This window comes from Balaenoptera physalus (assembly GCF_965194825.1).
Source record: "Balaenoptera physalus genome assembly, chromosome: 6".
Taxonomy (NCBI): Eukaryota; Metazoa; Chordata; class Mammalia; order Artiodactyla; family Balaenopteridae; genus Balaenoptera; species Balaenoptera physalus.
Genome location: NC_138885.1, coordinates 51782601 through 51918969, shown reverse-complemented (window position 1 = coordinate 51918969; position 136369 = coordinate 51782601). Strand labels below are relative to the sequence as shown.

Below are 136369 nucleotides of genomic sequence, written 5' to 3'. Positions count from 1 at the left end.
GCAAATGAAAGGAAGAGTGAATTTTATTATGAAAGGTTCTGGCTATCCTTTAGTTGAACTCAGAAGTCTGGATTGCAGATAGAGGTTTGCATGTTATTAGTGTTTAGAACATAGTCTGTAGATGGTGATTGGAACCATGGGTGTGGATGAGATTGTTTATAGAGCATTTGTAAAACGAGAAGAAGGTTAAAATTCAGAACTCTCAGAAACAATAATATTTAAAAGGAGGAGGAAGGACAAGGGGGATAGGCCCAAAAAGATGATGAAAGACATGCGTGGAGAGATGGATGAAGACTCAGGAAGGAAGAGTCATGAGAACCAAGAGGTGGAGAGCATCCAATAGCAGGAGTATCAGGAAACGCTGCAGTTGAATAGTAGTTAATTGCATGTGACAATGAGTAAGTCATTGGTGACCTTTAGAGACGCAGATGGGTTTGTCTGAGAGAGAGTTTGCCCTTACTTTAACAACTAGCTTTTTATTCACTGCCCTAGGGGTCTTTATAAGCATCAGGTGTCATAATAAATATTTGATGTTTGAGTGGAAAACAATTTCCTATTATACTATAAATTAAAGGCATCTTTAAAGTGATTGTAAATCAATCTACCATGTAGATTATCCAGTTAAAATATTTTCATCTTTGGCTAATTTTCCTAATTATTTATCAGATGCTAATTCCCTCAGATAATTTTAATATGTTTTAAATTATTGACTTCCAGAGTCACTGGCACTTGGTAACAAATGTCTAATTCTTACTAAAGGCCAGCCTCACATCCGTTCCTAGTTCCTCTCTTCATTTACCCTATGGAGGCTCCCTATATCCTCAACCCAATGACTCAGTGCAAGAACTGACCTCGGGGTAGGACTGACCACTGAACTATATATATTTTTCCCCTTAATCTTTAACTGAGTGAAGACTTTCTTCCCTACTCTTTTTTATTTTTTTCTTTTTCTTCTCAACTGAATTCACATCATTCAGCCTTCCTCTTTCTTTTCTAACATTTTTCCTGTTCACCCTAAATTTCTGGCTCTTTCTATCTTTATTTCTCTCCCTATCTTCCTTCCTTTTCTTGCTTCTTCTTACCTCTCTTTGTTCCCTTTGTTATATCCCTGCTCCTGTCAATTACCTCAATAGTAATTGCTAAGCCTAAAAGTTACCAAAGAAGGAAAGATCTAGGTTTTGAAATTTGTCAATCACAAAAGCAAGTCATAACCATTTCTAAAGCCTCGTGGGACTCAAGAAATTCTCTTTAGGATCTCCACTAGCACCATTTTCTAGGTAGACTTGCTGGTCATTAAATGCCAGCATTAAAGATAAATTAAGCTCATTTATTTTTATTATTTTACCATTGTAATTACTTATATAATATTTCCAACTGTTTTTATAGCACACGTATAATATTTGAGCTACATTTGGGGCTAAAGAGTTGGGCTAAGACTGCTTCAGAGATGAACTATTCCATTTATAACACCATTTCTAAGGAAAATTTGTGCCGAGTTCCTAACAACTGATTAGCAAATTAAATTTTGGAATACACCTGTTTGTTAGCAAGGAACTGCCTATAATTAGGGAGGTAAATCTGTTGGGAAAAAAATCAAATAGGTGAGCCAAAATGCAGAAGCTTGTGTTGTGATAAGAGAACTAGTGGATATTTGTGTATTGCATGACTGTTTCAAAGGGCGTTGATACAGATGCGCTGTCCTGAGTGTCACAACAACCTTGAACACTAAGTAAGGCAGCGTTTTCTATTATTTAAAAATTTGCAGATGAGAGAAGTGACTCAAAGGGTCAAGTAACTTTCCCAAGTTCAGGAAACACCTGGCTAGATGGGACCAGTCTTCTAATTCAAAGTCTTCCCCAGAATGGCTGCCTTTTTTTTATTGGGACCTGTTTAAGATTTTAATTGAAAACCAAAAGGTTCTGCTCATGCTGCTGCTAAAGAAAATGTCTGAAAGCTACTGCACTGGATGAAGACGGCCAGCATGATTTTCCAGAATGGCGGTTAGAAGTCAGGTAGAGGTATTACTCTCTAGCATTCATAATGTAGAAGAAAAACCTCTTTCCCTAATGCAATCATAATTCTGTAATGGAAAAAGTAAACATTGAACTCCTATGAGCTGAGCACTTTGCTAGACTTCATTTCATTTCCTCCTTCTGAAAACCTCATAAAGTACTCTTATTATCCCCATTTTACTGTGAGGAAACAAAGGCTCAGAAAGGTGATGTAACTTGCCCATGGCTCCCTATCTTGTGAAGAGCAATGCAGTGATTTGGCTAACTTCATAGCTTGTGTTCTTATTTACAACTCACACTGGCTAGACTGCTTTCCTCCTCTTTGGGGATGCATTAGTAGACTCTGAAAAAAATAATATGCACAGGTTACTTTCCAACCCACCTGGATAGACAGAGGCTGCTGTACTGTACAAACTTCAGGGTGGTAGATTGAAGGGTCAGCCACATGAAGTCTGTGAATTGTGTCCCCTGGAGTTGGGCAGAGGGTGTCCGGCACAGTGGGTCACAGAGGCCTCAGGAAGATCTGCCAAACCATGAAATTATTATAAATATTGAATGATTTTGAATCGAGGTTCTACATAAACTTTAACATTTTTAGTTGACTAGATTAGTGTGTCTCAATTTTGATTCGATGCACAGAAATAAGAAGCATCTCTAGTTACAAAATACAAAAAAAGAGCCCACTCTTAGAAGACAAAAAGATATTAATTTTAGAATATTTAGCTTTTTCCCTGTATTATCATTTGGAGATACGGTAATCATAGCAATATTTCTTTCTAGATGCTATTTTTCCCATGCAACCCAGGGAGAATTCTAACATGGTTCCTCATTCTTTTCTGTTTGGCCTTACGGTTTCTTAATCTAAACTTTATAGGAATAGCCTTAGTTCCATTATAAGCAGTCAATCCCGAAACATTTATGGCTCATTTTATGCTTTGGGGTAGTATCCTGGGTAAACTGTGTCAGGGAGGGGATGAAAACATCCTCTTTTCCAGTCTGATCTAAATTCTCAGTTTTTCATACCCCATAATACACAATAATCTCCAAATGAATATCATTGTATCTGTTCAGAGTCGGGAGTGATCTACCATCAGCAAAGGCAAGAGAAGCTTTGTGAGGATAAGATTCAAATTGGTTCATGAAGAATGAATAGGATTCGAATAAATGGAAAGCAAGAGATATTTGGGGCAGAACATAAAAAAATGACAGGTTCAAAGGAAGAGATTTGCAAGATATGTTCCTAAAACCGTGAGAAGATGGCTCTTTGTTGTGAACAGGTGTTTCATGTGCGATAAAAGTAGAAAGTTAAATTTCTGTCAGATTTCAGACTGCCTTACATGTTGAGTTACCGTAGGTAATAGCAACAGCTCAAATCTATTGAATGCTTACTATGCACTAGAAACTGTTCTAAATACATGTTTCAAAGATTTGAACTTAATGATAAATGTATGAGTTAAATATAATAATTATCCCTATTTTACAGATTGGGCAATCAAATCTCAACTAAAATAATAAACTGGTGAGTAAGTAACAAAGCTAGGACTTAAGTAATGTGGGACCATGGAAAGATTTGGAAGGAGAGTGTGACATAGTTAAAATGGGGCTATTGGAGTATTCATCTGTTGGAGATTATCAGAATGAAGCAGATGAAGGAAAAACAGAGAGGCTACAAGGCAGGTGATCTCAGGAGTGCAGGCAGGAAGAATAAAAAGCCTGAATGAGGGGCAAAGCTTTGTTTGAAAGTGGGGATGATGAAGAAAGAGGAATCAGACATGAATCCCAGGTTTCAGCTGAGAGGATTGTGGAAGAATTAATTTTAAAAAAAGCGTTGGTGGGGAGAAACTTCGAAGGCAAGAGCACTAGTAATAGTGGTAATCAAGTTGGCATTAAATCTGAAAATAAATGGCAGAAATCATACAAGGATTTCCAAATAATAGTAAATGCTATAGTACTTGGACACGGCTTTTGATGCATTGTTTTAAGACGGCTAGAGCTATTTAAGTGACAAAATTGGACCACTACTATGGTGAATAGTTGTGAATAATTGGCTGAAGGGGTCACTAGCATTTTTTTTCATATAATCTGTGTGTGTTTGTGTGCACATTTTTCACACCTCTGATTTAAAATCTTTTTTTGCCTACAGAATGCTCTTTGCAAGAATTATGACTCTGACTCCAATGCTCACATCATACTCCGTGCATGCTACTATGACAGCATTCATCAGGTTTTGTTGTAATAGTTTTTAACATGCCTGTGTGTTCACTAAACTCTGCCCTCCTCAAGAACAGAGGTCATGTGTCATTTATCTTTATTCTCTAGCACAGAGCTGAACAATGGTAACTGCACAATAAATACTTGTTTAATGATGATTCTACAGTATATAAGGACATACTTGTTATAACGTAGGTAAAATGGAATCCATTGAAGTCTATCGTGTAACTGGACTCAAGTTCCTGTCTAGACAGTGTCTCCAAATGAATGGCCAATAAAGAGATGAGTAAGGAAATGTTATGACAGAGCCAGAAGTGAGGTGCTCCTCAAGCAGATCTTACAGGGATAACTAAAGTCCTCTAAGGATCGACCTGTGTTTTGTTTAGTCAAACTGACTTTCTTTTGCAACTTTTAGATAGTTAAAGGACTAATTTTTGTGTCTCCTGAGGTACAATTAAGTATTAAATTCTGAGGTACAGCCTATATTTGATACAGAACATAATGGACTATATGCATGTGTGTATGTGTGTAATATACGGTGATATATGTAAAATACTTTGTAAAATACTTAGAACAGAGCTTAGCACAGACTAAGCTATATGATAAAGTGGTGTAGATCAAATTAGAATCCTGAAGGCTTTGTGCATTTGTATTACTTAGGATAATGTTTTCTGCTGTAACAAACAAATCTGAAAAAATATCAGTGACTTAATGAAAATTTCTTTCTTGCACATAAACAGTCCCATGTGAACATTCCTAGTTGGTAGCTGGCCTTCCAAATGAGCTTTCTGGAAGAGAGGACTCCTTCATCTTGCAACTTTGCCCTTCTCCAGGGCTTCTTGCTCATTTGCATTTAGCTTATTGATGGGGGAAATGAGGGCGAATAAGACACACTGACTTCTTTTCCCCTTATCCCAAAAGTGACAAGTGTTATTCCACTCAAATTCCATTGGTGAGAACCAGCCACATGGCCATGTCAACAGAAAGGCCATGGGGATTCTAGACTAGCTATGTGCATAGGAAGAAGAGTAAATGCATTTGGTGAAGAGCTGACCAGCCCCTCCAATTCCAGTCTCACTCTTAGAATACATTTATCTCTTCCCCAGGGACACAACCCAAAATTCGATCCAATAAACAAACCCAGTTTAAAATCTAGAACCTCTAGGGGAGATGCAGTGCTTGCTCTCTCTCAGGTCCAAATGTTCTACTGGCTTCTGATCTGAAGACAAGATATCTCTGCTGCCTCCTGCCTCTGCCTCTGCCATCTAGCACACAACTGTGGGGCAGAGAGACGGTAACTGCAATGCAAGCTCCCATTTAGAAAGGCAACAATGAGAAACTCAGCATTTGGGGGGTCTCATTATTTCAATCATAAAGTCCAACGGAGCTGGGAAGTTCCTTTGCCCCGACAGTAGGGAAATTCTTCCATAGTCCCTGATTATGCCTCCTGGAAACTTCTGTCCCTTAGTTTCTTGTTCCCTTTGGTCTCAGATGCCCTCAGTCTTTGGGAGCTTTGACCACGTGTGGAGAGCATGTTAGACAGTACACTCTCGTTGGGTGTTAGATAGTATGCCCATTTCATAATTCTTCAAGTTTGAGCTTGTTTAAAGTTCAAACAGTTGATTTTTATTGTTCCTGTTATTGTTGTTTGTGTTTTTTTTTAGGGGGGCAATACTAGTCCCATACACATTTATTCAATTTTTTACCTGTACTGTTTCATTCAGTTCTACATTCCAGTAATTAGAACCAAAGTTTCTTTCTTTATTTATTACTTTATTTCTCTGTTTCCTGATCCTTATGCCTCTCTACCTTAACTTCATGACTTGGATATGGAGATTTTATGGTTAATCTTTGCTGCAAGACTGAAACGCTTTATTCAACTAAGAAGTCTAACTGGACCTTTGATGCTTAAAGCTTGTTCAAACTTACCTGTCTTACTATTTGAGGATCCTGAAATAAACATCATTTTCAACTAAATAAAGCTCTTGACTCTCTATTTTCTTTAATTTGTACCTCAAAATGAGCTGATTCTTGCCTGAAGACATCTCTTTCTTACAATACCTTGCTAACAGCTGCACATAGTAGCCCATAACATTCTGACATTTTCCAACAACTTCCCTTAAAAGCTCAGGGGGCACATATTCTGCCTTCCAAATGGTCACAGTTTTTTCAAACATTTTACATGGTATAATGTGAGTTTCCAGGTGCCCAGCCTGTTGTAACAATTTTGACTTCTAAGCCAGTGCCATACAATTTCATAATTGTTGTTACAGCAGAACACTGTTCCTGATAGGAATTTCTGTTTAATTTCTGTTTTAAATGTCAGTTGTTATAACAAAATATCTCCAAATAATAAAAAAAAATCTCCTAAGTCTCAGTAACTCAAAGGTTTATTTCTTGCTGATCAGATGTTCTACATTTTCCTCTCAGGAATGATCCACTCCAGCAGAATGGATCTATTTTTGTCCATGTGTCTTTGGATTCCTTAGAAACACTTCCCTGGCTTGAAATTACTTGCACCCTCCTTCCAGCTAAATTATATTCTATAGAATGGAGGTTCTTGTCACCCAATAGTCCATAGAAGACTTAGACATATGGACCCAGATTTGACAGAGATTGGGTGAATTGGCAACTGTCAATCTCTGGTATGTCTCAACGTTTTTAGATCCAAGCTCTTTAAAGCTGAACATAAAAATGTTATATTCTCCCACCTCCTTTCTCTAGTAGTACCAACATTTTGAAGTGAGAGGTGGATCAGTTATGCCTTCCATTATTTTTCTGTGCATAGAATGAAATCTTGACAGAAGAAAGCATAAAAACTGAAGTGAAGAAGAAGAATAGATAAGAGCATGGCTTACTTGCCTGACTCCTTAACCAGACTCTAAGCTGCTTCCTGACAAGGGCTTTATCTGTAAAACTCCTGTGCTAGACATGGTGATTTGCCCAGAGTATGCATTAATTCATTGTCCTCGATGTGTGGTGAGGAGCATGGGCTCTGAAGTCAGATTGTCATTGTTTAAATTCCTCCTCTGCCAGCTGCCATGAATCATGGGCAAGCTACTTAATTTTTCTATGCCTCAATCCCATCATCTGGAAAACTGGAGAAATAGAGATGCTTACATGATAGGCCTATTGTGGGACTTAACTGAGATAATAAATGTACAGGGCTCAGAATAATGCCTGGGCCCAGGGTAAGCTTTGAATAAATATGAATAATTGCAATTTTGAAATACAGCATGGCATGGTGGTTGAAAGTAGGGCTCTGAAGCCAGGCTAACCGAATTCTAATCTCTGCTTTACTCCTTCCTCCTAATTTTTCTGGGGTGAATTTAAGTTCTTTATGCCTGTTTTTACATGACAAACATTCAACAAACACTAATATTATACTGAGCCACTAAAGGAATGATTTATTTATTTATTTATTTTTGGCTGTGTTGGGTCTTCGTTTCTGTGCGAGGGCTTTCTCTAGTTGTGGCAAGCGGGGGCCACTCTTCATCGCGGTGCGCGGGCCTCTCACTATCGCGGCCTCTCTTGTTGCGGAGCACAGGCTCCAGACGCGCAGGCTCAGTAGTTGTGGCTCACGGGCGTAGTTGCTCCGCGGTATGTGGGATCTTCCCAGACCAGGGCTCGAACCCGTGTCCCCTGCATTGACAGGCAGATTCTCAACCACTGCGCCACCAGGGAAGCCCCAAAACGAATGATTTAAAAGGTAAAATTAGTCCAAGGTAAGCAGTTAACACAGCGCTAATTCCAACATCTGATTTTGGTTTGTGACCTTGTTTTTCACATTGATATTGACATGAAATTCTCCCTTAGATGTGCCTAGTTTGTAAGCCAGAAGACAAGCCTATGTCTTGTCTTTCTTTTCCATTGCCCATTCCCCATACCTTGCATTTCAAATTGTGAGAAATCACAATATCAGAAGGAACCCATTCAATGCACCTCATAATAGAAACACAAGCATTTCCCTTATTAGCTAAATCTTACAAACAGAAGTATTTGGGAAATGGGATGGATTGACATCATTTTATAGGGAAGGAAGAATTAGATTTAAGAACTTTGCTGTGTATCCAGCAGAGATAAAAAAAAGTAAAATAATATCCTAGGAAACTACATGGCATTTTCTAATATAAAAGACTTTTAGTCATTTATTGCTGTTTGCAGTAGTGTTTCATAGTTTCTGACAGAAAAAAAAAAAAAAAAGATACCACCACCCACATTTTGTCTGGAGTTAATGCGTATTTTTCCACTTGTCAGAGTGTGGGAGGCTCTCTGTTTATATAATTACAGCTTTCAAAAATTGCTTAAATAGACATGGGTAAAGAAGTAAAACTGCATGTGGAATATTCGGATGACACTGAATCTGTTGGGTCTATGGGATTTTCTTAGAAAAACTGAGATGTGTTTTCAGCTCTCACTTGGATGGAACTTGGATGGAACCTTTGCTGGAGGTTCAGAAACAGCTTTTCTGTGTTGCTGGCAATCCTGACAATGGTCCTGATGAGTTATCTGTATAAACATGCTCCCCAAACCAACTCAACCCACTTCTGTCTGGGACATTTGGAGAAAAGAGCAATGAGCTCTGTCTTCCCCTGCAACCTGGGGCATCCAAGGAGATCAGAAGGAAGAAGACAAACCCTGACCAAACTTGCTACCCTTTTTTTACTTTTCCTCATGGCTATTTTGGTGTCATCTTAAGAAGTGAAGAATTTGACATGAGTGGGAGTGAGGAATGAAAAAGAGGTCCAGATGAAATTGGGCTTGTGTTTGTGCGGGGCAAGTGGTCACCTTCACTCACCTTTACGCACTTTTTTGAACAGGTAAAAATAATTATGAATGTCTTTCTCAAAATTCTGCCTTTCTTTCTCATGCTTCATTTTTTTAAATTTATTTTTTTTATTTCTAAAGAGCTTTACTGAGGTAAATTGATGTACAATGAACTTCACATTTTAAAAGTATACAATTTGATAAGTTCTGAAGTATGTATACACCCATGAAGCCATCACTCAAATCAAGAAATAAACATCTTCATCATGTCCAAACATTTTTTGTGCCCTCTTTAAATCCTTCTCTCCTGCCCCTCCTTGTCTTTCTGCCTCACCTCTCCCCATTACCACCTCCCCATCCTCTAGTAAGCCACTGCTCTGCTTTCTGTCTCAATAGATTGGTTGGCATTTTCTAGAATTTTATAGAAATGGAATCACACAGAATGTATTCTTTTTTGTAACAATTCTTTCACTCAGCATAATTATTTTGAAATTCATCCATCTTCTTGTGTGATTTAATTCTCTCCTTTTGTTGAGTAGTATTCCAAATTGTGTAGGATATATCACAATTTGTTTATCTGTTGATGGACATTTGGATTGTTTCTAAATTTTAGCTATTACAAATAAAGTTGCTATGATGTTTGTGTATAAGCCTTTGTATGAATATGTGCTTTCAATTCCTTTTGGATAAATAACTAAGAGTGGAATGGATGAAACACATGGTAGGTATATTTTTAAATTTGAGAGAAACTGCTAAACGATTTTCCAAAGTGGTTATACCATTTTAGATTCACACTAGCAGCACTGAGAATTCTGGTTTCTGCATATCACCAAACACTTTGTATGGTCAGATGTTTTAACTTTACCCATTCTAACAAGTGAGTAGAACTACAATTTTAATTGACATTTCCCCAATGACAAGTGATGTTGAGCATCTTTTCACGTGCTTATTTGCCACCCATATATCTGTTCAAGTTTTTTACTCATTTTTAATTAACTTGTTTGTTTTCTTAATATCAAAGTATATTTTCTATTTTTAAATATATTATTCTATTAAGAAAGTTAACATGCACTAAAAATGACTTTTTGGTGCACAGTTCTATGAATGTTACCACATGTATAATTTCATATAACCACGTCAACAATTAGGATACAAAACAGTTCCACCACCCCAGAAAAACTTCCTCTACCTGCCCCTTTGTGGTCTTATTCTACCCCATCCCAACCTTTGCTCTGCTATCCATTACTATAGTTTTGTCTTTTCAAATCTGTCATATAAATTGTGTTATATATTAGATAACATTTTGAAACTGGCTTCTCTCATCCAGTGTAATGCCTTTGAGATTTGTCCAAGTTGTTGTATCAATAGTTTGTTCCTTTTGATTGCTGGGTAGTATTGCATTGTACGGATATACCACAGTTTGTTTATCCATTATTTGTTGAAGGACATTTGAGTTGTTTCCAGTTTCTGGTGATTATGAATACATTTATGTACAGGGTTTTGTGAGAACATAGCTTTTTATTTTTCTAGGCAAAATACCTAGGAATAGGATTTCTTGATCTTAACGGTAAATGCATGTTTAAAATACACTTAAAGAACCTGCAAACTCTTTTTCCAGACTGGCTGTACAATTTTGCGTTCAACAATGTATGTGAGATCCAGTTGCTTATTGGCACTTAGGATTATCAGTATTTATATTTCAGCCATTCTAATAGGTGTGTAGTAATACCTCACTTCTATTTTAATTTTCATTTCCTCTATAGCAAGTGATATTGAATACCTTTTATTGTGATAATATCTCATCCATAAATCCTCTCTGGGGAAGTGCTTATTCAGATCTTTTGTCCATTTACTTAATTGCATTGCTTGTTTTCTTACCGTTGAATTTTGAGAATTACTTCTTTTCTTGTAATATGTTTGTCTGGTTTTGGTGTAAATGTAGAGCTTGTCTCATAGATTGAATCAAGAAGGAGACCCTTCACTCCAATTTTCTGGAAAATTTTGTGTAGTACCATTTTCCCTTAATTGTTTGTTAGAATACATTAGGGAAGGCATCTGTACCTAGAATTTTCTTTGTGGGAAGTCATAAACTACAATGCATTTTCTTTAACTGATATATGGCTAGTCCAGATATCTATTTTTTTTCATTTTTTTCCTTCCAGCTTTATTGAGATGTAATTGAAATAAAGATTGTGTAAGTTAAAGTTGTACAACATGATGATTTGATATATATATTAATATATATACACACACATATATATTCAAAAATGATTGCCACAATTAGTTAACGCATACATCACCTCACATAGTTACCATTTTCTGTGTGTGTGGTGAGAACTCTTAACTACTCTTAGCAATTTTCAAGTATACAATAGAGTATTGTTAACTACAGTCACCATACTGTACATTGGATGCCCAAAAGTTATTCATCTTAAAACTGAAAGTTTGTATCCTTTGACTACCTTCATCCTTTTCCCCTACCTCCTGCCCTTGAAAACCAACAATCTGCTCTGTTTCTATCAGTTCAGGGTATTTTATTTTTCTTTGTTTGTTTGTTTTTAGATTCCACTTATCAGTGATATAGTACAGTATTTGCCTTTCTGTCTGACTTATTTCACTTAGCATAATGTCCTCAAAGTTCATCTATGTTGGCACAAATGGCAGGATTTCCCTCTTTTTTATGACTGAATAATATTCCATTGTGTATATATATATATATATATATATATATATATACCATATTTTCTTTACCCATTTATCCATTGATGGACACATATGTTGCTTCCATATGTCAGCTATTGGGAATAATGTTGCAATGAAAATGGGAGTGCAGGTATCACTTCAAGATAGTGATTCCATTTCCTTTGAACATATACCCAGAAGTGGAATTACTGGATCATACAGTAGTTCTATTTTTAAATTTTTGAGGAAACTCCATACTGTTTTTGGTCATGGCTGCATACTAATTTACAGTACATAGTGTTGCCTCTTCTCCACATCCTCCCCAGCACCTATCTCTTGATTCTTGATAATAGCCACTCTAACCAGTATGAGGTGATATCTCATTGTGGTTTTAATTTGCATTTCCCTGATGATTAGTGATGTTGAGCATCTTTTTGTGTACCTGTTGGCAATCTGTATATCTTCTTTGATGAAATGTCTATTAGACGTTTTGCCCATTTTTGATAGCATTATTTGCTTTTTGCTATTAAGTTGTACAATTTCCTTATATATTTTTAGTATGAACTCCTCAGGTATATGAGGGGTTTGCAAATATATTTTCTCAATATGTAGGTTGCCTTTTTATTTTGTTTATATTTATTCAGCTGTGCAGAAGCTTTTTGGTTTGATGTAGTTCCACTTGCTTATTTTTTATTTTGTTGCTTGTTCTTACTGTGTCATAGCCAAAAATCTTTTCCAAGATTAATGTCAAGGAACTTTCCCCCTATGTTTTCTTCTAGGAGTTTTATGGCTTCTGGTCTTTTAAGTCTTTATCCATTTTGAATTAATTGTTGTGAGTGGTGTGAGATAAGGGTCTGGTTTCATTCTTTTTCATGTGGATATTTTGTTTTCCAAACACCATTTATTGAAAAGACTTTTCCCATTCAGTATTCCTGGTTCTGATGTCAAATATTAGTTTATTTCTGGGATCTCAATTTTTTTCCATTAGCCTATGTGTCTGTCTTTATGCCAATGCCATACTATTTTGATTACTATAATTTTGTGGCATAGTTTTAAATTAGGAATTGTTATGCTTCCAAATTTGTTCTTTCTCAGAATTGGTTTGGCTAGTTGGGGTCTTTAGTGGTTACATATGAATGTTAAGATTTATTTTTCTACTTCTGTAAAAGAAATGCCCTTGGAATTTTGACAGAGATTGCATTGAATCTATAGAGGACTTTAGGTAGTGTGGATATTTTAACAATATTAATTTTCTGATCCATGAACACAGGATAGCTTTCCATTTATTTGTGTCTTCTTTAGTTTCTTTCATCAATGTCTTACAGTTTCCAGTGACCAGATCTTTCACCTCCTTGATTTGACCCAGATTGGGTGGGGCCACAAGCTGGGCTTCAGGATGAGTATGCAGCTGACTGTGGTCCACTTGCAGGCAATGTTGCTAGCCAGGGCCTCTGGTTAGGTGCAGCCTATGGTTCTACCCCATAGTTGGACAGAGCTGGAGACTGTTCTCCATGGTTGGGTGGGGTCACTGTCTTGGCTCCTTGGTTAGGTGGGGCTGCAGGCTGTGTTCAGCAATTGGGTAGGGCCATATGCTCGGCTCTCCTGCTCAGTGGGGTTGAGGGCTGGGCACCATGGCTGGGCAGTACAATAGGCTGGGCTCTGAGGCTTCTCAGTGTCACTCTTTGGGCTCCCTTGTTATGCCACGAAAGGTTATGCTGAACATTTGGGAAGGGCTGCTGGCTTAGCTCCCTGCCAAAGTGGGATGTAGGATGCAGCTTCTGGGTATCTGTGGCCAGGCTTCCCAGAGGGGTGGGACTTAAGGTTACACTGAGCAGTTAGGCAGGACTGGGAATTTGCTTTCCTTCTGGATGGGGCTGCAGAATGGGCTCTATGTCCAGTATGGCCAATTGGCTGGGGATCCAAACCAACCCAGTTCCCTGGCCAGATGGGGCCACTGGCTCTGCAGATGAGCAGAACTGCTGGCTGGGATCTCTGCTCAGGTGCTGCTGTGAGCAGGCACATTACCCACCAAGATCTGAGTGCTGGTTGCTGAAAGCCCTCACTCCTTTTCTCCATCTCTATCTGATACCAAGTAGTCAAGCTCCATATATCCCTCCAACGATCTCCATGAGATGAGATTGGAGTGAGCCTCCCAGGAAGCATCCCACAACTCTGGCCAAGCTGGAGGTCCACCTTGGGATCTTTTTTATCTCCTGGAGAAACTGTAGGCCTAGGAGGACCCTCTCAGTGCGGTGCCATGTGGGCCTGCAGGAAGGGTGATGCAGTCAAAGTAAAAGTGCTCCTCTTCCGTTTACAATGTGGTCCTTCTTCTCAGTCCTTGTTGTCTAGGAGGGGGGTTCCAGCATCATCCCAGGTTCTGCGATTTTCATTTGCTTGCTTTGGGTTTAGCGTGCTCTTCTTGTTCTAATACCTTAAAGTTGATTCTGAGGTTACTATTTGAGACCTCACTTTTTTTTTATAATATAGGGGATTGGTTCTAAAAATTTTCCTCTACTGTAGGTTACTGCTAAGCAGCATCGTACAAATTTTGATATGTTTATGTTCATTAGTTCACAGTACTTTCTAATTTCTCTTTTAATTTTTCTTTAACCCATGCAATATTTAAAAGAGTATTATTTATTTTCCAAATACTTAGGACTTTCCCAGAAATCTTTCTGTTGTTAATTTCTAACTTAATTTTGCTGTGGTCAGAAAACTTACTTTGTGGGACCTGAATATTTTCAAATTTATTGAGATTTGTATTATGGTCTATGAATATGGCCCATCTTGGTTAATGTTTAATGTGCACTCGAAAAAAATGGGCAATTTGGCTGTGATTGTTCGTTGTGAAGAATTCTACAGTTTGTAGGAAGATAGCTTAATATCATTATTATTGCATCAAATCCTCAAGATTAACCTCCAGACACCACAGTGTCTACTACATGGCAGCAAAGACATTAGCCCAAGTACTGGGCTTGTTCCTATAGAGGCATAAATGGTCATGTTGTTTTACTTGAGAGGCAAAATAGTGTAGAAGAAATGGCTTCTGAAGCAAACCTTTCTGGATTCAAATCTTGGGTTTCCCACTAACGAGCTGTATGACTCAAGATGAGTTATTATGGGCTTTGTAGACGCCGCCACCCGGGAACCTCCCGCGCTGCCCAACCATGGTCAACCCTACCGTGTTCTTTGACATCGCCATCGATGGCGAGCCCTTGGGCCGCGTCTTCTTCGAGCTGTTTGCAGACAAAGTTCCAAAGACAGCAGAAAACTTTCGTGCTCTGAGCACTGGGGAGAAAGGCTTTGGTTATAAAGGTTCCTGCTTTCACAGAATAATTCCGGGATTTATGTGCCAGGGTGGTGATTTCACACGCCATAATGGCACTGGTGGCAAGTCCATCTATGGGAAGAAATTTGATGATGAGAATTTCCTCCTGAAGCACACGGATCCTGGCATCTTGTCCATGGCAAATGCTGGCCCCAACACAAACGGTTCCCAGTTTTTCATCTGCACTGCCAAGACTGAGTGGTTGGATGGCAAGCATGTGGTCTTTGGCAAGGTGAAAGAGGGCATGAATATTGTGGAAGCCATGGAGCGCTTTGGGTCCAGGGATGGCAAGACCAGCAAGAAGATCACCATTGCTGACTGTGGACAAATCTAATAATACATTTGACTTGTGTTTTATCTTAACCACCAGACCATTCCTTCTGTAGCTCAGGAGAGCACCCCTTCACCCCCATCTGCTCAAAATATCCTATAATCTTTGTGCTCTCATTGCACTTCTTTGGGTTCCATATTTTCCTTATTCCCCTCCAAGTTGCGCTGAATTGCAAAGTTAAGTTTATGGTTATGAAATAAAAACTAAACAACCAAAAAAAAAAGAAAAAGATGAGTTATTATGCCATAGAAGGTTAACGTGAAGATGGAAAGAATTAATACATTTAAACATGTAAAACACTGCCTCAATAAGCATTAGTTCTTATTATCGTTGGAAAATTTTTAAAATATGATGAATCCAAGGTGAGTAACTCTAGTATTGGCTTAGAAACAAAATAATTCTAGTATTTATCTGTACAGTTTTTTTCCTTAATTTTAAAGGAAACAGTATATCGCTTCAACAAAAATAAGAGAGGCTTTCTGCGTCTGTGGGGATCCAGTTCTGCACTCTGAGCTGTCATGCGAAGGCAGTGTGGCTTAGACATTCATATGACGTGTACCCATATTCTTTTGCATCCCTGCCAAATCCATTTAGAGATAACAAATCAGGGATGAACAGCAGCTTTCTATACACAATTAGATGTCAACCTATTACTAATTAAACTCTGTACAGTTATGGTTCAAATTAAAATAGTTTATTGCTCAAATTTAGGTTTTTGTGAGTAATGAATATCCAGCACTTCTTTATAGTAGAATGAGTTCTAAGTATGCTCACAATATTGACCTTACGAATACTGGGGTTTTCTTGGTTGTTGTTTTTAAGGATTCCCATCCATATAACTATAAACCAGAATCAAATGGTCACATTAAGTATATAGGAAGAAGAAGATTGAATGAATTGAGGAATCAAGTTTTTTTCACATCCAATAGTACAGGATGAAAATGAACTCCAGCTAATTTGGACTTTCTTTCAATTGTATTGATTCTTCTATGAGGAGAAAATGAGAATTATGTTTGACTTTCTGAAGTGTGTATTTTTTTCAACATTATGGAAACCCTCAGTACTATTTGTCAATATTAATTTTAAAGTGCCCTATTCCCATTGTATTGTGTATAGTGCCATTTCTAAAATTAAACTACATGTGACATCAATTGCTTCTGTCCTAATTAGCAGGAATCATGAAGTTTTATATTATCCATTACTTTATGGGAATTAATTCCAAAAATACTTCTTGACTGGTAATTGATTTAATAGAGTTAACATGAAGTTTATTTTTCTGTGAATTCACTAGGAAGTAGAAGAAACAATGATTTGGGGATTTTGACAGACGGTAAGCAGGCCAATGACACGGCTTTTTTTTTTTTTTTTTTTTTTGACACTGCTTTTTATCTTGAAGATCTCTCTCCAGCAATTATATTTTGTCTACAAGAAGAATATGGTTCTCTAACACTTGAAGTTATTTCTCATTTCCGAACTTCTTAGTTCAGATATTCCCTTTTCTGGGCTTTACTATTCAATAATGCCTTTTCTTAGAGTTTTATATCTTTCCAGTTTTGACTCTATTATCTGTTGCCTACTGCTTATCATATTTATATCTGGAGTTTTAAGATTTATAATCAGTAAACATCATTGAAATCTGGTGTTGTATGCTGATGCATTTTATATTTATTTTCTCCTTCAACAGACCATGACCTTTATTGCTTTCATAAGAGAAGTGGAACTTTAGACAATAGTAGAATGACACCTGCTAAAAAGTACTTTTTTATACAAACAAGGCAGAAAAGTCACTAGCTTGTTGTGTTGACAAGGCATGTTAACTTCTCAGTGTGTCTTTTCTGCTTAGGAATTCAAGACAGTCTTGTCAGTAATAATTTCCAGAGTAATTTTTAAAATCCTGTGATTCCCTCTTTTATTAGTTTTAATAAAGAGTCACTGCTCTCTAAGCTTGCTTGGAAAACTATTACCTATCAGCAAGATAGAAGACAAACATACATGATATTGACAGCTCTAGAAAGTAGGTCCCTAATGATAGCAATTAAGAGGTAAAAGTTTCAGATGGACAGTACAGTGTTATTAGCCATAGTCACCTTGCTGTATATTACATTTCATGACCTACTTATTTTATAACTGGAAGTTTATACCTTTTGACCCTTTTAGACATTTTGCCCACCTCCACACCCATGACTCTGGCAATCATGTTAAATGCAAAGAGTTGTAGGTCTCTTGCCCCAAGTCACCTCTTCTCCATTGTTTTCATAATAGTATTACTCTAATTGTGTAGAAGCTTTTCACTCCCAGGTATCCCTTACTTTGCACATCTCTGTGCCTCACTTACACATGCATTTGTCACTATAGATCTCTATATCTTTGCATCCATCTTTCCTGAAAGTTGCTAAGAGAATAGATCTTAAAAGTTCTCATCTGAATAAAAAAAGAAATTTTGCAAGTATGTATGGTGACAAACGTTATCTAGATTTATTGTGGTGACCATTTTGCAATATATATTGCAAAATATAAATATATAATCATGTTGTATAACTGAAGCTAATATAATATTAATCAATTATACCTCAATAAAAAAAAAATTAAAGAGTCAAAAAAAGAGAGGTAGAAGTTACTTTTTAAAAAATACAATCAACCCTAAATTAAGTTCCTTTTGAAGATATAACTTGAGCTCTAGAGAGCTGACAACTGAAACTAGCAGTGGGAAATTGATTTTATAGTCTAACCTAGAAGCAGAAGGTTTGCTCTGATAAGTGGTCAAATGGTGAAATAGGGGGGAAAAGACTATAATACTTGAATCTACCCAATACATGTATCCATTCACTGACAGAACTTGTGTAAACAATGATCTATTATCATAAAATATAAATATATCATTATTGAGAAACAATATAAGAACAGTAGAATTCTCCCTGTATACTGAAATGGGAGTGAAATCGTCTTATTTCAAACAAATGCTTATGTTCCTCTGGTTAACTATAATGATTTATATTTTTAGTTAGACAATTTAGATCTGTTCTGGGATTTGTCAGATTCATGTTGTTATGACTATAGAACCTAACACGTTGTGTTGGTATTGGGGCAAGTTCAACATCCATATAATCAACTTATTGTACTGTACTTCACTGTGTATACAGGAAATAAATTCGACTTGCAGTGCAATAAATATGTGATACAATAGGCCATTTTACAGTGGTATCTAAGTAGAAGTGTAAGGCAGAACTAAGAGACTAGAATGAATGAATAAATGGCCTGCAAACCTGCTGGATGAATAAATGAATGAGTGAATGAATGAATGAGTGGAATCCATTGCCTTTATTGGGTCAGTCTTGCTTTTTAAAACTTTGTGGAAATATAAGCTCCCCTGAAGTACATCTCTGATATGAACATTGGCTGCTCTATAGAAAGGCTGTGCTCCTAGTGGATTAATTTGTTATGTAAGGTGCATACAACTTGAGTGGGGTAATAAGTCAGGTGCCACCCAACACTAACAGAACTTGTAAGGAGGAAAGTTGAATAATAAATGATTCTGTGTCAAATGTGGCTAACAATGTATGAAGAAGTTGAGATGGCCCCCAGTGTAAGGAGACCAGGAGAAGGAGAGGAGGCTGGTGGGTTTGCTGTTGCTAAAGCCATGTTTTACAGCTTGACTCTTTCCTACTACCAAGGAGCTTAGCAGGAGAGACAACAATTATCGTCACCATGTTATTCAATTATTTTTTTTTAACAATCAGCTCAGAGAGAAATCATCTCAATGTCAACGTCACTTTTTGGGAGAGATGGATGGGGAAAAATAATTCAGGTTTGAAAGCAACTGTCTAAATTTACAGCTGTATATGGTCAAACAACTATTGACGCTTGAGAGTTTCCAATTGCTGGTAATAGACTGGAAAAAAAAGATAATGTGTTTGATCGATCAGCATGAACAAATTTCATTTAGGGGATCAATAACAGTTTATACTTGACAGAGCTGAGGGACTACATTTATTTTTTCCCTTTGATTGAATAAATGTTTTCAATGGGACTGCAAATGTAAAGCAATCCTAACCATTTCTTAACTTGAGGCACAGCTTCGGCTATGGTGTTATTGCAAGCTATGTGTATTTAAAACTAATGTACAGAAAACTGGATAGCCAGGGGCTGGAGCAGTTGAACGAAGCTAATGTACAGTTTATTAAAACACAACACATGGCAAGAGAAAGGTTTCATTTTCTTGGTGTCGGGCAATGGAAAAAATAGGAGAGGGATGTCACATTTCATGATGTTAAGTTTTTTTGTGTTTTGGTTTATTTTCTTTGCCCCCCCCCCTTTTTATTAAGATTAAATCCTTCATTGAATGAAATAAATTATGAGGAATATTAAATAGCAAAAAAGAATCAAATACCTGTGACCAATAACTCCAGTGTAAATCTTCTCAGCACTTGCAACACTGCCTGCTCTAGCAATCTGTATACACATCTGGCTGACTCTTTTTCCCTAGAGCCATCTTCCTATCAAATACAGCACTTAGCTCAGCAAAGGTTTGTTGAATGAATAAATGGTTGACTCAATGCCTACTGATGGTGATTTCCTGCCAAATGACCTTATAGCTGATTCATGACATTTCATTTGGCTCAGTAGGTAGGCCTGAGTTTTGGGATGTCTGCATGCTGTGCAGAATGGAAGCTCTCCTCACTTTCTGATTGCACAGGCCATGTGCAACTCAGCAAAAGACATCTGCTAAAGGAGTGAGGTTTCCCACTGGTTACCTAAAAAATGATAGGTAGGTATTTGGGTAGTTCTGGTTACAAAAAGATGAAACTGTCATTTTAAACAGAGGAATCCCCTGATCATTTTCGTTTTTCTTTCACATTAAAGAGACGTAGTTCTTCTTTAAAACAACAATTTCCTTTTTATGGCTTAGTAATATAGAGATTGTCACACAAAGTGAAGTAAGTCAGAAAAAGAAAGACTAATATCATATAATATCACCTGTATGTGGAATCTAGAAAAATGGTTCAGATGAACTTATTTGCAAAGCAGAAATAGAGTCACAGACTAGAAAACAAATTTATGGTTACCAAGGGGGGGAGGGGGGGTGGGATGAATTGGGAGATTGGGATTGACATATACACACTACTATATATAAAACAGATAACTAATAAGGACCTACTGTATAGCACAGGGAACTCTACTCAATGCTCTGTGGTGACCTAAATGGGAAGGAAATCTAAAAAAGAGTGGATATATGTATACGTATAACTGATTCACTTTGCTGTACAGCAGAAACTAATACAACATTGTGAAGCAGCTACACTCCAATAAAAAAAAAAAATTTCCAACTGACAAGCTGGGAGTCATTTTTATTAGCCTTCAGGATTCTTTCCTGCAAAGGACTGTCGTTTCTACCACCCTCCGTTTTCCTCTCTGGCATTAGAAAACAGATTCTAGACGCGCCGCTTTTCCTCTGCCTTAGTTACAATAGCACGAGCTCTCTCCAGAGGCCTTGGGTGAATCTCAATGATAGTCGAGATCACTCTATTGATAATCTGTTTCTTTTCATAAAGATATAGTGGCACAACTTACAGGAACAGGGCAATCAAGATATTTTATGCAAATGCCTTCAATTCAGGTGTCACTTAGAAAAAGAGGGGGTAAAGTTTCCCCAGCAAAGAGTTTTCTTTCTCTGAACAATGCGTAAAAATTCCTCCCCCAAGAGGCTGGAGTTACATCGCCCTGTAATTGAGTTTGCTATGATACAGATGCCAAGCGTGCCTTGAAAAGTGGGGGAAATGCCAATAGTACGTGCAGCGCCGCGTTCCAGCTGCCTCCGCCAGCTCCATGCTCCCCGACTTGTGCCTCCGAGGGAGAGCTGAGCTGGTGAGAAGCAGCTCCTGAGGAGGAGAGCCGTGCCAGGTCTATTTCAGGCACTGGGGCTTTGAATTGTTTAAAATGCATATTGTTTGTGTACATCTCACAAAGGAAAATGCCAGCTGTGAATGCCGCGGGCAGCTTGTATGTCAAATGATTAAGTCTTCAAGTCCTACAGCCGAGGGGTCATTATCAATGGTACTTCCAGGTCACGGTAGATGCAGCAGAGTTTGAGGCAATGGTTGACCTTTGGATGGCACTTGAGGGTAACGTGGCTTCTTAGGGCATAAATAATCATTTTTAATTTGTCTGTCTGAGTTCTATTTGTTTAAGAATGCAAATGTATTGGAACATATGTGACTTACAGATACTCTTTTGGGAAGGGAAAAGCAGTTTCCATAGCTTTTCTCTCTTTCTAACCAAAACGCTTAATGAAGGAAAGGATATGACAGAATAAATAGTAGAGATTAGTCAATTATACTGTGCTACTTCTCGCAGCACAATTGTGATGATCATTTTAAAATGGTCAATTTTACAAAACTCTCAATATCACAAAAACAGTCTTTGTTTTCCTCATATATTAGCTATAATTCAAAATGGCTTGATGACACTTTAAAAACCTTCCAACTATTTATATACTTTTGCCTTTAAATCAAATTTGTTTCGCTTTTGTTTTGGAGGGAATAAGTGTTCATAGGCTTATTTTGGACTGAACTAACTTCTGATGTCTTTGTGCTCTTTTCACTTCCATGGAAGTATAAAAGTTGAATATGAAGTAAAATAATAAATCTCAGAATAATAAACAACACTCATGATTTCCATCAGCTTCCTTCTACTGCTATCAACTAGTATCTACTATTCTTAACACACTAAAAGTTTAAAAAATAAGACCTGAGACTTATAACTGAATGAGGAAAATAAGGCAGCGGGGATCCTGGAAATACAGTGGTGAGCAATAATTAATTACATTTTTCTAAATTAATTATTAAAAGTGATATGTTTAATGGTGCATGAGTGACATGTTTCTGTTGTAGTGAAAATTCACATTGGCCTTACAGATGGTAGAAGGTTTGTGAACAATGTGTGATAAAACACGGCTTTCCATCGCGATGACTGTTGTAATAGGTAAGTGACATTAGCTACTTTAACAATAACGGTGACAAATGTGTAATGGCACAAATACAACAGAGATTTATATTTTTGTCTCATAAAATCCAAAACAGGTGCTCTGAATTGGTGGTGCCTCTCCTCTAAGTGGTGATTCAAGGAGCCAGACTCTTCGTCTTGTGGTCTTGCCTTCTTCGAGCATGGCACCCAGACACAGCCAAGGCTCCCCTCCCCCGGGGCTGGCAGAAAGAGAAAGAGCGTGAAAGACTTTGTGTGGGAGGCTTTTGTGGGTCAGTCACTTCCACTCAAAAGTTATTCACTGGAGCTGAGTTTAGTGGCCACACCCAACTACAAGGAAGGGAAGAAAATACAGTTTCGCTGTGTTCTGAGGAAGAAGAAGAAATAATAGGTTTGATGAAGAGCTAGCGAGCATCTGGCACAGGTATGATATGTTAAAATGACATCACATCACTATTAGTTCCAGTGATAATAAACTCCATGGTGGATGTGACGCTTTATACAACAATCCCTAAAAGAAAGGCATTTATTTCTTTCAGAGTAAGAGATTTTGAATAACTGCATTTTGCACTGTCCGAAGTGATACATACACTTTTGGAAGAAGATATGGCAAAGGTCCCAGCCCTCTCGGAGGATCGCTGCGACCGTGGAGAGAGGTGATGGAAGCAGAAGTCAGCTCCACCGTAAACCTTATGCTGGGTCTCTGGCTTCCAGACAGCCTTGGTTTCTATCCAGACCCACGGAATGGTCATGCTTGTAAGCAAGCAATCCCATCTAATATATTCCCGTTGGCTTGGCTACTGAGACACCAGCTAGTTAGGCAGTAGGTGGTAAACATGTTCTAAAAAATTCTATTTTTTAGTAGCTGACTTCATTTTCTTTTGATCTTTCAACAAAACTTAATATAATCAGTTTTATATATCGATAAATGACAGTGATGTGGGGACATTTAAAATAACACATTTAGCTGAATCATTAATATTTAGATCTTTTCATTTTATTTAATCGTTTAAGGAATTTTATACTTATTTAAAATATGTGCTGATTTCCAGGAGTCATTATTACTATTCTTAAGCCTGTGACATATGTGACTTCACATCTCTGTACTGCTTCAGCTGTTTTCTTGTCCTTTATTTTCCCTTTTCTTTCTCTTTCTCATGTTCCTTAACCTCTGCCCATAGACTAATAAATTAATTTCCTAGTTTGTGGAGGTGCTGTCTGTTCCTGAGTTGTAATGAATGCCTCCTCATTAATCAGAGAGCAGAGATCCTGACAGAGATGTCCCCTTTTCTCCAGTGAACCTGATGTCACAATGCTATGTCAGGGGCTTGTACTAGGTCCTTGGTCTCTATTTTTTGTGTATAGCATCCAGGTGAAATCCACTAAAAGGATGCAAGGATTATATAAACAATGCCCATAATAGTATCACTGAGAGTACAGAGCCTATTCTGGTTTTATAAATTAAAAAAGATTAAACTATTCTCTTTAGAGCAATGGCATAATTTAATAATTATCCCTTAATAATTACTATTTATATATATGTACTTCACCTATTACAGAAGGTTATGAAATTTCTGAGCGGCTGAGAAATACAATTTGTATTTGTTATAATAAGATCGATTTAGTGAATAACCTGCTAAATTCATCTTATCTTTCCAGACCTCAGGACAAATAAGTATCATGATACAAGTTGATTCCTTGATTCCAAAATAAATAGTACAAAATGAATGAAATTTTAAAAAGTAATTGCTTCTCGGGCTTCCCTGGTGGTGCAGCGGTTGGGAGTCCGCCTGCCTGCAGGGGACACGGGTTTGAGCCCTGGTCCGGGAAGATCCCACGTGCCGCAGAGCAGCTAAGCCCGTGCGCCACAATTACTGAGCCTGTGCTCTAGAGCCTGTGAGCCACAACTACTGAAGCCCGTGTGCCGCGGCTGCTGAGGCCCGCGCACCTGGAGCCCGTGTTCCGCGGCAGGAGAGGGCGCCGCAGTGAGAGGCCTGTGCGCCGCGGCGGGGAGTAGCCCCCACTCTCAGCAACTAGAGAGAGAGCCCGCGTGCAGCAGCGAAGATCCAGTGCAGCCAAAGATTGAATAAATGAATAAATAAATAAATTTATTAAAAAAAAAAGTAATTGCTTCTCTAGTCATTTGACTAAGGTACTATTGAAATAAAATTATTTTTTAATTGAAATTAAGAACTTTTTTATGTGAGTATAAATTATAGACTTTTGACCACATGGATGTTCTGTGGACATTAACTCACTTTCCACATTCTCAAAATCCTGGAATGGCTGCTCTAGTGGCTGGTGTCTACTGTAACTTCAGATTGCAAGGGAATGATTGGGTCTAGTGTTTCCACGCAGGAATTTCTTCTTGGTATTTCTTGGGAGAATTAATGTTTTTATGAATCCTAAATCCTGAGAAAAAAATCAGTTCAGAAATCAAGAAAATGCGAAAAAATATTATTTCCATAGGAATTAAAGCTAAACAATCCACCTAGAAACATTACTGGGACAACTTCAAGGCAAAGGCAAGAGTAAGAAATGCTGATATGTGGAGTCTGGGAATAAAGCTGATGCTTCTTAGAACCAGGGAAGGATAAGGGGAAAGACACGTGGTCAAGATCCTAACGAGTCAGCTTGTTTAGTTATAGAATAGTTGCCAGGTTATAAATGTGTGTTTGTCGTCCTGTCTTTAGCTAGTGGTTCATCATTCTTGTAAATAAAATAAATATTAACATGTTTATACACGTAGTATACTTTATATAAATCCTGTGAGTGATGCTTCAAGAATAAACAAGTTTTGAAAGCAAAATAAGTCCTTAAATTGGTAATTTCGACATTTGAGTCTGTGTAGTGCCTTTAACCTTGCTGGGAGATCAGAATGTTACTTTGTTCAAATACCACCCAATAATATTCACTGGCATTTTCCAGTGTTTGAATATACTCTATAGGTTACAGTTCTTTGTAAATAATACTAAACTTAATAATTTTTATTTATTAAATAATTTATATTTATAATATCAACTAAAGAATATTGAAAAACGTTAAAAGTATCTTAAGAAACAGAGGAAATCAGTTAGCTCATTGTCAGACATGTCTTAAATCAAAATGACACGTTCATTTAATACTGTATCTCTTTTTAACAGAAAAGTTCTGAAACTTTAACCCTGTCACAGCGAATGAGTTATGTTTATTACTATGGTCACTCATTACTATTACATAAAGAAAGTGTTATTACATAAAGAAAGTGTTTTTGAGAATTACTGAGAATTTTTTAAAATTCCAGTTTTTCATTCCCAAATCCCAAAGATTAGTGTCTATTGGGAATTTGGAAATCCTATTCAATTCTTACAGTAAGTTGAAGTGAAGGAGTACCTTTAAACTCAGCAGATAGAATGAACAATTGAGTAAATCCAGTGTTAACAACTCCACTCAATACAAGTAATGCTTTTAACCTAGTGATACCAATATGGGGGAATTGAAGTACTATTATAAACTGTGAGGATAAAATAAAAATTTAGCTGATGGGTCTAAGGTTAAATTGCCAAGAAATTTGTTGGGAACGTTAGACATAGTGGGACAGATTGTAACCCCATGCAGTAACTTAATACTATTCAAAGTAGGTTGTTTTCTAAGGCTGATGTGATTTGCCAAGAAGTACACTCCTTGGCCCCAAAGAGGTCCAAGTTACACCATATGCTTCTCTCATGAGAACAGGGACTCTTCATGGTATTGATGTCCTTAGCAAAAATTCCTTTGCAGGCCCTGTTCTTCTGGATGGGGCTGGACTGGTGTGACATTATTTGACTGGCTAGTTACAGGGCAGCTTTATAAGCCTGCATTTAGTAGCTGAAGAGTTATTTTAAGACTGAAAGCCCTGGGATATAAGAAGCAGCTTTCAGCTTCATGGACACCCTTTAATTCTCCACCTAAGTTGTGTTTTACTTGATTACGTGATCAACAAGTCATCAGGCTTGAGTGGGAGTCTATGAACAGACCAAGAGAAAGATCATCTTTCTAGATAATCTTTCCACATAATACAGTTCTACCATTATGTGCAATAGGATAAAGATGAAATTGAGGCCTTTCCATGTACAGGTGGGCTGGAATGGAAATGAGGGGATCCAAGATCAAGCCTTGTTTCTATGTGCCACTGGGTAAGTCACTTGTTCTCACTGACTTTGAAGGTCTTGTTCATAAAAGAAGAGACTGAGCTGGATGATCTTTTTGACCGACTATAGCAATAAAGGAGTTTCATTTTCACTGCCACTGCCTTGGTCCAGGTCCTTATTCACTTCAGCTTATTTCAATTATCTCCTGGTTTCCAGTCTCACATTTCTCTACCTCATCTTCCACATTCTTGTTAGATGTCTCTCTAAAACACAAATATGATTATTTCACTATTCTGTTTACAACTCCTCAATGGTTTCTAACTTTCTATAAAATAAATTTATTTGTGTGACATTTAAAACTCTTTATGATTTGGTTCCATTTCTGTCTCCAGCCTCATTGCTCTTTAACCCTCATAATATATCCATTATTATACCTTACCCATCTACATAAAAAATGAAAGTATGTGAAACTGACTGATTTTGCTCTGGACCTACACTTAATTTTGACTTGTATATATTTATACGAGCTATTACACCTGAAAGAAATCCCCTTTCTCACCATTTGTACCTAGTATTCCTCCTTTCATTCAAATGAGATGTTTTCTTTGAGTTTCCCCTCCTCAGGAAGTGTTGATAATCTCTGACTTTATGCCACCATTGCATCTAGCACATACTTCTATGTGATTGTACCTATCATACTGTATTAAAATTCTTAACGCACACTATTTTTATTACAGATAATCATTAAACCTTATTTTTGTATACTTAAATTTTTGTCTATCTAGGGGTTGCTGCCTAGTAAGTCCTAGATACATTTTGGCTTAATGGAATTAGCATTAATAGATGTCAGCTCCTTATGAAGGATTAATCTCCAAAATACACAAACAGCTCACGCAGCTCAATATCAAAAAAACAAACAACCCAATCAAAAAATGGGTGGAAGATCTAAATAGACATTTCTCCAAAGAAGACATACAGATGGCCAATAAACACGTGAAAAGAGGTTGAACGTCACTAATTATTAGAGAAATGCAAATCAAAAGTACAATAAGGTATCACCTCACACCGACCAGAATGGCCATCATTAAAAAATCTACAAACAATAAATGCTGGAGAGGGTGTGGAGAAAAGGGAACCCTCTTGCACTGTTGGTGGGAATGTAAATTGATACAGCCACTATGGAGAACAATATGAAGGTTCCTTAAAGAACTAAAAATAGAATTACAATATGACCCAGCAATTTCACTACTGGGCATATACCCTGAGAAAACCATAATTCAAAAAGACACATGCACCCCAGTGTTCATTGCAGTACTATTTACAATAGCCAGGTCATGGAAGCAACCTAAATGCCCATTGACAGACGAATGGATAAAGAAGATGTGGTATATATATATATATATTTATATATATATATATACAATGGAATATTACTCAGCCATAAAAAGGAACAAAATTGGGTCATTTGTAGAGACATGGATGCATCTAGAGACTGTCATACAGAGTGAAGTAAGTCAGAAGGAGAAAAACAAATATCACATATTAATGCATATATGCGAAATCTAGAAAAATAGTATAGATGATCTTATTTGCAAAGCAGAAATAGAGACACAGACGTAGAGGACAAATGTATGGATACCAAGGGGGAAGAGGGGGGGGTGGGATGAACTGGGAGATTGGGACTGACATATATACACTACTGATACTATGTATAAAATAGATAATTAATGAGAACCTACTGGATAGCTCAGGGAACTCTACTCAGTGCTCTGTGGTGACCTAAATGGGGAGGAAATCTAAAAAAGAGGGGATACATATATATGTATAGCTGATTCACTTTGCTGTACAGTAGAAGCTAACACAATATTGTAAAGCAACTATACTCCAATAAAAATTAATTATAAAAACAAATAAATAAATAAATATGCTCAAGGTTTTTAACACCAAAAAAAAAGAAAAAAATAGATGTCAGCTCCTTAAAAGCAGGGATCATGATTATTTTCTTCACTATTGTATACTCAGTACTAAACACAACATCTGAAATAATATAGGTGCTCATTACACATCTGTTACATGAATGATAAGTAAATTAATAAATGTATCAATAGTTTTGTATGTGACGATATCAACCCAGGTTCATCTCAGCTGTAGTTATTGTCACTATTGTCTTATGAAAGTTTTAATTAGTAGATTCCATTATATGATGGGAATACTATCTTTTGAAAGGTAGTATTAGTTTAACTTGAAAGAGGAGAAAGTTAAATACTTAAATTATCCTCTTAAGTCATTCATACTTCAAAAATCGGCTTCAAAACTGGTCCTTTTATGCCTCTCATTATGTGCTACATTCAAGATCAGATGTTTAACCTTTGTTCCACCATGTATATGCCTTATTACCTGTTCCTTGTGCTGCCACTTATAACTTGTATAATCTTGATCAGTCTCCTCATTTCAAAACTGGAGACGCTAATTCTTTTAGACTTTATAGGGATGATGTAAAGCCAATCTGTAGGAAAGTGGTTTGTAATCCATAAAGTGCCATGCAAAGGAAAGAAATTGTTCTTCCATCCATATATGTCCCTAATTCTAAAGTTATTCTTCATATCTAAACCAAGTCCTCTTTCCTAAACTTTAATACTATTCCAAGAAGTTCCTGTCCTGTGGATGTGAAGATTAACCATTTACCTTCATCTGGGGAAGGAGTGTATATTCTATTTAACATAAAGAGAGCAATTCAATACTTTCAATTTCCTCTTCTCCAAATGTATTTGTCAGCTTGGGCTGCCATGACAAAATACCACAGACTGGGTGGCCTAAACAACAAAAATTTATTTCTCACAGTTCTAAAGGCTGAGAAGTCTAAGATTAAGGTGCTCGATAATCCCGTTTTTGGTATGATCTCTTGCTGGCTTGCAGCCAGCCAGTCACCGTGTTCTCATGTGGCAGAGAGAGTGGGCTGTTTGATGTCTCTTCTTATAAGAATATTAATCCTACAAGATCAGGACACTACCCTGATGATCTCATTTAACTTTCATACCTCTGTAAAGATGCTATCTCCAAATACTGTCCATCGGGGGGTTAGGACTTCAACATACAAATTGTTGGGGGACACAGTTCGGTCCATGGCAATGGACCGAATAATGACCATGGAATTTTATTCATACTGTGTCACCAAATTTTCAAGGACACCTATGCCTTATCCTGGTTATATGTGTTTTAGTTAACTGGCAGTATATACTTATTATATATAATTTATTGTGTTTTTTTGTATTTATCTCTTGGACTTGTAAACCCCAATATTCCCAACCCAAAACCTCTACTGGCTATGATTAAAGTTTAATCAGGATTTTTGTTGGCAAGGAAGAAAAAATTCTCCTCCATATTTTTGTTAATGTTATGAATTAGCAGGAGATATTCAGAAATAGAGTTGCCTACATGTTGTTTGAAAATTGTTTACAGCAAATAATGAACAAAGCAAATCAGATTGCCAAAGGCCTAGCTGTTGAGAAAGTGTAGCACATTATTAATTAAAATACAAGTCAGCTTTTCCAGCACTTGTAGCCCGTGGGTATCGAATGTACTCCACTTGATTGAATCAGGTAGTGGCAGCACAGGCATTTTTTATTTTGTGCTGGAAGGGATAACAAAAATGTAAAGCTGTTTTCTGCTACTTCATTTGAAAAAATATTATTTTGGAATGAAGGCCTACCAGCTGAAACAGACAGGCAGAAATAATATAAAATCTACATTACACCCTTGCACTGTGATTTTAAGCAAGGGATCTACAACCTCAGACACTCTCCTGGCATTGTATTATAGGCAGACCTTTGTCTATGGCCAAGGAAACAGTTTCCATGGAGATGTAAGAAGGCACTTGACAATGGTCACTGTTTTGGTGAAGAAAATTAATCCAAGCAGGAGACCAGTTTATAGTTATAAGATTTTTTTTTTTTTCTGTGCAGGAGGAGGGGAAGAAAGAGTTGAGAAGTAGCACAGAAGAAAAACATACCTGCCTTTTGGGTATTCTTTTTAACATGCTGAAGTCAGTGAAATTTTGAGAAACCACAAACTATGTTTCTAGTTTCAACGCTGACGGGAATTCTCAGGTAAAAGAAAAAATAGTAAAGAGAACGTGATCTTTTATAATACACCTAAACATTTAGTTCACCCTTAGGATAAGTCAGGGAAATAATGCTGAGAGGTTTTTTTTTTCTTTTAATTCAAACTCTATTAACCATTAAAGTAGGAGCTAGTACTTTTTCATTCTGCCTTGTTCCAAGCTCTTCATGGACAGATACACTTTTTATTCATCCTCACATTTCCTTCATCCCAACATCTGGGAAAACAATTGAAACAGTCATTCCATAAATGTTTGTTGAATGCCATGAACACATCAAACCATGATGCTGCATAGAACAATAAATACAATAATTCGAAAGGATTTTGTATGCTACCTGTAGAATCAGCTCTACTCAAGTCAGAAGCCCCTCTAGGTTCAATTTAGACAATTTTGAAATACTCATTAATATTTTCAGGCCACCAATGTTTAAGAGAACATTTAAAATTTTAGAACAGTTTACAAAATGCCTAGTGAAGAAATAGGCTTTGTAACAATGGGCAGAACCACTGTTGACAAAAAGTAGAACAGAGTGAGTCAAATGTTGTATTGACCTGTGGGATCTTGGTCTCATTCCCATTGTCAGGGTATTTCTGGGTAGAATTAGTCACCCCTGGCCAGTGGATTAAACTTCTTCCCTTATTTCACTCAGGTTTAAAATCTTTACACCAGTGGATCAGATTAGTCTGTCTCTTGCAAGCAGACTTCCTGGATTTGAAGTTGGTGTATTCCGGCAGCTCTCACTTTAAGGCATTCAGCGAAGCAAATTGAATAGCAGTCAGACTCACTCAATTCTGTTCCTTGTTTTAGTCCAGGTCTGCCATATTCTAATTCATGATCATTATTTGAGAGGGAGGTTTTACCCTGAGAGTTCAGTTGAACTTTGTTCATTATCTAGAAGGCTTTATCTGAGTAAGGCAGCTCTTCACTAACTTAGGTTCATGGTGGCCTGACTTGTTCCTTTGGCCTCAGAGAGGTGTCAGCTATGTGTCTGCAGCCGTAGTGGGAAGGAGCTGGCCCCTGAGTCAGTTCCAGAAGCAACTTCCTGTCTAGTCTACTAGAAGGGATGCTCTACAATTGCAAATTACATGTCTCCTCCCTCCCTCCCTCGCTCCCTCCACCCCTCCTTCTCTTCCTCTCTCTCTCTCCCTTTTCCCCCTTCTTACAAAATAGATGCCTGTTTCTCCCCTCTGTTTTGTCCTCTTCTCTCATTCTTTCTCTCTAGTGCTCAGTATGAGGTCATTATATTTTTTTCAGTCATTTTTAAGCCCCTGCCTTGTCAACACTCCCTCTACAACTCCCTCCTCCCCTGATTTCTTTTCTCTGCTTTAGGGACTAAATGGTTTTTCTTTCTACCAAATGTCTATTCTGCCAAAAGAATATGCCTTAGGAATTAAGGGCACATATATACAAGGTTGTAAATTGGTCACTGATATGGTGGTCACATCTTTTTTCTCTTTTCTCCCAGGGTTTTTAAGCAGTTTGCATGGCCGTGAGACGACAGACAGTTTTCAAAGCCATCTTGGCTCTTCTCATTTTTTACTTCCTCTCTCTTGTGGGAATGTAAATCTTCACTGCTGTAGAGCAACCAGTTGTGACCTTATGTGTTAGCAGTTCTGTTTCCTGAAAACTAAAAATAGGCTTTAATCTTCTCAACATGTGAAGATCCAAAAGGGGCTCTTTGATTAATAGCTGCCTATACGTGCTGGCATCCGTGTCCTCTTTCCAGTGCGCTGGGGGTGGGGAAGGGGTGCTGGCAAAGGAGAGTCAGAGGACAGCGGTACCGTTTGTTATGATTTGTCTCGTGCCCATTGTCCAGCTCTTCCCTGACTTCTGTGCTCCACTGAGGAGGCCACTTCTGTAGGCAGACACTAAAAAATACACCACCAAACATAAGCCGCGTGTTTTTCTGTGATTTTGAAACTTAATTCATTTTTTTCATTTTCTGTGTCAGTTTTCAAAAATTATGTACAGCCATATTTCGCTGCATGACAGAATTCTAGAGAACCTGGTACTCAGTGGTGCTTCAGTAATTAAATAAACAAGCCCTCCCCCGCAAAAAAGACCTCAGCATCAAAGTTCAAATTATAATCTTTTTTTTTTAAATCACTGGTTGCCTTTGCAGGGGTGAATGAGATTCCTATTGCTGGTAGTTCTGATAGGCTCAACACCTGCCTGTATTTGAAATCCACATTCAAGTACATATTGGGTCAAACCCTAACCAGATGTAGGTACACAGCCAAGTTATTGGATTTCTTGATGATGCATAGAAAGCAGACAATACACCTGTCTGGTTGCAGAAACGATTTGCATAAAAATGAGGAACAGTACACATGCTTATGTAAAGTGTTGATTAACAAGATCACCTATACATATGCAAAAAAACCCCCACACGGTACAGTTTTTCTAAATGAAACCATGTGAGACATTGTAAAAATACGTACACATTTGCCAACAATTAGGAAATGTGTTGATAGCTGGGGCCATGTTAGAATGATTTGATTTCCTGGGACATTTATCCTCTGAAGAAGTGAAACACTGTACTATGCCAGTCAATTAGATATTAGATTAGTGAGGGAACTAATTACAAAATGCTCTCTGTCATTTGATCTTCTGTGCTTAAGGTGGAAAGAAGGGGTGAAGATTAGGAAACAAACTACCCACAGAGATGTGAGATATCCAAAGAGCAACACTTTTTAATGCACATCAAGTCTCCAACGTGGGTAATATGGCTGGTATTAACTCTGCTGTGAAGAATTCAGATTCTCAAGTCAACTGACTTGAAGAGGAGCTTCCTACTGAGAATAAGTATTTATGGTATAAAGATATCTGAAAAAAAATGTTCTCTAGTTTTGTTCTATTTTGTTTTAAAATCTGAACATACCTTCGGTTTGTTTCTGAAGTCACTCTTGCATAGCCTCATCTGTCTGGAACAGCCCCTTCCTTGTCCTGTAGGCCACCAAGCTGTTTAACTCTTTCCCAAGAACTCCCCTTTGTTCTACCTCATCAGTTTTCTAGAACATCTTTGTAGTGATACTCTGATTCTGGTTGAAAATGCATTGAAACAGTAGACTTTATGCTTTGAACCTCGTTTTTAACATGAAAATATATCTAATAATTCAACTGTGAGAGATATGACTATCATGATACTCAAGCATCATTGCCATTGCCATAAGCAAATATCCAGGCTATGTTTTTTGTTTGTTTGTTTTCTGGGTTTTTTTTTTAAGGAGAGACAGTTAATGTAAGATACATGATTTACAGTTTAGAGTGTAAATGGCAGCTTCACCATAGTGATCCCAAATACTACTTAAGAGCCCAGCAACCCAGACCGCCTGAATTCCATTATTTCTTTTCTCTGGTATGGACCACCCTTCACCTGATACAGTAGGAAAACTCTCAGAGCACTTTGTCATTAAGGACCAGTCAAATCTGTTCACATTTTAAAGATACAGATATACTCCTTGCACTGGAAACATTCTGCCCCATCCTTCAGGCCTAAGGGTGGTAATGGTTTAGCACTATTGCTAGTTTCTGGGTGCTGCACCATGCCTTGCTGGTTCCCCTAACCCTGCCCACATTTCTGTACAGTCCCTTTCTTAAACTCTTTTTAATTACCTCCTTTGAATATGACATTTGTTTCCTGCCAGGATCCTAACTGATAAATGCCCAAACACTTATTACTGAGAATGTCTTACACTGTAGCAAAAACTGCAATATAAAGGCCAGTCCGCCAATATCTTTATGTTTTCATGTGGGTTTATCTCAGGACTTTATTGATTTCTCCTGAACTCTGTGGATTTCCTGGGCCACTCTGACCGGTTTTAATAAATTTGAATCTAATTCAAGTGGTCTGGGGGGAAGAATTTGCCTTTATCCTTTATGTCTCAATTGACCTCAGTGGTCCTTATACAGATCACCCTTTCTAACAACTTTTAGGCTATATAAGTTATTTAGCAGATTAAAAATAAATAGTTATTAGCCATCAAGGAAATACAAATCAAAATCATGGTGAGATACCACTTCACTGGGATAACTATAATCAATAAGACAGATAATAACAACTATTGGCAAGGAAGTGGAGAACTGGAAACTTATCCACTACTAGTGAGAATATAAAGTGGTACAAACACTTTGGAAAATAGTCGGCAGTCCCTCAAAAGGTTAAACATAGATTTACCATATGACCCACCGAGTGATTCCACCTCTATGTCTACATCCAAGAGAAATGAAAACCTATGTCCACATAAAAAATTATACACAAATATTCATATCAGCCTTATTCATAATAGCCCCAAAGTGGAAACATCACAAATTTCCATCAACTGATGAGTGGATACATAAAATATGGTACATCCATACAATGGAATATTATTTGACATAAAAAGAAACAAATTACTGATACACGCTACAGCATGAATGAACCTTGAAAACATTATGCTAAGTGAAAGAGGCCAGTCACAAAAGGCCACATTTGTTTAATTCCATTTACATGAAATGTTAAGAATAAACAAATCTATAGAGACAAAAAGTAGATTAGCAGTTGTCTATGGCAGGTATAGGAGAGATTGAAGCAAAATGAAGAATCACTGCTATGGATATCATGGTTGTTTTTGGGGAATTGAAAATATTTAAAAACTGATGGTGGTAATGGTTGCACAACACTGTGAACTTACTAAAAACCATCGAATTACATACCTTAAAAGGGTGAATTTTATGGTATGTGAATTATATCTCAATTATAAAAATTATAAAAATAGATAAATGGATGAGCAGAAAAAATTAAGCCTCTTCTAACTACCTTCCTATATATATAATTGGTAAAGAGGAGAATTTATGAAACTAAAAAGAATTTATAAAAATAAAAAGGATATAGATTTCTAAAAGAGTTATGAAAAGCTAATCTAATAAAATACTTGACATCATATAATTATAATCTATCCAAACCTTTCACTTCTAACATTGAAAAGTTATAGATTCTTTGGATTATTTCACATTTTCTACCAAATGAAAGGGTGAAAAGGAGGAACAATTTGAACCAAGAATGCTAAACAACTTCTGCAGTAATTCCATTCTTACTCAAAATAAAATCAGTGTTTACAACACAAGAGTTTTCCAGATGGCCATGCAAAAGAAGGCTCAGGAATACGCCACATACCATATTATTGATGTTTAGTATTTATTGAGCACTCACAGCATGCAAGGCGCTGAAAAAATAAACTATATCCCCAGTTATGCAAATTATAACCTAAAAAGCATATAAAGTCATATTACCTACTGTCTTCAGTAGATTAATAATGCATGCAATATTCCAAAGGTCAGGGCTCAATCATATCAATATTGGTGCCGGGAATATATCTTGTTCAAATTAACCTGTTTCCTTTATCCCCTGTCTTTTTCAGGGTTTTTTTCTGATATATTTCTAATATTTTAATAACATAGTATAATCCCTGATATTAAAACTGCACCAGTAAATGTTTTTGCAATACACAGCATTATGTATGAATAAGATTTTCTTTGAATTTCATTTTTACCCTTTGTAATGATGCTTCTAAATCTACATCATTGACCTGGACCCTCCCTTGCAGAAAGGTTAGTTAACTAAGTTAATAGTAAAAAATCTTAATTGTAGTGTCACTAATTGAGACAGCAGCAATTTAAAAATTTTAATATCAAAGTCTCTTAACTACATGTAGGGGCTGAAAATTATTTACTAAATTGACATACATCCCGTTTTCATTTCTTAGCCCCAGGCTGACTTGAAAACTGACAGGAAACTTGTAAATGGTGTGTTAGGAAGTATGAATCTTCATAGGTTTCTACAACATTATTCATTATAACAAGGGAAGACAATGACATGCTTTTATACCCATAACGTACCTAAGCTGCCATGTACTGGAATTGTCTACATGGGTGCATATCTCTTGGAATTTGAAGCTTCCTCATGGGATACTGTGATAAATGCTTACGTAGGTGAAGTAAATTTTAGTCCAGGTTGATTATACAATAGGGATAAACAGAGAAAAGAAAAATTAATCTAAAGATTAGCAAAGAAGATAAACCCAGATGCTGTGGTTTACCTCTGTGTATGAGATTATGCCTCCCTTACATGCTTACACCATACTTTGAAACATGACATCTATAAAGTGCATTGCAAAGGATAAATCCACTTATCTTCTTAAAGTTTTTAGATTAACATTAAGTGATTTCTAATAGTAACGATGCTTTTAACCTAGGCCATCTTTTCAGTATTTCCTTTTGCAATTTTTCTTGTAGCAGGAGGCGGGGACTCCATATTATTGTGATTTTTTTCATCATAATTTTATAATGATTGTTACTGTTAAAAATATGCATTCTTCTAATTCCACAATCCTCTAATTTACTCATTAGAGAGAATGATGGTCTAAGATACTACTGTTGTGGTGACATGCTGACAAGTGGTGACAGTAATAGACAATTTACAGCAAAATTTGCATAGGATTGGCTTCTGGGCATATATTTATTCTATATTCTACATACGCTTGTCATATATCTTAGTATAGGAACACTATGTTTGTGGTAAGGGATTTAGATTTAATTTTTTTTCAAATCTGAAACAAGATCAACAAAATATCAAGAGCTGGAATATCAGTGAATCGAACTGGCAACTCCCTTATGTGAAGAGCAAGATAAAAGGCTTCTCAACTTTTAGACTGTTCCTCCCTAGGATCTCTAGTCCTCCAATGGCATTTAATTACTTAGGACAGCAAATTGTATCTAGAAAGTGGCTCACTTTTTTTTTTTTTTTAACTTTTTATTTTATATTGGAATATAGCCGATTAACAATGTTGTGATAGTTTCAGGTGCACAACAAAATGATTCAGCCATACATATACCTGTATCCATTCTCCCCCAGACTCCCCTCCCCTCCAGGCTGCCACATAACATTGAGCAGAGTTCCCTGTGCTATACAGTAGGTCCTTGTTGGTTAATCCATTTTAAATATAGCAGGGTGTACATGTCAATCCCAAACTCCCTAACTATCCCTTGCCCCCACACTTCCCCCGGTAACCATAAGTTCATTCTCTAAGTCTGTGAGTCTGTTTCTGTCTTGTAAATAAGTTCATCTGTATTGTTTCTTTTTAGATTCGCTTTTCTTAATTTAACATATTGATGATGAAAGACTACCCTAGTTACATAAAAGGCACAAGGAGAAATTTGAGGTATAAATTGGAAATAATTTGTATAATGTTTGTACTCTGGATATTTCAATTGCCACTTTTGTATCACTCCAGTGAAATATTTTTTTGAGAGCAAGAGAATGCTTACAGAAATGCTGAGCACCCAGAGTCCAGCTTCTGAAACTCTCCTTGTTTATGACATCCTGTTGCCTCTCCTTCCTCATCACCCACTTGTTCCTTGATCACCTCTGTGGGGAGAGGACCATACAAATGGGATTGAATCTGTCCTCTGATATCAAGTGGGTTCATGGTGTTCAGAACACGAAAAAAAAAAAAAAAGAGAAAAGAAAAAAAATATACGAAAAAGAAGTTAGGAGGAGAGGCTGCCACTGCCACCTGGTCTCTCTCTGCAGCTCTGTGGATCAGAAGAAATCTTAGAACTTAATAATTCTTGTTAAAATATGATATTATTGAATAGAGGACAAAGATCCTCCATTGCGTATACGCTACACACGCAGCTAGAGCTTACTTTCCACTTTTCCTTTCAATATTCTTTCATCCGTGCCAACGTCTCCATTCTACCACTATTGACTCTTTTCAGTTCCTTTCCAACTGAGTTATCTCACGCCTTGTAATGTCATCTGTCTTACTTGGGGTCTTATCTGATTTCACTTGCTAATCAAGGCACAGCTGAAGTGAATCTTTCCTTGTTGACTCCTGTCTTCACTGATCCCTCTCTTTTCTGAAGTCCTACGGCATTAAAGTATAAAATGCTTATAGATTGTCTACAAAGATGTAGGAAATAATTTCATATGGTTTCAGTCTCACTTCAACCTCTTGATTTTCTAAACTACACACAGTTTTCTGAGATCTGGGGTCCCAACCATTAACTGAGTATATAGTAGACAATAAATAAATGTTGATTAATTGCTTCATCAATGAGCTTGTTCTTGGCTTCCTTCACTATGGATGTGTTTGTCAACAAAGAAATCAACATATGGGATTTTATGAATCTTTGCACACCATCACTTATCCTGTTAATGTAAGAAAATAAAACAGTTTAGAAGATGATGTTATTGTCCTCAGTTCATTTTATACATGGTGAGACAAGGAATGCAAGAACAATGCAAAACAGTATAACCCAGGGTCAAAGTGTGGGTTCTGAAGGAGATCAGCCTGTTCCTCATCCACTGAATAAATATTTTGTGCAAAACTCTGAAGGGGTATATTTTTTCCTATCCTTCAATGAATAAAACAATGAATAAGGGCTTTCACTAGCAACTACGTATAATCCTTTTTTTTTTTTTTTAAGTCCAACATAGATTAAGATGAATCAGTATCTTCTCTAATACTGAGTCAATCACCTATGTAGGTGCTATCATCATATTTATATAAAGGAGCTACATATGTCCCTTCTCTTCCAAATGTAAATATTCATGAGGAAACAATGAACATAAATATTTTATTCTTTCTATACAAAAGCTGGAGGCAGAGGTCAAAGGTGGGAAAAGAGTAAAAGTCCCTATAAATAATAACCTCATCATCCCCAAACTTTGCTACTGTATGAAGAAAGTGATTTTGAGGGAGCATCATTAACAAAGAAAATGAGAGGTTATTTCCAGAGAGCCCAGTAAAACAGGCGGAAAGATTCTGATAACAGTGTAATCCACCTACTAGCACAGCACAAGTAGAAACTTTCTGTTGCAGCTCAAGAATATAAACAGAAGTAAATGGTGGCATTACTATGTGAATAAATGAGTTAGTCAATCAATCACTGACAAAGCATACTCTGTAATCAAAAGATTTTTCATGTTAAGATTAATTTCATGTAATACAAGTCTAAATATTACATAAACCCCTCTGACATTGAGTTATACTTCATAAGACAAAAAGGGTACTTTGAGCAGCTGAAGCATGGCAGACAGTCAGGCACAATTATTTTGGATTTCAGGATATCTGGGTGGCCCCTAATCAAAATCTGGGGATGCTTTGAAATTCAAAGTATAGACTTACTCTGTCTAATGTGATAACCACTAGCCACGTGTGGTTACATAACAGCGCTGGCAGAGACAGAATTGAACAGGAGCAAACTCCCTGGAACTAAAACTGTTAGCATGCTCCAAGCATGAACTATAATCCAGGTGATCTAGTTCAGTGGTGGAAGCATTGACTATTGAACAGATATTTCTCCTCTTGGACATAAAAATAGTAATAGCATGTATTGAATATGTATGTATCGTTGCAAGGCTTTCACATTCCACTGGAAAGCCATTCATCCTAAGCACCACCTTGACACAAAAACCCACCAGAGAACAGCACACATTTCAAGGCAGTTTATCACACTCAGCTCTTGGCAGGTACGCTCAAACCAGCCTCTCTAACCAAACAGCAAAATGTTCTTCTTTTTCTAGCAAAGTGAGGATGATAAGCTATACAAGGGCCACTTTAAACTCAAAATGGTGTTACATGATAAATTAAGCCAGATTGGAGGAATCCAGAAAAATAGCTCTTTAATTTTACCTTGATGTTAAGAGGCGATTTCCTATAAAAGAATTGATGGGCCCATTACTATTACACATCCAGTTTAATGCTGAAAGACAGCTGCAGTCCTTTTCAGATGGGAACACTCTCACAGGGCACTTGTGAGAATTCTTCAACACAAACATTATTCTGATGGTTTCTCAATCCATCTGTTAACTTCTGTTTGCATAGATTTTTCCAGAACTGAAAATATAGGAAAAGGATCAACTCCCCAGAGATTCAAAGTTTTTCAATAGAGGAACTTAGTCTAACACTTCAATGAGAGTGAATTTACTCCCTGGGGGAAACTGGGTAAATACCCACAATCATATTTTATTACCAGATAAGCAGTTTTAATTTCTTTTATGAAGGCAAGGCCATAAACTTCCTCAAAGACAATGTCCCTTTACATGGACTAATGGTTTTCAAAAGTTTAAGAAATCCTAGATATGGAAAATATGAGAGAGTGAGTCTTTATTTGCTCTTTATTTCCCACCTACGTGCAGAATAGTGAACAAATAAGTATTATTAATAATTCTTCAGCTGGTCATGTGAAACTATAAAATCTGCACTTTATCGTGAACAAGAGAAGGCATTTTATAGAGAAAAGGGCACAATACACCATTCTTAGAGGCATTTACAAATAAATTGTTTTCAAGATGGAGAGTCCAATAACAGCCACGGCCTTTCCTTTCCACCTGGGGACCCTGAGATGGTGCCCAAACTAAAGTTCTTCATGACTTTTTTCTGTTTAATTTCCAATTCAGATTTATCCAAACCATCACTAGAATGGCAATTTACCTTTTCTTTCATTTTATAAGCCTTTCATAAAATCAGAGAATATTAGGGCTAATAGGATTTTAGCATCCATCGAATCTTAACCCCTCATTTTATGGGCAAGCAAACTTTAAGGAAGTTTGAAGACCTGATATCTGTCAGCTGGAGCCTAGAATCTGAGCCTGTAAATTCTCAGTCGTGATCTTTGATTTCTCCAAACCACATTTCTTGAGTCCACAATATCTGGAGATCCACCATAAGGCTCTTATTACAAAGCGCCAAGGAATCCCCACTTTATTACATTTACAGGGCATTATACATCCCAACATATGGAGCACGATTCAGCCATAATCAATTTTTTTTCAACAACTAAGAATTTATTTTAATGTGGGCTTTTATGATTCTAAAAAAATTATTGCCGAGAGTGGTTTTCAATACTCGTATATTGAAGGGAAATGGCAGAAGCCTGTTCAAAGCAGCTAAACAGATATTGCGGCTACAAGCCTTACAGTCTAAGGAATCCCCAAAGCTTGGGCTGGCTTGCTTTTCTTTGTATTCGTCTATGAATTGGATGCCTTCCTTTGGGGTGCAAGTAACTCTGTAATGCCCAGATGGAAGGTTTGAATTGTGTCTATTAGCAAATGCAAAGATCACAAAGGTTCTTTCCCATTATGGTAGGATGAGAAGATAACGCTTAGAGGCTTGTGTGTTCTTGGTGTGAACAAGGTTAGGAAGGGAAACAGTTTTCCTATTCTTTTCAATGATAATGACCAATATGGTTTGTTTTCTTTCTGACTTAAAACGTAGTCTGTTCAAAAGAGTACAAAGTTATAAACCTCTTATTAAAGGCTTTTAAATTATATTACATACATCTCCATTTAGCAGATTTAAAAAAGAAATGGAGCGTCAATTAGTATCGCTTGATAAACTAATAGCTTGTAAATTTAAAAAGATTTCTTTACATTAATTAACCTAAAGTAATGGACCAATAAACCTACAAAAGATGCCAAAAAATGGAGGCTCAGAACATTAGATAATTGCTTGCCATTGAAAATAAAATTATTTCTAAAGGGAAAAAATAGATGTCTCTCTTACATTCTGATGCTTTTATCTTTGCAGTTCTATAATAATAGGATCATTATTGAATCATCTATCTCACAATGCACATGCCTAAATAGTCACGACATCATATGGATTTGATGTCAGTGTCTTTGTAAATGTGGCATCTTTTCCTCTCCACCCTTATTGTGTTCGGAGCCCCATCACCACTGGTCTGACTGATGACAGAAATCTCCTCACTTGTCTACCTTTCCCTTCCAGTCCGTCCTGGTGACAGTGTTAACTTCTGAAAAGCAGACAAACAAGCAGACAAACAAAGCTAAACAAACTGGATCTGTCATTCGCTTCCTCAATGGCCTGCCTGTTTTGGATGCATTTTTCCATCTTTATCACATGTCGTTCCCCTGCCCTTGCCCCATAAACCTTGAGCTTCTCCCACAGATGCATTCTCACCACTCTGTAAGCACAGTGTTCCTTTTCAGAACTCCTCCCACTGTTGGTTTCTTCTTCCAGGAATTTCCTTTTGAGGTCTCCCTCTTGGCCTTCAGTTTTATCATACTGGACCCAGTTCAAACATCAAGACACCTTCAACAGTCATTTCCAACTCTCCAGGCGGAGGTAGCCACTCTCTTGCTTTAGATTTCAGGGTTCCTTTCCACGCCTGTAAAAAGACCACTTGCCCTGTTTTGTTTTAATTATCTACTTAATTGTCTGCCTCTTCTGGTAAACCCTTTGGCAATGGCTTTCAAACTATTTTAAGGCAACTGCCATTAGAAATACATTTCTGCACTGTGATCCAGAACATACACACACACGCACATACTCACACAGACAGGCTGAAACACAGCTTCCATGAAAGAATGTACTTCCTTTCTGTGGGTGATGCCCTTTGATATTTTCTACTATGATTCTATTTGCTTTAAAATATATTGATTTCACAACCCAATAATGGGCCACAACTCTCAATTTGAAAAACTCTCCCCTAGATGACAAACAACTGCCTCTTACCTATGTTTGCATCCTTAATGCCTAGACCGTGGAAGGGACTCAATTAATATTTGTTAAATGGATGACTAAGCAAAGATAATATTTCTGAAAAATGTTTTTAAACTTTTTTTCTCAGCCATAGTACGTTTTATGGTATTTCTTCTCTGTCTTGAGCCTAACTTTGAGCTTTGTCCCTGTTTTTCTGGTGCTTGGGGAGAGAGAATAGAATAGAGGAGAGATGGCTCATATTTGCTGCTTGGAGGCTCTGTTAAAGGGGCATGAAGCTGATAAGCAGAGGAGGTAAATAGTGGTCTAAATGAGTTTTGAACTTATTTAGCGCATTTCATTGGTGGCTGTTCATTTCAATGGCCAGCAAAATCGGAAAGTGTGAGTATAAGCATTTCCTGTTCAAATTATCATAATAAGTTGATTTTGAACCTCAAGATGATCCCATTCAACCCAAAATATCTTTAAAAATAAAAGAATAATATTTGTCAAGAAGGTTGCTAAGGCTTGTTCTCCAGTTCACCTATATTTTTACATTTAGTTTGCTTCCTGTTTTTAGTTTTTGACTTTCAGTGTTTGACAGACTATACATTTTATATTATAAATTTTATGGTCACAATCCAGACCCTGGGTTCTTAACAGATATTAATAATCACACCAGAAACATTTTTCTTGGTTCAATGGCAACCTTGTCAGTTTGTAACCAGGAGTAAATAGAACATTCAATTCAGCCCATGTGCTCATTCTGAAGCTTAGAGAGAATAAATCAGCCTTTTTCTTGATGCTGAGTGGAAGTGGAAAACTTGCAAAAAGTTGGTTATAGCTAACTTATGGATTCAGCTGTCACTTTATTGATTTTTTATGATTATTTCTATAAAATTATCTTTAGATAATAATGAAAAGTATTTCTTTCTGCATTTTAGGTAATAGGCTTAAAACGTAATCAACAGGTTCTTACTATCACTTGTGAATAACACTTTAATTTAGAGATTTCTACAATTTGAGACACTCCCAATATCACACCTTCTGTTAGAGAAGGGGGAATACAGCTAGAGACAAAGCTGGTTGAAAAAGAAGTGATCAAGATAACTCTACAGCCTCAGTGAAATGCCCGATATTATTTCTAGAGTTGTGGTATTGAAGTATTCTTCTTCTTTCTTGTTTTTTTTTTTTTCCAGGATCCTTTCTCCCCTAAAAAATGTACACTCCATGGAATCCCAACCTTTTTTAAAAAAAAGTAACATAAACAGAGCTTTAGTAAGAAGCCTGAAGGGAGGTTCCTGCCTATTTGGCCACAGAAAAGGCTTTGAAGCACCTCCTCAATTTCTGGGGCTCCACCCAGCATAGCCTTCAAACCATAATTCTAGAACAGAGCAAGATTAAGGGACATCACAGGAAACTTCAGCTGCTTTTTCCTAAAACACATGCTCAGCTCTCTCTCTTCCGGAAATTCCATTTTCTTTTTTTTTTTTTTTTTGTGGCTAGTGAAGCACGCAGGGACATGGATTTGAAATAGCTCCCCAGAAGACCACCCTCTCCCCGGACTCCCTAGAACTACTGGTCCTATTATGTTTCTCTAAGTGCAGTACTTGGACCAGCTGCATTAGAATCACCTGAAAATTCAAAATTTTCTGGGTCCTTTTGTAGACACAGTGAATCAGAATCTCTGGGGGAAATTCTGATGCACACTGGAGTTTGAGATCCAATAATTAGGAAGAATATGGGCAGACACTCTTTCAGAGTCTTAGGCTAAGCAATGAGTCCTTTACAAAGGGAGCCAGGTCAAAGCCATTGAGAGCCAAAAACATGACATCAAAACTCCCAGGTATATTCAGGGCTCTTGCCACTGGTCTTTTATGATTCAAAAAGCTCAAATACCACCAGATATAAGCCAAATACTTTCCAAAAAGGTATGGGTCTCTCTACAGTTCCAGCCTTTACCTATGAGAACCACTGGGAAATGATTCTGATGGAGAAACCACAGCACTGTGATGGCACTGACAGGGCATGTGCCGAATCAAAAAGCTGGGTGCAAAGGATACAAGAGGGGTCAGTAGCCCTTGTTTAATTTCCTTTCATCATTTGATCCCCAGATTCTACTTAAATCTATCTGAAGTTTAGGGGGATGATCATTCAGGAATTTATGGCCAAGAGAAGAATGAATGTAAAGAAATAAATGTTAATGACAATTTTAGAAACGAATCATTATTTCGCAATACATTTCATTTCTTTTACTGGTATTTCAATCATGCCACTGTGTTTACATGCACAGATTGGGTTGTCTTTATTATCTTGTGATATAGGTTTATTCGACAAATTTGAAACAGAACGTTATAGGATGATCTTGTCCAATAATGATGCTGTTGACAGCAGTGGCACCATTGCAGAACCACCTTGCAGCTAAAAGTATAGACACTGCAGCTGGATTGCCTGGGATTGAATACTAGCTCCAGAAATTGTTAGCTGTCTGAGTCTGGGAAATTACTTAACCTGTGTCTCAGATTTACCTCTTAAGGTAACGGTAATGATAATAGTACATTAGCTACCTTGTAGAGTTGCTAGGAAGAGTAAATTGGCTGATAGTTACTTTGAACAATGACTAGGCCGTAAAGGTGCTGAGTACGTTTGTTAAATAATTAAAACTGTATGAAAACCAGCCTTTGTTTCTATGTGCTAGACATCATCTAATGCTTTGCAAGCATCTCATCCGTTAACTGTCCTCACCAATTTATGTAAATTAAAGCACAGAGAGTTTATGAAACTTACCCCGGATAAACTCAAGAAAGTCAGTGACAAATTCCGAATGACACGGCGTAGACATCTTTAACTTCTTTAATGATTAATATGGTCCAAGTTCCCAGTGTTGCTGGCAGAGTTTTGACCTGACTCTTCTAGATGATGAGATATCATTAAGAGAGAGCAGGAGCAAGAGAGGGAGAAGAAACAGAATACTGAGGAGATAATGAGGCAGGTCTAGCTTCTCCAATCTTTTTTTTCCTATTTCCTACTAGATATATAATCATTTCAGTATTAAATTTTCCTATGCGTTTTAGTTTCTTTAGAAATTATGATTTTATACATCTTCTTGTATCCATGCTCAAGTGTATTCAAGTGCATGGGGCTAGAATTATAATCCTATTTGTCTTTGTGTTTGTTTGTTATCTTTGAGTGTAACAGTTGCAAGGACTCTGTGTGATGTCCTTGCAATCATTCCTTTCCCTTCAGGGGAACAGTGTTGGATGGATCCCCTGACTCCCCTGACTAGAGCCGAGCAAGACCAACCTTCCCAGTGCCCAGCCCAACTGAGTGCCATAGTTCATGGAGGTTTTAGCCCCATTCCAATGTCCCTCCTGTCTAGCTGAGAGGTGGCCTCTTCAACAACCTTCCGGGAGAGGCAAGCCCGGGCTTCATTCAGAATTGCATGACAATATTTCCTCTCACCCCATATTAGTCATAGGCTCATCCCCTTTTTTATAGTGGATGAACAACTCTGTTTGCATCTTCTTGGACTTCAAAAAGATCTTTGTGTACAGAGCTGTTACAGAGAGGCCAATGATCATGGGATCATTTATTTATATTATTACGGCACAAAAGAAGTCACTTTGGTCCTTGAATGTGTTCCAGTGAGTCATGGTATTTTTTCCCATGTTTTTTGACCTCTCTGCTCCTTTCCATATTCTCCCATCTCCGATAAATTTGCTTCAAGACCACAGAAAAACCACAGCTGTGTTTGTTGATCAGGGACTCAAAGAATGAAAGTAACTGTTTCCATGAGGATTTTCAAAGGAGGTAAAATTAGTTCCCTGTTGTCTACATATAACCAGATATTAAGAGATTTCAGAAATGAACGTTGTCATCTCTTGTTTGGAAAATATTTTCACATGATAAAAAATAGAAAAGTTATGGAGACATCACCAAGATCAGCAGAATTGTATGTTTTGTTATTACATTGTAGCATTACAAATGAGATGACACACAAATCACGATGAATGCATGATAGAGAGTAATAATAGATTAAATGTATTTAATCATTTTAAGAGGCAAATATGATTATCAGAATATAAAATATGAAATGTCAAAGTCAACAAAAATATGTAGGATTAACAAAAGAAGACAGTGATTTATGGAAGTTATGCAAAGTGTTCTAGACCTCCAGAGGGTGCTATTGCATTTACACAGGAATATATTTAATTATGTACACATTTTTCTGAGATAAAAAAGAATTAGAATTTTGAGCACCTCTAATTTGTTTCCACATAAAACAAGGAAAGAATCAATAACCATAACAATAATTCGTCTTCTAAAAGATTAACCGAGGCTTATCTCATTTAACAAACTTGCTTTTTTTAACCTAAAGATCAGTTACCTAATAAAAGCATGAAAAAAAATCAAGTCATTTCACATAATATTTACACTAACTTTCATTTGAACAAAGTGAACTTTGTATTAGTCATAGACATTAAATTGACTGTATGTTCCAAAATACATTTAGAGATTTAAAAATCCTTTAAAGTTTTTGGAGCATCAAGAGATAAATCACAACAAAAAAACTTTTTTTTTAAAGAAAAAACTGCAGATTTAAAAAATACACATAAAATCTTTACCTAAATAAAATTATTTTGCACTGTTATAATCTGGCACTTCATACATATTCTTACAGTATGAATGTTTTTACCTACCGAGGAAAATGAATCTGAGAGGCAATGGAAAATAAACAGTAAATTGGTTCTTTGCATTATTCCAAAGCTACATGAAAACGGTGGATGGATATATCTTACAAGATTTTGAATTCATATGACATGGTTGCAAATCTGTACACTCAGCTGTAATTTATAGATATCTGTTTCAAATAATATTACTTCTTTTAAAGAATGATTAAAATTGATTTAAGTAACCCTTTTTTAAATTCACTGACATATTTGTTTTCTTTTGAATTTTGACAGCTATTCTGAATTCTTATCATATTTACAGAATTGTTTGAATCAATGTTATTTTTAGACTCATTAATTACTATCAGAATTTCATACAGAAACGCCCCTGGAATGTGAAAAAGAAAAAAAATTGAATTGCTTCAGATTCAGAAACTTCTTTAAGTTTCTTATTTGCATTTTCTCTGTTATAAAATCATCCTGGCATTGTTTTACTGTAAAGTGAATTGTTTTCCTCCGAAGTAAAAAAAAGACTAACACAAATGGTCATCTCTTGGTAACATTAGTTAATAGTCAATGACATCATTTAATGCAGGCAATAGAACAGAAAGTCATTGAATCTAAAAAGCGTCCCTGAATTGATAACATTTTTTGTCCTTGAGAGAAAAATCCATTTGGGAAACATGCAGAATAATTAATGAGTCATACTTAAATTGAAATGATTAATAGTAAATCTAACTCATGAAGTTAAGCAACATATTCATTGAAATATGAGGATGTTAGAGAATCTGTGGAACACACGTAAATAACAGCACAGTGAGATATGCCATGTCTATAACAGCCTTCTCTTGGGAACACAAGCTACCATAGAATCCATTCTCTTCACATTTCTTGGAGGGAGGAGGGTATTAATATCCTTTGTGGCTATACGAGAACAAATAACCAGGATGAGAACAAAGTGAAAGCATAGGGAGGCAGATGGGTAGCAATTTCCCATGTTTGTGGGTGACTATGGACACGGATGGACCTGTCAAGTGTTTTAACTTGAACTGATCTGGATGACATCAGTAAGGGAGGTTTCAATCAAAGAGGCTCACAAGTAGAAAAGGAAGACAAAATACAACTTTCAAGACCCAGACTCTCAGAATATTCTTATTGAGGCCTATAAGTCATTTGATAGAGAGATCTTGAGATTATGGTATGTGGGGAAAATAGTTAAATATTTAATACCCTAGAGGATACCTAGGAAAAAGATCCACTAGCACATGATAATGGCCTGGTGACAAAGCACTCACATGAGCTCATGACCCTCTTACCTTTTTTTAATATGTCCTTTCCATTGGGCCATAACAGTCCCTAATTGTAGACACCATATTCTACATGCAGGCTAAAAACTGTCAGCATGACAGAGTACTTGGAGCTTTAACACTGAAAATAACAGTTAAGAACAAAAATAACACAGAGAACATTTGTTAGATTCATGACCTTGAAAAATATCCATTTAAGTCTTACTTTTCATAATTCCCAAACACTTAATCTAAATGTATTTTAAAGTACTTTGGAACCATAAAGGGCTCTACTATATTAGCCTAATATAGTACACGGTTTCATCTCAGGGGAGATCCCAGGCATCTTCCACAGCAACAGATTCTTATTCCTTTCTTAGAAAAAGACAAATAAGAACTTGAAGAAATAGAATGGTTTATTTGAAAATTTACCCTGGATTAAAGTCAAGGATGATGTGAGTCTTATCTAAGAGCCCTTCATTTAGGCTGAGTGTGAATGATGAGCTACAGTTTTTCCCCCCTCATTCTAGCTCTTCAACAACACCTGGCACAGCCTTCCAAAAAGATGCCTGGAGTGGACAACACAACTTCTCAAATGACCCACTGGATACATATTCTGCCAGAAGTTTTGTGTGCACGTGACAGTGTTATTGGTAATATTTCAGACTAGAAACCTTATACAAACCTCAAAGATCAGTGTATATAAAGTCATGTGATGTTGTCTCTTTTATGGATCCAAAAGAAATGGGACCAGGACAGAGATAATACAAAGAATCTGTTCCTATCTTTAAAATATTTATTTTTTGAAACCAATCAGCCATCTCCATCTGGGAAGAAAATCATCTCAAAAAAAAAGGCCTAGATTAACATCGTGACATTGGACCCTTATGTATTTAGCTTATTTGCTGTGTCTGAAGGAATATAGGAAATCATCCTGACTGTCTTTAGGTACAGGAGAAGGGAATGCATATTGGCATAATATACCAAGTCAAAATGTGAGACATTTACAGAGGATATTTGTGAAATGATGAAGGAGAGTAATATGGGAGAAAGTGGGTTGACTCTGAGTCTGAAGGTCAAAGTACTCACCAGATTTTTCACACTGTGGGCTGAGGCCAAGGACTCACTTGTGAGCCCAGTTTCATGTCTGCTAACTCGAGGCTGGAGTTAGACTAAACATGCTCAAAATTCCTTTACTCTTAAATGCTCTGATTCTATGATCCAGCGTGGGGTGTGTGTGTGTGTGTGTGTGTGTGTGTGTGTGTGTGTGTGTGTGTGTGTGTGTGTGTGTGTGTGTATGCGTGTGTGTAATCTAAGGTTTTATTACTCTTGGAGTTTAAATGAAAGCTAGTTTATAGTATACAGAAAATAAAGTTCAGTTATATGGAGTAATCAAATAGGTAGGCAAAGGATTTTATCTAAAGTGTAAGTATTTGAAATTCTGTTTTAAATGTGAATATATGTACATTCACCACTGCAATACCTTTGCATTGTGTATTTAAATAAAAAGAATACTTAAAATTTTAATAATTCTCATGTGTATATATTATAAACAGGTTATTTTTTAAAAGTAAGTTTCTAAACTTCTCTATTCACTCATACATAGATGTTGTCTTTCCAACTTCATATGTGGTGGCTTTGGCCAGAGTTTACATATATCTCCCTCCGCACAAATTTAAATATCTAAGGCATTCTGCTCTTGAGCTGGTAACATAATAGCTTGACTTTATATTTTATTGCAACAAATTCCTCCATTTCAGCATGCTATTTTATTGAGACAAATACATAATAAACAGTGATTTAAAATGTACATAAAAGTTGCTAGATAAAAATGTTCGTGTATTTTTCTGTTACATGCAGTGTCTACAAATCTGAACCTACATTCATACATAGATTTATGCAATTGGATGAAAATCTCACAACCATATGTTAAATCCTATTCATTTGTGTGGATTAGCCTGTTCGACTGATGCAGTAGGTAGGGTTGTAGTAACTTAGCTAGTCCTTTATTCAAGACTGTCTCCACAGGGAAATCTCACAGCACTTCCTCAGCTTGTAAACATTAGCAGTCAGCCCACATCATCCAGGCTTATCCTCCAGGCAGGTGAAACTTCCCTATGACTATGGAAATCCCTCTATTTCAGGTAAAGAAAGTCAAGGATCCTTTTTAACGATTTTTCTTTTTTGGTTAATTTTTTAAAGCAATTCATAGACCTGATATAATGAATATAAAAGACGTGTCTCTCTGTCCAAAACAAGAGCAACTGGCTTTGCCAAATCCTCCAGTCATCCTAGTTCAGCAACTTCTGATGCCTCAGGAAAAGCAGAATACGTGAGAGACAACAATCAGATAGGAAAAGGGAAGGTTGCGGGAAGCTGCTCACTATTTTGCTGCTCCAAGCGTTGTCTATAATGCTTTCTCCTGTAAGATTTCTCAATGTGGTGGCTTCTCTGCCTTGTTTCTCTTTCTCCCCTTCTCTTTTTAATCCATAAAAATCTAGTTATGACACTTCCTAGTTTAATTGCGATCTCCTATTCACCAAACTAGATGGTCTCTACTCAGTTCTCAATATCTGTTTTTCTTAAGCTTTGGACACTGTTGACTACCTGCTGCTTGAATTTCTCTTGTAAGAAGCTGGTCTTCCTGGCTTTTCTTCTACATCTTTGGTCTCTCGCTTTGCGTTTTCTTCTCAATTGTTCTTTCCACACTCCTAACACGTAGACATCTCACCATCTTTTCAACCATATTTTCTTTCCTAATCCTATATTTTCTCCCTTGTTGATTTCACTCACTCTCATGATTTTAGTTATCACCTCTGTGTATGATCAAAATTTCTACTTTTAGCCCTAACTTCTCTTTCTCTAGCTTCTGATTTTCCAGTTACATGCTGAACATTTTGACTCAATGTTTACTGATACCTGAAACTTTCAACACACCCAAATATGAACTAATCTACCCTCCTAGACCTTTTCCTCAGGATGTCTTAAATTCTGTCAATGGTGCCAAGACCATCTTCCAAGGGACACTCGTTCCATGAAGCCCAGGCACGGGATTCTTAAGGTGTGTGACTCTCCTGAAATAAGTGCAAAATACTATGTTTGTATAACTTTTATATTACTTTTTCTGAAGAAAGTTTTTAGAAATTTTATCAGTGTTTCAAAGAGGTCAGATATCAAAAAAAAACTTAAGAACCACTGCTGCACTGCTGGATTTAACAGCTATTTTTCTATTTGTATATGTACACATTAATGTTATAAGAAGCTCACAAATCCACACTTTTAGATTGCTTTTGCAATCATTTTGGTCACATATCTTCACTATTATATACCAGAATAAGTTATCAGTTGTTGACTTGGTTTTGCTCAATAATAGAGAAGAAGCAGAACCTTCTCTGTCCAGAAAAGGAAGTGTTAATCTTAGGTGATGATTCAGTGTACAAAATTATGAAGTTTTCTTTACATTTAAAAAATATATCAATCATTTTATTTCTATTGCCATATATGTAATTTGGCCTTCAAAAATTGCACTGTTTATGTGTGTGGACAGCCTAGTTTTGTGGCTATCTCAAATCAGGAACTCATGTGTAAAACTAAAAGGTCAGTTTGAAATATCTAGCTGTTTGGCATCAGATGGATGAGAAGGGATTACACTCTCAAGTAAATCAACTGTTACAATATCAGGGTAACTAGTCTAAGAAAATATATTTGAGCCTTTGTTTGAAGGAATTAGATTGCTCTTTGTACAAAATGACATCAAAAGCTAAATTTATCCTCTACACACAGATTACGCTAATATTTGATTTTTTTTTCCTTTTTTTCTTTTTGTTTTCTTCCTGAGGTTTAATGACTTGTAGATATAATCTCATGATAAGAAAATTAACCACACTGTTGAGTTGCTTACTTTTCTTTTTACATGGAGTAATTCTGTTTTGCATTGACTCTCATCTCACTTATCACTATGAAATAAAGCTTATAAATTAGACTTCATTACTTATAAATTAATGTATTTATATTCTCTGTGCCAGGGACTGTTAGGTGTCGAACACAAAGGAGAACAAGACCCAGTTCTTGCTCTTAAGGAGCACAGAGTCTAACAAATATGTATCTACCTTACAAAATGTTTCTGTATTTATACTAGTATTATTACTACTATTCTTCATTTTTAATCATTATTATATTATACCTAGTCCCAGCAAAGGGCATGTATAACACTTTTTATGATAATACAGATTACTCAAAAGGAGAAATAATGTTCTCTAATATAAGCAAGATTTTCTTTATAAAGGTGCAGAAATGTTGTCAATTTTCTCCTTGAACTTCTACCCCCTTGTAATCAGGAACTAATTAATTAATTAGCTAATATTTCTAAAGTGCATTGAAGATGAGCAGCGTCATACAAATGCTAAGTATTTTAAAGCCATGTGTTGCCTCATACACTAGATAGGATTTCTTAAAGTTTGGAAAGGACAATTTGAACAAATTACATTTCATCTAAATGAAAAAGCTAGGCGTATACTGAAGGCAGGTGGTAGGCGGAAGTAGGATAAGTTGGATGGAAAAGTGCAAGTGTAATCAAAAGAAGGAGAATGATCCTTTACATTTCTCTCCATTTATCATTATCACAAGACAAAAGAGATGCATGCATTCTTATAAAACTGCTGAAAAAAGGGAATACAAATTTATTAAAATGGTATAGTATTACAATTTTTCTCATACTTACGAAATTGTTAATAGAATGAAGTCAGGACTTCCCCATAAAGGTGATTATTTTATAATGTTCTTGGAACTTAATTCCAAGGCCCAAACACCCAATTTGGAATCCACAGGATCTAGATTGGACTGCCTACATTTGTGAGATAATTATCAACACTTCCTTCATCATGGATTGCATAGCCCAAGACTATACCAATACCTGGGAAAGTAAAGGAAAGAGGAATCAAGGCCAATGTCCCACCGCTGATCAATGTAGGAAACCAGGCTCTGACGTGAGCTTTCGGACCTGATTTCTCAACCTGAGTAAATTACTCAGATAATTTATTAGACCCATACTTAGTCTTGCGGTTTTTAAGCATGAGTCATATGGGAAATTCAGCTCTCCTAGGAATTATATTTGCTTCAGTTAAAGATGGTTATTTTGGAATTTTCCATACTTCTCCTCCTTTTAAAGCCAGTGACACAGAACGTGGAAACAGAGGTCAATCAGAAAGCATTACTATTGTGCTGTTTCACTCTCCAGGAATTATTTTCCGGGTTTTCAGATTACTGCTGGTGTGGGCTTTTTTCTTGTGAATGTCTGAGGAATAGGTCTGACCCACAGAGTTCCCTTGGCTAAAGGTGTTTGGCCTCAACTCGGCGTCACTGTAGGCTTCACCAAGTGACTGCTCACAAATAGGGGATTTTATTTCCCCTTTTCCCTCCTCTGGGGCATAAATAATGGTGTCTGAAAGTATACAATTATACCTCTCTCTACTTCACTGGAGGTGGATTAAATGGTGTCATCCAATCTTTGTTACCTCATTGTAGACACTGAGGGTTGGATTTCTTTATAATCTTTCACGGAAACAAGAAACAGCAATTAAGCATACTTTCTGGACAAATAGAGACCTTTCTACAGGATTTTTGTAAAGGTAACTTCTCTGCTGGGAAGCACTCCCAGATTTTGATGCAACTTGCTTAATAGTCACAACATGTTTATTCAATCTTCTTCCTGTAAGGAAGCAAACAGCCATCAATACTGAATGCGTGGCAGGGGATCCCATAAAATTTGACAAAGGATCTTTCAGGACAGTTGTTTAAGGGACAAATAAAAATAACGAGAACGGCATTGGAGGTGGAGGTGGAGGTGGCAGGGGGAGCACTATTGTTTTTTCCTCTTGGAACTGTCATCATAGCCATAATCAACCATGCCATTAAGACTTCCAAGCAGCGAAATGCACATCTGACGTCAGGGTCTCGGAACTTTCAATAGCCCAGGCTATTCCCTTCCAAGTTATTAGGTATCAATTACAGCATGATTAGGATCATGGAGAGTGGAAGCACTCTGGGTGGTCATCCCAGACCACCAAGGATCAAAAGTGAGAAAACTGAAGTTCAAATGTCTAGTCTAAGTGGTAGGAACAGAGTGGAAAGAGAATAAGCAAGCTGAGGGAAAGCTTGGTCTGAAACTAAGCAAGAAGGTTTCTGTGAATAAGTCAAATTTTTTGGTCATCCTATTTCTAGTGTTTGGATATGTCAGGCTGGCTTAAAGGTCCAAGCCTGAGACAAACAGTGTTCCCTTTTAGGGATCCTTTATCCTCGTGGTACGAAGTGGCGGCCCATTTATTCAGGACCTGCCATAGTTTCACTCCTGATCAGGCATGGCTTTTTCAGGGCGCACAAGGACCTTTTGAAACTTTTACATTTATCAAAGACTTTAAACAGGTTCCTTTGTTTGAAATTTAACTCTCTGCATAACGGCAGCTAGCTCACCAGATCGACTCATTTGTCCTAGTGTGTTCAGAAATGCTTATATGACAGTGTACTGCTTTTCTAAGGGAAAAGGGATTTTTTAAAGGCATTGCCTTAACCCAAAGAATGGTTATGGCCAAAGTTTTATACAGATGAAGACCTGTGAAGCTCTTAGGATCAAATGTAAGAGATGAAACCCACTCTTTTGCTAAGATATGCCATGGAGGAAACTATGTCTATACGGTAGTTATGAAGAAAATCAAATCTTAAAGTCAGTTTGCCATGGCTCAAACCCTTGCTCTGCCTCTTAACTAGCAATGTGACTTTGAGATAGTCATACACTCTATGTCTCAGTTTCTTCATCCATAAAATTGGTATAATAATAATAGATTGTTGTGAGGATAAATGAGTCCAATGATTTAATTATCTGGAACAGTACCAGTTCTATATAAGAGTTAGTAATTATTATTATTCTGGATAGAGAGTGCAGTATGTTGGTTAAGAACTCTGGCTCTGGCATTAGATATAACTGTGTTCAAATCCCAGTTTTTCTATGTCCAGGAGCTTGGAGAAACTACCCAATTTCTCTGTTCCTGTTTCCTCATCTACAAAACGGATTATGAGAATCAAATCATATTAAACACATGGTATAATTGGTATAATTTCACACATGATAAATGTTAGCAATTCTTTTTCCCATTTCCCATTTTACTTGATTGTTTTTCCACAGGATCATATTATGTCATGGTCTAGTGATATCTGGATGGAAGATGTTTTTATATCTGTGTTATAAATATCCAGATTGAGGAGAACATTTTGAGTAATAAAGTAACACCAAGTGTTACAATTTGTAGAATAGTTTCTCAACTCTCCTTAAGAGTTTGATGCAATTTAAAAATTAATGAAGGCAAAATGTCTATTTAGACCTTCTGCCCATTTCTGGATTGGGTTGTGGAGATCATCTCGGTGCTTTGTTACCACCTAGAGGGGTGGGATAGGGAGGGTGGGAGGGAGAGGCAAGAAGGAGGGAATATCGGGATATATGTATACGTATAGCTGATTCACTTTGTTATACAGCTGAAACTAACACAACACTGTAAAACAATTATACTCCAATAAAGATGTTAAAAAAATTAATAAAGGAAGCTATTGCTTTCTGGATGCAAATTAGTGTTGGTTGTAAAGTAAGGTTTCTCAGGTAAAGATTTATTCCCATATTTCCGGGTCACATATTTCTAGAAAGTTTAGGCATCGGAGGCTTGTTGCTTGCTTTTCAGCAGCTCCCAGTAAATGCGATTACACTCAATCTTTGTACTGAAGTTCTCGATGCAAATGCAGGAGGCTCTTGCCTTGAGAAAAATCTTTAAAAGTTGCACAGCTCCTCAGAAGCAGAGGTTGGGAGGGAGGCATGCTTTGTGTCATACACATTAATTCAGTTGGCACATTACAATGTTAAACTAAATGACATTATTACAAAGCTGTGCTAAGAAGTGTTGACAGGTCCATATGGTAATTTTACAATGTATAATGAACACACAGACTCCTTTCTTGCAGAAATTTATAGTTCAAATCTATACCCAGGATATCCAGTTTTATTTCCAGAAACTTAAATTGACTTATTACGGTGTAGTGAATGTATAAATTAGTTCCAGTAGTTAAACTGAAACATTTCCCTACAGACTCAATTAGATTCATTAATCTGCTGTGTAGACCTGTAAACGGCCCATTGTTCTTTTCCCCCCAAAATGTCAAAAACTATTCCTCTAACTATAAAATATTCACTACAAAAACTGTTTTAAATGGTCAGAATTATTGTGTATTAGAAACCCAGAACTACAAATTATCTTATTGTGCTGGTACTTTCTTTCTCCCAAAGAAAAATAGGGTCCAGCCCTTGCCAAGTAATTTAGTGGGGTTAGTAAATGGACTCGGTGCTCTATCACACTGAAAACGCACTTATATTAGGAAAAGATCATCTTTTCCCCTGTCCAGCTGGATAAATCTGCTGGCGTGGGGCATATTGTATATGTTCCTAACCCCACAGATGTTTCATTTGGAAACTTTTGTTGACGTGCCTCCGTCTGCCTGAAGTGTGGCAGCTTATCAGTCCATTGTGATGTTCCACGGAGGCTGAGTAAAATAATACAACCTGTTAATGAATTCCATTTCAAATGATGCACACCTGTGTCTTACCTTTTTCAAAATGCCACCCTCCATGTGGGAACTAGGGAGGCCACTGCACAGCAGAGCTTTAAATACAAATTTTTTTTTTTTAAGCTATTGTTGTGGAATTTAACAAAATGAACACGCACACACACACACACACACACACACACACACACAAAACTTGTTTTATTGATTGATGAAGGTGACTGCTTTTACTTACTGCATGATATTTTTTGCTTCTGTGATTTATTAAACATTATTTCTTGTTTCAAAAACCTTTGCAACTCTTACCTCTGACTTTTATTTTTTTAATGGCTCAGCTCAAGTCTTTACAGGTTTGCATATAATGTTAACTTTGATTATGTTTTTAGTCTTGGGTAAACATGCAACAGTTCTGTTTTAAAGATGAGAGGAGGTTGCTTGGGTCCTTCTTAGACTGATACTAATGTGATTTGAAATGGAAATATTTAAGAGTCTTTTAACTGAATTTAACAGAAGACAATTTCAGCTCTTTTTAAGGGGGAAAAGGGAGCTATCTTTAAGGATATGGGAATGTCTCACAAGTCAAGAAATGAAAAACAAATGGTCCTCAGGAAAAATTTGGAACCAAGGATTCAAATAGTTCCCTTTCTCCATCTTTCTCCTGTCTTTATAGCTGTTTTATTCTTACTCATTATTACGTCAACCCTACTTTAGGTTTCTCTACTTCTCTGGTCCAAAGGGTGGACAATGTGGCTGAAAGAAACCCTGCAACTTTTACACTGTAGACTGAATCTTCTCTCATCTCAATCCCAATATTTTATTGAGGTATAGTTGATTTACAATGTTATGTTAGTTTCAAGTGTACAGCAAAGTGATTCAGAATATATATGTGTGTGTATGTATATATATATAATATATATATTCAGATTCTTTTTCAGATTCTTTTCCACTATAGGTTATTACAAGATATTGGGTATAGTTTCCTGTGCTATACAATAGGTCCTTGTTTATCTATTTTATATATAGTAATGTGTATCTGTTAATCCCAAACTCCTGATTTATCTCTCCCCCTCTCTGCCCTCCTCTATCCCCTTTGGTAACCATAAGTTTTTCTTCTATGTCTGTGAGTCTATTCCTGTTTTGTAAATAAGTTCATCTGTGTCATATTTTAGATTCCACATATAAGTGATATCATATGGTATCTGTCTCTCTCTGACTTGTTTCACTTAATATGATAATCTCTGGGTCCATCCATGTTGCTGCAAATGGCATTATTTCATTCTTTTTTAATCCCAGTTTTAGAAAGAGATTCTGATTAGTCCACATTAATCTTCAGTTCCTACCTCTGAGACAATCAAACATGACTAGGAAGAGGAGGAGGTGGCAGTAGGGGAGGGGGAGTGTTTTGCATTGGACAGAGATTATGTAAAAATGAGTTACTCTCACTAGCTGCTTGGAGAGAAAGAAAAAGATAGGTAATTCCCAGGAAATGGTGATGGTGGTAAGTGAAGGTCAGTGTTGAACTGAATACATGAACGTAATAAATATCTATCCACCTTATTTTTAAATGTCCTTCCTCTAAGGTAATTACATGTCTTCTTGTTATCTCCAAGCCCAAGATTATGTAGAAAGTTAGAGCAGTAGGTGCTCCAAAAGTAGAGATGTTGGACTTTTCCTCCAGGATGATATTTCCAGTGAGAAATATAATGTGTTGAAATAATCAGCTTCCTGTTCGCAGTCCCATGTTCATCTGCTCGCAGGACACACACAATTTTCCTGCCAACGTATAGCATAACATTTCCTTCCCCCACCCTTTCCATTTCATTAATATGGAGGCGGGGAAGGGGTGTGCCAGATTCGTCTTACAACATATTTCCCCCTAATTTTTCAACTTATCACCTCCCTTCTTGGAATCCTAGCTTTTCATGACAAATTGAAGAGTTTTTGCTTGTGCAAATCTGCTTGATGTTAATATCTGCACCTGCACTTCTGGGCTGTGGCAAAGCAGCCACACGTGCACAATAAAGGTGACTCTCCCACATCCAGGAAGGACGGGAGGCCTGAAATCAGCAAATCCAGCTCAAGCATTTTCCTGCCCTTTTGATTTGGTGATTGCTTCTGTTCAAGCAGCCTGACCCATGGCTCAGCACATTGCATTCCAATTCAAATATTTATCGAATAACTTCTATGTGCCAGGCACTATGTTACTTACTTCTAGAGATGCAAAATAAGTAACATATTGCTTTTGCCCTTATAGAGACTGCCGCCTTGATGAGGTGATAAGATAGTCTCACCAAGAACTATGGTATAAGGGACAATGTGTATGTGGTAAATAAATCTGGGGAGAGTAATAAGAAAAAAAAGTTCTTGGAAATAAGTTTAAAGGGACTAGGAATTTAATACAAGGAGATATAGGGTATATTACGTCCACTGGCATCCTTCTGTTTAGAGTCTGTTCAAAAGTGAATAGTCTTCAATAGAATATAAGTATAGAAGCCTGGCAGGTGATGGAACTGAGGGAAATTTGACTGAGGTCCCCTCTACTCTCATCACAAGGAGAAGTAAGAGAATATATGAGAGAGGAGAAAATAGGGCAAAATAAGTGGGAACAGAGCCTAATGTTGAACAGGAACCCCAATGCAGAATTGCTTCTTTACATATAAATTCAAGTCATGTTTCTAGAGGGTCTACCATTTGCCAGGAACTATCACACAGTATCTGTCCTGTCCATTTTATAGATGGATAAATTGTCTCAAAGGAGTAGAAGATTTGCTTAAGATACCAAATTAGTAGGTACTACAGCTGGAGATTGAACCCAGCATGCCGGATATACAAGATGGGAACATTCATCAGGAGAATTAAAGGAGGAGGTGGGCAAGAGCTCATGAACTTGCTTTCCTGTTAGCTGCCTGGATTTTCCCTCTCTCTTCTGTATAGTCCTTATTCCTCTAGGCAGCTCTAGTTACCAGGTTATAATCAAAGACACCTCAGCAGCAGAAATATGTTGATGTCTTCTATAGGTTCACAATTGTGTTTGACTTACTCTTTATTTCTGCTTCTCTCTCTAGTCACCTTTTAGGTTCTGCCTCTCTATCAAGATATTCCTGCTTAGGCCACTAAGAGACTATGTGATTAACCCACCAAGTCATCATCACCATCCCTATGGAATAAAGCTTTGGGCTAGACTTCTTCTAGATAATAAACCAGCCTTTATGTAGGATACTATGGGTCAGATACTCAACATGATCCAAAAAAGCTGTGGCTGAGACGGTTGGGTCATGTGACTTGACCTTCTACATATAGAAGGAATCTCTTAGAAGGGGCTCGCTATAGACAAACAAGAAGAGAAAGCTAAGAGATATTATAGTTTCAGGCACTGAAATCAGTTCAACATTCATCACAGTCTGCTCCAAGAAAAGCTGAACTCTGAGAAGTGTTCTCCTTTCCAAAATGAGACTCACTCCTTAAGCTAAATATTGTTACATACATTAGTTTTCGTCTTCCACTGCAGTAACTGGTCCACAGTAGTACTTGATTATAGCAAAGGGATTAAGAACAACACAGACTATGGATCAGGTAGCCAGCCATAGGCTCACTTCTTGGCTGCTTGTTATCCATAGGACTTTAGTAAGTTATTCAGATTTTTTATGCCTATTTTTCCTCATCTGTAAAATTGCTGTTAATATTCAATGGAGTTTACTCAAGGGTCAAGTGAAATAATATCTGTAAATTGTACATAGTAGGCACCTAACAAATGATAGACCAGTTTAAAAAATAAATTTATATTACCTTAAGATTAACAGACGCTCAGGTACAAAAGTTACTTGGAGAAAATTAAGAAAGAAACAGAAGAAATTATTTGCAAAATAACTGGTTTCAAAGACCTCAGATTTTCTGTATTTCCTGCTTTATTAAAAACGTTTTATACAGTGCCAGAACCATGGGGCCAAGAGAAAGACGTGCTTCTGTTTAGTCCCCTATTTAGTTTGCAAAAAGTATATTCTAAATCTATATTCCCTGAGTAAATATACCTTTCCCATAAAAATTTCGAAAAGAAATTCTATGATTCTTAAAAACTCAATGTGCTAATGACCACACGTAAAGATGAAACTGAATGTTAATGCCATAGTTGGTTGAGCCAAGATTTTATGCATCAATAAATGACAGTGGTACATTAAAAAAAATGTATGCAAACATAAAAGTACAAAGTCCATAAAACAAATTAATCACAGTTTATTTTTTTGGTGTGTTTAAAAAAGTATCATCGATGACCTTTCAGAAGTGAAGACAAGAAAAAGAAGTAACACTTGAGTTTTGGGGGAAAAATATTAAAAATAATCCCTTTTGATACATAAGAGCATTTGCATACCTAAAGCCAGCTTCTCAACAGTGCTGAATTTTTTTTGTGAATGATCAACTCTCTAATTAGCCAATTATCATTGCAAATAGAGAAAGGGACAAAAATCACAAACTGTTAGTAACTTAAAATAGAAATCTACAACACTGCATATGAAAGGGGAGTTTAAGCAGAATAAGAGGCTGGGGATCAGAATGAAATTGTTTTTAAACCTTTGCCAAGATAAATATAATGTTTTACAATATGGTGTCACTTTTCTCTGAGTAATGAGAGCAATTTTTGACATCTGCATGACTGTTAAAAAGCAGTGTGTATTCCATTTGTAAAATAATAAAAAGTAGTTTTGAAATGTTTCATAACCTGTATTAAAAATAATTCCAAAATATTCAGAAGCTATTTAAATGGTTTTAAGTACAATATGAATATTCACTGTCTGTATTAACTGTACTCAATGTATCTGTATCTCCAAATAGTGAATGAGACACAGGCCTAGCATTTAGAGACCAGTTGGAAATATCAACGTCTGAAATTGTAGTTAAGAAGAATCAACAGAAATTAATACAATAAGCCATCTGTAGAGTTAACCCACAATAGGAGATATTTTGTAAATGAGTCTGGGGTGTCTCCAAAAACTTACCAGGCAGATGCCAATCAAAAATAAAACTGAGAAACAATAGATGAAAACTCCAGAAATTATTCCATGCCTATGGTAATCACAAACACAAGTGTAGTGTTATGTGTAAGAGAAGAAAGTACATTCTGAATAAGAATTTGTCATTAGTCCAATACACTGCTATAAAGCAAGGACTTGGGGGGATACCTCTGTCTATTCGGAGGGTATGTTGTCCACAAAAAGATCTGCTGCCTCAGCAAGTGTATAACTGGGTCTAAAGGCTGGATAACCCTGCCCTGGACTGACTCTTGGGCACTAGCTCTTCCTATCAAAAACTATGCACTGTTTATACAACCAATCTCAGTGATCTGGTTGGATGGGTCTCTCATGGTAAATTAAAACACTGGCCTTTTGCTTTATACATTTGTTCGTTAATGTGTTGCTTAGTGTGAGTCAGACCTGGAACATATTAACCCCTGAGCGAACTGATAGAGAGAGGTTTCTCCACGTGCATAGCTGAGGTCTGAACTCTGGAGTCGAGAAGCTCCACCAAGTTACAGCTCATCTATAAACTCAACAGCCAGCAATGGCTCAATGTTCATAGGGAAAATATGTCACTCACAATGGATTATACTTCATTAAATGGGAATGTATTTAGTTTATGGCAAATGCTTCCTGCAATGCAGATACTACTAAAAATTATTAATATAAAATATTCAACACTAGACAACTAATTGAGCAACATAAAATTTGGACCTCCATAAGTGCTTTCTCTATTTTCTGATCATGTTATTTACATTACAGATTTGGCACTAACCATATATTTCCCTCAGCTGTAATATTTGCTACAAGTCTGATCTTTGCCTCTAAATTCTAATTTTTTTTGAGGACAGGTATCAATTTATCCATGCTTCCTCTCACAGACTAGTGTAGTGACTTGTGTATTGTAGGTAGGTACTCAAAAATATTTGTTGTATGAATAAAATGTCTTACAATTTGCACGTCTTATTGTGGCAGATTGTCTCTACTTTCCTGTATTTACAGCAGTCAGAAAACTTCGAAATGCATTTCCAAGAATCCCTACTACCATCAGAGGCCTTGTTAGACCCCATCAATGAAAGGTCCTTGCTCAATTCTCAAAGAGAGAAAGAGAAGTAGGCGCCATCATTGCTCTTGAGGAGCAATGGACAGATGTGAAAGCTTCTGACCCCCCTATTGAAAATCATCCATCTTGGTGCTGTGGGTAGCTGGGGTCATCAACAGTGGGTTCCTGCAGCTCCTTCACTTCCTAATTTCCTAAAATCCAGCAATGGCTTTCCCTGAACCCTTTCACGGTCCTTCCAACTGTGACACAGGCACTAGTTCTCTGTGTCAAATTCCTTTCTGCCTAAAATTTCTAGAGTAATTTCTGTATTCATAAAAGTGACCAATACACTTGAAACTATTATCTCCTTCAGTTTATCATTTCTATTGTGTCCTTATTATGAAAAAAGTTTTGAATGTTCTTTACAGAATGTGAACCTCATTAGCAGTGGAGGAAATGTCATCAGCCTCAAATTCCAATTATGCATTAGAGATCATCTTATTTGTTTCCCTTATCACAGAATCATATTACTGCACTGCCCAATCTCTGAAAACAATTTATTGGTGTATATTTTCTTTGTTCTTCTAGTTTTTTAACATGGAAGGCAAATCTACTCACGGTTATTCTGTCATGGCCAGAAGTGGGTTTCCCCAGTTTATATCTTGGAGAAGAATTAAATTCTCTTTGGAGGGGAAAATCAGTCTCTCTGGCCAGTGAGCCTATGTGTTGTATTATGTGAAAATCAAAACCCTAGTTTATGGTGGAATGCAGAGATTTGTCATAATGAAGAGTAAAGTGTTCAGTGTGTTGATGTCAAAATTTGTTACCCTGGGGGCAAAATTGTTATTATATAGTTACGAAGTACAATCAAATGTTGGCTGAGACAATGGGTGAAGGGTGAACTATTGATTTTCCTCCTGCTGGGCCCCAGAGAAAGCTGGAAAGTTGAAGAAGCCTGGTATATGAAAATATGGCAACAACAGTCCTGCAGAGGAAAAGCAAGCTGCAACTGGTTTTGGTCTGGACAAACCCTATAGACTCTAGAAGCTGTGATACCCAGTATCCAGTTGAAGCTTTTTACCCCTGCATTTAATTCTTTTCTGATGCCCCAAGCCTCTGTAACATTTTTCTTAAATATCATAGTCTCTTTTTATCTGCCTTCTGCTAGATTAGACTCTATGCTCAGATTGTAGTCAAAAGGCTCCAGAATTCCAGCTGCACTCCGGAGAAGGTGTTTTGTGGTGGTAGTATGCCACCTCTAAGGAAAAGAATAAGGATTAGAAGAGAATGGCTGGCTGAGAATATAAAGGCAAAGAGGTTGAATTGGTGGAATACGAAAGCATTCTTCAGGAATTCCCAGGTGTGTTAGGGGAGGAGACCTCAGTAAAACAGGATGTTCTTTTATTCTGGGGGGAAAAAAAGGGAAGGGCCAGTACTTATTGGGTTATCAATTGGACATTTACCCTCAAAGGCCAGAGCATTTGCTATATCTGCAACACTTTCTCAAAAAAAATAGTGGTACTAAATAAAATGAGTTTCTTCAGGACATGGCTCTCCAAGAAGTGTGAATATATAGAAATGGGAATTCTAAAAAAGTCTGAAAATGACTGGATTTTCTTTAAACATTTTAAGAAGGATTTCCTTATTATTGCTAAAACAAATTTATAGTGTAGTTTTCCTCTTTTATGAAATTAAATTGTTTTTATCTGTGATTCATTTCCATAAATACATAGATTAAATTTTTTCACAGTATCTTCTGTTATGCTTTGGTGAAATGAATACCTGGCTCTTTTACTTCTGGTCCACCTATATATTCTGCATTTCATGATTTAAATTTTGTATGTGAAGATCCATATGAAAATCTAAGTAATTATATCATTAAAATGGTGGGTGACTACCTTTCTAGGCTAGAAATACAACTTCTGAGCCAGTATGCAGTTCAAATTTCAACCAATTTTGAATTGTTGGACATCTGGGGGGCAGGGAGTGTGTGAAAACAAATCTATCACTGTGAAGGTTATGTGGTTTAAAGATAGTAGTCATTATTTCCAAGGAACCAGAGGCAGAAGTGATTTCTTTGAGGAGTTAGATACTAATTTTTTTGGTTTTTTAAAATATTTATCTGACAGATTTTCAGCTCTTAATGCCAGGGAGATCCATTCTTTTTCTCTATTTACTCTATTAAGCAGAGTAATATATCTGTTGATGATAAGGCTGTGCTGTTCCTTGGATTTTCATCAAAACTCATGAGAATATATTTAGTCCAAAATACAAGGCAACTCAACCCAAGGACAGTTCAAGCCTCCAGGTAATTTGCAACGGGTTATTCACCTAACATTCTCTAATTTCCATAATAGTTATTCTGCTTAATTTGAGTTATTTGTTATAAACTTTCTTAAAGTAAATGCATGGGAAGAAATAATTTTTTTCCTTTAATAAAAGAATGGATCAGAGGACCTTGATTAGCTGAATGTTTCTGAAAGAATAAAAGTCCTGAACAGTGTACTGTTTGCATGGGAATGACAGGAGGTACACATAGCACACCATTATTTCTTCCACTTGTACTCAGAGTGATTTCCAAAAGGGAAAAAACTTGAGCACACTCATAGAAACTTTGAATCATCGGGCATTTTTGCCTGTGACTGCCTACTTAATCCAGGAAGAAAGTGTACATTCATGAGTCAGAGCCCTTAGCTTTGTCAAGTTCACTTAAAAATGACAATGGAATATTGTAGAAAAAGAATTTGCATCAAATAATCTGGAAAATATTTGAAATAAACCAGCACTTGGTCAGTCTTATTCTCCTTCTATGTGGGTGTGAAAGAAATAGAATTGTTTCAGGAAATCTGTTTTTCTTACATAGGAATGAGCCTACCATCAAAAGAAGCTGCAAAGCATCGCATGAAAGGGGAGTCTGACACGAGTGATGGTAGGACACTTTAGACTTGATATAACAGCAGCGCCTTAATGAGATGGTATTGTTTTACCTGGAGGAAATGTGTCGATCATTTCTTAAAGGCTCTATTTGTATTGATTTAACCTTTGTGAAGAAAGGTAACATTGGCTTTAGACTCTACATGTTAACTTGTTAATACTGCAAGTATTTACTTATGATTCGAAAAAAAAAATTAGTCCTACCATCATCAAGTGATGGTCTAGAAAAAGAAACACACAATAACCAAATAGTCACACAAAATAACTGAGTTATGTGCTCTGAAGAGAAAGAATAAGATGCTACAAGAATGACTACAAAAAGGAACCATACCTAGACAGGGGGCCAGATGATCTCCGGTGAGGAAATGACTAAAGTCTTAGTGAGAGATAACTAAGTGAATATAAGAAAAGGAGAAAGGGCATTTCAGACTAAAGGAACCACATGTGCAAATGTTCTTTGTGAGGAACTGAAAGGCTAATGGTTCAAATAGAAAACAAATAGTAAAACAGTAAATATAAACCCAAATAGATCAATAATTATACCAAACATAACTGGTCTAAATATTAAAAAGAAAGTTTTACAGGATAGATTAAAAACAACAAAGCCTAATTATATACTGCTTACAACTTATGTACCTTAAATATGAGGACACAGAGTTTAGGAGTAAGGGTAGAAAGACAGCAAGCATCACTAGAAAGCAGCAGGGACTTTTAAAATGATAAAAGGACAGTCATCCAATAAGGTCAAACAATTCTATATTTTTACACTCTTAGTAAGCTTCAAAGTAGATAGAGCAAAAATGACAGAGGTAATAGAAGTAATAGATAAATCCACAACCACAGAGGAAAATTTTTACCATATCTTCTAATACCAGATAGAACAAACAGACAAAAAACTAGTAAAGACACAGAAAAGCCAAACATCTTTAAGTCACTTAACCTAATTATATTAGTGTAACTCTGCCCCCAACAATAGGAAACTATATATTTATTTCAAGAGCACAGGGAACATTTGCCATGATTGACCATGTATTGTGCCATAAAGCCAGATTTTTATCAACTTTCAAAGGATTGGCTTAATTCAGAGTAAGTAATCTGACCACAGTGGAATTGGGTAGAAAAGGGTTAAGAGTGGGTCTGTAATTAGTTCCTCTCTTGTCAGGAAACTGGAGGCTGATTTTGACCCTAACCAAATTCCTTATAATTTGTGACTGGTGAAATTTGCTATCTAGATTTTACATGAGGATTTTTCAGAGATTTTCTTACGTGTGATTATTTGTCTGAGAAATGTTCGCCGCAGAAAATACCTGGTATATAAATAAACCTGCAATATTTGGATATATGAGCCATTACTGTCCTGAAAAATGGAAATGAGTCACATACTCTGTCTGACTACGTGACTGGTGAGATATAAAAGTTAGAGATCCCCAAACTAAACATCCCCAACTGGTTCATTGAGCACAAAATGTTAGTCTTTGTTATTCCGAATCTAAACGACATCCTGGTTTGAAAAAGGTGTCCAAGGAAGCTGTGTTAATGGATTTGGGGTCTCCGAGCTATTGCTGTGGGGGGTTTTTGTGACTCTATCTTGAATCCTTTGCTAATTACTAGTAAAGCCTGATGCTGAGTGAGCTCATGTGTTGAGTAAGTCTGACTGATAATGTGTGCATTTGTAGTCAAGAAAAAAATTAAACTAAATTCAGTACAATAAAAAGTAAACTCAGTTTTAAATAATACATAAGTAAAATAATAAATTTCAATAGGAATTAGAATATATGTTGATTTCAATAATAAAAATATATGATATATTAGAACTTGTGGTTGTGTTTAGAATAACAGTAATAACCTTTGATCATATGTTACACAAGAAGGGAGGTTGAAACTCAATTCTCTAAATATACATCTTAATAAGTTAGAAAATGATCAGCAAATAAAGCCCAAAGAAAGCAGACAGGAGACAATAATAAAAGTAAGTTTGGAAATTAATGAATTAGAAATCAAAGATATAATAGAGAAAAACAACAAAGCCAAAAGTTGGTGTTATGGGTTGACTTGTGTTTCCCCCAAATATGTGTTGAAATCCTAATCCCCAGAACCTCAGAATGTGACCTTTTTTAGACATAGGGTCGTTGCAGATGTAAGTAATTAAGATGAGGTCATACTGGAGTCCTATGATTCCTTGTAATCTTTCACTGATGGAATTTACTATTTAGATTATAATTGAGGTTGTTTTTTTTCTTTTTTTAGTGGAGAACAGGCCAGTAGGTATCATTTGGAGAGGGTTTTCACAGAAACCTGGATTTCTCCTAAACTGAGGTGTAGATGGAAAGATCAAGGAAAAGGTAAAGAGCTTTTGTATAAAAAAAAAAAAAAAAAGGTATTTGGGGTGGGTGAGTCCCATGCAGCAATGGACTGTGTCCATGTTGGCCTTTCAGAGATGAGGAGAGCTAACAAGCAGCGAGGTGTGGGCCAGACAGTAGGGATGAGAAGCTGAGAAGGCAGAGCCTCAACCACCGCATGCCTAGGTCAATAGCAGTTGATATGGGAGGTGAGAAAAGCAAGAAGGTAAAGTAATCTGGGAGCATATGTTGGCAAAGCAAGAAGAGAATGATGAATAAAAAGAATTTTACTAAAGGAGTAGAATGTAGCGTAATAGAAAGGTGATGAGTGATGTGAATCATGTAATTTTAACTGTAAATTTGGAATCATTAGCTTTTATGCTATTTTACCTTACACTGCATTTGCTTTCTGGTTTCTAAATTCCATAGCAGAAACCTAATCCTATTCATTTTAACATCTTTCACTAACTAGTATATTGTTTTGCATATATTGGACAGGCAGTGAGTTAAGACATAACATAGATTTTGGAAACCTAAATATATATGTTATTAAATCCAAAGTTTGTTACTAGCTGAGAGATTTTACACTATTTAATCTCAATATCAGTGTACACATCTTTAAAACAGCTATAACTCTGACTCATGGAAATGTGGTGAAAGATTAAATAAGAAATAAAGTACTTAGTAATAATACCTGATGATTACATAGTATTCTTTCAATGAACTGTAGGCCTTTCTTTACTTGAATTGCATTTCACTGCATTGGACTGAAATTTAGATTATTTATACCTCTTTTTAAATCTATTTTTATTTTTAATCAGTTATTTAGCTTTTCCTATGCACATCTTTTTAAGACTTATTAGGAAACACATAATCTTAAATGAATTAAATTAAAAGAACTTTTTGAAAATAAATTGAACTACACTGTCTTGAAATGTATTATATTTTAAATGTTATATTTATACACATGCTCAAATTTCTGCCAATTATCCCTCAATCTCTTTGAAATGCCTATGTTCTTAAACTAAGTCTAGGAAAGGAGTTAGAGATTAATTCTGATTACATAAGAATTCCATATCTCACAGTCACTAAAGTACCAGTCATCATTTGGGTTGTTTGTGATGTTACAACCCTAAATGGAGTACCAGGACCATCCTATATCAAAATACATTTGAAAAAAAAAAAAAGCTTATTTTTTTTCCTTTTTGTCACTGTGGTTTGTCACTTTATGTCAAGTGGACATAAAAACAGGCCAGAGATGAGCAGGTCTGCAAAACAATCCTTCATTGTATTAAAAAAGACTTTTGAGCAAATTCCTGCTAAAATTAATTCAGTCTATGGCTACAAAAGACTAAAAGGAATATAACACTCACAATAAACAATAACATCACTTGACATCCATAAAAAGCAAAAATTAAAAATACAACTAAAAAAAAGTCCTTATTTAATTTACCTAATCATATTATGACATTTTCACAAATATGATTCTGAGTTATATTATGTGCCATAGACTGAAAGTTTGTATGCCCCCAAAATGCATATATTAACTTCTAACACCCAATGTGATGATTTGGAGGTAAAACTTTGGGAAGTGATTAAGTCATGAGTGTGGAGCCCTTATGAATGGAATTAGTGCTTCTACAAAAGACAGCAGGAAGTTCCCTCGCTCCTCCTGCCATGTGAAGACACAGTGAAAAGTTGGCCATCTATGAACTAGGAAGCAGATTCTCACCAGACACCAAATCTGCCAGAGACTTGATGTTACTTCCAAGACTGTGAGCAATAAATTTCTGTTGTTTATAAGCTACCCAGTCTTATACACAGTCTTACAATGGTCTTCTATTACAGCAGCCTGAATGGACTAAGACATGTTGGAAAAACAAGATGAGTGGAAATAAGCAATTTCCGGGTACAAAAAATTACTGACTCCTTAACTTTGCGGTCCAATTAGTTCTCAAAAGCGACAGTTGAAAACAGAAAGACAGAGAACATTTTCTAAAAGTTATGGACAGTGGATCTCTGTGTTGAAGCAACTCCAAGTCTATTTGCACTACGACTTCCATTACAGAAGCAAGAACCCATGTCAGTCCAGTGCCATACATCCAGAGATTTATTCTGATTGTAGAGTAAAATAATAAGGTAAACTAATTGGTGTGGATAAAGAAGCATCTAGATTCTATCCATATTGTCTGAAAGGCATTTCATGTATTTAGATAGAGACAACTGAAGCAAATCTTGAGACATTACTATACTGGAAATACAATAACCACAAAACTAGAAACTGTTGTTCAATGAGAAATATTACAGTTGAACAGGTTTAAAATATAAAGTTTTGTTCAATATATTCTAATACTCCTTATCAGATTATTCTTAGTCATTGGCATTGTATTAATTTTATATTTCTGGCACAGGAAATTACCACAAACTTAGAGGCATCAAAAATACACTTGTTATTTTACATTTCTCTAGGTCAGAAGTCCAACATGGGTCTCACTAGGCTAAAATCAGTGTCGGCAGGGCTGTGTTCCTTTCTGGAGACTCTGGAGGAGAATCTGTTTTCATGGCTTTTCCAGCTTCCAGAGGCCACCCACATCCCTTGGCCTGTGATCCTCTTCTTGCATCTTCAAATCCAGCAATGTCACATCTCTCTGACTCACCTGCCATCACATCTTTCTCTGACTCAGCTGGGAAAGATCCTCCACTTTTTAAGGAATTACATTTTTATATGGGACCCACCCATTTAATCGAGAATAATTTCCCCATCTCAAGGTCCTTATCCTTAATCACATTTCAAAAGTGGTATTTGCCATGTAAAATACCATATTCATAGCTTCCAGGGATTAGAGAGTGAACATCTTTGGCTAGGCCCTTATTATGTCTGCTACAGGAAATTCTGTTTTATTTTGTTTTTTAAATTTTCTTTCAAGTGTTTCCCTTATGAGGCTGTTAAGATTTGTGTAGCTTAGTTAGGGAAACAAGTTTTATTTGTGATGATGGACAAAATATGTCTAGAAACAAACTTACTATATCCTCCTTGAGAATTAATCACATTATTACTATTAAATACTCCTTTTTATCCTTAGCAATATCCTTTGATCTGGAATCTACTTTATCAGATATTCATATATTCACTCCAATTTTCTTTTGATTAGTGTTATTGTGCTGTCTTTTTTTCATCCTTTTAATTCATTTGTGTATTTATTTTTGAAGTGGATTTCTTCTAGGCAGCATATAGTGGGGTCTTGCTTTTTCATCCAATATGACAATCTCTGCCTTTTAATTGAAGTATATAGACTACTTATATGATTGGGTTAAATCTACCATCTTGCTATTTATTTTCCTTTTGTTCTTGTGGCTGTAAGTCTAACTCACAGAAGATTAAATAAGTAATCAACCACCTAGCATAGTTATCTGGTAAGCACATACATATGATATGCTATCATTTTTCTTTTTCTGCCTTCTGTTGGATTATTTTTTGCAATTCCTTATATCTCCTTTTTGTTTTATTATCTATAGTTCTATCTTGTTATTTTAGTGGTTGTTTTGGGGTTTATAGTATAGATCTTTAATTTATTAAAGTCTACCTTCAAGTGATAATATACCACTTCACTTGCAGTTGTAAGAAACTTACTATAGTATTCTTCCATTTCTCAATTCCTAGCCTTTGTGGTAATGTTATCATACATTCCTTGCATGTTACAGACTCCAGAACATACAGTTTTTATGTTTTTAAACAGTCATTTTTTAGTTAAAATAATAATAGGAATATCTCATATATTTATCCATATATTGTTTTCTGTGCTCTTCATCCTTTGTAGATCAATATCGCCATCTCATATAATTTTTCTTCTTATCTAAAGGATTTCCTTTAACATCTTTTGTAGTAGAGGTTCACTGATGATACTTTCATCTTTTTTGTCTTAATTTTTATCCAAAAGATATTTATTCTATGTATAGAAGTCTAGATTGACAGTTTTTTCTTTCAGTACTCTAAAGATGTTGCTCCACAATCTTTTTGCTTGCAGTGTTTCTAATAAGAAATCTGATGTCAGACAAATGCTTCTGTCTCTGTTGTGTCTTTTCTGACTTTATTTATGATTGTTTCTTTATCACTGGCTTTAAGGTATTTTATTAAATGTGATATGACATTATTCTATGTGTCTACTTAACATGCTCAAACTTTCCTCTACCTTCTTAGATATATGGAATATAATTATAAAAATTGTTTTAATGTCCTTGTCAATGAATTTTATTATCTATATAATTTCTGAGTCTGTTTCAATTGATTGTTTTTTCCTTTTCTTCCCATTGTGGATTATATTTTCCTGCTTCTTTGTATGCCTGCTATTTTATTGTGACTTTTTGTTATATCCTCATTAAGATTTCTAACTCTCCTCCATATTAAAGTCTCTTTATTATCCCTCAGTTTAGAGTTGTATTTTTTAAATTAGACTTTCAGAGCCTTGCCTGTTTTATAAGTTTATTTGTCATGGATGTAGCTCTTAAAGACAAAATAACATTTTTAAAACAATAAAATAAATGGATATATATTTCTTCTGTTTGACTGATGTTTGTGTTGTTCTTTTTGTAAGTTCTTCATTAGACTACTTGGTTTATTTTCATTAATTCTTAATTTAAAATTAAAGTATGTAGGGGTAAGCATTTTTTTTCCTCCAGATGGCCACATCAAATACCTTTTCCAAATTATGTCCTTATCATTTTGAGTCACACTTTATTATTTCTTTGTCACTGTGAAAGCTTTTGGAGATATTTTATAAGATCTAAGTGGATGGGTTGTTTTCCAATTCCTGTGACACCATGCTCCAGATTCACTTGTAGTTTTTATTAACATCAACTGTATGATTACCAAGGTCTTGAAGAGAGACTGGTGACTTCAACATTTTGCTAGTTGGACAAAAAAATGTTATGAAACATTCTTGCCAATTATTCATATTATGCAATTGGAGAATAACTCAATTTATGAGCCATTTATGGACAACACTGTAAATGTTACAACATTTTAAAGCCTTGTGTATACTTTCTGAATGTAGTACATCCTCTCAGTGTCACTGCCAATTGCATAATCAACATCATGCTATGTTAGATGTTGTGAGTTTCTACAATAACATGTCAACCCAGTTCTAATACATTTTAGACAGTATGGCATCTCAATATGGAATTTCCTCTTGCTTATAAGCTACCTTCTTTCTCTTGAAAGTAGGGTTTTGTATCTCCTCTTGCAACGTGAGCAAGATTTGGTTTCACGGAGTTAGTGAGCAGATGTTCTAAAGCATGTTTCCTTTTTCTTACTGACCATGGAAACAATGTTGTTGGTTTTTTTTTTAAATTGATTTATTAAGAAGCTCTACAGTAAAGTTTCATTAAAAACATCTCACATAGGTGTGTTAGTTCACCTGTGATAGACTCATTCAGGGTTCACATAAGTGACATAGTTCTGTAATGTAAGCACAAAACCCTCATCCCCAAAATTCATCAGTCTTAGACTCTGGGGTAAGGGTGGAGAGAAGTCTCATATGGCACAGGTTGACAGGAATATACTGTATTGCTATCTAGAGATTTTTGTGCTATTTGCTTCAAAAGAGAGCTAAAATTATTAGTATAAAAATTCCTTAGAGCAATATGACCAACATCCAACCCCCCAAAGTTGCCTTGATAAGCAGAATCTCTTCGGGCCCAGGTTAGATACTATCCTTATTTTTCTTAACAGCCAACTGTAAGATTGGAGTTATGCTGCCAAATTTACCCAACAGTCATTTTAACTGACAAGGAAAGCAGATCTCCTGAAAATTAAATAATAAGTCAATTACTTGAGATTTTTAAAATTCTAGCAAAGAGAAGCCACATACAAATGTGAAGTATTCCGAAACTCAATAAGAATCATCTGGTTAATTGAAAATAGATGTTTCCTGTCTGAAATATGGAATCTCTGAAGACTGTTATTCATTAAGTCTGGGCCAGGAGCTTGCATTTATAAGAAATGATTTCTGTGGCCAGAAACATTTAGGGAAAAACTGACACTGTGAAACTGAGCAACATAAAATTGTTGTTTATTTATTACACTACTTCATTCATCAGTACACCTACTCATTCACTTGTTCATTCACTCCCACCTTTTGAACATTTACAGTGTTCCAGGCTTCTTATCGCTGAACACTCGTAAATAACCATGGACAAGTCACAGTGCCTATGGCTTAGAGCTCACAATTTGGTACACATATGGGCTACGGTAGACACGGGTACATAACGTAGAATCATAGAAAGAGGGCACTCAATATGTTTGTACATACTGATTATGAACGCATTGTTGGTGTTGCTTCTCAATTTCTGACTCTATTTCACCATTTTTGGGGGGGAAATTGGCCATAGAAGTGGTTGCCTATCTTTATGTCCTTTAGATCACAACAAGCAATATATTCATTACACAGATTTTTACACAGTTTTCTAAGTCTCTAAGCCAAGATAGCAAATCTCTCACCCAGACTGATCTTTTCTATCTATACCTTCGGTTGAAACCTACTACTAACCTTCATTTAAAAAGTTAGTTTTCAAATAAACACTCAGCTTCTTTGGAGAAGGAAAATCATTCCACAATCTCTTAAATTGGATTATAAAATTTATCTTGACAATTTGTGCTTATAAAATTTTTGTCATTAAATTAATTTTAAGTTGTAATATTTTAAATGAAATGACTCAAAGGAAAAATTTCCCTTTAAGAATTGAAAAAAGCTTTAAAGGGAAAATTTTCAGAGAAATTATTTTTAGGAGTGCAATAAACCTGATACCCACAAAAAATATTGAAGACAAGTCCACAACCTGCACAGATAAGCAGCTTAAAAATGCAGATTCCCCCAAGTCCTTTTGCTAAAATCATGCCACTTTATCCATTTCCGCCCCCCACCCAAATTAATAGGTAAATTTGTGCAAGATCTAATTTCTTTTGACAAGGGATAGCCTTCATGCTGCTCTGCATTCTGCATGTAGTTAAGCAGCCTTTGTTGTCAGTCTATTTGTTGTTCTCCAGTCATTGAAAAAGGTGGGGACTTCAGATGGATTCTCTAGTGAATAGGATGTTTTATGAGTTGGAAATCATTAAAGCTGAAAACATCAAAGACAAACAGGATTAAATGCTAATTTTCAGTGCGAAAGAGTACAACAAGGGAAATGAGACAAGAACATCAGCATGACTTTTGAGAAAATTCGAAGTCCCTGACTGGTTTTGAGACTGATCTTTAGAGAAATGTGCTTTTTGGCCTAAATAAAAAAATCAGAGGTGATCCTAACTTTGAACTTTATTTTATTTTTTCTATTTATTTAAAGTCAGCTTTCATTGTCTTAATAAGATGATACTATTTAATTGGGCTACATTTTCCTGGGACTGGACGTGACCAGGAGCTTGGTATAAGCCTAACCATTTGGCCAGTGGGATACTGTTTTCTGACGTTATCCTCTCCTTTTCTCTGCTCTGCTGTTCTGCATAGCATGTGGAGGATACAGAAAGGGAATGGTGTCACCATGCACTATGCTGGGCAAACGATAAACTGTGAAGGTTTGATGTTGGACTTGTAAATCTGCAAAGAGAAAAATTTTGAAGCTGTAAATGATAATTAAACAAGGTTATAAGAAGAGTAGTTACTGAAACTGAGGATGCCATTGGGACTTCCCTGGAGGTCCAGTGGTTAAGAGTTCACCTTCCAATACAAGGGGTGCAGGTTCGATCCCTGGTCGAGGAGTTAAGATCCCACATGCTTTGTGGCCAAAAAACCAAAACATAAAACAAAGTGATATTATAACAAATTCAATAAAGACCTTAAAAATGGTCCACATTGGGCTTCCCTGGTGGCGCAGTGGTTGAGACTCTGCCTGCTAATGCAAGGGACACGGGTTCGAGCCCTGGTCTGGGAACATCCCACATGCCGTGGAGCAACTAGGCCCGTGAGCCACAACTACTGAGCTTGCGCGTCTGGACCCTGTGTTCCGCAACAAGAGAGGCCACGATAGTGAGAGGCCCACGCACCGCAATGAAGAGTAGCCCCCGCTTGCCACAACTAGAGAAAGCCCTAACTCAGAAACAAAGACCCAACATAGCAATCAATCAATCAATCAATCAATCTTAAAAAAAAAAAAAAATGGTCCACATCAAAAAAAAAAAAAAAAGAAAGAAACTGAGGATGCCATAAAAGGTGAAAAAATAAGATGTTACTTTTACTTCAGCAATATCTGGGGAAAGAAAAAAATTTAATACATGAAAAACTTATAGTTTAATAGAAATGTGTAACTAATTAGAAAATAACACACAAAAAAACAGTATTTAAGTTCTATAATAAACCGTGTGAACATATATATTGAAGGGATATGTGCAAATTACAATAAGATAGAGTGGTTTTTCCCTTAAGAGAGAAAGACTTATGAGGGAGGTGGATTTTGAAGCTTTGAACTCTGCTTTGAAGTATAAGATTTGGATTTCTGGAAATCAGGAGAAGAAAAGTCTGTGACTTATTTGACAGTCTATTCATGTTTGTTGGTATTTTCCTTTAATAAATTAGATATTTATTATATATAAAATTATGCATTTCTCAAAGATAAGAACATTGTCCTTGCAACTTACTAAGTATAGTCCCTAGAACAATGTCACATTAGGACTGAAAATACATGTTTTATAGCTGATAATAATCAGCTAGATGACAGACATGCATAAGAAGGCTAGATGTTCCTACTTGCTCAGGAATGACCCGCTGACAGGCATCACAGGAAATGTTAACATTTCTCCAGACCTCAATCATTTGACCCAAATCTTGGTATGTTTTGCCATATCCCATACCATCTATTGAAGTACTTAATATTTTTCCTTAACTAATTCAATCATGTTATCTAAATGCCTAAAAAACAGTATGACCAATGTCACTCGCCATGAATCAATGTAACCATGAAAACAAACACAATACAAAACAACACGATTAATTTGAAAATTAAAATATAAAATGAAATTAATAATAATCAGCTTACTTCTCACCTAAAAAAGGTGAGTTTGTCATTTAAAATAATGAAACTGTGGATTTTATAATAGTATAAAGTGTCACTAGATTAGATGATACCTAATAGAAGAAAAAGATTGGGTTTCATATCAGAAAGATAATTGCATTTTTTTTGTTTTGAGGCTCATCAGGAGTAAAAATTTCATCTCACACTTATATCTACCGAGAAAGAGCAAGATATTTCATCTAACTCCTCTGATAGGTTTAGATACTCAGAACTAATTACTAATCATATTGATATGAGATTCTTTTGCAATATATTCTTATTCCAAGAAACCATATGAAGCAATATCCCAAACTTGTTCTTTTGAATATGTCCTATTCATGGACTGGTGCAAACCAGCATTTCTTATTCACTCACTTTTACCATCTGGTTTTGAAAAATATGCGTAACCATCTTTCAACAATTGTTTCAAACATATCCTCATAAGAGTCACCATATTTCCAACCTTGAAGTCAATGTTAATCTCTCTCTCTCACTCTCTCTCCTCTATACCTCATACCCAATCAATCAGAAATTTGTATGAGCTTTTCCTTTGAAATAATATATGCAGAATCCAACCGTCTGCCATCAGACCCACCACTAATACCCTGTTCTAAGTGCCCATCAGGTCCTCTATGGACTATTGTCACAGTCTCCTAGTTGGTCTCCTGGCTTGTAATTTTGTCTCCAAGAACCCAACTACTTACTTTCCATACAGTGGTCTGCATTATTCTTTTAAGATATAAGGTCATATCACTTTGCCCAAAAGCCTAGCCCACTTATAGTACAAGCCACAGTCTTTACAATGGTCGAGAAAGCCCTGTAGAACCTTAGGTATTTATCCCTCTATCCTCCTCCCTCTATTCTCAATCTAAAGTAAGTTCCTGGAGGCTGGAGATTTTGTGTTCACTGCCTTATCAACTGACCCTAAAACCATTTTTGGTATGTGGAAAATATTTGTTGAATGTAGGAGTGCATTTTCAGTGAGCTGTTATCTGAATTCCTAACCAGATCTGAACTGAGAGAATCCAACACCTTATAGCTCCATGTGGTTCATGTGGTCTTTTAAGGGACTAGTGATAGAAGAAGTATGCATTGCAAGAATAATTTTTATTGTTTAAATAAACATATATATGTGCAAGATATAGTCATATATTCGTTCTAAGCAGGTATAAGATTTTTCAGGTTAGAAGTTTTATTTGGAAAGCCTTGAATTTCTTCCCACACTACATATAGTCAAGTGATGATTTCTTAATGCAAAACCTTATATTCACTTTCTTCTCCTCAGAAAACTAAGACAAAAAAAAATTGAGAATCCAATGGCTTGAGCCTAAAAAGATTGACAAATCAAACCCTTTCACCAATTACTTCTAACTCTTGATGCACATCTAAAGTAACTCAAGATTTTCTCATATATATAACAAGTAGATTTTATTTTCTAAGTTTGGAGGTATGAATTGAAAAAATGCAGGAATAAATATATAACTTGAAGATACCAGGATTGGAATCATCTACATGACCAGTATTTCTGAACAGTTGGTACTGGAAAGTATTGGTAATTCCTGGGTCTATGTAAACAGGATTATCATGAAGTTCCCTACTTTATCTTTATGTTAAAGCGATACTACGTGTGAAGCTTTTGGTTTGATATGTTGGTTATTTTTTTCTAATACATTAAAATATATGCATGTCTATTAAAATAAATCTCTTTATCACCTAAAATCACCTGGATTGCCACCAATTCCAATTGTGTCACAACTTGGGACACACTGTCCTGGACAGCGCTATCCAATGGAAATATGTTACAAGCCACATTGAAACCACACATGCAATTTTAAATTGTTAGTAACCACATTCACAAAAGTAAAAAGAAACAGGCAAGATTACTTTCAGTAATATATTTTATGTGACCCACTAGATCAAAATATTATCATTTAAATATATAATCAATATAAACATTATAAATGAGATATTTTTCTTTTTCAATACTGAGTCTTTGAAATCCAGTGTATATTTTATACTTTTGGCACATCCCTACTTCTTATCACCAAATACCGCATCCTGGAAATTTTTTTCATTAAAATTTAACCTAGTGTCCCTAAGCTTAATCAGACTATGTTTACAAATGGGAGGAGTGGACATTGCATCATTATGTTGTTGTCTTGTTAGCTATGCCCTGGGATCCAGTTTCCCTAGTTATTCTGGGACTATCTGGAGCATGTATCACATGTATTTGTAAACAAATTTTCTCATATTCTTACCCTCTGGCTTCCACAGCAATGCCTGCTGCCAGATCTGTTGAAAGAGAAAGCGCCTTGGAACTGCTTCACTGCTCTCCCAGGGTTCATGGTCTCATCCATGGCCCAAATGAGCTGGATGCCAATTATGTTGCCAAGGCCAGAGGTGAGAATAAGAGATGCAGAATGATGCTCTCCCCTACCCTAGACCCAAAGCACATTGGGTGTTCCAAGATCCTCACCAAGTCTCTCAAGAAAACTCTTCAGCTTTTCATGCTAACCCTTATCTTTAGGGAGATTCAGAGTCAACTTCCAGAGTCCATGTGACATGGATGCAACATGTTCCCATCCCCCACCATACTCAAATCTCTTCTGTCTTCTGCAGTCAAAAGATAAATTCCTACAAATGGGTTCCATAGAAGAGTGGTTATGGCCACATTTCTGCCAGGGATAAACTGGATCACACGGTTCAGAAGTATCTTTCGCTTTCATGTCATCTTTCTCACTCCCAAACCAGGCCATTTATCACCTCATGATGAACATATATATATATATATATATATAAATATATATATATATATAAATATATATATATATATATATATATATATATATATATATATATATATATTTGCCTAGTAATATGCAAATAACAGCCTAGTTAGTCTCTGGGCTACTAGAGTACTTAGTATAATTTTACAAATAAAATTTTATGTCTGCAAATTTATGTCTATTGATAAAATGGAAGTTGAAGATATGTTTATAAATAGGCAAACTGGTAGGGAAAAAATTCACTGTAGCTTTGTCTAGACACAGAGACTTCGCTTTCAATCAGTTAGAAAATCTTAAATAATGCTTTGCACTGTTGCTATTCTCCCCTTACCTGAATTGATATTTGATTGATCTATATTTCAGTCGATGTAGATTATATTATTATGTTGTGCTGTAATGATTAAACATTGTAAATACAACATCAGCCAGCACTGAATTTTAGATCAGTTGTCCATTGGAGCTAGTAGAAATAGCCTTTACTGAGGAAAATGCAGAGCCCAATATGTAGTAACATACAGGGTTGAGAACATAAATGCTTCTTCTTCCTTTGTTGATATCATTTTAATAAACACTTTATTGGACATTATTAAACTGTCCTGGCTTTATTATTGTTTAGATACCCACTAATTAGATAATATATGTGTTATGCAATTAAATATTGTAAGACAAGTTCATTTCTCAAAGAGATAGTAGTCAAAGTACGATAACTTTTATCTATCATGTTGCCTGTTACTTCCTGATTGAAAGTTCATGCTCAAAAAGGTTCCTCTCACAAATAAGTCTGGATTTATAGGTTACAGCATGGACTCTGGTGTCAAACTGGCTGAGTTTAAATCTTGTTGCATGATCTTGGACTGTTTTCATATCTGTAAAATGGGGATAATAATAGAACCTCAACAGAGTGCTATGAAAATTAAATGAGTATTCTGTAAATTGATATTAGTATGATGGGAAAGAGGAACTCTCACTATGTTAAACACTGAGAAATTTAAATTAAAACATAGCTGTTTAGGTAAATTAGAAGAGCAGTGTAAATGGAAACCACTTAAAATGAGTATCTCTGGAGAATGTATAGGTGACTAACATCCTAGTGCTCTACAAAGCCACTGAAAAGCTTGGTATTTTATTGAGACCTAAAACCTTTGTTGTGTAATTTACTACAGGCAGAATGCTGAAGAAAGCATTTAAAACAATTCTTGGTCAATGTTTAGAAGTTTCAAAAATCTATTTTTCAGAAATTAACTCTGGAAAAGTTATTTGTAATGACTGGATCCTAGACTTTGATTATAAAAGAAAAAAATCACTGTAAGGAAAGGAGAAAATTAGTGGTTTATCGAACCCTCATGAAAATGTTTATAGACCACAGTACTGTGAATCTAGCTACAGGCCATCATTGTATTCTCTGCCAAAAACAATTCTTGTTTTATCTCTTTGCCTCATCCACTTTCATTATAGCAGTCCTTCATGAGAGACTGTTTTGATATGATAATTTTAACTGTATTATATCACTCAGTGATTTTAATGAACTTTTTGCAACTTTACAATAGTTGTATGACTTTGAGAGCATCAAATTAGATCATGTTTAGTTTTCCAAGATCAAGTCATCTATCTATCTATCTATCTATCTATCTATCTATCTATCTATCTACCTATCATCTATCACCTATCATCTATTGAAAAGCAATAAATTTGGTTCTAAATTGTTTCAATGCACCCCTTGGTGTTAGGGAGATTTGGGACAATTTCTTGACAGAACAGCTCCCTGGTTTATAATATATCCTATGAACTGCCATGGGGGAAAAGACCAAAGACTTAATTTTAAGGGAAAAAAAAAGATTGCCATTTATAAGAACTACATTGCAAGAAGGAAGAGAGAGATCACGTAACAGCCAGAGGCGGGAGAAATCCACAACTCACTTCCTTAATGTACCAAATGCAAGCCTTCTTTTGTACACGAGTGCCATTAAAACATCTTCCAAGAATTGCCTTGTGGTCAACAGGGAGTATAATAGGCTTGTTACTCTCAGGAAATAAAGACCCATGACACCCTGGTAAGAAGAAGAGCTCTCATGACCTTCAGCAGGGGTGAGGAAGGTGGACCTCTTTGGTGTTTTTTAATTTACAATTTAATTTAATTACTAATTTAACTGCAGTTGAAAGAGGCAGAATAATTTGTTTAATAAAAATGGGATCCTAATGAGAGTCAGTGTTTGCTCAGGGGAATAAAACTGTGAAGATCTCTGAAAATTTATATAGTGCTCATATTTTTGTCCAGGGGGACAAAACTTTAAGACTCTCTTTGGTAGCTGGATTTTAACTTTTGGAATAAGTGACATGAAAATTTCTGTTGATTATGGAAGCTGTTCTTTTCTAAAGAGCACATTCAATGACATACTGATGAAGAAAAATCTTCAGTTGCTCATATATAACTTTAATGAAGCTGTCCAATACAAGCTGGTCACACTCTAAGACTCCAGTCTACTTGTAATTTCCTAAAAGTAAATTTACTTGGGTACTGACGTCAAAAATACAACTCTATCAATGTCACCTTTATGTCAGCAAACAGATTAAACGCTTCGAATATCCAGCATAATGACATTCTGTATGGTCTAGATCACAATTGTGATAGTATATTTGATACAGTTGTAAACCTTGGAAGGATACGCCTGCCTAAGAGAATAGCTTTTTTTCTAGTCTTAAACACGGTACAGTTGCCAGTGTAAATCACTTGTCAGTCTATGGCAAATGTAACAGTGTTTTAATCTGAAAAAGGGGAGAAATAAAGTACAGATAATCTTTTTGGCCATTTTCTTGGCACCATCATACATTGGAGACTGACAGGTCCTTCACTTGAGTGACAGGTGTCCTTTGAAATGCCTGTGAATCAGTATCTGTACAGACTGTTGAAATGCATATTTCCATCCTTATCGTAAAGGCATGGATGGGCAAGATAGGTGCTGTTAACATTGCAAATAGCTCCAGAATTATTCATTGTCAGCTCCAGGCAAAGAATAGGAGGAAAGTTTTATTATTCACCATGCACAATAGCAGGATGCTTAATGATTCTCAGTTACCTTGGCAGAATTGTCTGTCGACTTCAGGCACTAGCAGTGGGTGACACAGGTCTGGCCAAGTGTTAGAGCAAGATCATACATTCTGGTCCCATTTTAATTTCTAATACATTAATCTTTCCCTCCCAGATGCACAATGAATATTCCATAGACTCTTGTTTGTCAGAAGCTGTCTGGCTTTCATCTATTCAGGTGGTTTCATTGACTGTGAAAGCGTGCTTCAAAGGCCTGATCAGTCAATGACAACTGTCTCACAATAGCATTGAGTAATGCTTCCCTTTTTTCTTTTCAGGCATCTGATAGACAACTTTGACACCTGATCTCTGGGGACCTTATGGAGTCACTCAGAGTTCTTAAGAGACTTCCCTTACTTTATCATTCCAGAAAGAATTGTCACAGGTGAATGTATCGCACTTTCTCAGGAGCTGAACCTGACCCTTGAATCCATCTCATTTGCACTGCAGGTTTCACAATGAATTAAAATGGATTAAGTTGGCTTAATGCTGTTTTACAAGCAAGCAAAAAGCACTCTGCCATTCATTTTTAATTTTAATCCTTTGTCTTAGCCTGCTAATTCCTATTGTTTTAAGTTCATTATCCTGGCAGGCACATTGTTACTAGTTGGATGCTAATGCTTGTAAGCAGTGTCCTTACTTTTGCAGGTACTGACCCTTCAATTGTCAAATTAGTTCATGTCATTGCTGAACAGCCGACTCTGTAATCTACCATTCTCTCTTTAAAATTTTATCCTTCTCTTGTCTCTAATTAATTAAGCAATAACCCCATTGAAGCATCTTATGCACAGACTCAAGTTCAAAAGCATTAAAAGGAGAAGGAGAAACTGGAAATTGGATATGTGAGTCCTCCAATTTCTCTGACAACCCTGGGTCAGAAGAATTCTATCATCCGACATGTTTTGTCTGTAAAGCTTGCAAAATATGACCATAAAAGCAATCTAAGCTATATTTCCTATCTCTCCACAACTTTTTCAAAATCTTCATTGAGAACAATGGAGATGCTACAATGCTTCAGATGAGAGCAAAATATAGGGAAGAAAAAACATTGCTGAGAAATGATTTGAAAAGATGAACCAGCCACAGAATTCATGGAACTCACTTTTGGTACATTTTCAAGGTGCCTAACAAAATATCTCATTTCAGTGTAGGCATTTTCTCTACAATGTCCTCATGGAGGTCAGCCAGCTCTCTGAATATTTTCTGTGAAGGAAACTTCACAGCCTCACCATTGTGATATTCTGGTTATTACAAACTTCATTTCTATTATGAATTGAAATCAACCTCCCTCTAACTTCCACCCACTGGTCGCAGTTGTGTGTTCTGGAGCCACACACACAAAAGACCATTGCTGTTGCCTCATGACTATACTTGGGTTATCTGAAGCATCTTCCCAAAGCTTTTTCAAGAGACTAAGTATACCCAGTTCCTGTACTCGTTCTTTAAGTAATACAAATTTGAGACCCTCTTCTAATCACAGTCACTCTCTTCTGAACATGTTTCTCTTTGTTCTTCTCCAACAGGCAATTTCTTGTCAGAGATAAGAAACGTTTGGGAAATATATCTAATCTTCCTTGAAGACCAACAAATCCAATAAAAACATAAATTCCCACCACCAACTGTATCGACCTACATGGATCTCAACCCACTTGCTTTGCTTCCCTTCCTAACCCCAATGGAAGAAACGTCCCAAATCTCATGCACTCTTGATTCTCTCCCCTTTTGCCCATTCAGACTTTACACTTGCAGGTATTCCTCCTCTCTCCAACATCAGCAACTCCTCCCTTTCTACCAGATCTGTTTAATAAGAAATAAATCATGTCATTTTTTTTTTCTATTTAAAAGTAACCGCCCCCCCCCCCCAACTTGGTCATAAATTCTCCTGTATCTACTGCCTCCCTTTTCTCCTCTTTCGTAGAAAATTACTATTGAGTTGTCAGCATTCAATGTCTCCACCTCTTTTTGTTATAGTACCTCCTCAAAATACTCCCTGAAGGTTTTAGTCACACTACTTCCTGAAAATGTTTTTGTCTGTGAGTTCCATATTGTCAAAATTAATAGTTTCTTCATTGTTCTCATTCACTCAGTCTCTCAGGAACATTTGGCACAGTTGGCTACCTGTCTTCCTTGAAATATTTTCTTCTCTTAACTTTAGTTGCACCACGATATCCTGATTTACCGCATGCTCCATTGGCTACTTCTTCCTAGTCTTTGCTAGCTTCTCTTTCTCATTCTGACCTCAGTATTATAGAGGCTTTGATTCTTGACCTTTGGCCCTCTTCTCTATTTACATTCACATTTTAAGTGATCTCATCTGATCCCATGGTTTTAAATGACTTCCATAAGTTAATGTCTCCCTAAATTATACCCTCAACGCTGGACTCTTCTGAGAGCTTTAGACTCATATATTCACATTCCCACTCAACATCTCTGTTAGTTTTATAACAGGCATTTACTCCCTTACATGCTTAAAATGAAACATTTTACTTCATTTCCCATAATGATTGGTTAGATAATCGGACCAATCTTTTCCCCTCCCCTGACCCAGATAGCTAAAAGAAGTAGAGAAGATATATTTTTGAGTCATCTAAAAAGCAACAAAAATCTCACAAGACAATAAGGAATTATCAGGTCAAGTGTAGAGATGAAATGGAAATCAGGAGAGGTAAATGAGTATGACAGCTGTTGCAAGATGAGCAGAACAGTAATCAAAACTTAGATCCCCCAAATTCAAGAGTCTAACAGGAGAATTTCTCAACAATGGTTTGAGATCCCAAAGAACTTCACTTCTTGAAGAGAAGATAAAATAAGAGAAAAGTCCTCACATGAAATCCCCACATGATTCTGAGCTGACTGGATTATCAGGGGGAAACTTCTGGTCTTTAACTTAGTTTAAGTTGATCCTGGATTGCTGTTACCTCCAGGGGCTTGGCAGAATGAATCACAAATTCCCTTTGGAGGTAGCTGCATTCATTCTAAGCCTCTTATAGCTACCAATGTATATTTTTCTATCCCACAGTTTAAGATAACCAGGAGTACAGGAAATAAGACACCATGACGAAGAAACACCAAAAAATAAATAAATAAATAAATAAATAAATATTAGGTAACAGAAATGAACTATAAATATTTTAGGTTGTGGACTTCTCAGAAAAAGATTATAAAACAACTTTGCTTACAAATGAGAAGCTTCATGTTATCTAAGATAAAATTTAAAAATTGACAAAGCAGATTTCAGAAAAACTTTAAAGAAAACAGATACAAAGTTACTAGACATGAAAGGAGCAAAAACTGGCTATAAAATCACAAAATTAACTTTTGATTATCCCCTTCTCCTAAACTCCTCTTCCCCACCCAATCTGCCCATCTTAGTTAATGATTAGCCTTTATTGTGTTGCTCAGAAGACATGTCCCTCATCCTCAACATTCAATCCATCAACAATGCTGTAGATTATACTCCCAGAATTTGTAATAATCAGATATTTTTTCAGCAACTTTACTGCTATAATCCCAGCCCAAACTGCTATAATCTATCACCTGAACTATTGCAATACCTTATTAAATGATCTCCCTGATTTTTTACCTTTGTCCTCTTCTAATTTTTCTCCATATGGTATCCAGGGAGATCTTTGAAAAATTTGAATCAGATTATATCAATTCTCTTTCTAAAACCCTTCAATGGCTTCCTACTGCTTAAAAAAGCTTACAAAGTCCTACATGATCTCCTGATATATTTTCCTTATACCATACTCTCAGCTGCCTTTCTTGAGCATATACGCTTAACTTTGCCTCATCTTCCTTGCATTTACTGATATTTCCTCCTGGAATATACCCTTCTCTTATACAGGGTTTAGCTCAAGTGTCATCTACACACTGACTTCCCTGATTATTCAATCTAACCCGGCACCCACCTCATCAATTATTCTACAGTATCTATCTTGTTGTTTTGCATTTACCACCCTCTTAAAATATATTATTTATTTGTTAATTTACTTATAAGACCTTACCACTCTGGTTCACTGTTCTATTTCCAAAGCCCAGAGCAGTGCCTGCCAAATAGCAGGGGCACAAAAATATTTGCTGAATGATTAAGTATTTACTTTAGAACTTATTATTAGCATAACTGACAAATTTATTGTAAACATACCTTTCTGTGAAAATTTATCATTGGAAAGTCATTTGCAAAAATATTTCCCATTTTCTCCACTGTTTAGCGTATAGGAATTATTGAATTGTGAGAAAGAAAATATAGTTTAGACTATTTGTGAGTTCCAATAAATGACAAGATTTTACTAAAGCACCAATGAACTAGAGAAAGCATTTGCAGCATATTTAAAAGGTCTTGAGTTTGTGTCCTGATAAAGCTAAAATTATGGAAATGCCTAAATCTTGAGTATTAAAAATAAAATGGTAGAGGGTATATGTTTAAAAAGAAAAATTGGTTTATTGACCAATAAAATATATTCTGATGCATTTTTAAAATGTTATAAAAATACTAAGAGGGCTAAATAAGTGACCAACATAGGAGTTTGGTGAAAGAAAGTACTTGGATTTTAGTTAAGAATTGAAAGTGGCCAAAAAGGTGAGCAAAGAGAAAGGGAGAAGGCATTTAGAAGAAGAAAGAAATACATTTTAAGGGGGAAAAGGCATAAAACTTTTCTTATTTGGGAACAGAGGCATCTAAATTATATGGAGACTTGGGTTGCCAGGAAGGAGAAACTAGAGCAGTGTTTGAAAGGCAGGGCAAGCCACAGGAAACTGTCATCACTTTAAAGGACAACAGCGATATGGTTGGAAATTGGCAGCATGAAAACAAAGCCATCACGTTAATGGGTATTTGCCAGAATGTGAGAAGGGCCTGCTCTGCATAAAGTTTGGTTTGAAGACCCTTCCTGCATGCTTGCATGAATTCTCCATAACAACCCTGGATGTAAGGAGGTGCTGATTTTAATTCCTGTTTTAAAATTGAAGAAGTAGAAATGTTAAAAGGTTTAAAGTACTTGTGCAAGGCAACTGATCATTTAGTGAGGAAATCAGCATTTTTACCCTAATCTTTCTGATTCTTAAATCCATCCTTACTGAACATCCTCTATAAAGCTTTCTCTTCAACTTAAATCTAGGGTGTGTAAGTTCCCCAGCAAAACCCTGAAGGTTTTCACAGGTCCCTGTTTAAAATTTGCTGTTGCTTTCCTATGAGAGTGTGTGTATGTGTGTGTGTGCACACACGCACACACTCCCGGGCGTGCCTGAGCTAGTGCTTCTATTTGTAATAACACATTGGATTTTCAGGGCCTGAGGTTTCCTTGGCAGGCAGCCATCTATTCTCACCTTCTCAAGCTTGTGGCTACAACAGTTGGCATTCCATTTTCCTGCCTGCTCTTTTTAGACATTTCTTCCATCTGATTAGTCATTTAAAATCTTCCTGCAGTGTTTGTTGATCTTCACCTGTTTGTTGCTTTTCCTGTGTTTAGAAGTTAAAATGTTATATTGGTGCCAGCTTAATAAAGCCTAACAAGGGATGAATCCACACAACCGTTTGAACTAAGCAGATGGCAAGGCATGGTTTGAAAGTTGAATAACTTATTGGTGTGCCTGCCTTCAAATAAAGGAAAAATTTTCCAGGGATTTCATCTACAGAATAAGGGGGCTCAACGTAAAGTTAAACCCAATTATACTCATTGGTTAATAATGATTGCAATAAGAATTTCTTTTAATTTGCTAACCGCAATGCCAGTGTATAACTGAATTCTATCAAGTCTCAGAATAAACTTGGTTATTACTGCTAGCAATAACATTTTTAAAATAATGTATCTCAAAGCCTTGGGAAAGCAGCCTGTTTGTGACTTCTAAATGGATAATGGGATGAACTAGGCCACCTGGACCCCCAAGCTCTGAGAGTCAAAAATCTGAGTCAAGAACAGCAGAGACTAAATTTTAGGCTATTCAATTTACCTAAGAATCGCTCAAGAGTGATTAGTAAGTGCTCAGAACATATTAGAATGAAGGAGAAACACTGGCCGCCTTGAAGTGAGAATAAGCAACGATGACCAAAAGAGCTTTATTGGATACAGATAGACTCATTTTAAGAAGCATGACCATTTGCTTGTTTTGACACTAATTGTTCCCCTAAGATCACCATTTCCTTTTAACAAACTCCTATACACATCATAGGACCTTCTTTCTTTCTCTAGCACTTACCAAAACGTGGCTCTAACACTAAATTCTGGCCCCCATTTCAGCTCTTTTTAACAGAAGCTGCTCTTTATTCACACCATGCATATCCTTGGCCAAGGAAATAGGGCCAACAGTTTTCAAAATCCCCATTTTTTTCACTATCACCTTTGCTTTCAGATAAGACCACTTCTTATCAAGGTCATTTATTTACTTTACTGTTGGCTTCCCACAAACTTTGATGACTTTGGTATCAGAATCAAGGTTTTCTACCTTAGAGCTTTCCCCATTTTTGGAAACTCCAAAAATATTAGTGAGGCTATCACTTCTGTGTCATAATTCTGTACCTTTCCACCTGAAATATCATTTTTTTCTGTTCCATTTTAGTACCTTGTATCCATAGCCACATCTTAGACCTTTACCTCAGAGAGAACACATTTACTTCTGCAATCTTAAACTCAACCATCTTAATTCCCTCTCTAACTCTTACTGCATCCCTTTTATCCGACTTCCTCTTCCTTTCCTTGCCAAGTCATTTCATTTTATTAGTATTAATATAAATTGTCTTCTTCTTATTTTCAAATAAATGTTTTAATCAATTGAGCCAAAGAATATCTCTCCCCCTGGGAATTCCTATAGAATGTCTGGCATCTTCTCTCATTTTCAGGAAGTGTAGGAAAATTCTGTGATTATGTTTTATTGTCCAATAAACCAACTTTATTTTTTAAAATGTACACTATTTTGATCTTCCAACCTCTTGAAACTTCTTATAGGTTGATTTTTGTTCCTCCTCTCCCATGGAAAACTCTCTCCCCAAAGTCACCAAATGACATAGTTGATATGGGCCTTATGTTATTATACTTCTGTCTATTTAATGCAGTTAATTGGTCTTTCTGTCTTGAATTTCTACCCATCTCAACTCCCACAATGCCACTCTTTCTATGTGTCTTTCCCACATCCTTCGCTTTCCTGTCTCTTGTGGCCTGATGCTCTTTAGTTTGTCTACTTTGCCTTTAAATATTGGTGTTCCAAGCAGCACGCCCTTGGCCCTCTTTCTTCTCACTACACTTCTCACTACTTCTTGTGAGTTTGGATATACCTTCTTTTCTTGAATTACCCTCACCATTTATTTATATGCTAAAGATTCTCCCAAAGCTCTAACTTCTTTCTTGAAGACACACCTACTCAAATACCTACTATATGTTCTAGAAGTATCTTAAACTCAACTTGTAAAGCTCCTCTTTAGTATAAACGTATAAACCTGATCTTCTTCCTATATTCCCCAGTTGGAAGATTAGTGCTATCACCTAATCAATCTCCCAAGTCAGAATAGAAGGCACTTAGAAAACTTCTCTACAGGACACCTTGTCACCATAGTCTCTCCTTTATTCTTCTTACAATTCTTTCTATATCTATACTGTCATTGGTTACCCCAAGGTCCCTTTATTTTTACCTGAATTACTGCAGTGGCTTCCTCTAAATTCTCATATTCCAGCTCACCTACCCTCTACACTGCTGTCATCTAATTTTGCTACTCCTATGCTTAAAATCCTCTAGTGCTTCCCTGTTAGGTGAATAAAGACCAGGCATATAAAGATGATATATAAAGCCTTAAATTATCTGCAACTTCCATCTAACTTCCTTTCACATTAATCCACCACATTGATATTCAGGCCACCTCAGCTACAACTTTTTCCTAATTTGTAACATGTACTCTTACCACTTTCAAGTTTCTCCCATCTTTCCTCCCATCTCTACCAGGATAACTCTTACTAATCTTTCAAAAGTCCCCTGAAGTCATGTCTTTTGAATAACCTGGTATTTAGTGTTATAACTTTGTGTACCTATCTCTACTGTAATTTGTATAATTGTACCTGTCTCCTTTCTTCATGGACTGTTAGTTTCTTGAGAATATGAATTGCAGCCTTCATGTCACTCATAAGAATTTCAAATGATGTATAGTGAATAATATGTGCTCAATTAATATTTATTGAATATACAGGTAGATAAAATTGTAAAAGTCAGATGAACACTGTATCTGTCATTTATCCTTTTAAATGTCAGCTTTAGAATTATGTAATTCCCCAGGGAATTCTGTGCCTATCACTGAGGAACTTAACTGTTTTGCCTTGTACATTTCAATATCTTCATTTTCTAATGTTCTTACTACATTTAGATACAATCTTATTCCATTAATTTTACTGGAAAAAAATGTGTAGGAGAAAAAAGGACAAATTTTCTGTGAGTAAAGAGTAAGACGACTCCTTTTAGAAATTAACATAAACTGAATTGAAAATCTAGTAGAGAAAAAAATTAGGCCCTTCAAACTTGGAAACAATTTACCTAAATGCATCAGCAGTAGGTTAGTGTACTAGTTCCTTTATCGAAAATATAATAAGGCTCAAGAAAGACTAGCTTATTAATTAGTATGGTTCCTATTTAGTTCCTACTCACATTTCCTAAAGAGTGTTCTGATAATATCTTTGTTTGAAGCCTCCTTCCTTCATAAGAGTCAGCAGGGCCTGTTAATGAATGATTTCACCAAGTACATTTAAATCTTTGAAACTCCTATATTATAGTCTTCAACTGTAATTTTATAGGAGAGTTCTAATAGAAGTACAGAATCTTAGTGGCTTCTACTTTGGGATGTTGTGCCAATGCAGAGTACAGACAACCTTTTTTTGCAGAGTGATGTTGACGCACATCTGCTCAAATACATTAACGTTTCCATCCCAACTGACTCAGTTGGCAGGAACAAACTCACTCCTCTTTGCGAATACAGAAGTAGGGAGGGGGCACTGAAAGGGGGAGAGGCATTTTACAATTTGTCAAGATATGTATTCCAACACTTAGTTTAGAAAATAAGTACTGGGTCCAACTTGAGCTAATAAGCTAATGACTGCTTATCCTTTGCTATTAAGCTTCAAATCAGCTCTTAACTAAATGAGCCAATTATTATATTGCCATGTATTTTTCATTCCTTCCTGTTAAATCATGCATTTGGTGTTATATAGAAGTTTTATGCTTATTAAAAAATAACCAGTATGTATGAGCTTATGAAAGGAAACCTCACTCAGATTTTTAAAAAGCAAATGAATTCCTTCAAATCTAACTGGTGCCATATGGTACACTCAGAAACACTTGTAAAAGGAAAGTTAAACCTTGAATATATTAATGATTTTTTACTGAAAGAAAAAAAAGCCTCTTTTCCATCTTTGCATCTGAAAAGAGTAGCGCATTATGGAATACTTTCCTACACAAAGAAGTGAATTCAGTAACATAAACCTCGTATTGGTTTTATTATTATTATTATGCTTATAAATAGTGCATGGTTTTGAGCAAGACAAAACATTAACATTATGCCTTGATATTGCTCTTAATATATTAAAGACTTAAAGATATCCATAGCTGACTTTCCACGTTTTTTTTTCATTCTATTTCTCAAAAAAAATCCTAAAAAACAAAAAAAAACCCCAACTCTCTAATCTGATCTTGATGTAAAGACACAGGCACAACCAACCAGTTGTGAGATACACGAATAGCCTCTAGCCGAGGGAGTCTCGTTCCCCTGCCATTCATTTTTTCTTCCATGTGAAGTCTCTTACTTTATTGTTTTATTTTTTTCTTTAAGATTTTCTTTTTGCATGTGGACCATTTTTAAAGTCTTTATTGAATTTGTTACAATATTGCTTCTGTTTTATGTTTTGGTTTTTTGACCATGAGGAATGTGGGATCTTAGTTCCCCGACCAGGGATTGACCCTGCACCCCCTGCATTGGAAGGTGAAGTCTTAACCACTGGACAGCCAGGGAAGTTCCAAGTTTCTTACTTTTAATTTATACTGATATGTAAAGCGTCTACTGAAGAGAGTGATTTGTTTTTTTTCTTCTTTCTAAATGCAAACGTGAAAGATTCAGAAAGCAATGGAAAACCAAGTATTAGGTTAAGGAGAACACCTGTACTTCTACACTCTTTTCTCCCCATCAGATTGTCAACATTAAGATTGCCCATCGTTTAAAAAATACAAGAGTGCTTTAACGTCAACCATTTTGAACAGTGAACTTTCTGAATATCTTGCATGAATACTATATACATATCTTTTTATTCTTTCACGTATCACTACACAGATCGCATTTGTTGAGGTGGGATATTATTTTCCTAGTGTAGTGCTAAGAAAAATGTATGGGACTGGATTTTTCTTTTCTGGCTTACTTGAAGCTGTGACAATTTGTTTTGGTATGGAATATAGTTTTCCCAGCCGACAGAATGAACCACTCTGACAAAGGATCTCAGCATAAATAGCAGCTCCCCATTTCAACTTACTTTAAGCTGTGTCCACTAAAATTGTATCTCTTTCCCTTTTTCATAAGAGCTTCTTTTTCACTCTTGACACATGTAGAGTGTTTTCCCAGACTACACAATTATTTGCCAGGTCTTTTTGGTAACAATTATTTTCTGACGGAAGAAGCAATCAACACCTTGACATACCTAAAATAACTCCGAACATCTCAGCGAGTTTCTACTGTTCCCTAGATTGGGAGTCAAATCTCCTTTTTCTTCATATTTCTTTGGTTAGCAATATGATTTGATTTTCAAAGAATTGTTTATATTTTAACATTTATTTTATAGATATCAAGAAGATATAAATTTTTAAGGTGGTAAAGGAAGATAGCATTGAAGAATGCCTTTGCAGAATTGTTTAATTTAGATCTGAACAATAATTGTTGCTTAATCAAGTGGTAGAAATCAAGTAGCAAAGTATTTAGTTAATTTATTTAATCACCTGTGTGCCCCCCGGCTCCCAGAGTGGTGGTGCTCTATAATTTGAATGTACACATGGTTTAATGCACCTGAAAATGGCATGGAAATGGACAGCTGAGAAAAGTAAGGTGGCAATGAAATTACTGTAGTAAATTCTATAAGGACCATAGAAAAAGTAATATTGTATCAGTCATTTTTGAGGGAAACATTTGTATTAAAATTATATTTCTAAATCGGAATACAATTTAGTCATCTAGGTATAAACTGAAACTTAGGTGTGCCTACAAAAATAAGAACTATTCAATTTTCACTCATCTGGTAGTTCATAGGGTTTGGTCATGAGACCACAAAGAGAGATATCTACAGGTTAAACCTGCTTTCCTGATAAAGATGTAGAATCCCACTATTTGGGACTGTGACTTAAAGTTTAGATTATATTGCAAAAGATTAAGTAAGATATGGTAATATAAAAATAAAAAGGGACAATGAGAAGAAATATTTGTAGAAATATATACTAACAGTAGCTAAGGCTGCTGAACTCTGCAGAAAAGTGACCAGCAGAAAGTTATGGGGCTTTACCTGGGGAAAGACTTCAGGATAAGAGAAGATGAAGGGTGAAAAGAGTTTATCACTTATTGAATGTTCTCCAGATTGTCATTCAAATCCCATTGCATTATTACTCTAACATTAAACATAGAACAAGAGTATAGGGGGCTTACATTGTGTGGAGAGAGGCAAGAACTTATGGGAGAAGAAATTTGCCATGCCATGGGTGATCAGAGGAGATTTTTGAGTCTATGAGGAGTTTTCTCAGGCACACAGCTAAGTAACTTAATACGACGAACAGGCAAATCAGAAAACTTAGACTCTTTCCATGGCAGGAATGATGCAAGAAAGCCTGGAAGATAAAAGTCTTGCTTGAATTTTCTTGAAAAATGCTAATGTCTAAAAGGCACACCTTTTTCACTGTTGTACTAGAAAAATAGCAAAGGTAGTAGAAAGAAGAAAACTTTAAAACAAAAACACATTTAACCAAATGAATGAGAAAAAAAACAGGCAAAGAGGACCATTCAGATGCTAATTTCAGTAAGATAAAAGTCATTTAGCAGGAGTTGGCTAGAGAATATATTTGTGACTATGATGAAAGCATATTTCACCTTTACCAAATAAAATTCCCAGAGATGAGGTGAGTCCACACTCTGCCTACATGGGAGACTTTATTCTTTCTTTATAGGTAAATTCACATTGAAATATGTGTGTAAAAATGGTGTGGCTGTTCAAAATTCCACTTGTTTCTAACGTTCACCTTACATATTAAGTTAGAGTGCCTTTAAAAATCTTCACAAGTGGGGCTTCCCTGGTGGCGCAGTGGTTAGGAATCCGCCTGCCAGTGCAGGAGACATGGGTTCGAGCCCTGGTCCAGGAAGATCCCACATGCCGTGGAGCAACTAAGCCCGTGTGCCACAACTACTGGGCCTGTGCTCTAGAGCCCGAGAGCCACAACTACTGAGCTCGTGCGCCTGGAGCCCATGCTCTGCAACAAGAGAAGCCACCACAATGAGAGGCCTGTGCACCACAACGAAGAGTAGCCCCCGCTCGCCACAACTAGAGAAAGCCCGCAGCAATGCAGCCAAAAATAAATAGACAAATGAATAAATTAATTAATTTAAATAAATAAATAAAATAAAATAAAAACTTCACAAGTATATCTAGAGGTAATCTGAAGTTGGTTCCAATTGATAAAACTTTAATTTCCTGGATATTAAAAAAAAGCAGTTTGGTATGCTTTGGCTCCATGATATTTATGTTCTTCATATTACAGGCTGCACAGTGGACCCAATGACTGAGAAGCTATAAAAATCTTTCATTTTCAAATAATGCTTTGTGAAATACAATAACATTAACATTTGGTGTATCTTCTCCTAGCATTTTTTTCTACTTGTTTTATTTTATTACCAACTTGAATATTTAACTCTTTTTCACTTGCTATTACATCACAAATGTTTCCATGACTCTACATACGCTTGGTAATAATGATTTTTAATGACTAAACAACATTAAGTTTTGTGATTTGTCATAATTAACATGTGTCTTATAATTGGATATCTAAATTTTTTTCAAAACCAAGTTATTTTCCAAAGGCATCTTGTATGCACATTTTACTATATTTAATATAGTCTCAGAAATGGAATTACTGGTCAAGGTTATGACTTGCATTTAAGTTTTGACTACTTTTTAAAATTATACAAGTAATATGTGAAATTCAGAAACAATTAAGCAATATAAACATATTTAAAGTACACATGATGGTCTCCTTTTGTTCTGTTCATGCTCTCTCCCAGTGGTAGCTCATTTTCAATGTTATTACATGTGCATATGTACATATGGAGATAAAGGCTTTAGTTATATAAATAGAATTGTATTATATGTATTATAATATAACACTGTATTTATTTCATAATATATCTTAGTTATATTTCCTTATTAGCATATTTCTTTTTAATTTTTTAAAAAATGTAAAGTATCCAAAATCTCATCACCCAGATGTCTCTGTATTGGGACATTTAATTTTATGTAAACAACTATAATATATATGAATAGATATAAAGTAAAAATTCTGGAAAGTTATAAAGTGTAAGCAGTCCCTTCCAGTCATCATTCCTCCTCCATCCTTCTATGCAAAGGTAAATGCTCTTAAAATTTTTCTGTGATTCTTTCCAATTAAAGAAACTTCAGTGTCATCTTAATTTGTTTTAAATTACTAATTCTCAGCAATGCATTAGGTAATTTTTACTCCAAGTGTCAGTATTTTTCATACAAAGAAATAAATTGTAAGTCAGATGAAGATGCTGATCTTCTGAGGTGTTTATTAGGTTGTGAAGATGAGATTTTCTCCCAATTATGACAGATTGGGCTAGAATTCTAATTATTAATAAGGTCTATTTATTGTGCAGAGAGGCAAGTAACATGGCTCCCAGGAAAGTGACTTGAAGAGAACCCATGGGAGGAAGCTGATTCTTTATGGAAGGGTTATTCATGCTGAGAACTGCTTGAGAGATTAAACTCATGCAGGATGCCCCTAGTTCTGTCTTCAATTAGATTGCAGGCCATAAAACAGTTTAGAAGTGTGGTTTTCAGCAGAGTGGATGTAAAGGACAAAGGGCAAAGGGTAATTAGCTTCTGACCTGGAAGAGCTAATAAGAGAAGAAAATTCCAGTAAAACGGCTTTACTGTGACCATTTCAATAGTATGTATGAGTGTGAAGCAGTATGTGTTCATCAGTAATAGAAGTCTATTTTTATTAGAATACTACATGGAAGGTCACAAACTCAAATGGCCACACAGGCAGTCACACAAATGAGTGAAGCTGGTCTGAACTGGTGGGTGTAAGAGCACAAGTACCATCCAAAGGCACAACTGACTCCTGCCATTTGGAGAAGGACAGGATGTGGGCTGAGTGTTGCTATATCATGTGATATTTTAAGAGATCCAGGTATAAAAATATTCACGTGCAATCTGCTGTGGTATAAATGTTGGTAATTATTTTAATTTTAAAACAATATATGGGCTAATCAACATATGTCTGTGTGACAAACCAAGTCCAAGGGCCTCCAGGTTGGGGCCTCTGACTAAACTACTTGGGACAGCCATACAATGTCAAGTCTTTTAAGCCAAGGTAGAATAGAGGGGGTCAATTCCAATGACAGTACTTCTTATTCATCCTTTCATTCAGAGATAAAATACCTTTCTGTGTCCTCTAGCGGTTCAAGCGTAAGCAGTCCTAGAGATTATCACACTAAGTGAAGTCAGTCAGACAGAGAAAGACAAATATCATATGATATCACTCATATGTGGAACCTAATTTAAAAAATGATACAAATGAACTTTACAAAACAGAAACAGACTCACAGATTTCAAAAACCAACTTATGATTACCAAAGGTGAAACATGGGAGTGAGGGATAACTTAAGAGCTTGGGATAAACATACACACACTACTATATATAAATAGATAACCAACAAGGACCTACTGTAGAGCACAGGGAACTCTACTCAATATTCTGTAATGGCCTATATGGGAAAAGAATCTGAAAAAGAGTGAATACATGTACACGTATAATTGAACCACTTTGCTGTACACCTGAAACTAACACAACATGGTAAATCAACTATACTCCAATAAAATTAAAAAAATAAAGTTTTGCAACAGTTAAAAAAAAAACGCGTTTAAGCAGTCCAAGACTGATATGGTGGTTCTGCCTCCTTGCACACACAGCTTCCATTTTATGGCCAAGATAGCTGCTTCAGATCCTGCCATCAAATTATCTTATTGGCATTCCAGGCAATGGGAAAAAAAAAAGAAATGGAGGGCATGTTCATTCCCTTTGAGAACACCACCCAGAAGTTTTACATGCTATTTTCACTTATATCCAGTTGGCCAAAACTTAGTTGCATGGTTACATCTAGCAACCAGAGAGGCTAGAACATGTAATATTTGTGCTTGGCGATGATGTGTCCATCTGAAGCTTGATGGATCTATTTCTAAAGGAAGAGGAAACATCAAGTATTCTCTACCACCACAACACTACTGTACTAGACTCTGTTACGTTAGGAAGGTTCCAATAAAATGTACTTTTATGTAAATGTATATTTCATGCTCACAAATAGTTCAAACTCCAGTAAGGCTTTATATTCTTGAGGAGGAACATTATCCAAGAAAAGGGAATAGTGTGATCAAAGAAATAAGGGCTGAAAATGTGGTGCTTTAAATGGTATTGGAGGTTTAGCTCAAAACTTGTAGGTGTTCGCAACACAATGACACTTACTCCAGGGAAGCAAACATTGTGGAAAAAAATATAGCCATGGAAGCTGGCCTCTGATCCTGGAACCTTTCTAATTCCAGATAATACTGCCAGGCTGAGAAGTTGTGCCTTTATTCTGTCAGAGCCAGCCACTTCATGAGCAGGGAACCAGCCTGAGGAAAGCTTTGCCAGTCCACAAAAGTATTGCCTACTCCCCTCCTGAATCACCCAACTGAATCACTCATCATGGGGAGATAAAGTTGTCAAAAAAAAAAAAAGAACTAGGTCATCATAGCACCAAAACTACAATATTGGGTGTTTTTTAAAAAAGTCATATAGAACAGACATGGGAGCCAATCTCCCACCTCAATAACGTCTCAAAACATTTCAAGATATACTGCTCTAGCTAAGTCAGCAAAGCGTTAGTTTCCAGCAGACCGACCCAGCCTATTCAACTCAGGAATACCCATCCTGACACTATCCCCTGCTGAGCCACCAGGACCAGTTTAAAGTTCCAACTCTGGAGACAATTACACAGGAATCATCTTGTACCTCTTCGTATTTTCCTCTCACATACAAATAATCCCAGCCTGGTTTTCTTTAATCCACCTAATAATTCTGGACTTCCAGATCTTGACTTTAATCTTCAGGTGTTTATTTTCCTTTATTTCCTCTACATTTGCCATTCAACTCTTTTCTCTTCATTGCACTTTCAAATTAGGGTTTTCTCAAAACATAGCCTTGAGCTTTCCATTTATAATCTTGCTCCCAAATCTCTCAGGAGCTCTAAGAACAACTCCTGGTTTGACTTCTGACCTCAAAATTCAACTTGTACCCCAAACGTTCTGCCAGAGTCCCGTCTTTCTTCAAACCCACACTCATCTTGCCAGAGGGAGGGGGAGTCTCACTGAAACAGAGATCATGCAAGTACTGTAATAGTATTCACATGAGGTATCACAGAGAGTACGAATTAGGATGATGACGACGGAATCAAAAAGGAGGGAGAAATGTGAGGAACATTAATTAGACATAGAATTAATTGACCTGGTGACTGACTGATTATGGATAACAGGTTGAGGGAAGATTCAAAGATGACCCTGGAATGTCCCACATGGCAGCGTAGGGAATGATGGCTCATTAAAAGAGATAAGAGTTTAGAAAGGTAACTGGTGGTGAGGCTAAGGTGTTTGGTTTGTGTTGTGAGGCATTGTTTGGTGTTTCAAAGTGTAGTAAATATGTCTTTCTATTAATAATTTTATTTGTACTGTTAGCATCGCTAAAAACATACTATTAAATTTCTATTAAGATAAAGAGAGAACAAATGTTATTGAGATTTTTCTCTCTGCAAATGATTCCTGATAAATACTCTAAGTTGATTTAAGTAACTGTAGCGTCAAATGAAAAAACTCCAGAAGTAGGTAAGGAAAGAAATTATTCAGAAGAACTATTACAATGAGGGAAAGGAATGATTGTGATAAGGGAAGTGGGACTATGAACTGCAATAGAGAAAATGTTCCCATCATTACATCTGTGAGGGTCTCAAAAGTCAGGCAGCAAATGGCTTTGCTTTTGTAGGGAGGAGTAAACAAGGCTAGAAAAGGACGTGGTGTTAGAGAGGGGGGTGAGCATAAATAGCTGATTGGGGAATGTCTTTCCCGGTGGTCAGCTAATTCTCTGGCAGGGCCATTAAGGAGGGGATTTTCCAATGTTCCAGTGCTCAAGTGTGGGCCAAAGTTCAGAGTCCTGAAGAAAAGAGAACAGCCTGACTAGGTTTGGTCAAGTCAAGTTAGTGGGCTTTCTGTCCAAATTGGTCAGTAGGAATAAACAATTCATCTAATCATTTATGAGATGAAGAATTTGGAGGCTCTACATCTGGCCTTGTCACAAGTAAATAAGGGGCTCATTCATGAGTCTTATCTAAGCCATATGAAGAAGGGTGGTTCTTTACAGTGAGCCATTTGCTAGGACACAAAAGGAAGGGTGGGGGTGATTTCTTGATCATCGCTGTTTAACTTAGTCAGTAGCATTTCAACCTGACCATTCTTTTCAAGAAGGAGTAGCTAATCTAAAGTTTTTAAAATTTATTTCAAAAGTCATTAATTAGTTCTGAAAATGAATATCCCTGTTGAGAAACTAGAAGATATTAATTTATTCCATTTAAGTAACAGGCTGAAATACAAAGACTATATAAAGTTGCTGTGAAATGAAAGAAAATTTGACCCTCACATGTTTTCTTCATAAATTTATATTGTCCATCAGTATATTAGTTGTTGGCTTTCCTCCTCTCCATCCTCCTTTTTGTTGAACCTCGTTGGATAGCACTCTGACTCTTTGCTCCTCAGGTATTTGCATGTTCTATTGTGGTTCCCATGTAAGCCAGGAAGACCATTTTCAGTGGAATGTTATTGTGATGTACCAGGCCTGTGAACATATTTTTTAGGTGGGGGAAGGGGAGTTTCTCTTGTACATCACACGGAAGTTGGCCCATGCACTCAATAAAAGCTTATTATGGAAAGATTATAAACGTATGATAATACATTTTAAGTGAGATGCAATGATCCATAAAATTGGTGTGGCTAATTAGCAGATCAAGTCTCCTTAAGAACTGGATGTCTTTAATATCCTGCAGTTGCTTAATTCTATACGTATTTTACTATCCACAAATGTTTAGTAAAATTAAATAATAGTATAAATGTTCAGTGGGATTAAAGCAACTGTAAAATGAAACCAAACAAAATGAGTTTATTTTGTTAATAGAATAAAGAGAATCCCAGTGTTAATATAACACTACACAAAATCTAGAGCAAACATCCTCGGAATCCCAGCCTCATTTCACATGTAATTAACCTTTCTCAATCAAGTTAAGCATTCCTCACACCTCCTTCTCAAGTGCTTCGCATCCACGTCTCTTCTTTCATGTGAATAAAAGGCAAGCATCAATTTAGACTAGTAATGCTGCCTCACACTGTGCTTCCAGAGCAACATCATCCCAAGAATATTTTCAATACCAATCATTTCTCCCAGCTCAAAAGTATATTTTACAAATCTGATTTCCTCTTGCAGAAGTAGGAGACATTTGATGCTAACGGATGATACTTTTTAATAGTAAAATCTTCTCAAGATTAATTAATTACAGTCAAGGTGGACATGCATTTATTTTGGTCCTCTAACAACCACTTCTTGATTTCTGGTAAATGTTGATGATTTGGGAGAAGTAATCCACCCCTTTGGGTGGGATTCCATTTCCTATCTACAGAGATGGAACAAACATTATGACCTAGGTTTAGACCAATCAGCACAGTCAATTCCCCTGGCCTCAGTGATTTGTAAACAGGTGGGCTCAGGATCCAACTTGCTACAATAAGGGTAATTTTTAAAGAAAAGTTGAGAGCTCCTGGAAAGAGAATATCTTTTTCTTGGGTCTTGAGCCTGAGAGGATGTGAAGCTATGGCTGCTGTAGCCATTCTGCTATTACACAGATCCAGAGAATAAGGCCAACATATGGAGGAGAGGCTCCCAGGAGTAGGGAGAAACCATATCTTAATGATGTTGTCTGAGCCTATATATAGCCATTCCTAAAGCCAGTTTTACCCCAAGACTTCCCAGTTATATGAACCAATATCTATCTTTTTAAAGTTTGGATACTGTTTTCTGTCAAGACTAAAAGAGTTCAAAATGATACATCAGGCCAATGTAGTAGTGGTAATATATTGGGCCCAAAAGTTTGTTCAGGTTTTTCCATAACATCTTACAGAAAAACCTGAAAGAACTTTTTGGCCAAACCAATAGTTACGATCATGAACTAAGAAATCATACAAACTTGGGTTCTAACTCCAGTCCAGTCACTAACTTCCTGGATTTCCTTTGGCAAAGAGCTTGAACTAAGGACATATTTCCTTCCAGTGTTTAAAAAGGTCCATAAAAACTATGTTGTAAGCACTGAATGAATTGTACATAAATTATATATAAAAGACGTGTTAATACTCAACAAATGGTAGTTGATTTTTATAACACTGATTTTACTAAAGACTAAAACCTATGTAAGTGGTTATACTGAATCTTATTCTAGATATTGATTAAGTTAATTTGTATCCTGAAGTTTTTCTAGTTCCAGAAATGTGTTTAGCTCTGCAATTTAGACACTCGTGTTCAGTAGAGGAAACAAATTCTGTTCTGAAAATAAGGTCATGAGCTTAAAACTGGCATCTATTTTTACCACTATGCTCCAGTGTTTAGAGATGAAGTGAAGTGAGGGAAGTGAGATGACTCACCACTGAGTAGATCAGTGGGATCTGCAGAAAGTTTGCACAAAAAGGTAGGTAGGAATGTTCCTTCACAAGGTTCAATGAGATCATGTTTTAAGGCACATTTCTACTCTTCTCATCATATTAAGCAGTAAACTAAAGAATTAGAGATCATAAATAGTAGCCCTGGGGTATACAACTCTACAGAAGAAAAGGAACAAATGTATAAAGCCACAGGACTTTTGGTCTTCAGACACAGAAGTAAGCAAAATCAATCAGATTTTGGCACTTTCGGTTCAATGAAACTAAAAGTGTTCCTCACAAGACGAAGAAGAAGAGTCGGACTCACTTTTTGAAGTTAGTAAGCCTTTGCTGAATTCCACTGGGATTTTGCAGTAACAAGCTGAGCCTAGAAAGATAGGATAACAAAGAGCATCCCTTGACCAGAAATTGAACAATGTAATTCAGCAGACTGGTTTTACACACTATCTCCCACTTCACAATTGAACAGGAGGCTTATGTGTTGGTTCCGTATTAGGGGCATAGAGGCCAGACGAGAAAACTTCAAAAACCACTAGTATGAAAAATGTGAAGAGAGAGAGAAAGGTAAAAAATAAACCAAAAATATTCCCTTTAAAACAGCCTACTATCAAAATATAAGTTGATCCCAGGTGAATTTAACTTTATGTAATAGTCTGAAAAATAATCTGAAATAAATAAGTTGAGTTGAGTGTTCTCATTGAGGTAAGTTATAACTTTCATTTTAGTAAATCAAAAATTATAAAATAAAAAACGGTGTACATGAATCAAAACTGGGTGGACATGAAAAAGAATAAATTATAGAACTTGGAATTATTATAGATGTTATTAAATTTTAACTTATCAAAACAGACTTTATTAAGAGCATTGAAATATTATATTCAGAAACTTATCCGGATCACAGTACAGAAAGAGAAGGAGATAAAAATATGAAAAAGCAGTTTTAAAAGCACACTGAGAAGCTCCAGTGTAAGTTGGATATTCCAGAATAAAACACTGAAAAATTTAAGACAGAAATATTTGAATAAATAACAGCTAAAAGTTTTCCAGAATTAAAGAAACTAATCTTAAATTTAACAATTCGTAAGTAGAATGAATGAAAATAAATACATACCTAAGGGGGACCTTCAAGACGGCAGAGGAAAAAGACATGGAGATCACCTTCCTCCCCACAAATACATCAAAAATACATCTACATGTGGAACAACTCCTACAGAACACCTATTGAATGCTGGCAGAAGACCTCAGACTTCCCAAAAGGCAAGAAAATCCACACGCACCTGGCTATGTGGATGACAGGGTCTTGGTGCTCCGACCGGGTGCCAGCCCTGAGCCTCTGAGGTGGGAGAGCTGAGTTCAGGACATTGGTCCACCAGAGACCTCCTGGCCCCACATAATATCAATCAGCAAGAGCTCTCCCAGAGACCTCTGTCTCAATGCTAAGACCCAGCTTCACCCAACGGACAGCAAGCTCCAGTGCTAGATGCCCCAGGCACAGTCCTGCTCACCAGAAAGACAAGATCCAGCCCCACCAACCAGAACACAGGCACAAGTCCCCTCCACCAGGAAGCCTACACAAGCCACTGAACCAACCTCACCCACTCGGGGCAAACACCAAAAACAATGGGAACTACGAGCCTGCATCCTGCGAAAAGGAGACACCAAACACAGTAAGTTAAACAAAATGAGAAGACAGAGAAATATGCAGCCAATGAAGGAGCAAAGTAAAAACCCACCAGACCAAACAAATGAAGAGAAAATAGGCAGACTGCCTGAAAAATAATTCAGAGTAATGATAGTAAAGATGATCCAAGATCTTGGAAAAAGAATGGAGAAAATACAAGAAATGTTTAACAAGGACCTAGAAGAACTAAAGAGCAAACAAACAATGATGAACAGCACAATAAATGAAATTAAAAATTCTCTAGAAGGAATCAGTAGCAGAATAACTGAGGCAGAAGAATGGATAAGTGACCTGGAAGATAAAATAGTGGAAATAACTACTGCAGAGCAGAATAAAGAAAAAAGAATGAAAAGAATTGAGGACAGTCTCAGAGACCTCTGGAACAACATTAAACACATCAACATTCGAATTATAGGGGTCTCAGAAAAAGAAGAGAAAAAGAAAGGGTCTGAGAAAATATTTAAAGAGATTATAGTTGAAAACTTCCCTAACATAGGAAAGGAAATAATCAAGTCCAGGAAGCACAGAGAGTCCCATACAGGATAAATCCAAGGAGAAACACACCAAGACACATATTAATCAAACTATCAAAAATTAAATACAAAGAAAAAATATTAAAAGCAGCAAGGGAAAAGCAACAAATAACATACAAGGGAATCCCCATAACGTTAACAGCTGACCTTTCAGCAGAAACTCTGCAAGCCAGAAGGGAGTGGCAGGACATACTTAAAGTGATGAAAGGGAAAAACCTACAGCCAAGATTACTCTACCCAGCAAGGATCTCATTCAGATTCAACAGAGAAATTAAAACCTTTACAGACAAGCAAAAGCTAAGAGAATTCAGCACCACCAAACCACCTTTACAACAAATGTTAAAGGAACTTCTCTAGGCAGGAAACACAAGAGAAGGAAAAGACTTACAAAAACAAACCCAAAACAATTAAGAAAATGGTAATAGGAACATACATATCAATAACTACCTTAAATGTAAATGGATTAAATGCTCCAATCGAAAGACATAGACTGGCTAAATGGTTACAAAAAAAGACCTGTATATATGCTGTCTACTAGAGACCCACTTCAGACCTAGCGACACATTCAGACTGAAAGTGAGGGGATGGAAAAAGATATTCCATGAAAATGGAAATCAAAGAAAGCTGGAGTAGCAATTCACATACCAGACAAAATAGACTTTAAAATAAAGACTATTACAAGAGACAAAGAAAGACACTACATAATGATCAAGGGATCAATCCAAGAAGATAAAACGATTGTAAATATTTATGCACCCAACATAGGAGCACCTCAATGCATAAGGCAAATGCTAGAGCCATAAAAGGGGAAATCGACAGTAACACAATAACAGTGGGGACTTTAACACCCCACTTTCACCAATGGACAGATCATCCAAAATGAAAATAAATAAGGAAACACAAGCTTTAAATGACATATTAAACAAGATGGACTTAATCGATATTTATAGGACATTACATCCAAAAACAACAGAATACACTTTCTTCTCAAGGGCTCATGGAACATTCTCCAGGACAGACAATATCTTGGGTCACAAATCAAGCCTTGGTAAATTTAAGAAAATTGAAATCGTATCAAGTATCTTTTCCAACCACAACGCTGTGAGACTAGATACCAATTACAGGAAAAAAAACTGTAAAAAATACAAACACATGGAGGCTAAACAATAGAGTACTAAATAACCAAGAGATCACTGAAGAAATAAAAGAGGGAATTAAAAAAAAACTAGAAACAAATGACAATGAAAACATGACAACCCGAAACCTATGTGATGCCGCAAAAGCAGTTCTAAGAGGGAAGTTTAGAGCAATAAAATCCTACCTTAAGAAACGAGAAATATCTCAAATAAATAACCTAACCTTACATCTAAAGCAATTAAAGAAAGAAATTAAACATGATACAAACAGATGAAGAGATATACCATGTTCTTGGATTGGAAAAATCAACATTGTGAAAATGACTATACTACCCAAAGCAGTCTATAGATTCAATGCAATCCCTATCAAACTACCAATGGCATTTTTCACAGAACTAGAACAAAAAATTTACAATTTGTATGGAAACACAAAAGACCCCGAATAGCCAAGCAATCTTGAGAAAGAAAAATGGAGCAGGAGGAATCAGGTTCCCTGACTTCAAACTATACTACAAAGGTACAGTAATCAAGACAGTATGATACTGGCACAAAAACAGAAATATAGATCAATGGAACAGGAAGGAAAGCCCAGAGACAAACCCACACACATATGGTCACCTTATCTTTGATAAAGGAGGCAAGAATATACAATGGAGAAAAGACAGCCTCTTCAATAAGTGGTGCTGGGAAAACTGGACAGCTACATGTAAAAGAATGACATTAGAACACTCCTTAGCACTGTATACAAAAATAAACTCAAAATGGATTAAAGACCTAAATGTAAGGCCAGACTCTATAAAACTCTTAGAGGAAAACATAGGCAGAGCACACTTTGACATAAATCACAGCAAGATCCTTTTTGACCCACCTCCTATAGAAATGGAAATAAAAACAAAAATAAATAAATGGGACCTAATGAAACTTAAAAGCTTTTGCACAGCAAAGGAAACCATAAACAAGACAAAAAGCTAACCCTCAGAATGGGAGAAAATATTTGCAAATGAGGCAGCTGACAAAGGATTACTCTCCAAAATATACAAGCAGCTCATGCAGCTCTATATCAAGAAAACAACCAAGCTAATCCAAAAATGGGCAGAAGACCTAAATAGACATTTCTCCAAAGAAGATATACAGATTGCCAACAAACACATGAAAGGATGCTCAACATCACTAATCATTAGAGAAATGCAAATCAAATCTACAATGAGGTATGACCTCATACCAGTCAGAATGGCCATCAACAAAAAATCTACAAACTATAAACTCTGGAAAGGGTATGGAGAAAAAGGGAACCCTCTTGCACTGTTGGTGGGAATGGAAATTGATATAGCCACTATGGAGAACGGTAGGGAGGTTCCATAAAAAACTAAAAATAGAACTACCATACGACCCAGCAATCCCACTACTGGGCATATACCCTGAGAAAACCATAATTCAAAAAGAGTCAAGTACCTCAATGTTCATTGCAGCACTATTTACAATAGCCAGGATATGGAAGCAACCTAAGTGTCCACTGAGAGATGAATGGATAAAGAAGATGTGGCACTTATATACAATGGAATATTACTGAGCCATAAAAAGAAAAAGAAACGGAATTGAGTTATTTGTAGTGAGGTGGATGGACCTAGAGTCTGTCATACAGAGTGAAGTAAGTCAGAAAGAGAAAAGCAAATACCATATGCTAACACATATATATGGAATCTAAAAAAAAAAGAAATGGAAAAAAAATGGTTCTGAAGAACCTAGGGGCAGGACATGAATAAAGATGCAGACATAGAGAATGGACTTGAGGATACGGGGTAGGGAAAGGGTAAGGTGGGACAAAGTGAGAGAGTAGCATTGACTTATATACACTACCAAGTGTAAAATAGGTAGCTAGTGGGAAGCAGCTGCATTGCACAGGGAGATCCACTCGGTGCTTTGTGACCACTTAGAGAGGTGGGATAGGGAGGGTGCGAGGGAGATGCAAGAGGGAGGGGATATTGGGATATATGTATACATATAGCTGATTCACTTTGTTGTACAGCAGAAACTGGTACAACATTGTAAAACAATTATACTCCAATAAAGTTGTTAAAATACATACATACATATGTACATACCTAGTCACAAATGGGTGATGCTGCATTGTCAAAGATCAAAGAAATCTTTAAAACATTAGAAAATATGTATTATATTCAATGAATGAAAATAGAAATCTCAGTAGTAAAAATAGATGCCAGTAGATAGTGCAGTAATATCTTTAAAGAGGTAAGAAAAAAATTACTGTCAACCTGAAATTCAATGTACAGCTGAATTATTAAAATAAAGATGGAATAAAACATGATTATATTCATTCAGAGAATTACTGAAAGAACTAATACAATTACCTACTTAGGAAAAAACAAAGTGATCCCAAACGGAAGGGGTGGAAAAAAAGAAATAATAAGCACATAATTTGATTAAAATTATTAGTAAATTAAAACAAATATTTAGGACTTTGTGTCAAAATAAAAATAAAAAGTCTAAATACTGAAAACATTGAGTGGGATGTCCTATGGGTGATTCAAATGTGGTAAGGTTTCTGTCATGTTTGGGCAGATAGAATAATGCATAGCTTTAGATCGTTAATAAAAACATAGTTATATATACATGTATTTTTCAAAATTGTGTAATAATTAAAATAATAGAAAAACAAGGTATAGTTTTCAAACCAATAAAAAATAACACAGCAAAATTAGTCAAGTCAAATGAAGGCAGAAAAAGAAAAAAAAAAGCAATAGTAGAGATATCTAAATATATATATATTTATTTATTAAAAATAAATATATCAGTAATCACTGATCTCAATCAAAGCGATTAAACTTGCCTATTAAAGAATTGAGGGGGATGACATCAGCAAGATGGTGGAATAGAAAGTTCTAGCTCTCATACCTCCACAGAAATAGCAATTTAACAATGATATATACAGATCAAAATACATTTATGGGAATTCCAGAATCAACTTAAGAAGTTGTAGTACCTCGGGCAAGCATAAACCCAAGAGCAGGCACATTGTGACAGGTAATGAAAGCAATTTCACTTTACTCACATCAGCCTCTCTCATAAGCTAGCATAACTCAACACTAGGAGAGAATACTCCAGCTTAAAACTCCTTTCTTTGGGGAAAGAGAAAGGTAGCATGTGCATCCAGTGTTCAGCTTTTTGAAGGGCTGCCTGAGGGATTGGTTTCTGTCTTACCTCATTGGAAGTGCTGATTGAATTGATGTAGTTTGGGTGTCTGGGGATGCTGAGAACAGGGAAGAGCAGAGGCTGTGGCTGGCATAGCTTGACATGAAAAAAAAGGGGCACAACTCGACATTTCCAGATTAGATGAGCATGTGTCTAGCATTCCAACTTTTTGAAGGCCTAGCCAAGGGACTAGTACCTGTCTTGCCTAAGTCAGTGTTCTGACAGGGAGCCTATATATTTTGGATGTCTGGTGGCCACTGAAAACAAGGGAGAGTAGGAAGACTTGTAGTTATAGAGCAAGAGACATGCAGTGCTGGAGGCAAACATCAAAGGAAGAAATCATATACTCCTGATAAAGAAACCAGCGATCCTCTCTGATTGAGAAATTGCATGCACAAGACCACAGAAGTTGCATCTCCCTCAAAACGGTTTCATAGCCTCCCAGAACTTTTAGTCAGATTGATTAGTGAGGGTCTTCCCCCATATAAAGCCTCTTTAAAGTTTGTAAAGACTGGGAGTTGTGGCTATTTTTTCAAATGTGTGGATTTTAACACAAAGTTATGAGACACACAAAGAAACAAGGAAACATGGCTCAAACAGAGAAACAAAACAAATTTCTAGAAACTGATCCTAAAGAAATAGAAATATATGAATGAAGAATTCAAAATAACCATCATATAAATGCTCCATGAGCTCAGAAGATGATGCATAAATGAAATGAGGATATCAACAAAGATACAGAAAATATGAGAAGAACCAAACAAACATTTTGGAGCTGAAGAATATAATACTTGAGCTAAAAAATTTCACTAGAGAGGCTCAAGAGCATACTGTAGTGTATACAGAAGTCAAATTATAATGTTGTACACATGAAAGTTATATATACTGTTATAAACCAATGTTACCTCAATTAAAAAAAGACAAATGATCTCAAGTTAACCTAACTTTACACCTTGATGAACTAGAAAAGAAGAACAAACTAAGCCCAAAGTTAGCAGATTGAAGGAAATAATTAAGATTAGAGCAGAAATAAATGAAATACAGACTAGAATAACAATAGAAACAAATCAACAAAATTAAGTTTGATTTTGTTGGAAATCATCAGTTAGATTAACTAGGAGCAGAAGAGAGAAGAGTCAAGTAAATATATCCAGAAATGAAAGAGGAGACATTATAGCTGATGCCACAGAAGTTAAAAGGATCATAAGAGACTACTATGAATAATTATTTGGCAATAAATTGGATAAACTAGAAGAAAGAAATACATTTCTAGAAATATACAACCTACCAAGATTAAATCATGAATAAATAGAAAATTTAAACATACCTAGAATGAATAAGATTGAATCTGTAATCAATAATCTCTCCAACAAAGAACCCAGGACAAGATGGCTTCACTGGGGAATTCTACCAAATATTTAAGAAGAATTAATGCCAATACTTCTCAAACTCTTCCAAAAAACTGTAGAGAAGGGAACACTTTCAAACTGATTCTATGAAACCAGAATTATCTTGATGCCAAAGCCCAAGAAGACATTTTAAGAAAAGAAAACTACAGGCTAATATTTCTGATAATTACCAATGCAAAATCCTCAACAAAATACTAGCAAACAAATTCAACAGCACATTAAACAGATTGTACACCGTGACCAAGGAGGATTTATCCCTGGGATGGAAGAATGGTTCAATATTACAAAATCAAATAATGTAATAAACCACATTAACAGAACTAATGGTCAAAATCACATCATTAAAAAAAAAAAAAAAAAATCACATCATTGTCTCAATACATGCAGAAAAATCATCTGACAAAATATTATACCCTTTCATGATTTAAAAAAACCCCAAAACAGGAATAAAAAGAAATTACCTCAACATAATAAAGGTCATAACTGAAAAACCCACAGCTTCCATCACACTCAATAATTAAAGATGGAAAGCCTTTCCTCTAAGATCAAGAACACAACATGATGCCTACTCTTGCCACTTTTATTGAACATTGTACTGGAACTACTGGCCAAAGCAATTAGGCAAGAATAAGAAATAAAAGGCATCCAAATAGAACAGGAAGAGTAAAATTATCTTTGTTCACAGATGACATGATCTTATATATAGAAAACCATAAAGATCACACACACACACACACATGCACACACCACTGTTAGAACTAATTTAAAAATTCAGCAAATTTGTAGGATACAAAATCTACACATGAAAATCAGTTTCATTTCTATACACTAACAACAAACAATCTGAAAAGTAAGTTAAGAAAACAATCTCATTTACAATAGTGTCAAAAACAAAACAATACTTAGAATAAATTTAACCAAGGGAGCAAAAGACTTTTAAACTGAAAACTACAAAACATTGTTGAGATGAAATTAAACAGACATAAATAAATGGAAAGTCATCCTATGTTCATGGATCAGAGGACTTAATATTGTCAAAATGTTCATATTACTCAAAGTGATCTATGGATTCAGTGCAATCCTACCAAAATGGAATTTTTCACAGAAAGAGAAAAGCTATAATAAAATTTATATGGAACCACAAATGCCCATGAAGAGCAAAAATAATCTTGGGAAAAAAGATGAAAGCTGGAAGCCTCATACTTCCTGATTTCAAATCATTTTACAAAGGTGCAGTAATCAAAAGAGTACGGTATTGGCATAAAAACAGACACATTATAGATAAGTGGAACATAATAGAGTTCAGAAATAAACTTACACAAATATGGTCATAATTGTTAATATAGAAAAGACTTAGTAATTCATTGGACAGCACTATTAAAAATCTCCATGTTGATATGCACATTTGAAATTTTGGTAAAAAAACATAAACTTCTAAACTTAATTAAAAAATAGAAATAGTTAATAAAAACAATGATCATTAAATAAATCAAACTGAGAATTCTGTTCATATGGTGGATTGAACATTTACTTTTATCCCTGCTACTCTGAAGTCTTCACTATAATGAAAGTCAAGGGTCAAAATAAAAACCCACAGAGGCAAAGAAAATAGAAGCATCAATAACAGCATGAAAGAGATTTCAACAAAATGTCAATAGCTTGGAAGCAAGTGCATCAGTGGTAATTAATTTGACAGGATATTAAGGAATCCTGTTTGTGCCTCAGTACCCTGGAAAGTCTTAGCAGGTTCTTGGCATTGACATATGGGAAAATGTGAGGCTGAAAACATGAGGATTGTCTAAAAGACTGAATAAAATTAGTTAGTAATCTAGATCCCTTTCTGCTCTTGTATAATAAGAGGTTTGCATAAAGAAAGACTGGACTAGTACCATGAACCTCAGACACCAAGATCACCATGGCAGCAGGGAGATGAGGAGTTGGGAAACTGGGGAAGAGGCCATATGGAACTCCATGGATTCTAGGGAAAGGTCCTGTTCCCTCAACAACTTGCCTCCAAGAACCCTGCCAGTCTTCCTCTATGGGAGACTAGTCCAAGAGAAAATATGTTCACCTAGTCCCAACAAAATGGCAGTGTCTCATTAAATCACTCTCCAGGGAAGCGTACCAGGGAATTTCAGAACTTCTGATCAGCTTTTAAGTGCTTTGTTCTTAAATATTAACCAACCTCCAAAGGTGCCCAGATGCTTGACGAAAACTTTTAAGACGAAAAACAGCAACCAAACCAAACAAAAAAGCAACTCAGAGGAAACAGGGAGCTGAAAAGAATATATAAATATGTAGATAGAGAAATTTTAAATATGTAAAAGCATAAGATTATGAGCTTTAGAAAGATTTTTCAAAATCCATGAAAAAAGATGTCATATAAATGTAACATTCAGAAAACAATACCAAAAGAACACTTGGAAATTAAAAATAAAAAAGAAAATGTTTTAAAGGAAATAATACAAAATTGAAAGATAAAGTGGAAAAGATCTCCCAAAAGCTAGACTAAAATGACAGATGTAAAATATGGGAGAAAATTACATAATTATTTTAGGAGGTTTGATATGTGGATAGTGGGAGTTCCAGGACATAGGGACAAATAAAATGGAATAGAACTGTAGTTACCAGAGAAATAATAAAATAAAACTTTCCAGGACTAAAGGCCACGAATTTCCCTATGGAATTTCCCTCTGGTAACTGTAGTTACCAGAGAAATAATAAAATAAAACTTTCCAGGATTAAAGGCCATGAATTTCCCTATGGAAAGGTCCACTGAAGACTCAGTATGAGAGAGGGGAAAAAAACCACCTCAGCTCACATCATCATGAAATTTCAGAATGCCGGTAGTCAACCAAAGATGCCAGAAGCCCCCAGAGGAGATAAACAGATCACACACACAAAAACAAGAATATAAATGGTACTATTCAACAGCCTCACTGGAAATTGGAAAACTATGGAAAATGCTTTCAAAATTCTGAGGAAAAATGATTTGTTGAAGTCCAAACCTAGCCAAGCTGAAAATGAATTTCAGGGATTAATTAAACTAAATATATTTTAGATATTCAGGTTCTCAAAAATTTACCTGCCATGTTCCTTTTCTAAGGAAATATTGGAGGATGTGTTCCATTAAAATTAAGGGAATCAACCAACCAAAAGGAATAAAACTAGTCCACATAAAAAACAGAACCACGCTGAGAGGTGACAATGCTGACAGAAGATTCTAGGAGGACAGCAGTGCTGCAGACGAGAGGACAACCTGATCAGATGGAGTGGGAGGACTCATGGGGATGCATCGAAGGAAAAGTTAGATCACCTGATGAGTCAGTCTACGGAGAGTGAGAGGGTGCATTATTGAAGGGAGCACTGAAAAGCAAGTAAGCAAACAAACAGAAAAAACACCAAGGAATTATTAACTCCAGGGAATATAAATTTTGCACTCATAAGTAATTCATGGTCCATTAGGTGGCTCAGCTGTGAATATATTTACATAGATCAAGTAATGTAAACACTGCAATTCTGGATTAAACTAAGATAATGATGCAACTATATTGTGTATGTGCTGTGTACAGGGTGGGGGGAGTTGAAAGGAGGGTCAGGAAGTAGACAGAGGGACGGAGGGGTGGAGAATGTAAGAGAACTAAACCTTCCTCTTACATAGCGGGAAGACAATAAATAATATTATAATATTCTTAACCTCAGCAACAGCATATCACTCCAGTTGAATACAGTTTGTAGTTTTAGCCTGACTTACAGAACCAGTCATATCGCAGGGACCCACTAGTAGGCTGGCACCTCTTCCTCTGAGATTGGAGTGCCAGCACTTTGGAGTCCCTCTTCCAAACTTCTAACAATTCCAACCCCTTCTCTTTGCTCCCACAGACCTAGGGCTGGTAGCTGCTTCTTTTAGTCGCTACCTCTTTGATAACTTGGTTTTCCTTTTTGCCTTTGTAGTTACCTAGCTAAAAATTCTTTATACCTGGTTAACGATTCTTTATATTTAATTTTCTTTGGTGAAACGATTGTTGTGATTTCTGTCTCCTGATTGGACCCTGAATGGTAAAATAGTTAAAACTGAAAATTTAAAAATAGCACTACCCATCTATTGAATAGGAATATAGAAATAAATATCAGTTGAAACTACTAAAAGAGGTATATATAGTCCATTGCTTCTGGAGGTTTTTGTTTGTTTTGCTTTGTTTTGTTTTGTTTTGTTTGGAGCAGAAGATTCATTTCAAAAGAAATCTCACTTAAAACCCTATCTTTAAACGATAAAAGAGGAATTTCTCTGGTGTAAAGGAAGAATCTTGTTAACCAGAGCCATCCCACATAAGACATCTCCTTGGAAACCTACGGAGAGAAGCCAGGGAACATTTGTAATGTGGGTCATGAAATAAGGAATATCAGTCTCAAAGTTTCATTCTTATCCTCAATGGTATAGAATCCTAGGTATGTGATTTACTAAACATTCATTTGTCTATTGTCTGGTGATAACATAATCTATTGGTGTCTCCAAATAATTATGACGATATTTGAGTAGGATGAAGTATCCCATTCATATTTAAATGGTATTCAAAAATGAGAATTCAGAGAAGGCAGTCATTGAGAAAAAAGGTAACACTTAAGGTGGACCTTGCACATAAGAGAGATGAGAAAGGAATTAGAGGACAGTTAGTCAGAAATAGAATCATAAAGCAGGAATCTTAAGCAACCAAATATTCGGGTCATAAGTCCACCATTTTACAATTGAAACTTGTGAGAAAAATTGTTTGCAGGGTTCATTCAAACATCACTATCTTGTTGCCCGAGGTTAGTTTAGACATACAGTAATTGCATCTTGTTTCCCAGTGTTTGTCTTAGCTGTCTGGTGTCCCACCGATCCATTGATTCTTCCCCACAGGCTACTGACTTCAGTTTTCAGTGAAGAGCATGCTGGGAGAAGGGCTTTGTTTCCTCAGTGCTTCCAGTAGAGTGATGTTGTCCTGGAAAGTCAGATTTCTAGGTACTTCAAGTTTCCTGTGGCAGTGGTTAATTATCCAAAGGGAATTTTATATTTCTAGGAGAAATATCTCCAAGTCTTGGAGTCCCTGCAATGCTCTTGTCAATCAGACTTGAAAACAGTCTTTGTCAAACAGCAGGGTCTGTATGAATGTAGGTCAAAAATAGAAAAGCTTTCAAAAGATTAGCAGCAACTGGTGAAAGACAAGATGGTATCAAAATTATTCACAATCCCTTTCTTTCCCCTTAAAATTCATTAAGAATATCATTGTTGATGAAATCTACTGAATTTTAACAGTGTGTATGGCTCAGAAAATAGCTCTTTCATTCCAGGCTTCCAATCACCACAGAAAAATTGTAAGCCCTATATCCCCTAACTTTTTAGAGGCGACAAGAAGAATTTGGAGTGGAATATAGAAACGTGTCTTTTTACATGCCTATGTCATATTAGAAGCAATTTGATAGGCACAGCCTTCTTTTTAAAGAAAGTCAGTTCCAATGAAGGTCTGGTATATCACTTAAAAGAAAATCAGGCAATCCCCCCACCAAAAAAAAAAAAGGAAATCAGGCAACCCCCTTTACAGGAATAGTGTACATGATTCAGTAATAATTTCTAGCTTGTTAAAGTATCTTAATTTGTGTTGTTCTCCTAGAGATTCCTTTAAAAAACATAAGTGAAGGAATTTTGAATTTTGAGTTATTGCTGTTGTCACCTTCAAAGTACAACACATTTTAATTTTCAGTTTACCTATGCAATAGGTGGGGATTATTTTAGTTCTAAATGATACCTAGTATTTCTAGCTCTTTTACTCATAAACATAAAGACAGTGTTCAGTAGCTAATTAATATTAGTTTCTAGGTACCTTCTCATCATTTTGTGATCTTCACAACAATCCTTGAATTATGGAAGCTCACCTTCCTAAAATTTAGCCTCATTGTGCAAAAGGAGGGACTGGGACTCTTTTCTCAAGGCAGAATTCATGTTCTTTCTATCATGTCAAGATGCTTTCTTTGGTAAGAAACACAAGGGTTTAGATATACATAGTACAGATATAGTGTCTGATGGTAAGAAATAGTGAATCATATATAAAAGATGACAATTAGTTCAGAGGTCATGTAACCACTTTGGAAGAGATTTCCAGAGCAAGAGAAAACCAATAAAAAGGGAAAACTGACATCTGAGAAATAGTAAGGATGGACTACCTCAAAGGGAAACCGAAATTACTTGTTTGGGGGGGAGAAATAGAAATTCCTTGGTCTTTCCCTTATGAAAATTCCCTTTATTGTGAAATGAACAACCCTACAGAAAATCTTATGGATGCTATACTTTTGGTATGAAGTGAAATCTATTTTTAAAAAAGAAACTAAATTCCCAGTGTTTTTGTCAGGCATACTTGTACCTAGCGAGAGTGTATATCAGTACAAACTTTCTGGAAAGAAGTTATATCCAGAATCTATGAAATGTCTTATTTTACTGTGAAATTTCACTTCCAGGAATTTTTCCTAAGGAGAAGATTAGAAATGTATACAAAAAATATGTATATATGTTTTGAATGTTTATTGAAGTATTACTTTTAATACTGAAAAAGTAGAAACAGCCCAAATGTCCAACTTTATGGAAATGTTTAGATGTATTAACATGCATGCATAAAATGGAATAATATGAAACAAAAAACACAATGTGTTTGAAGAACTCTTTGTGACTTGGGGATATGTTTATAATATAACATTATGTAAAAAAAAAAAAAGATGCAAACAATGTGCAGAGTATGATTTCAATTTGGGGGAAAAATATTTCCAAAATGAAAAAGGACTGAAGGAAAAACACCAAAAAAATTTTTTTACACTCCTACCAGTAGGTATTTATTTCCTCACACCTTTGTCAAGACTACATATTACAAAATCTTTTAATTTTTCAAATTTCCTGGATGTAAAATAGCATCTTGTTTTAATCTGCATTGGTTTAGTAAAGTTCTAAATAAATTCGATAAGAAACCAATTAAAATGTAATTAATTTCATTTGCGGAAAATTGACATTTTTTTCTTCTACTTTTATTGAGATATAATTGAATCCAGCACTGTATAAGTTTAAGGTGTACAGTGCAATCTGACTTACATACATCATAAAATGATGACCACAATAAGTTTAGTGAACATTTATCATCTCTTATAGATACAAAATAACAGAAAAAGAAGAAAAAATATTTTTTCCTTGTGATGAGAACTCTTAGATTTACTCTCTTATCAACTTTCATATATAACATAGATCAGTGTTAATTATATTTATCATGTTGCACATCACATCCCTAGTACTTGTTTATATCTTATAACTGGAAGTATATATCTTTTGACCACCTTTGTCATCATACAAAGATATTATATTATTTTTTACTATATTAATAGCAATTAAAACAGTGAGATTATGAAAGTCTTTTTCATCTTCAAACTTTTTTCTATTTTCCAAATTTCAACAGTATATTACTTTTATAATCAGAATATAAACAATATCTACTTTAAGAACTTTGAACATTTCAATCAACATTCTTTTAGACTTGTGATTTTAATAAATTTTTCTTTTGATCTTTTAGATGGTTTTTCAAAATATGCCTGCTTGTTGACATATCATTCTGAATATTAATTTTTCAGATGAATTCAGCATTGCAACAATATTTCAATCAAACCTTTGGGAGTGAAATATATATTGTTAATGGGATGAGTCTTGTTTTTATTTCAATTTGGTTCTGGTTTTAGGGAACCAGTGGTAATTCAGGTATTACTATGCCTCATTAAGAGGGTTTTAACTCTTTTAAATTTATGACTGATTTGGTTTAATCATTTTTCAACTGTACATGGACAATCTTTTCTTCCTCTTTCTTGGACATATTGCTCCAGGAGCAGCTTTTAAAAAAAAAAAAGATAATCTTAAATATTCTCACCACAATAAAGAAATGGTAATTATGTGGTGTGATGGAGGTGTTAGCTAACGTTACAATGTTAATCCTGTTGCAAGATAATGTGTATCAAATCAACACTTTGCACACCTTAAACTTACACAGTGTTATATGTCAATTACAGCTCCACAGAGCTGGAGAAAAAAAGAAATGCTGGAGAGGAACTTTTGAAATATGTTGAAGAGAATTTTAAAATGAGCTGGAGAAAGGAGGAACAGATAAATTACTTTTTCATTACCCTCATTTCAATACCAATATTGTTTTTAAGGTTATAAGACTAAAAAGATCTTAGTATAAGGGTACCTGAAACTATAAAAAAGAAAATAAAGCATGTCCATTATCCTCATCACACTTACTCTTTCAGACATGTAAAAATACGTATATGCTGATTTTATCTTTACAAAAAAGTAATCAGACTGGAATATACTTACTTTGTAAACCTAGTAGTAAAAAGTAGACATCTTTTCCATTCAAAAGCTATGGACTATTTTAGTGGCCATAGAATATCCCATAGATAGAGTCTCAAGATTTATTTCATGAATTCTTAATTATTTTCATTTCTAATCATTACTAGTAAGACTGAGATAATCATTCTTGTATATACATTTTGACATATTTGTCAGATTTCTTTTCACATCTAGCAGAGCAAGTCCCCCAACATCACTCTTCTTGCTAATACATTTTCTGGCAAATTTCAAAGTGTGTTTTAATAGTTCCTTTATAAAATAATTTTGTCGTTACCCACACCCCCTACCAGCACCATAAGTATTTTGATTGAGAACATGTATTTGTTTTAGTTAATTAATTTATTTATTTTTTGGCTGTGTTGGGTCTTTGTTGCTGTGCACGGGCTTTCTCTAGTTGCCACGAGAGGGGGCTGCTCTTCATTGCCATGCGCAGGCTTCTCATTGCGGTGGCTTCTCTTGTTGCGGAGCACGGGCTCTAGGCGCTCAGGCTTCAGTAGTTGTGGCACACAGGCTCAGTAGTTGTGGCGCACGGGCTTAGTTGCTTCACCGCATGTGGGATCTTCCCTGGCCAGGGCTCGAACCCATGTCCCCTGCATTGGCAGGTGGACTCTTAACCACTGTGCCACCAGGGAAGTCCGAGAACATATTTTTAATGTAATTATGTTTTACTGCTTGCTTTTGCTTTATACAGTTTGCCATCTTAATTAACTGATTTTCTGTATAGACCATCATATGAGTAAAAAATCATAACATAGCAATATTTTTAATATTTATATCTCTAATTTTGTGGTCTTGACTAATTGCATCAGATAACAATTCTAGGATGATGTTAAATAATAGTGGTGCTAATCATGTATGTCTTCCCCACAAATGTTTTTTTAAGGCATGATGCTGCCTTTTAGATAGAGATAGGTTGTGATTTTCTTCATTCTTCTACTCTTGTTTTATAAAGTTATTTTTTTTAATCAATAGTGATTGTATTTTTGTCCACTATATTTGTGGTATATGTGTAGTTAACAATAAGTATTTTTCATATTGACCCCTTAATATGAGGAAGTATTGATTTTTTTAACATTGATCCATCCTATCATCCTGAGAATAAATTTTACATATCCAATGGATAGTATACTGATGAATTTGTTTTGTAAATATTTAGATTTTTGCTAATATTTATAAGTAAGAATGGTCTGCATTTGACATTTTTGCATGTTATATTTCTTGTATTAAATTCAGAATTATACTGACTTTATAGAATAACTTGGTAAACCTTTCTTTTTTTTTTTAGTACATGTGCAGGAAATTGTTTAAAAATCTAGTAATTAACCTATTGTTGAATGTATGATGAATGTATTTAAGCTTTCTCAGTCAAGTTCCTTTCTTGGGAGTAGTTCTTTGACCGTTGGTTTAAATTCCTTTTAAGTTATAATATATTTGGTTAGGGACTTCCCTGGTGGCGCAGTGGTTAAGAATCCGCCTGCCAATGCAGGAGACATGGGTTCGAGCCCTGGTCTGGGACGATCCCATATGCCATGGAGCAACTAAGCCTGTGTGCCACAACTACTGAGCCTGGGCTCTAGAGCCCACAAGCCACAACTACTGAGCCCGCATGCTTCAACTACTGAAGCCCATGCACCTAGAGCCCGTGCTCCGCAACAAGAGAAGCCACCGCAATGAGAAGCCCGCGCACCACAACAAAAAGTAGCCCCTGCTCGCCGCAACTAGAGAAAGCCCGTGTGCAGCAACAAAGACCCAATGCAGCCAAAAATTAAATAAATTAAAAAAAAAAATGCAGCTGCCTGTTTTGTTTTATAATATTCCTTACTCATCTCTTTAACTCTCTGTATTTCTGTTTAATATTTCTCATCTAGTTTCCTCTTCACTTCCATGTGTTATTTCACCATGCAATTCTTGTTCAAAGAAATTAATTTCTATTGTTTTTATGGAGATTTAAAAGTAGCCATGGTATGAAACTTACTGTTTCATGAAGAAATAATATTTAAGTGTTTTGGTCTTCCAATTTATGGATTCAATGGACACTTTTTACTATACAAAGAACCAGTTGAAGAACCCTATTTCTTGTTTGCTTGTTGTTTTTTAACTTATCCATACTTATTTAGCCACAAATAGTAAGATTTTTATCCAGAAATAGGGAGAATGGCTTTCTCCTGGATCTCCTCCCTCTTTCCTTAAATAATATTGAAAACCATTTACAGTTCACATTTAAATGCTTGTTGCTACCTCAGTGATGCATCTAAGTATGGGAACACAAAGATGGAGCTAAGGCCAAGGGCTGGAGAACTTTGTGCCATCTTTGATTGTGCACACATGTGTGCATATGTGTGAAGAAACTGTGACAGGTGTCTGGCTGCTCCCAGGCACCTATTTGAGATATTAAAGATAGCCTTGCTGCTTTGAGCTAGATCTCCATAGCTACTCAACGGAATTTCCCATGTTTCTTCTAATTTCTGACCAGACTCTTGGGATTCACTGTCACTATGGATCTTATGTAATATTTTGTTTGGTTAGTTTGGTTTTTGGTTTGTTTGAAACAGGAGCAGACTACTTATGACTGTAGAAAGATAAAACATTCAATAAGTGATAATGATTTAGATTTTGAGATCAGTTAGAAACAGATGAGAAAAAGATGGGTACCAATATAATGAATTTTCCAAACCTAGGGATCAATGGTATCTTTGATAAGATAGGATAATATAAAGAGAATTATAATTAGGTGTGAAAAAGATGATTCAGTTTTTATATGCATTCAAGTATAAGAATATCCCATTAGAGATATTCTAGAGAGTGGTCTGCAAATGCTTGAATCTGTAAATATGGGCTGGGCCTCTAAAATCTATTTTAAAAGTCTTTCATGGATTCTGATGTGTAGCTATGTTTGTAAACTCCTGCTCAGGTCACCTGGAAATGTACATTTGGAGAGAAAGCAAGAAATTTGACCATATGTATGGAAATCCTTTAAATAAAACAGATGTGGTTATAAAGCAATCTGGCAATAAAATGCAAAAATGTAAGCAGTCAAATGAGTATTATCATTTCTGTTGTTTCACTACTTTCAAGTCTGTACTTTATTCTTTAGATTTCCTCAAATGAAAATTTTCATTTGAGAATGAATTTGATATTTTTAAAGCAGACTGAAGTGTTCTGGAATTATCTTTTTGCAGCATGACTGAGCAGGTCTTTGGGAATCTCCTTCCAGGTCTTGGACAATTGAAGAATGAAAGTGAAATCTAACTCTTCCTGAAGTTCTTAGGACTGGAGTTCAAATATCAATGTGAAGATAATTACCCTTAAGTTGATCAAGATGCTTCTGATCAGAAGCACACTTCAAAAGAAAAGAGTCTCTTTTTCTTGACACTTATGTCCACAGTCCTGACACAAACAAGAGATAAGGCTTTTTAGTACATGCAAAAAGCCCAAGTATTAAGTCAAATTGTATGTAATAAGTGAGATTGGTATTTAACTACATGACAACTCCAGGTGAATAAAAAAGAGCAGGCCAAAAGACTACTCTTCCAATAATGGACTTCAGATAATTCAGTTCTATCCCAGCACTGTTCACATGTTTCAGCAGCTTGTATATTAATTTTAAGGATATGTAACATTAAAACTGGACTAATTTCAAACATAATAGGCATCAAAAGAAATGTAAGCTCTGTGTTTATTTCGATTATGTGAGCATAGGGAAATTCTTAAGTAATCTAAAATTAAAGTGATAAAATATTTCTTTATATATCACTTCATTTTTTAAAACCTTAATTTTCAGTTTTCTTTTCCCTATCACATAGTAGAATTAATTTTATTCAAAGATTGGACAGATAACAGGACAATATGCTTTCAGAAAGACTTTCTTCCTTGATTGGGTAATACCTGTAGTTCTCTTCAACTTTTTAGAGGTGGGGAAATTACCCAAGAGGCTCTGAAGACTACTTTGCCCTAGCTGAAGAATATAAGTTGATTTATTTCTTCAAACTTTAAATCTTGAAAATAATTTTTTAAAGAATTTATACTTTAGTCTATCTAGTTGTGGAAAGTTGAGTGTTACGAATAACACAGATGGGCAGAAATGGAATAAAACAAAGTTACCAAAGATACATTGAGAACCTCAGAGCAAGGATGTTTTCTATGTCCTTAATCTTGGTGAGATCTAATGATGAAGTATAAAGCATGTTATTGATATGACACATCCTGTCTCATTATCCAGTAAGTTTATTCTAACAGGGAGAAGCAAAGTTTAATTTCCTTGCTGTGAAATCCCACGAGAGTGTGTAGATAGAACTACTTTAGGAAAATATGCTTCACCCTAATTGTGTATTTTTTTCTCCTGTGACATTTAAATTTCCTGTGGGGTTCAGTCCCATTTTTGGGGGGATAGCAGGTAATACCTCCCAGTGATACACTGTGACTATAGAAGTAAAAGCGATATACACTTATCATATTTAAGAAATTATAGTCTAGCTCAGCTCTCTCATTTGGGGAACAGAGGGTTTGTAAACTCTGAAACATCATGCACTGGCTTGGTGACAGGGTCAGGACCTTAGCCCAGGTTCCTTCATGACTGCTCTCTTTCTTTCACATTATTCTTCCTTGTTGGGATCTGCTTAAGTTGCCTCAAAACTAATTTTCAAAAGTCACCATATGAACAAAAATACCAGCGGTTTATTTCATGTTACAAAGAAGAAACAGTGTCGAGAAGGAGATGTTGACAGAGCATATAGGCAGAGCGCTAACTTTAAAATGGGTGGTACAAAGGTGGGGATCAGCTGGGTCTCAAGCCAAGGGTCAGGGAGTCAGTGGTCATATGTAAGCAGGAATGGAAAAGGAAGCTGGTGTTAGGATCTGAGAGACCATCCTTGACCCTTGGGCTCAAAAGGGTTTAGGAGGAAGCATGGCTAGGAAACAAAAGATCACCTGTGAGGAGACCAGATATTAAGGCACAGATCAACAGTGCTGTTGCTGCATGAAGGACTCCTTTTAGAACTCTTTCAGTAGAGTTGAGGGAGGGAAGGACACCTTAGATGCCGTGGGGTCCCTGATCATGGAGCCCAACCTCAATTCCTATTATCACTGTATAGCATGGAGTTTGTTTTTCTTAGACAAGATCGAATAACTATCGCTTGAGGCAGAACTCATACTCCAGCTTCCATGCTATTTCCACTACAGCTAGGGTAACTGTACAGTTCACAGTCCAACTCAGGAAAATTTTGAGAATAAAATGATGGCTATTAGTAACTATGCCAGAACATAAGGCCCAGGGCATGGCTTATGGTTACCCTAACCACAGAATTATATTTATTTTGATCTCTCATACTATTTCTTCTGTTATCTACCTAGTCCTGAATCTTTTTCCTATCATTAAGTTCTGATTGCTGTAGCAGGCCTCTAGTGCAGAATGTTGCTCCCTATGCCTGATGTTCCTATCTTTCTACACACACAGTCTTTTGAGGAGACTCTACCACCAACTAGTTGCATGATCTTGGCCAACTGGCCAACTTACATAACTTCTCTGAGCCTTGTGTTAAATTAACATAATATAAAATAACCCTTCTGTGACTCGAGTTCTACCCCAGTTTTGCTGACCTTATTGTAGGTCTTTGGCATTGCTGTCGATGGTGCTTTGCTGAGTCTCTGGACGCTGACTCAGCAAAGATTGAGTCTTTTTCTCGTTTGAAGCCTGCTGTCCTTCTGGCCTGGAGCCTCACCTGCTATGGAATTTCAGCACTGATGCTTATTTATCAGATTATCAGCTTCTTGGCATATTGTTAGGATGGCCTAAAATACAGGTATTTCTATATAAATGGAGATGCTTTAACACTTTATCCTTTTTAATAATCAAGCTAAAGAAACTGCAGCCATCAAACTCTGGTGCAGTCTCTTTTATTGAATGTGATAACATTACTGGGTAGCACTCAGTGCTCTTGTGGGGATTAATGCATGAAAATGCCATTTTGCATAACAATGTCAAAAGCGTAACTCTGAAAAGGTCCATCTTAGTTATAAAACTCAAGCAGATGATTGATACATTATCTTTAGAGAATTCCAAAATGCTTTGTGATTCTGCATTGTATAATGTCTCTGACAAGATATAAGAAGAAAGTATTCCATTTAAGTACACAGGTGCAGATCTGATCCCAGAGCTCTGTTTCCGAAGTCGTGTTTGTTTCAGGTAAAGGTCACCAAAAAATGTTCCTTTTGAAACTTCAGATATTAGAAGAAAATATGGCAATATTGGGGTGAATGACCTTTGTGTTGATCACTCTGTCAAGAATCCGTAAGTATGGGCAGATGCCTTTGCCTATATTCACAGATTTTTAGAACAAAATTCAATATTTGGCATTATTGTCAACTGCATTTTATTTGACAAATGCAGGCTCTGCGACATCAATATTTAAAACCCTTAATATGATACTCTCTAGATCGTAATTCTGTAGGGAAAAACACTACCCTCTCTTCTTTCCACTATTGAGAATAGTAAAGGGTTCCACATACTTAGGTGGTTTTTATTCTTTCTTGTTCCTTGTGGCCCTTTATTTTGTGCTGCTGTTTATCAAGAAATGCCATGTGAAAGTTAATAATAACATAATTTAGAGCAATAATTACATTTTTATTCAATAGCTGTGGGAAAACACTGGGTTGAATAATGAGATAAAAATGAGTGTCTCAGGCCTAACAGGACATTAATCAACATACTAACTGTGTGGGCAAACTGATTTCAGACTGTTACGGCTTAATTTGTCTCAAAATCATTATTTTTAATTTATTGCATAATGTACTTTAAAATATGTGTTGAACTGATCATAAGGAAACAGTAGATTTCAACAGGAGATGCTACTCCTTATCATGTCATGAGTTATCCTCTTTTTATAGCACACGGTATAAAATCGATATTCCTGAAACTCTGACATTTCATAGCTATGTTCAGATAAGACTAAATTAGTTCTGCAACCTCTCTACCTAAATTCAGTTATAATATCATAGTCTAGATATTTTCATAATCCTAATTGCCAAAATATATTTACTACTCCTTGTTGTTTTCAAGGGTTTTCACAAAAACTGTTTAAATATCATTGCAGTTTCAATAAATAAGAGTAATCTTCCAAACCCAGGAATCTTTGACCAGTTTCACACGACAGAAATTCAGTTCTTAACTCTAGATCTTCATTTAACACAAATTTGATCCTTTGGAGACCTCAACCACGCCTACGGATTCAGCCATCACTGACACGCTTCTCCTCATCTTTCAGGAATCGCTTTCAACCTCCCTCCCCAAGGGAAGCACGCCTCGGCTCCTCCCTCCCCGGTCCAGCCCAGGGATTCATTCTTTCCCCTATGCTCCTGAGTAACCTCTGATGTTTCCTCAGCACTTATTAAACAAAAGTGGAATCATTTGTTTACAAGTCAAATTCATTTGTGTGGCTGTTTTTCCTTAAGGAGAAGGACATTTCTATCTTGCTTTAAGAGGTCATGATGTCTGCACTAATACAGAGAAAAAAAATTATATAGATAATTCACATGGAGATAAAAGAGTTAATTTAAAAGCTGACGACTGCTGGAGTAAGGAAGAATTCTACCAAGGCTCACTCATACTTTTTAGGGAAAACACGATAAGGATATTTTTGTGCTTAAAAAGACATTGCGAACAAAATCCAGTAAGACTGGGTAAATGTGTGTATGGAGTACAAAGTAGAAAGAACTTTAGAGACAAAAAAATTGATAGAAATAGGAAAGTCAAGAAGAACAGTGTTGAAGTGCATTAGGAGAATAAAAATAATGATATGCATATTTTATGGTGAAACAAAAAGACCTAGTATGAGCTGTCTAGCATACTGGCGTTGTAAGAATTCGGCTTTCACTCTGAGGGAAATGGGAACTACTGACAGGATTTGGGCAGAGTAGCAACATGATCTTACTGTCCAGGAAAATGTTTGAAAAAAAGTATTTCGAAATGAGAGTGGCTGCATATAGAAAGGATGAACAACAAGATCCTTCTGTATAACACAGGGAACTACATTCAATATCCTGAGATAAACCATGATGGAAAAGAATATAAAAAAATGTACATATATATATATATATATATATATAGAACTGAATCACTTTTGCTGTATAGCAGAAATTAATATAATATTGTAAATCAACTATATACTTCAATTTTTTTTAAAAAGGCAAAATGAAAGTGTGACTAACTGTTCAATGTTGCCGACCGAGTAAGACGAGGTCAGAGAATTGACCATTAGATTAACCATTAATAATGGTTTGAGATGTAAACCAGACTTGATTAGAGTGGGTTTAAGCAAAAACAGGAAGAGAAGAACTGGAGATAGTGAGTGTGCACACTGATGTGAGGACTTTCTGTATTAAGGGAAGCAAAGAAATGGGGTAAGAGATGACATAATTGGAGTCAGGAGAATTTCTTTTTTAAGATGAAGGGAATAAAATCATACTTCTGATAAACAGTATCCAGTAGAGGGTAGAAAATAAATGAAAAAGAAGAGAAAGGGAAGAATCACTGAGGTGGTATCTTTTAGTAGTAGAGACGATCCAGTGCAGAATTAAGGGACTGGCCTTAGATAGGAACATGGACAGTTCACCCATAGTAAGGGGAGGAGGACAGCCTATAAGTGTACAGATGCCATTGGTGGGTAATTGTGGTGTTGGAAGTTGGTAGAAATTGTCTTCTGATTGCTTAAATTTCCTTGCTCAAATAAGAACTGGGTCATCAGCTGAGGATGAGGATAGGTGAAAAGGTAGTACGTACAGATTTGAGGAGAGAAAAGGAGGTTTGAAATAATCACGTGGAAAAGTCAACAGATCAAAGAAATGCAGTAAGAGTGCACAGAAATATTAAGGGGCACAGAAGTAGATGTAGTAATGGTTAGAATTTTGCCAAGTGACTATGCTTAAGTGAGAGCTGATGCAGTATTTTATTATCCATATCTATTATTTTAGCAAAGCCTATCAATCAGAGCTGCCTGACCTGCATGGAACTGTGAAGTCAATGAAAAGTAGACTTTTATTTTTTTGAGCCACAGAGAGGTCAGTCTCGGGGGGTGGTCTTTGTTATATCTGCTAATATTAAATAAGCTAATAAACACTTGTAAAAATCTTGCCCATTTCTTTGTAAAAATTTAGCAATGATGTAAAAAATAAAGCCTATATAATAAAAGGATTTCTGGTTCCATTTGCTTTCCAAATTTCCCTGTGTGTCTTATATCTTAACCTATATTCCAATTTCTGGGTCTTAAAATTCTTTGCAGTTTCATAGAACCTAATACAGCATTTATTTTCTCCATAAATAATTGTTGAATAATGAATGAATAAGATTCATTTTGTGCAAGATTTAGAGTTACTATCTTATTCTATTAGTTAGTTATTTCTTCTGGTTTTTTTTCCCCCGGAAGGAAGTGGTAGCAGAAAGGCATGAGAATTTGGTTTCATAGTGAAATGTATGCATGCACTGAAAGGTTTCTGACAGGCTTGTTTCATACACTATGAAATAAAACAATCCTCACTCAGACTTGGATGCTGAATATTTTCTTGGCAGTCCACGGTGCCATATTTCTTCAATGGCAGCGTCTCTAAGCAGTGTATACTTTTGTTGGAGACCTTTGGGTTATGACATTTGCCTTTGCCCAAATATGCCTCTGAGAACACAGGGCAATGTTTTCAAAAGAAAACACACACATTCACTGGGAAGTACATTGACAATGAAGTTGCAATTGACTAGTGCCCTAAGCCACGTGAGTTATTTGTACGAGCGAGTAGCTATTTCAGAAAAATTAATTCTATTCCTTAGAGGCGTTCTAATGTAACTAAAAATGGAAAAGTCAAGATCTCAAAGTATGTAGTTATTGGAATGTCTATACCCTCCTTCCACCAGCCATGATTTTCCTTAAGAATAGCACAAACAGAAGCTAACCCAGGGTTGGAAAGGATATTGAAAGCGTATAAGGGTATCTAGTTCATCCCTTTACCTGTAGGTCAGATTAAACCTAAACTTTATATGGCCCCAAGAGTGCTCCAAGGTTGAGGAAAATTACACATGGTAGAGCACATGTCCCAGTCTACTCCCAAGTCATGGAGTTGACCACTTTTACTACTTTCTTTCTTCCGTTTCTTCCCTCCCTCCCTCCCTTCCTCTTTCTTGCTTTCTCTTTAATGAAACAAGGGGCACTGTGTTTAGATCTCATACTTTGTCTCTATAATTCAAAACAGAAAGCTTCTAGTTTCAAAGACTTTATTCCAATCTTCAAACTGAACTTTTCCTGATTGTACTGTCTTCATCTTTCAGAAATACTCACTCATGTGTGATCCAATCAAGTAAAGTCTCTTGCAGGCCTCCACATTCACACTCACTCTATGCAGACCAGTCTCTTCCCCTAAGCTATGGCCTGTCACTGCTTGTCAATCATGTTTCACCAGTCTCCACAGAACCTGTTCAGCAAGCTCTACTGTACATGCTTTTATCCTTAAACTTACACCTTGAGAGTTACTTAGGGAACACACAGGTCCATATATATAGAAGGATTTTAGACAAATAAATCTCATTGGGTATATTACATATATTTAAATCTTTCCCTTTTATTTTTTATTCTGTAATGTTAGACTGTAGTCTTCCCTTTCCTCTGTGACTTCCCTCTGTGTATAGCATTTCTTCACTATTATAGTGTTAGATGCCTTTCTTTGAGAATAAATCTAAACCTAACCCTTTTCTTCAGGCAAATTTGAACAAATCCAGCTTAAGTATCAACAAATTTAAATTTAAAACATCTAAAAATGAATCCAATATCTTTATTAAACTATTTCAATATTTAACAACTTTTATTTCCTATCATTTACTTGCTAACATATATATCTATATGTATACATGCATATTTGTGTGTATATATCTGAAATCAGTTCATTTATACAGCCAAATGTATGTTTCATTATACCTGATACTCTAAAAAATACTTCTTCTTGTTTTCCTTTAAAAATAAAATGGTTGCCAGAGTCCATGAATGATGTACAATATCTGAATTGGTAGCACTTAGCAATTAGGTAGTTAGCAATGCTAATGTCAGATGCCAGACAAACTGGATGTCAAACAAAGGCTCGCCTGACTTCCCATCTGGTATGACCTGCAAAGCTGGCTATGGTTATATACTTTTCAGAAGACAAAAGGCAAGTAATGTTCAGAAGTTGGCAGAGCAACTCTGGGTACAATACACAGGAAAGAGGAGTTTAAATACCTGGCATTTGAATCAGAAGTTTGGAAGAGGGAACACTTCTTAGAAAGCAAATAACCTTGTAAAATTTCTCTCTTGTTGAAATATGCAAAGGGGTATATTAAAATCCCAGTATAATTAAATGTTCGCTGTATTTGTTTTGATTTTCATCAGTTTAGATGTTTGTGAATCACGTTTAGCAATTTACTGTATACTCTGATTAAGACTTACATTATGTCTGGTAATGTACTTTTCATTTCTGGCATTTAACTTGCCTTTTATTTACAGTGTCTATCTAGCCCAATAGTCTTCATCTTTTTATGCACATGTCCACCGTTCATACTAAGTTCCTGAACATATTAACACAGTTGGATAGTTCCCAATTCTGGGAAGCAATTACTAGTGTTAGTTCCATTTTATAGATGAGGAAACTGAAGCACAGAGGTTAAGCAAATTTATCCATGATGCAATAGCTAGAAAGTATTTGAGTATAATCAGTTTAATTATAAGGTCTTAATTTTAACATATCAAAATTTTTTATTTATATACATTTAATTCATATCCTGTCACATAATTGAACTCTTCTATCAATTCTAGCAGTATTTTAGACATTGTTTTAGCTTCTCATACCATAGAATTAACCTTTCATTTGTTCTGTCATCCCTTCTCCATTGAACAAAGAAAGGTTTCTTTGTTCATTCTGCACCAGGGTTGTCTTTCTCTCTGAAGAAGGAGAGAAAAATATATCCTCAATTTTAATCCAGCTATGAAGTTCTTGGGTCAGTATTAGAGAGACATAAGTCAATCTATACTTCAAACTAATAAATGTATACGGTTCAGTTTTGTGCAACTGTTTTCCCTTATAAAATATTATTTTAATCTGAAATACATAGGCAATATGCTGAGTTTTAAATAAAAATTAATTTGTTCATATATATGTATTCACCAAAAAGCTTTAATTTTACATGGTTCCAATAAAGCAAACACTTATTCAACCTTAACTCACATAACACCATGTGTTAATTCCATATATTTAGTAGCCAAAAAGCAAGAAAACCATCCATACACAAACATCTATTCATGAGGACCTAATTATTACAGAGTTTTACTAATGGGTTTATCGAAACCTCTTTTTATAAAAATGCAAACATCAAGTTACAATAAATAGTTCTGCATGGCAATTAGAATTATTATCTTTGCAGCGTACTCTTTAAGTAGTTCAGGTGGTAATAGGGGAGAGATTGAGCTTTATGCAATTTTGATGTGTGACAAATCCAAGAATTGACAGAACCAAGTAAATCATGTGTATTATCATGCCTCATCTGAATGTCTCTACAACATATACAAGTTGAAGGATTAAGTGTGAGAAGAGCTTTCAGAGCTGAGTTGGTGCTGGGGGCTGTCTTGACACTGATTAAGACCCTGACAGAGTGCACAAAAAACCCATTTGTTGGCATGACATGTCAGATAGATGAAGAATCAGTCTGTGTCTATTGAGTTCAGTTTTCTTTCAAACGGACTTCCAGATCAGCTGCAGTATTTTTCAGAGGCAAATAGTACATTGATTTTTAATATGGGCATTATGCAAAATATGTAGTAATGAAAACTTTTTAAAGAGGCTTTTCTATATAGCATTAGTAAGCACAATGAACAATTGTGCATTAATATGAGCAGTGTTTCCTTCCATCTTCTACTTCTAAGAGCCACTTTTTAAAACAGCGGCTCCCATTAAAAGGCTAATTCTCTTTCTACCCATGACTAAACTGTGTGGTGAGGTTTATTTTGCTTGGCACTGAAAAATAAATGATGGAAAATTGGAGCTAACAATATGTTCTGATTATTCCTACGGTATACAATATTCTCTGAATGTGACAAACCATGTTTATCCCACTAGGGAGAGCGAGTAAGGGAGAGAGAGATTCCCCATGATTTATTGGCATGCATAGTGCTGTTTAATAGACATTTTCTTATTCTACCTTGACACTGACATATTTTATTTCACTTCTAAGAATTAAGATTTTCACATAAAAATCTTACCTAAATGTTGTATTGACTATGAGAAATATTTGGGGCAGTAGTTGAGATCATTGGGTCCATCAAGTACTACGTTTCCCTTGTTACTATTCTAAATCATGTGGGTTTTTTATTGTTTCTAAGATATTTAAAGTAGTTTATTTCCCATATTTCTATATTAAAAAATAAATAGTAGCACAGAGTAAGCAGAACATGACTCTAGAATGCCAAATTATTCAGTTAAGAAAGCATACAAGATTATCACCATATATACCCTTGTTCTCGCTATATTTCTAACTTAAAACCTATGTTCATACAGAGCAGAACTATCCAATAAGGCTGGCTATCCCAGTATAAGAAAAATACACATTCCAAGCAATCATTGTATTAATATCTGCTCAGTGGTGAATTGCTTATGCATGAAAGATATTTCTTCTGAAAAGGGCAAGGGGGACCAAAGGACCACAAACAGTCTCTTTCATAGTTCTAGTTGAAGTGAAAAATAAAAACCTTAAGATGACTGTCCAGAGTTATGAGTATAATCTGTGATCAGAGAAGACAGTAAAGATAATGACTCAACATAAGAAACTTGACTCTGTAGTTGAGTTTGTGACAAAATACAGAACAGCAATATACCAAATAATTTTAAAATGTGTAATATTTAATTGTATATTAAATATATATATAGTGAGATATAATCTAGAGGGGGGAAAATAGCATCTTTAGTTAATTGGTATCGTTATTCTTAAATTTTTGTGTATGTATTGTATAGTGGGATAAAAACCAAATAAGTTATTATTATGGTGTCATTGAGAACCAGGGAGGTTTGGTAAGGGAGAAACAGGATACAGACATAAGATAGATGAGATTAAGTAAAAATTCTGTAGTCCTGAAGAATTATAAGTAATTGTGATGTATTAAAAAAACATTCCTTAGCTAAGTCTACTTAAAAAAATCCTAGAAACAATGATCTAGCAAGATCCCTAGATCCTCATAGTGGTCTCTAATATCACTTTTCTCTAAAAGAATACAAGGATCCTTGGGGGAAATGGCAGATTCCACACCTTGGGCAGGATATATAATTATGAGCTTGAAACAGTTTGTCATACAAAAGCAAGGAAACAGACTGCTAGGATAATCATAAAATGACTTGGAAGCCTACTTGATGTTTTTAATAGTACAAACTGGGACAATTTAGCATCAGTAAGCGTGGAACATGCAAGGAATTGAAATACAATACATCTAAAATATTTAAATCAATGAGGTGATAATAATACTTTTTAAAAAAACCCACAACTCATCGCTGGCCTCTGGAGGATGCCAAGAAACCAACTTACTTTTAAAACTAGCAAATAAAATACTTATTCTGCTTCTTCTATGCAATTTGCGCTTCAAGGTATCCAAGTAGATGATGAGAGGAATTTTCTCTTTATTGCAATAGTTCAGCTAATAATTGAAGAAGGAAAGACATAACTAAAATGACCATTTTTATAAAATAATGAATTTAGGCCAGAGATCAGCAAACTTTTTCTGTAAAGGGTCAGGTAGTATTTCAGACTTTGAGACTCATGTGGCTTCTGCTGCAACTCTGCTGTTATAGCACGAAAGATACTATAAACGATATGTAAATGAATACATGTCTTTGTTTCAATAAAACTATACTTACAAAAATAAGCTGCATGACAACAAACCATGGGCCATAGTTTGTTGACCTCTGATATAAGCAATGATCATCAATGATGGCTAACATTATAGTCATTATGTAGTTTTACTTTATAATGTATATACTATAATAACATTGTATATTACTAGAAATGAATAAGCTTCACCATAACAAGAATAGGGTATACTCATTTTTATTATGCTTATTGATTATGTCATTTTATAATCTTTAATCAATGAGAGTGAAAGTGTAGTTATAGGAAACTTCTGAACTTAATACATAGCATAACAAGGTGAAAGTCCCAGAAACAAATATGCAATAAAATTATATTTTAGGTTTTACAGAAATGCTAAAATCTTTCAAATTACACTTCTATCCTTTATATACCCAGCAACTAGTTATGTATAAGAAGCATTTGAATTTTTATTTTATGATATATAATATTTGACTTGATTTCACTCTTCATTTAAATTATTTATAAGAAAGCATCACATATCTCTTTAAAAGATATTTCTTTAAGATTTCTAACTTCTTTTCTCAGTCTCCATAAATACTTATTATTGGTTTATGTAAATACTGTGATCATTATTATTACAGTCACAACTATCATTCATTAAGCCTCAACCATGTTGTAGGCACTTTGTATATATTCATTAAATTTTTAATATTTAAAACAACCTTGGAGCAATGGCCTTACTACCACTGCATATTAGAAAACTGAGATTTGGAGGAGGCAATTAATATTCCTGAGTTTTTAGTCTTAAATGAAGAGCGAAGTTTCAGGCTTAGATCTGAGTCTCTAGAACTCACATTTTTTGCAGCCTACAACACTATATAAGGTAACTAAAGCCATGTGCCAGAAACCTGTTGTTATCATGGAGACACCACCAGTCCAGCCTAATGGCAAATGCAGTCTTCTTTATTCCAAGTGAATATCATACACTTACATATTACTGGCAAGCAAGGGGAACCGGATAGAGAAATAGAAATGATACCAACTGTCTGGAATGTGTATTCCACTGAAAATGTTAAGATGATATTCTCAGTAAAAAAAAAAAAAAAAAAAAAGATCAGTTTGAGGTGACCTAGTATATGATTTCAAAATACATGAAGGCTAAATTAATCCGATTCCAGAAAATGTAACATATGAGAAAAATCATCTAAATATTAGGAAAAATTGTATTACAAATAGATTTTGTTTACTATAAAGTTAAGAACTTTTTATTTTAAATAATGTATATCTGAGGACTTTTCTTA

At 35.9% G+C, this 136369-nt stretch overlaps 1 long non-coding RNA gene and 1 pseudogene across 2 annotated transcripts; both read left to right on the top strand.

Moving 5' to 3' along the window:
* The first annotated feature begins 14786 nt into the window (after positions 1 to 14786).
* On the top strand, positions 14787 to 15447 carry LOC309662405 (peptidyl-prolyl cis-trans isomerase A pseudogene; annotated as a pseudogene). Its single transcript has one exon. The product of its transcript is annotated as a peptidyl-prolyl cis-trans isomerase A pseudogene (transcript).
* A 22068-nt stretch (positions 15448 to 37515) lies between these two features.
* On the top strand, positions 37516 to 131436 carry LOC309662437. The gene is made up of 2 exons (XR_014264680.1): positions 37516 to 66557; positions 123429 to 131436. It is a non-coding gene; the product is annotated as an uncharacterized lncRNA (long non-coding RNA).
* Positions 131437 to 136369: the final 4933 nt, after the last annotated feature.